Raw genomic sequence first — 144,179 nt, forward strand, 5'->3', positions numbered from 1 at the left:
ACACACACTAGGGTCTACCCCACTCACACACTAGGGTCTACCCCACTCCCACACTGGGTCTACCCACCACACACACCAGGGTCTACCCCACTCCACACACACCTAGGTCTACCCCACTCACACCCTAGGGTCTACCCCTCACACACACCTAGGGTCTACCCCACTCACCACACTGAGTCTACCCCACTCACACACCCTGGGGTCTGCCCCACTCTCACACACCTAGGTCTACCCCACTCCCACACCCTAGGGTCTACCCCTCCACACACCCCTAGGGTCTACCCCCTCACACACCTAGGGTCTACCCCACTCACACCTAGGGTCTACACTCCCACACACCTAGGGCTACACTCACACACACCTAGGGTCTACCCCACTCACACACACCTAGGGTCTACCCCACTCCACACACAGGTCTACCCCACACACACACTGGGGTCTGCCCCACACACCCTAGGGTCTACCCCACTCACACAGGGTCTCCTCCCACCTAGGTCTGCCACTCACACACCACAGGTCTCCCCTCCCACACCAGGTTACCCCACACACACACTAGGGTCTACCCCACTCCACACACACCAGGGTCTCCACTCCCACACTAGGGTCTACCCCACTCACACACACTAGGTCTACCCCTCACCACACACACTAGGGTCTACCACACCCCACACACTAGGGTCTGCCCCACTCACACCACCCCACTCACACACCTAGGGTCTACCACTCACACACCTAGGGTCTACCCCACTCCACACACCTAGGGTCTACCCCACTCACACACACCAGGGTCTACCCCGCCGGTCTATTAACATACTATAATTGGTTTAGTGATGTTTCTGTAGTACACCACCTTCACTGGGAGACTTACGGGGACAAGACCGACCTGCAGAACCCCGACTCAAGTGTTCACCAAGAATCATAACTTGAAACTGGGATAGATAGATAGATGGTCAGAGACTCTTGAACTATTATTCCCATACAAGTTCACATTAATTCAGAACACTGTATAATATAAACAGTTCATGTATACGGATAATATTCATATATTCCCTCATGAAACACTCAATGTATCCTTGAGAAGTTGCTGTGAGAACCTTAACGTAAGATAATGGAGGAACTGTAGCGGGCCCGTTTACACCAACCCTATCACTCATATATCCATCCAACCTATGTTTGAAGATATCCAGCGTATTCGAGTTAATTTGTTCCACTCGTCCACTACTCTATTTCCAAACCAATGTTTACCTATCTCGCGCCTAAATCTAAATTTGTTTAATTTAAAACCATTGTTACGAGCTGAAGAATTTGACGTGTATTTTTGGTTTTCTTTGAATGAGTTCTCAGAGTACTCCAACCACTGAAGACAACTCGGCTTCCTCAATATCCCGAGTATTTCCAACACTCAATGACGTATCCAAGCTGAATTGTGTTCAGCCAACGTTCCTTGTCTTTGTTCAACTCTCGTAACATGAGTGTATCTATGGTATTCATTGAACACAATCTTCTTTTCACTTCCATCCATTAAATTAAGGTTGAACAAGTCTTCATTTAATGACTCGAAGTTAAGTCTTTCATTAAAATGCTTCCAATCAACACATCCGTCGTGTACTAGTTTATACGTTGCCTTTGAACTGTGTAATTACTAACCAAGAGAGCGCGAGGCCCCTGGAAGTGCAAGACCCTGGGAGGCTCTCCAGCCCCTCCCTTCAGACGGCTCTGCCTGTACCTAAGCCCTAATCCAGTCCAGAAGAGTCCTCCAATTCTATGTTCCTCCACTTTACGAATGAGTCTTTCATGGTGTACTCTGTTAAACCAACATCATAATCGTAAAAGTGTCCGCCATTGATCGCAGTGAGTAGGATTCGAACCTACGCGGGAAGATCCCATCTGATTTCTAGTCAGACGCCTTAACCACTCGGCCATCACTGCCTTACAACAGTCCTGGATTGTTTAATAATTATCCTGACAGTAATAAAGCCGAAAATAGATCCACCAATCTCAACCCCAGTTACATACAGCCTTACTTCACCAAGTATTGCCAGGTAAGAATGTGAGTACGAGAGCCAAGGTGAGGTCGATGGAACTTTGGCTGCCTGTACATAGTGTAGGTATACAAACAATGAACAAAACAGTACAGTGAAGGCATACAAAGGTAAACAGTGAGCCGAATACATCACTTTCATCGGAATTATGTACCAGAAATATGAATAAACAAATGAATACAAAAAAATTCAGTCAAGCACTTTTGAAAATGATAAAATTCCTTCCTAGTTAAAAATGTTAAACTTTTGCTATTTTTCTTTGACAGCTTTTATTTAGAAACACAAAAGATAAATACAGCAAAATATTTCTGAATAAAGGCGATGCGTTACTATTAGTTCAGTAACGTGCATGACACAACAAATATTACAGTTACTCAGAGACAGACAGACAGACAGGAGAAATAAATAGACAGGCAGGTAGACAGACAGGAGAAGAGAGAGAGAGAGACAGACAGAAACAGACAGACGAAGAAAAGGCAGGTAAACAGACGGGAGAAGAGACAGAGAAACACACAGACACAAGAGAAGAGAAACGTGAAAAGAGAAAATCAGAGAGACAGAAGAGAAACGATAAGAAAACCGAGAAACGCAAGAAAAAAAATATTTAGTGGGAGAAGAAGAGAAAGGAACAGAGAAATAAAGTAAATACAATAATTACCACCCCCACCTCTCTCTCACCCCCAGTATAAACACCCCACCCTCCTCCTCCCCTCACCCCAGTTCACCCCACCCTCCTCCTCCTCCTCCTCACCCAGTAAACACCCCCACCCTCCTCCTCCTCACCCCAGTATCACACACCCTCCTCCTCCTCACCCCAGTATAAACACCCCACACCCTCCTCCTCCACCTCACCCCAGTATAAACACCCCACACCTCCCTCCTCCTCTCACCCCAGTATAAACACCCCACACCTCCTCCTCCTCACAGTGTAAACACCCCACACCCTCCTCCTCCTCACCCCAGTATAAACACCCCCACACCTCCTCCTCCTCCTCACCCCAGTATAAACACCCCACACCTCCTCCTCCCTCCTCCCCAGTATAAACACCCCACACCCTCCTCCTCCTCCCACCCCAGTATAAACACCCCACACCTCCTCCTCTCACCCCAGTATAAACACCCCACACCCTCCTCCTCCTCACCCCATAAACACCCCACACACCTCCTCCTCCTCCCTCACCCCAGTATAAACACCCCACACCCTCCCCACCTCACCCCAGTATAAACAACCCACACCTCCTCCTCCTCCTCACCCCAGTATAAACACCCCACACCCTCCTCCTCCTCCCTCACCCCAGTATAAACACCCCACACCTCCTCCTCCACCTCACCCCAGTATAAACACCCCACACCCCTCCTCCTCCTCCTCACCCCAGTATAAACACCCCACACCCTCCCTCCTCCTCACCCCAGTATAAACACCCCACACCCTCCTCCTCCCTCTCCCCAGTATAAACACCCCACACCCTCCTCCTCCTCTCCCAGTATAACACCCCACACCCCTCCTCCACCTCACCCCAGTATAAACACCCCCACACCCTCCTCCTCCTCTCCCCCAGTATAAACACCCCACACCCTCCTCCTCCTCTCCCCAGTATAAACACCCCACACCCTCCACCTCACCCCAGTATAAACACCCCACACCCTCCTCCTCCTCTCCCCAGTATAAACACCCCACACCCTCCTCCTCTCCCCAGTATAAACACCCCACACCCTCCACCTCACCCCAGTATAAACACCTCTACCTCCTCCACCTCACCCCAGTATAAACACCCCACACCCTCCTCCACCTCACCCCAGTATAAACACCCACACCCTCCTCCCACCTCACCCCAGGTAGTAGTAGTAGTAGTAGTAGAATTATATTAAAAAAATAATATTGTTATCATTAACAGTTATTATTATTATCAGTATTATCATGGTGTTATAAAGGACGGCAGTAGAAGCACCAGGCAGCAGCAGCAACACACTGGACTGGACACAACACCCATCAACGGGAGGCTCACTCAGGGTAAGTCCTTACATACACCGACAGCCCTTACCTTAGATTAATGATGGCGTCCTGAGATACACGCAGTCTAGCCCTCCAGCACCGCTCCCCACCCTGTCCCGACCTACACGTCACCAGTCTAGCCCTTCCGTATCCCCAGCCCAGCTCCCACCCCGCCCCGCCCGGCCCCGCCCCGTGTACAGTACATCAGTCCGCTACACACATTCAACTTTATCTGCACAAACTAAACTGAACAGTGTAGGGAAGGTTCGTTTACTTCGCATACCGTCTGCTCTGTGTGTGTGTGTGTGTGTGTGTGTGTGTAGGCCAGTTCAGCAGTAACATCAATATCATGTGACAATGAGTGACTTTTATAATCAATTCCATATACAGTACAGTACATAACGGAGTTAACTGAGATCTACCACAGTCAAGAATAATTTATAATTCATTTAGTTTTTAACTTTATGCCCCCGACGGCACATAGGGACGGCAGTCCTATACACACAGGCCAACTGGGTCAAACCGAATTACACAGACTGTCGCCTCGTAGGGCAGCTGCACCCCAAGTTGACTGCAAGTGGGTGTAAGGAATGAGACAGTGGATCTTGCACCTCATAGAGTGCGCTAAGACAAGTGAGTCAAGTGGAGGTTTTCTAGAGCAGGTATTTTATATGGTACATCATTTTGGATATAACGATAACATAGTGTCCAAGGCATTGATAGTTAGGATAAATTTACGGAGTTCGTCAAAGGTTTTGTTAAGTGGCAAAAAGGAGCGAATTGGTCTACACTTTGAGATGTAATGCTGAGAGCTGTGCAAGGGAAGGATTTCTCATGAGTTCCCACCATGGCCTATAGCCAAGTCTGACTCTGGCGGCAACTACATCACTGAGCCGAGTCAGACATTTATACCGGCTGTATTGATATTTTGTCTCACAATGTTTATCATAGTGGCGAACACTAACACTGGCATCTCGCTGTTCACTTCATTCTTCGTTGATGATTTGGCGACTTTCTTGAGGAGCGTCTTGACCAGTAGTTATGGTCGACACGTCATCAGGGATAGGGACTGTGCTGGAGGGTTTTGCGAGGTAGTCTCCGTAGTCGTGTATGTGGAGGCCAGGATCCATATAGAGTGGGAAAGGAGGGCGACTGTCTTCACCTTGATGAGACAATGGTAGATTTGTCTCACTAGATCCTGACCCACAGACGGGGTGAGGTGATCCACTCTACTGTAGTTCACACACCTTGTTCTGCTCGCCCAATCCACAAGGCGACAAACTTCATCCCGGTAGAACACCTAAGCGTAGCCTGCAGCACCCCTGTCTTGTAGTGACCCGTTGTTATACTGTTTGATTGTCGTTTGATTTAACAGACATGACCCACCTGTTACCCAATGAATTAACAGACATGACCCACCTGTTACCCAATGATTTAACAGACATGACCCACCTGTTACCCAATGACTTAACAGACATGACCCACCTGTTACCCAATGATTTAACAGACATGACCCACCTGTTACCCAATGCCAGACTTAACAGACATGACCCACCTGTTACCCAATGAATTAACAGACATGACCCACCTGTTACCCAATGATTTAACAGACATGACCCACCTGTTACCCAATGACTTAACAGACATGACCCACCTGTTACCCAATGATTTAACAGACATGACCCACCTGTTAACGTATGATTTACGAGCCGTGAGCCCCCCAGCCACACCTCCCCGGACACCTCATAAACTAGCCCAGAGGCGTCTATCAGCCGTCAACAAGGACGCACCGAGTCGTCCCCTGGCGATCCTCTGTTGACTGTGACCGCCTCTAACATGGCTGTGTAAATATAGGGCGACTACTTCTTGGTCTTGTTTAGTAGCTAGGAGGAGAGGAGGGGGGAGAAGGGGGAAGGGGAGAGGAGGAGGGGGGAGGAGGAGGAGGAAGAGGGGTGCAGATGTTGAGAGAGAGAGAGAGAGAGTATTGAAATTAAATTGAATTGAAACAGTTTATATAGCCAGAAAAATACAGATACAGAGTGGATGATTTAAAGGAAGGGAGTAGTGAAGATGTTGAGGAGGAGAGGAAGGAGGGGGGACGATGGTAGGTACAGACGTTGAGTGAGGAAGGAGTGAAGAAGGGGGGAGGTACAGATATTGAAGGCGTGTAGAGGGAGGGAGGGGGAGGGACACAGATGTTGAAAAGAACAGCACACGTCCGGGAGGTGTTTAGAGCCAGTGAAAAGATTAAAAACAATTCACTGATACATTTATGAGACCAGTTTCTCCACACACACACACACACACACACACACACACACACGGCAATCTGTATACAGGTTCATAAATATTGGCTTTATGGACGTAACACAAAAGATTCTATCTAATTTGCACAATGTCAGCAGAGGCGAGCCGACTCATCTGTACCGGTGAATTAAACTCTCCACAAATATATTGACCAATAACTTTCAGCAAAACTTTAAAAAGAATTGGTCGACAAAAACAGCGATTGTGACCGAGAGATAGTGTTTAGGGTGTGACCGAGAGATAGTGTTTAGGGTGTGACTGAGAGATAGTGTTTAGGGTGTGACTGAGAGATAGTGTTTAGGGTGTGACTGAGAGATAGTGTTTAGGGTGTGACTGAGAGATAGTGTTTCGGGTGTGACTGAGTGATAGTGTTTAGGGTGTGACTGAGAGATAGTGTTTAGGGTGTGACCGAGAGATAGTGTTTAGGGTGTGACTGAGAGATAGTGTTTAGGGTGTGACTGAGTGATAGTGTTTAGGGTGTTGACTGGAGAGATATTGTTTAGGTGTGACTGAGAGATAGTGTTTAGGTGTGACTGGAGTGATAGTGTTTAGGGTGTGACTGGAGTGATAGTGTTTAGGTGTGACTGAGAGGATATTGTTTAGGTGTGACTGAGAGATAGTGTTTAGGTGTGACTGAGTGATAGTGTTTTAGGTGTGACTGGAGAGATAGTAATAGTGTGACTTGGTGATAGTGTTTTAGGTGTGACTGAGAGATAGTGTTTAGGTGTGACTGAGAGATAGTGTTTAGGTGTGACTGTTGATAGTGTTTAGGTGTGACTGAGTGATAGTGTTTAGGGTGTGACTGAGAGATAGTGTTTAGGGTGTGACTGAGAGATAGTGTTTAGGGTGTGACTGAGAGATAGTGTTTAGGGTGTGACTGAGAGATAGTGTTTAGGGTGTGACATGCAGCCAGACACCTCGGGCATATTTATTTTTGGCGGGAGAAAATGGCGGGTGAATTCCTACCCTATCTCCTCTCTTTATAAAATAATTTCCCCGAATTTTCGACGGTGGAAATTTGTGTAGGATGGGCGGAGGAGACGCGAGGAGCCTGCATGTAGCTGTCACGAAAATGGGAGAGAGGTCAGCTGGGGGGGAGGTAACTGTACCTAAATGAGAAGGGAGGTAACCCGCACAACGAAGGGTGCTCAACACTTTGATCCTGACCAAACTGACTGGCCAGCCAGTAGCACACACACACACCCACACACACACACACACACACACACACACACACACACACACACACACACACACACAACCATAAATGTACCATATCAAGGAAGGAAGGAGGAAGGAAGGAAGGTTACCAAGCCAGCAACATTCACCACCAACAGCGATAAAATAACAACGACTATAAAAATGTAAATATCTCAGCCGTCTAGAAAACTACACATAATAGAGACAAGGGATAGTGGGCCAATAACAATCACCACAAGTGTCTAGACAAGAGCAACATTAAACGAGCGTATTTATCACAGCACAGTTTATAGAGCGAGCCCCCGGGACAGACCACAACCGACCTAAACTCACAATAATCTAAATATATGATTCACTACGACAAGATTCAAATATTTGAGACACATCGTAGAAATGAACTGTATATCACAATGTAAATATTTTAGTATAAGGAATATTAAAGCGTTGAGAACAAGATAGAGTTTTGGTATATAGATACGTTTGTTGACTTACTAACAATAATAATAGTCATAATAATAAGTTAATCGCCCGTTATCTCTATATGTGGTGTACAGTAAAGACGTACACATCAGGAATGGTCTACAAACAGTAATGATTGCACGAGACGCCATAAGGTCTAATGCACTCGTCCTCACAATCAATAAAGTCCACAAATTTTATCCTCGTATTTTATCAATTCTCTTACTTTTAAACATCACTTGTCAATACATTATTCTATTCACAATTATCAGAAGGGAATTTAACACCTCTCCATCAACACACACACACACACACACACACACACACACACACACACACACACACACACACACACACACACACACACACACACACACACACATTTCGCAATACTTCATAAAAGATTTCAACTAATACTTGTGTTTTTTTTTGTTACCGATTTTTTTTTTTGGGGGAGGGACAACTGCTGACTTTACTGATCACAGACTTCTATTTTCTCTGACATTTCCTGACTACTGTGTGTGTGTGTGTGTGTGTGTGTGTGTGTGTGTGTGTGTGTGTGTGTAAGGCGCTGTCTGATGGTGAATATTATTATATTTTATTTAATACCTGATCATTAGCTAACCCCCCCACTCTTTCTCTGGTTTATATCACCTTAGGATTAACCACAGTAAAAGAGAACCTAACCTAACCAAACCTAACTTGACCCAACCTAACCCTCCAGGTAACGTTAAGTTGTTCAATCATCAGGTGAAATAAACAAAGAAGGTAGAGAATTAAAACTAGTGGAAAGGTTACAACTACTTACTGATAAACACAAGATAATTTATTTGACAACACGTACTGTATGTTGTGTACCATGACAGTCCATAAACCCGTCTGAGGATTTCTATTTGCGTTACTGGACTCGCTACGCCATCAACAACAACGCACACACACACACACACACACACACACACACACACACACACACACACACACACACACACTTTCAATTTTGTAATATTAACAAGTTTATAACAACATTCGTCTAGATAGTTATAATGATAATCTTCTAACAGAGACAAGTTAAATCATTCTCTCTTAGCTACACTGTCGTTCTTACACTGTCACTCTTACACTGTCACTCTTACACTGTCACTCCTACACTGTCATTCTTACACTGTCAATCTTACACTGTCACTCTTACACTGTCACTCTTACACTGTCACTCTTACACTGTCACTCTTACACTGTCACTCTTACACTGTCATTCTTACACTGTCATTCTTACACTGTCACTCTTACACTGTCACTCTTACACTGTCACTCTTACACTGTCACTCTTACACTGTCACTCTTACACTGTCATTCTTACACTGTCACTCTTACACTGTCACTCTTACACTGTCACTCTTACACTGTCACTCTTACACTGTCACTCTTACACTGTCACTCTTACATATCACTCTTACACTGTCTCTACACTGTCCTCTTACACTGTCCCACTCTCACCCCACACACTGGCTCCTCTTACACTGTCAATTTCTTACCTGTCACTCTTACACTTCTCAACTCTTACACTGTCACTTTTACACTGCTCTTACACTGTCACTCTTACACTGTGCTCTTGCACTGTCACTCTTGTCTGAGTGTTTACCTGCTCGCCTCTCAACTCCCTCATGCGACCACATATGCTGCAGCCACAATATTTGTCCCTCTATTTATTGTACAAAATGATCCTTCATCACCCAGCATATTTATGATTCTTCCAATTGATTCCCCTTGACAGTGTGTGTGTGTGTGTGTGTGTGTGTGTGTGTGTGTGTGTGTGTGTGTGTGTGTGTGTGTGTGTGTGTGTGTGTGTGTGTGTGTGTGTGTGTGTGTGTGTGTGTGTGTGTGTGTGTGTGTGTGTGTGTGTGTGTGTGTGTCCCCTTAAAATATGTTGACGCAAGAATCCAGAGACTTGGTTCAGTAAGGATCTAAAAGGTCTGATTTTAGTAGTTTCATAGTATTAATCATTTTTCTCCCGAGGTTTTAATAAAGTAATACGCTCACGGGGATTGGCACTATTTAAGGAGCTTATTTCAATACTGACCCGGTGAAAACAAAATATAAATTCCATATTATCCTGAAAAATGGAGTAAAATGATTCAAATGTCTTAGTTTTTGACATGTTTAACTTATACCCTTATTGACCTGAACCGGAGGCTTCATTGTGTCAGCCAAGGTCGCTCCCCGCGCCAGGTGTTGACATATTCTTGGAGGGCGACAGATATGAGCACTATATGAGGCGACCTGCTGTGTAATGGTCAGCATACTCGTCTCACGAGTGAGTGGTCCAGGGTTCGATCCCCAGGCAAGTTGAAACTATGGGCAAGTTACATTACGTCATTTGCCTCTGTCTGGGGACCTGGATGATAATTATCGGTTAGCGGATCGTGTTCCGGGGTAATGGTTAGCCAGTGCAGTTGGCAAGTCGTCCGGTCATCTCGGACTGTTCCTTGACACTGGGTCATGCAGCTCGTTAACTCAGGGTGTGGTTGTTGTGTTGGCGACAGCTTAAACCAATTAAGTCCTCGGTGGCCTTAGGACTGGCCATCCTCGAACACGAGGGCCAACCATTATCATCACGAGGTAAATGAGATGCAAATAATTAGAATTACAGTAGTTAGGAGATGTAGAAATTAAAGAAATGTCAGACACAAGTGACAAGGCTAATTGCAATAGTATTACAGCGGCCAGCAGGGAAACATACGGAGCTACTGCTGGCGTTGTTAGACTGTGCTTGTGAATAGACGAGAGTGCTTGAGGGTCAGTGGTTGTGTTAGTAAGTTACATACTGTATAGTGCAGGAAGGGCAAGTGTACACAGCGAGGATTCCTGTGCAGGTCCATGTGTTTATGGTAAACATGAAAGGTCCATAAAAATGTCAAGTGCCAGGCCTGTCTGTAGGAGGAGTGATATATGGCCAGGGAGGGACGACAGCTGGGGACCTGTAGGAGGAGGTGACGCCAGCACAGGTACTTAGATTTGCGACACAGTCTTATACAGTACACAATCTGTTTAGGGTTTGATACTCTTTGTGGTGGCGCTTGTCATCAGTGGCTGCTGCCTCATAGAGTGTCACTTCCCCGATGATAGAGGTTCGTTCAGTAGTCGTCGAGTGTCTTACGTTGTGTTGTGTGGATCAGAGATTTGAGACGGGAGAGGGAGAGGGCGAGGGTGACTTCTATATCCTCTTCGTCAGTTGCTTCTTAGGCAGCAATTCCGTACGTGAGATGAGACGCCAAGGTGTTAATGGGAGATAAGAGACTGTATAATTCAGAGGTGGATGACAGGAGGGAACATCAGGAGGAAACGAGATTATTGGGTGAAGGACGCATTAGATATTATTGAGATGGATATCCAGGAAGTAGCGGGGTGAGAGGATAGCATGACGTGGAGTGGTTGATGGGAGAGTTACAGCAGTAAGAGTCAGTACACGACAGCAAATGAGAAGAGTGTGTGTGTCATCATGGTTTGGGCCACACTGCAGTAAAAGTGGGAGGGAGGGAAGAGGGGGCATTAACTCTCTCTCCCTTTAACGTTTATGTGCATTATTCTGGTAAATTAAACAAAACATTTTCAAATAATTTTCTCTTACCAAATTACTTTATCATCATTACACAAAATTCTAAATAATGGACAACTAATTTCCGGAATTTCTAGTCAACGGGATGACCAACGTTAAAGTGAACTACTGTACAGAACCACACAACTACCAAGGTATTATTTAAGGTTATAACATTACGTTCCTGCAGTGGAAAGATCAGGCTACATTATTCCTCGTTGGAATAATAGTAATAATATTCAGTAACATTGTCATATATAATATAAACTGTAGGTACTGTATACTGTACAGGAGCACAGTTCAGCGTGAATATGGGGTCATTTGTCTAGGCTACATATTTCCAGTGGCGGATCTAGACATTTACAAAGTGAGATGCTTCCCAAAATGGTCACCCACTATAGATGAATTTTCTTTTTTTACAATTTACCCCGCAAGGGAGCTAGTTTATTGGGCACCCCCTTGCGTTCTATGCAAGGTGAAGCACAGAAGCGTTTACAGCGCCCAACGGGGAAGCATGCGGAGTTAATGTTTGCCTTCCCACTAGAGGTGGTCACGCTGGGGGATGGAGGCCACTGACCTGTGTTGTACCCTTCCATTCTTCTTGATAAGTTTATTCTAGGCTATTTTGAAGCTCAATGTTGTTGTTGATTACACAGTTTAAGCTAGTAAACTGTTCCATAGATCTACCAGTTCCTTATGTTCGTTCTGCTGATAACTTGGTGAGCTTACGTCCCCTCGTGTTGGTGGTGCGGGACATCACAAAAATTGGCCCAGGTTCATGTTTTCCATCCCTGTCAGGATTTTGAATGTCTCCGAGATCAGCCTTATTGTGTCTTGTCTGAAGGGTTGTTAGTCCTTAAGGCCCTCAGTCTACTTGGCTAATTGAAATGACTGTTCCAAGTAGATCTAAACCCAAGAAAATATTATGTTGTTTTACCCTAAAATGTATACCAAATATGAGGCGGTCTATCCTGAATATTTTAGCACCAAGAGACAAAATTGCCAAGACAAAGAGAAGGTTAGGTTAAGTATGTTAGGTTAGGTTAGGTTAGGTTAGGTTTGGTTTGTTTTTTTGGCATGTTTTTACCATACAGTTTGGGTTGGGTTGGTAAGGTTCTTATAAATTTGCCCAGGTAATGAATGTGAAGTCCAGTCAAAACACATCGAAACATACAGGAAAAACATAATTTCGTCTCAAAAGTCGTGGGCTGTCCTATAACGAATAATGACCCAAAACTTCAAAGTTCCAGCCTTATATTTTCGACATTATAACAATATCCTGCTCATTTTATATATCCTGGTGATACTCTGACGTTAAAGGCAAGAAATTCTGAAGAGTGGAACATTATCAGCATTAAAGGCAAGAAAGAGCTCATCAAAACTAACGAACAGTTAACACTGACAGTAGGAGGTGTACGACTCACGTCTCTATATCTTTCGGAAATCGTAAGAAAGTGAAGTTTCTGTTCCGTACAGAGTTGGTGGAGCACTTAATAGCTACACAGTACCGGGGCTCCATTGCAGCTGCTATAAAAAATGAACAGGACAATAGGAAAATGGGATTTCGCCGATTATTTTCGTTTTCCTCCCTAATGTAAACTGGTTCACAAATAGGGTGGCAGACGAGTGGAACAAGCTTAGCAACTTTGTGGTAAGTGCTGGAACGCTGGAAAGTTTTAAAAGGAGGCTAGATAGATTCATGGATGATAGAGAGTGGTAGTAACTCTCGACAGGAGCTGCCATGCACAGGCCAACCAGCCTATTGCAGACTCCTTATTTTCTTATGTTCCCTGCCCTCCTCTCCTGTCCTCTCCTACCCTCCTCTTGTGCCCTCTCCTACCCTCCTCTTGTGCCCTCTCCTACCCTCCTCTTGTGCCCTCCCCTGTCCTCCTCTCCTGCCCTCTCCTCCCCTCCTCTTGTGCCCTCTCCTACCCTCCTCTTGTGCCCTCTCCTACCCTCCTCTTGTGCCCTCCCCTGTCCTCCTCTCCTGCCCTCTCCTCCCTCCCTGCCCTCAGCACCTCCAACATTACCTGTCCAACTAGTCATTACAGGTGATAAGTGTGTATCAGATCCTGTACACCCAGGCGGGATAACTCACCATAAGGAGCCAAGATAAAAACACAATATACGGCGGCACATCTCACCTCCCTCACTCCATCCCTCACCTTCCTCACTCCATCCCTCACCTTCCTCACTCCATCCCTCACCTTCCTCACTCCATCCCTCACCTTCCTCACTCCAAGGTTTTTGTGGCGGTGCATTATACACTGGCGGCTCTCAGGCCATAATTACTTTAAAGTCTAGTGCAAAGTCCAAGTTGAGACTCATAATGAAGTGACAATAAGGGTGGGGGGTGGGGGGGTGGGGGTGGGGGTGGAGGGTGGGGTGGGGTGGAGGGTGGGGGTGGGGTGAAGGTGAGGGTGAAGGTGAGGGTGAAGGTGAGGGCGTCTCTAGCTGAAGGTTTGGATTTTCAGAGAATCCTGTGTTAAAGTTTCACCTTATCAAGCGGTGATGAGAACCCCTCTAACTCATCAGGCAGCTACTGTACCGTACACAGTAGCTCTCTCATCACAAGTTAAGGGCCAAAATTGATATAATGAAGGTGAAAAATGTTAACCTTGGCTACAGTACATTAAGAGAGGGTGTCGGGTGAGGCCACAAGTAAGCTTTAGATGTTTGTTCACACTATTCTGCTACATCACTTTACCAAATAATCAATATCATTGTTTAACGTTAATGAAGCCTTACACGAGGGTCAACATGTACTGTACAGGACTGAGGGCACACACAGAGGTTATCCCAGCTGTTCATTGTTTTTTGTTCAGTGTGTTTACGTTCACTAACACCAAGTACAATAACAACAGTAACCTGAGAAATTTAATTAGATACATGTGTGTGTGTGTGTGTGTGTTTGTGTGTGTGTGTGTTTGTGTGTGTGTGTGTGTGTGTGAGTGTGTGTCTTATGTTAACCATCTTGTCATCAACAAAGAAACACACTAAGTCAATAGCCTCCCTTACACTGACGTCATATGCGCCACAAAAAACGTTGCTGTCCGCCATTATATTGTGGTGCAGCAGTGAGAGGAGAGATGACTCCTCATATATTTTTCTTTAAAGGCACAATATCACAGACCCGAATAACTGACGTGAATATCAAACTCATCAAAGATATTAAATGTACATATTATTAGTTAGACGGTTCTGGTCATTTGTGGCGAATATAAGAGGCCAAGTGTACACCGGAGAGGGCACACCAGCCTGTGAACCTCCTGCAGAACTTGAGTCTTCCTGTACTGTGTTTACAAATGTTCACTACCAGTCTCATGATAAGCAAGCTATTGCTGCAGTCTCCAGTATTGAATCTGTCTGCTGCAGCAAGCATGGTTAGCACTGCTGAAGCTGACTTTCTTAGTGAAAGATCTAGTGAAGTGTGGCATACAATTTGGGTAAAGGGTGTTGCTTTAGCTGTCACCATATGTGTGGATGTTACTCCACCTTGAAGGAATAAGACAACTGGTTGAGTTTGGGTCAAGTGTAATCAGTACGGCAAACAACGATTTGCTGCATCTATCTTTGCCTTAGATTGATGTGCCTCAAAAGTTCTGAATTCTGACAGCAGAGTATTGGAGAGGACACCGAGTAGCATACTTAAGGTTGAGTCAAACAGCTAAACTGCTGGTAGATGATGCCGCTGGTGTGGAGTAGCAGCACCGTATCCAGCAGTTTCCTGAGTTCCTGGCACTATACAAAGAAGCTTTTTGCCGACGTCAGTTAATTGGGAATATTACATTAGGTGCCGCCACCAACACCTCCTCCAGCACCACCAACACCTCCAACACCTCCAACACCACCAACACCCTCCAACACCACCAACACCTCCAACACCACCAACACCTCCAACACCACCAACACCTCAACACCTCCAACACCACCAACACCACCACAACACCTCCAACAACACCACCAACACCTCCAACACCACCAACACCTCCAACACCTCCAACACCACCAACACCACCAACACCTCCAACACCTCCAACACCACCAACACCCACCAACACCTCCAACAACACCAACACCTCCAACACCTCCAACACCTCCAACACTCCAACACCTCCAACACCCCCAACACCCAACACCACCAACACCTCCAACACCACCAACACCTCCAACACCTCCAACACCACCCAACACCACCAACACCACCAACACCAATTAACACCTCCAACACCAACACCTCCAACACCACCAACACCTCCAACACCTCCAACACCACCAACACCACCAACACCTCCAACACCACCAACACCTCCAACACCTCCAACACCACCAACACCACCAACACCTCCAACACCACCAACACCTCCAACACCACCAACACCACCAACACCTCCAACACCTCCAACACCTCCAACACCAACACCTCCAACACCTCCAACACCTCCAACACCACCAACACCTCCAACACCTCCACAACACCACTCAACACCTCCAACACCTCCAACACCACCAACACCTCCAACACCTCCAACAACACCAACACCTCCAACACCTCCAACACCTCCAACACCACCAACACTTCCAACACCACTAACAACACCTCTAACACCACTAACACCTAACACCTCCAACACCACCAACACCTCCAACACCACCAACACCTCCAACACCACCAACACCTCCAACACTCCTCCAACACCAATCAACACCTCCAACACCACCAACACCTCCAACACCACCAACACCTCCAACACCTCCAACAACACCAACACCCCCTGCTAACACCACCAACACCTCCAACACCACCAACACCTCCAACACCACCAACACCTCCAACACCTCCAACACCTCCAACAACACCAACACCTCCAACACCTCCAACACCTCCAACACCTCCAACACCTCCAACAACACCCTATTAATAACTACAGTATATAATAATATGTACAACATATAACAGTATGTATCGTGTAATGATGTAAGCTATCTTCATATGTGCCAAAGTTATGAGAATTAATTAGTGGTTTTGTTTTTCATCATTTTCAAACTTTCCAGCCAAGTATATATGTTTAATGGACAAATGGTTAATAAGTCAAGTTATCATCTCAACACTTTTCCTTATGACTGTTTATATGTAAAATATTTCGTTTTATCTGGACCCTCATAGACAGTGGAGGCTGTGTGCCCCGTTCATTTATGTATTCCAGCGGGCGAGGATGGCTAACAAGAGTTCAAACCCTCCATATTATATTCAAGGCAAAACTATCAAGATAAGCTGAGGCACCACGACTCCCGCGACCCCCACCAAGTTCTATGGGACATGCGACTCGATCACGTCCACAGTACAGTAAACAACAGCTAAAGAACTACAAAACTCTTGACTGTTTTAAGACAATTTTGCCATTGGATGGGATGGGTGAAGGAGGTTGTGGTGGGGAAGGTCTCTGAAAAACGGCTTATGACCGCTAAGGTAATTTCACTGTTCACTGCATCCATTTTGATTCAATAATTGTAAAAGTTTCCGTCAATCAGACCTTCCATGCCTCACCAGTCTCTCTTCTCTCGGCGCTGTCGTGAACATTCATACCATAGCCCAGACCCCTTCATGGTCAACAGAAATAAGAAGTCACAATCACATCAGCAACATGGAACTATAAAGATCACTATCGGGGGAAAGGTTTGTGTAGAAATATAAGGACATTCTGCTTACATAACAAGGTAAATGTCGTATTGATAAATGTGACGAAGTTTCCTCCAAATACTGTAATAAAGGACATTTTCTTTAGTCGGTCATGATACACCTCTTCAGTACATAAATAAACAGCTCATATTGGTTCCATGAGATCGTTTATTTCGTTAACGATCAGTGGAACAAAACTATCGCATTATTTATCTAATTAGTCATTAAACGAAAAAAAATAGATTAAATGAATAAATTATGAAAATAAATATACTGTACAGTTTTATTAAATGGTTGTGTAGAGTCGTTTTATAAGACTACTGTACTGTCGTTTAAGGCAACACAGTTTAGTTCGTTCAATCACACACACACTCTCTCTTTTACACACTCAGACACACACACACACACACACTCTCTCTCTCTCTCTCTCACACACACACACACACACTCTCTCTCTCAAGACACACACACTATTATATAAAACACAGGGCCATTCCCTTCCTCACCCACACCGGAATATAAGACTAATGACAATCCTGAGACAACCAACCCTTTAACCACCCACCGGGCCCCTTTAATGGGAAGAGAGAGAGAGAGAGAGAGAGAGAGAGACGGAAGCGAGGTCGTGTTGGGAGGAGTAAAGCCAGGGCGAATTGGGTTGGAAATTAATGTGTTTTACGTTACGTCTGTTTTGATGTTGAGGAGGTCACCAGGAGTCGACTTGTTCAGTAATATAACATGATACAGAACAAGTGACGTCAGAACACAAGTGACGTCAATCCATAGAACAAGAGTGACGTCAAAACACAAAACAAGTGACGTCATACACAAGTGACGTCAATCCATAGAACAAGAGTGACGTCAAAACACAAAACAAGTGACGTCAGAACACAAGTGACGTCAATCCATAGAACAAGAGTGACGTCAGAACACAAAACAAGTGACGTCAGAACACAAGTGACGTCAATCCATAGAACAAGAGTGACGTCAAAACACAAAACAAGTGACGTCAGACCACAAAAAAGTGACGTCACACCACAAAACAAGCTTCCCATGTACAGACGTGCATTTTAACACTGAAAACATCGTATCTTTCGCCAGTGCCGCCCCTACCTACACCATAAGCTCTCCCTGTAGGTGATGCAGGTAAACCAATAACCACAAATATGTACAGGATTTCAACAGTACACAACATCGCCATATGTGACCAAGTCCCAGGTTGATGCTCTCACTTTCTGCCTCAGTTACACACAGTTGTTTCTCTGACAGCACAACATACATAATATATTGTTTCTCACTATTGATATTTTGTTTGTATTTCGTTATTATTATTATTATTATTATTATTATTATTATTATTGTTACATATTGTTATTATTATTATTATTATTATTATTATTATTATTATTATTGTTATATTATTATTATTATTATTATTATTATTATTATTATTATTGTTATTATTATTGTTATTATTATTATTATTATTATTATTATTATTATTAGTATTAGTATTATTATTATTATTATTATTATTATTATTGTTATTATTCGTGTTGTTATTATTATTGTTAATATTATTAGCATTTTCTCCCCCAGGCCGTGATGTGGGTCAGTGACATGTGCCTGGGTGGGCTAATCCAGTAAAAATAAATAAAAAATAAATAAATAAATAAAAATGGATCCTGCATTAATAGCAAGATCGCCACTAGATATACGTGTGTGTGTGTGTGTGTGTGTGTGTGTGTGTGTGTGTGTGTGTGTGTGTGTGTATTTTACGAGAATTAGCCCACCCGGGCACAGGTCGAACGATCTACAGGTGTGTTACAGGTATATACAGGTATAGATAGGTTACAGGTATATACAGGTATAAACAGGTGTGTTACAGGGATATACAGGTATGTTACAGGTATATACAGGTGTGTTACAGGTATATACAGGTATAAACAGGTGTGTTACAGGGATATACAGGTGTGTTACAGGTATATACAGGTATAAACAGGTGTGTTACAGGTATATACAGGTGTGTTACAGGTATATACAGGTGTGTTACAGGTATATACAGGTATAAACAGGTGTGTTACAGGGATATACAGGTATGTATAGGTATGTTAAAGGTATAGACAGGGAAGTTACAGGTATATACAGGTATGTTACAGGTATATACAGATATAAACAGGTGTGCTACAGGTATATACAGGTATATACAGGTATATACAGATATAAACAGGTGTGCTACAGGTATATACAGGTATGTAAAGGTATGTTACAGGTATAGACAGGTATGTTACAGGTATATACAGATATAAACAGGTGTGTTACAGGTATATACAGGTATAAACAGGTGTGTTACAGGGATATACAGGTGTGTTACAGGGATATACAGGTGTGTTACAGGTATATACAGGTATAAACAGGTGTGTTACAGGTATATACAGGTATGTTACAGGTATGTTAAAGGTATAGACAGGGAAGTTACAGGTATATACAGGTATGTTACAGGTATATACAGGTATGTTACAGGTATAGACAGGTATGTTACAGGTATACACAGGTATAGGCAGGTATGCTACAGGTATTTACAGGTGTGCTACAGGTATATACAGGTATAGACAGGTATAAACAGGTGTGAATAGGTTGTAAACATGTTATTGATACCGTCAGTATGTCTAGTGACTCTACAGCCCTAGAGTTAACACTTCAGACAGAAATGACAGAAGTACGGGTATGACAGACAGACAGTGATATGCCATGACAGACAACGACACGGCGGACAGACAGGCAAAGAGAGACAGACAGACCAAGACAGATAGACAGAGACTGACAAATAAGCAAAGACAGAAAGACAGACAGACAGGCAGAGACAAACACAGACAGACAGACACACAGACAAACAGACAAACAGACAGACAGAGACAGACAGAGACAAACCCAGACAGACAGAGACAGAGAGACAAACAGAGACAGACAGACAGATAAACAAAGACAGTTAGACAGACAAATAAAGAGAAACAGACAAAGACAGACAGACAGTCAAACACAAGAAGCTCTGAGTGCGTCTCTGTTTTTTCCCTGGTCATTTTGTCACTTACACCATAAACTCTGACTTAAGTGACGCCGTTACTTGACACCCGTGTCCTGACACAAACGATGTGACACCTGGGTCATTAGTCGCGCTTCTGGCCGTGAAGGTGTGAGGTGGGTGAGGTGGGTGAGGGGTGGGTGAGGTGTGGGTGAGGGGTGGGTGGGTGAGGGGGGGTGAGGTGTGGGTGAGGGGGGTGTAGGTGGGTGGGGGTGTAGGTGGGTGAGGGTGGGTGAGGGGGGTGAGGTGGGGAGGAGGGGGTGAGGTGTGGGGTGAGGGGGGTGTAGGTGGGTGAGGTGGGTGAGGGGGTGAGGTGTGTGGGTGAGGGGTGTGGAGGTGAGGGGGTGGAGGGGGTGTAGGTGTGGGTGAGGGGGTTGGGTGAGGTGGGTGAGGTGTGGGCGAGGTGTGAGAGGGGTGGGTGGAGGTGGGAGAGGTGAGGGAGGAGGTGAGAGGTGAGGGAGGGAGCGTGAGAGGTGAGGGAGGAGGAGAGGTGAGGGAGGGAGTGCAGGAAAGAGAAGACAAAACAGGGAGAGGGAGTATCGGCGGTGACAGTTTTAGAGTGTGTGTGTGTGTGTGTAATTGACAGGAGGGGAGGAGAGGGAGAGGAAGGGAAGGAGAGGTCATTTTGGAGAGTTGGGGAAACCTACACCCTCCCTCTTGTTCTTCACCCTCCCCCCCATACCCCCTGACGTCTTGAGCCTGGTTAAGATAACTTGAAGAAATTGTCAACACCAAACCCTCCTTCCACGTCCCCAATCATATTACTTTAGTATCTCCTAAAAGTCATTCGTTTTCTATGATGAGTCTCTGTTTACACGTTGATCAGCTGGTCAGTGATTTTCCCGCCATTCATTATAACTTTATCTTCAACGCTGCCAACAAGCGGTAGTTAGGGTAATGACCATACCTTAATGCTATGGCTAATTGGCTATTACTAGTTGTGTCGTTCAGCCAGTCACAATACACACAGCTTAATGGTCTATCCTGGTTACAGTGACGAGAAGATGAAGAGGAAAGAGAAAAATAAAGTAATTAGGTAAACGAAAATAAAAAAAAAGGGGAACAGGAGTAAGATTTTAAAGAAGGACAAATAACAATAAAGGTGAAGAAAGAGATAGAGAGAGAGGATATATTAAGCCATAACTACATCCTATAATATCCTCAAGCTTCAGTTAATAGTTCCCGTGTAAACAAAATCTTCCCGCCTCGACTCAGCTGAAGAAATGACGACACAGGAATAATACGAACAACAATATTCCATCTGATGGATAACGCGGACCGTAGTGCTGGACTCACAACACGAGGAGACTGTGTGTGCCCTGGAATACATTGTCAGGCTCTACGTTTAATCACTGCCATCACCACCTCTCCCTCGCCCTGGCAGTCTCAAGCGTTCGTATACAGTAATATCCCCCTTCCTCTATAAGCTTCATATATGAGAACTTGTCTAAACGCCTCACTTAACCTATACAACACAATATGACTCCAAAATTATACTGAAACTCTATTTCAGCTAAATACGCTCTGATATCTTTACTTTAGTGGATAAAAGAAAAATTCAACTGACATTTGAAAATTCGGACCAAGATTTGGAGGAGGAAATGACGGGCTCTCAGAAAATGGGATTCATTGTAGTTTACAGTTTTAATGTAGACATAATCTGTCCTCGGGGTGTTGAGTCGTTCCTTAATATAATTTCGACGGTCTCTTCCAACTGTTGCCTGGCTTATCTGGAGTAATTTGCATATAAAGGATAACATTTCATAACGCGAAGAATTAAGGTGTGACGCCTTGGCATAACTCTCACGGTTTTGACGTCTGTGTTTTGTTTCAGGCTATTATAGTTTGTTTTGACAAGTCAGTGTGACATAAATTTTAGCTAATATTCGAATTTACGTTATCAATGCATATTTTTATCTCGTTAATAACACAAATAATAATGGTAATTATTAGTTTTCCGAAAGGTTGATGTTTTTCGCGTCTTCAACACTGCCAAACAAGAGTGACAAGGTGTGATATAATTTTATACCGTATACTTGTAATAAATAAACGACTTAGTGGCTGTCATTTATGAAGACGAGAGAACATTTTCCATTGAGTATCCTACCCTAACTAGAATTCTACAGTGAAATCCTTGGGAAGAATCCAAATCAGTCCCTTAGTAGAATCCTAGTGAGTCCAATTTAGAATCCTTAACTTCCCATCCTACAGTAGGAGCAGTAGGACTCAACAAGTAGACTACATCCCGTGTGGTCCAATAATTAGCCTTGACCACACCTGGGGCTGTTAGGGGTAATAAGGGGCTAATTTGAGCTAATGAACACGTAAGGGCAGGGAAGAGGAGGAGGGGACAGGAGAGGTGGAGGGTGGGGTGGAGAGGATAGGGAGGGGAGGAAAGGGAGGGGAGAAGGGAAGGGTGGTGGAAGAAAGAGGAGGGAGGAGAGGAGGGTGGGAGGGGAGATGGTGAGGAGGGAGGGGGGAGGGGAGGAAGGGAGGGGAGAAGGGAGGGAGGGTGGAAGAAGGAGGAGGGAGGAGGAGAGGGAGGAGATGGTGAGGAGTGGAGAGGAGGAGAGGGGAGAGGATGGGAGAGAGGAAGGGGGGAAGGAGAGGATGGGGAAGAGGGAGGGTGGGTGGGGAGGGAGGGAAGAGGGAAGGAGATGGGGAGGGGAGGGAGGGGTAGAGGAAGGGGTAGATAGGTGGGAGGGAGGAGGGGAAGGAGAGGGTGGGGAGGGAAGGGAGGGTAAGAGAGAGGGTGGGAGTGGAGGGGGTAAAGAGGGTGGGGAGTGGAGGGGGGTAAGAGCACTAATTACCGATTGGTCTTCAACGGGCACTTAATTACCGCGACCGTCTAATCTAATCACACAAGCATCATACATCACACTTTATACTTTTTCTTTTATCCTCTTCCCACTGATCGGCTCGTTAGCCGCTTGGGCGATCGGTCACGTCTCTGTTACGCACTGTTGGCAAGTACTGGGCATGCACCAGCTCCTGAATGTACCTGAACCTGCTCCAGGGTCTTGAAAGAGCTCACACTCGGTGCCGTCACAACACTGGCAGATTGTTCCAAGAGTTCACAACTCTCACACCAAAAAAGTTTGCCCTCACAGTTTTCTGGACTTATGGCTTCTTCAACCTTGAGCTGTGACCCCTTGTGAGGCGAGCGTCCGCCAGCTCCAAGTAAGGACACTCGACTGAGTACTGTCCTTTGAGATGTTTATACACTTCATTTACGTCGCCCCTTGCCCGTCTGTAGCAAAGCTAGGCAGCTGCACGCCCTCTACTCTCTCAGGGTAGCTGAGGGTTTTCTTTTTAGTTTAACAAATTTATTGACAAAGCTTGGAGTACAGTTTGCCTATTCTGAGTAATTCAGTCAGGTCTTGACACTGAGGGTGGTATCACTGCCACGCAGGACAGAGGTTCGTACACAAAGGAATAGATCATGTTCATTAACAGTATATATAGGTCAGAGTCATGTGAGTCATTATCACTGTTCACTAACCATAGAGGACAGAGGTTCGTACACAAAGAAATACACCATATTCATTAACAGTATATGCTACCGCCACAGTAAGATAAACTAGAAGAGAGAGAGAGAAAGAGAGGGATAGCCACAGTAAGATAAACTAGACGAGAGAGAGAGAGGGTGAGAGGAGAGACAGAGTGTTGACGACGAATTTTGCTGAGGTGTTTAAATGGGCGGGTCGGCCACACTGGTAGTAGCTGTGACTGTCAGAGGGCAGTCTATCGCCCTCTACCGTAGAGACAACAGCCACCAGGAGGATATCATATTTTGTTCTCGTTGGTCAAACCCTAGACCCCAAAACGTGAGTGTGATTGTGAACTATTAAATCCTCTAAGAACTCTAAATATGTTTAATAAGTGTATTTATGAACTGTATATTGATTATATTATACAAACTGTGTCCTGATGTGAATTGTTCTTTAACAGGTTTTGACCGAATTATACTCATCGCGTCAACGACAAGGGTCTTATTATCCAGCACAAACCAATAACGACCCTATGAGCGTTAACAGTATATATAGGTCAGAGTCGTGTGGGTGATGTCACTGTTCGCTGCCATGCAAGACAGAGGTTCATATACATTGGACGTCATACTCTATTTGAAGACTAATCAGTGAGGGCTAGCAGCAAATTTGGGATAAACAGCAAGAATGTCCCCAAGCACCCCCGATTCAATGTAGTAATTACATAGTTCAAGATACAATAAGCCAGGTGGCTTGAAGTCTTTGACAGTGTCACATTCAATAATATAGTGTTCAAGTGTATGCTTTAAAGGTTTATCACAAAGTTTACATGCTGAGTGTTCCGGTATGGGTACAGCGTTGCTAACTGCCAGATGTGTCTGTATCCTAGCCTAATTCTGGCCACGACTACATCACATTGTCTGGTTCTGTCCTTATGCTGGCCATCCCGGTACCTCTTGTCACAAAATTTGTCATATTTACTAATGCTACAACTGTCAGGTCTCTCTGCATTCTCACTTCTTCTAGATCAGAGTTCATGATTCTGACTTGAATGATTTTAAGTACATGGCTGACAGCCAAGGTCACGGTCAACATTGTCTTTCTTACATGCCTCATTGGCCAGTCTATCAGCACGGTCATGATACCTGATTCCAACATGGGACGGAATCCACACAAGTTCGATACGAGAGTTGTTCTCATTGGCTGAGGTGCCGTAATACAGGCACCAGTCTGGTGGCCCTCCTCTGGACATTTTCAACCAACCAAGAGTCCCTAGCATATCTCGGGGACCAGACGGGGTGACAGTACTCCAGACGACCTTCTTATAAGACCTACTAAGAGTTCCACATCACACTGACCAATCATAAAAGTCATACATCACACTGACCAATCACAGACAGTCCACCAGTCTCACACAGAGACACAGTCCACCAGTCTCACACACACACACAGTCCACCAGTCTCACACACACACACACAGTCCACCAGTCTCACACACACACAGTCCACCAGTCTCACACACACACACAGTCCACCAGTCTCACACACACACAGTCCACCAGTCTCACACACACACACAGTCCACCAGTCTCACACACACACAGTCCACCAGTCTCACACACACACACACAGTCCACCAGTCTCCACACACACACACACAGTCCACCAGTCTCACACACACACAGTCCACCAGTCTCACACACACACACAGTCCACCAGTCTCACACACACACAGTCCACCAGTCTCACACACACACACAGTCCACCAGTCTCACACAGACACAGTCCACCAGTCTCACACACACACACACAGTCCACCAGTCTCACACACACACACACAGTCCACCAGTCTCACACACACACACACAGTCCAAGTCTCACACACACACACAGTCCACCAGTCTCACACAGACACAGTCCACCAGTCTCACACACACACACAGTCCACCAGTCTCACACACACACACAGTCCACCAGTCTCACACACACACACAGTCCACCAGTCTCACACACACACACACAGTCCACCAGTCTCACACACACACACAGTCCACCAGTCTCACACACACACAGTCCACCAGTCTCACACACACACAGTCCACCAGTCTCACACACACACACACAGTCCACCAGTCTCACACACACACAGTCCACCAGTCTCACACACACACACAGTCCACCAGTCTCACACACACACACACAGTCCACCAGTCTCACACACACACACAGTCCACCAGTCTCACACACACACACAGTCCACCAGTCTCACACACACACACACCAGTCCACCAGTCTCACACACACACAGTCCACCAGTCTCACACACACACAGTCCACCAGTCTCACACACACACACACACCACCAGTCTCACACACACACACACACAGTCCACCAGTCTCCACAGACACAGTCCACCAGTCTCCACACAGACACAGTCCACCAGTCTCACACACACACAGTCCACCAGTCTCACACACACACAGTCCACCAGTCTCACACACACACAGTCCACCAGTCTCACACACACACACACGTCCACCAGTCTCACACACACAGTCCACCAGTTCACACACACACAGTCCACCAGTCTCCACACACACACACAGTCCACCAGTCCCACACACACACAGTCCACCAGTCACACACACACACACAGTCCACCAGTCTCACACACACACACAGTCCACCAGTCCACACACACACAGTCCACCAGTCACACACACACACAGTCCACCAGTCTCACACACACACACAGTCCACCAGTCTCACACACACACACACGTCCACCAGTCTCACACACACACACACAGTCCACCAGTCTCACACACACACAGTCCACCAGTCCCACACACACACAGTCCACCAGTCTCACACACACACAGTCCACCAGTCTCACACACACACACAGTCCACCAGTCTCACACACACACACAGTCCACCAGTCTCACACACACACAACAAGTCCACCAGTCTCACACACACACACAGTCCAAGATCTCACACACACACACAGTCCACCAGTCTCACACACACACAGTCCACCAGTCTCACACACACACACAGTCCACCAGTCTCACACACACACACAGTCCACCAGTCTCACACACACACAGTCCACCAGTTCACACACACACAGTCCACCAGTCACACACACACACACAGTCCACCAGTCTCACACACACAGTCCACCAGTCTCACACACACACACAGTCCACCAGTCACACACACACACACACGCTGCTCTCACTGTGGAACAAATCCTTAACCCGGGAGGCGAGGAAGAGCATAAAGGACTCCACAAGACGTCCCCCCGATCCTGTTATCTGTGGCTCTTGAGGACCAGAGAGGGACGCCTTGTGGACGATGACGACGGTCGCGTCCTGTGGTGAGTGGCGCTAATGGTCCTCTCTAGTGGCGCCACGGAGGGTGTCCAGTGTCCTACAGGCGGGGGAAGATGTCCATATTCAGCTTTTAATATGCAGGATGTCCTATGGGGATAAGGGAGTGTCTACCCGGTTATTTACGTGCGGAATGACATGGGGAGGATGTCCTTATGGGTAGGGTGTCCTTATTCCATTATTCTAGATTATGTCCCAAAGGCAACATTCAAGGTGTCCTTCAGGCCCCGGAAAGAATGTGTCTCTAGTGATTGGTGTGAAGGATGCCCCAGTGTCCCAGAAGAGAATGTCCTCTAGGCACGGGGGAACATGTCCACGACCGGCTATATACCTATATGATGTCCTAAAGGTGTCACTCTCCGGGGGTTATTTACAAGGGGAATGTCCCAAGACACTGATCTCGTTATTTACCAAATACTGTGTGACTTATGTCCAGTAATTTAAATATACAAGTGTTTCATATTTACAGACTAACGTGGTCATGTCCCTGAAATACGTCTTAATGTCCTAAATTTAGCGTTTCAGTCTTAAATTTCGCGTCCATAAGACTTAAATTTCGCATTTCTGTCGACATTCACCCTATGTCACAAGCCCGTCACCCGAGTGTTAATCCAAACGCCAACACACGGCCATACACCACACCTCCCTCTACCCCACCTCCCTCTACCCCACCTCCCTCTACCCCACCTCCACCTCTCTCTCACCTCCCTCCCCCTCCCCTCCCCTAAATTCATGGTTAGAGTGTTACATCTGCCAAGGAACTTCATCAAGCTGAGGGAGTTATTGGGGGAAATATAACGTGTGGAGGTATACAGTATATTACGGAACACACGTACAGTATATTACGGAACACACGGTACAGTATATTACGGAACACACGGTACAGTATATTACGGAACATACGGTACAGTATATTACGGAACACACGGTACAGTATATTACGGAACACACGGTACAGTATATTACGGAACATACGGTACAGTATATTACGGAACACACGGTACAGTATATTATGGAACACGGTACAGCATATTACGGAACACACGGTACAGTATATTACGAACACACGGTACAGTATATTACGGACACACGGTACAGTTATGGAACACACGGTACAGTATATTACGGAACACACGGTACAGTATATTACGGAACACACGGTACAGTATATATGGAACACACGGTACAGTATATATGGAACATACGATAGTATATTATGGAACATACGGTACAGCATATTACGGAACACACGGTACAGTATATTACGGAACACACGGTTACAGCATATTACGGAATACACGGTACAGTATATTACGGAACACACGGTACAGTATATTACGGAACACACGTTACAGCATATTACGGAACACACGGTACATTACAGTATTCCCATAGCTGGTCTGGCTGTACTGTATAACCTAAGTTAGAGGAGCTACGGCCGCTTGTTGGCACTCAGGCGATAATCACGGGATCTGTCACTTATAAAGAACACGTCCGAAGGTCTGAATTGACTTCCACTGAGCCACTCCAACATATACTAGTGTCTGCATGCACTTAGGATGGTGTCTAAATATGTGTTAAATATTACCAGACCTTACAAGTGCTGGCCTACGGAGAGACACCCTCGGGACACCTCTCACGGGCGCCGCCAGCTGGCGGAGGGTCTCTCCCAAAGGACTCCGCTCCCTACGGTAACACCCTGGTTCGGAAAAAGGGGAGATTTAATCCCTTTAAATCTCTGCCCGCGCCCCAACACCATTCTTAATCCTATTTAAAAATCGGAACTAATCTAAAATAAGATTATAACAATGGGTGAAAGTGACTCATACGCGTGTAGTACTGACGTGGGCAGCGCTGTAAACGACGTGCGTCCTTAATTAAAAGATGGGGGGAGGGAGGAGAGGAGAGAGGGAGGAGAGGAGAGATAAGAGGGGAGAGAGGAAAGGAAGAGGCGAGGAGAAAAGATGAAAGAAGATGTAAAAAGAAGAGGGGAAGGAGGAGGAGGATGGACGAAAGGGTGGAAAAGGAAAGAGAGAAAAGGGAAGGTCAGGAGAAAGGCACAATGAGGGTAAGGGTAGGGGAGGGAGGGGGAGAGGGTGGGTGGTAGGGGTGAGGGAGTGGTAGGGAGAGGTGAGGGGTAGGGAGGGAGTGGGTGAGGGGGGTGTAGGGTGGTGGGTGAGGGGGTGTAGGAGGGGTGAGGGGGTGGTAGGGAGGGCAGGAGTCACGTGATCACAACAATAGGTCTCATCAGAGGTCCGTCGTGTCATCAAGTCTTTATAATTATTGACTTTAAGCCGCTGTTCTTATTATTAAACCCTGACGTGATCCTTACCTTAAACCCTTAAAATTACCTTAAAAAATATATAGTACCTTAAATATTAAACGTATATAAGAAATAATTTAGGTAGTGGTATAATGATTTCGGTAATTCTATAGTTACGTAAAGTTGCGTTAAGTTATTTCAATAAGGTTAGTTAAGTAGTCCTCGTCTCCAAGTAGTGTTACTGAAGTAGTGCAAGAGTCGACAATGGCCGCTAAACGATGATGATGATGATGATGATGATGATGATGATGATGAAGATGATGAAGATGAAGGTATGAGTTAAATCACTCTACCTCTGAACACCAGTTGTCTTACAGTAATCCCCCCGTTCCGGTACAACAGCCACCGTTATCAATAATATCCTTTCCATCAATAGAAATTTATCATATATCAAATCCCTTCAATATAAGCTTTAGCAGTTAAGATTTAATTAACTTAGTTGAATCTTTACACGCGTGTTTAAAGTACTTCATTACACCTGTTTAATATAGTAATTATAACACACATTTCCTCGTCACCCCCTCACACACACACACACACACACACACACACATATATATATATATATATATATATATATATATATATATATATATATATATATATATATATATATATATATATATATATATATATATATAGTCATTGTTAAACTCCCAGAGTCAGTTGGGAAACATGGCCAGTCCAACGTAGTTGTTCATGGATAATGGTAGCCTCGATGTTCCTACAGTTGGTGTTAGTGAGAATACTGGCATTTGTTCTCTTGTCTTCCCAGCGAACTCGGAGGATGTAACGTAGACTACATTGGTGAAAGTTTTCAAGTGCCTTGAGGTGCCTCCTGTATGTGACCCATGTCTCTCTGCCATATAGCAGGGTGGGGAGGACCACTGCTCGGTATACGTGTCAGTGGTGTCTCGTGATGGACTAAAAGCCACATTGAGAAGAAGTCTGTTTAGGAGGACTCGGCGATAACCTTGCCAGCTATGGACAGCAGCGAGATCCCGCGGTAGTTGCCACAGTCTGACAGGTCTCCTTTGTTCTTACAAATATTGATGTTGGAGGCGTTTTTAAGAGCTTGGGGGATTTCCTCCTTTTCCCATATATTCTCCAGGAGAGAGTGGAGACGGCTGGTAAGCAGAGGTCCTCCTGCTTTATACACCTCGGCTGGGATTTCATCAGGCCCTGAGGCTTTGTTATTTTTCATGTGTTTGAAGGCAGTAGCTACCTCATCCAGGGATGGAGGATAGCTGAGGATGCTTAGGGACCTGCTGCGTAGTCAGGACATCCACATTGGTGCTTCGGTTAAGCAGCATATGGTAGTGCTCTTTCCAGTGCTGAAGGATGCCTTCTTCGTCTTTAATTAGGCAGTTACCGTCGGATGAGAGGAGTGGGGCTGCACATGAGTAGTTGGGCAATACATTGTTTTAGTGGAATTGAAAATTTTGGGCATTTTGTGTTGGTCCGCAAATTTTTGCTTTACACATTTTTTTTTCTTCGCGAAGTTTGTACTGGGCCATCGCTCTCCAAGACTGAGGGTTGTTCTGTCAGTCAGTGAAGACAGCACGTGTACACTGTACAGTATCATAGAAGAGTGAGGGTTTTTTTTCTTGGTTATTTTCATCAAACCAATCCTGGTGTTTTCTTTCGATCTGGCCGAGGGTCTCTCTGCGGGCTTTGGTGATGACAGCCTCGAGGTTACCTCACTCAGTACTCGGATTTAGGTTGTTTATTGTTGGGTTGTTTACCAGTCCATCATCAAGCATGTTCTATGGCTGGATCCTCCACACGCTTGTTGTTAAAAAGGTTTGTTGCCTTTTTCCTTTTGGGGCGACGTGGAGGGACAGTTTGGCTCTGATGAACCGATGATCTGTTTCACACTAGTCTAAGCCACGCATGGCTCTGGCAGAGAGGACATGTCGAAGATCTCTTTCATTCACAATGATGTAGCCAATGAGATGCCAATGTTTGGATCGTGGGTGTTGCCAAGAACCTTTGAACACACACACACACACACACACACACACACAGCATCGCGCCAACTGGTAATCCCTCATGATACAATCCCTTATCTTAAGTGGTTCATAATTCCTACAACTGTTGCTGGCATAATATATTACATTACTAAACATAGACCATATCCTATAACCTTGTGTCTGTGTAGTTCACGACCAATATTTACACACTAAACACCACCCCTGCCCGCAGCTCTCTCTCTCCTTACCACAACCACACCCTCACCCACAACCACACCCAAACCACACCCTCACCCTCACCCACAACCACACCCTCACCCAAACCACACCCACAACCACACCCAAACACACACCCTCACCCACAACCACACCCAAACCACACCCTCACCACAACCACACCCAAACACACACCCTCACCCAAACCACACCCTCACCCCAAACACCCTCACCCACAACCACACCCAAACCACACCCTCCCTCACCCCCACACCCACAACCACACCTAAACCACACCCTCACCCAAACCACACACCTCACCCAAAACCACACCCTCACCCACAACCACACCCTCACCCACAACCACACCCTCTCACACACACAACCACACCCCTCCACCCAAACTCACCCCACACCCTCACCACACCCCTCACCCTCACCCAAACCACACCCTCACCCACACCCTCACCCAAACCACACCCTCACACCCAAACCACACCCTCACACCCAAAAATAAAGTATCCTGCCAACTCTCCTGCCACAGTGCACCATGTCCTTACTCACAAAATATATCTCTAACTGCTTCCTGGAACTTGTTCTGATATTTTTATAACTAAATTGTATTAATATCTTCTAACTTGTACTGAGTATTCTACAGTATAGCTTAACTTCATTATATAATAGTTTATTGCTGTTAATGGGTCTTTTATAAGTAATAGTTATAGCCTACAACTTTTACAGAGTAATCTATAACTGTCATTAATAACCTACAATTATTCCTGGGTTTTCTGTAACTAGTTCCTATGACAGGGTTCCCACTCATGTCCAAATTACATTTTCCAAGACTTTTCCGTGACCAGATCACTTAACCGCCTATCTAACAGCTTGTAGGTAGTTGGCAGCTATCAAACAGGGAGGTACTATACCCTCTGGGAAGATATTGGAAACATAATGTATGTATTCAAATGGTAGACCCTGCTGCCATATGTGACCAAGTCCCAGGTTGATGATCTGATTTTCTGCCTCATTTACACACAATTGCAGGGACTCAATTGATTCTCTGACTTTCACAACACAACATACATATAGGTATATCCTTTCTCACTCTTGTTTTGTTTCCATTTTGATATTTATTCATGGTTCTCTTTTTTTTTTCGCCCCAAGGCCCCGATGTGGGTCGGTGGTCTGTGTCATGGTGGACTAATCCCTGCAGAAATGTGAACTTGCCAGTGCAGCCAAAGATCTCAAGTCCAATTGAAATTCTACAGTTTTATGTAACGGTAAAACACATTCGTTTACTCTCCTCTAATTACTTCAGTGTGATGATAACACTTAGGGATTTCTTCTGGCTAACACCTGACTATTCTATCGAGGTGAGGTCAATCCCATGGACTGACGGGGTTCATGTGACCTGCTCTACCTGACTGTGTGGCTGCGCGACAACAAGACGTGTAATTCTACAGAAATTTCCTAAAGTCACTACGGGGACGCCACTTTATTTGAGCTATGCCAGATGATTCAGCAGAGGACTGTACACAAGAGGTTACTGTGATTAGAGAGACGCCAGCACTTGGAGACACAACTGAACAAGCTCACACTGTACCTACATACTGTCCTGTAAGCTGTGGATAATATGTAACACAGATATTTTTTTTAGATACTGTACTGTTTATAGACAAATAAACCCTTCCAGTGAAATAATATTCTTTAAAAAATTTCTGCATTAAAAGTTCTGTTGACTTTCATTTATAAGAAAATAACATGTGCAGTATTTACATTTTTTTTTCACCTAGGACCTACCCTGTAAATGTGTGTTAGTAGAACTGATCCCTAAAGATGAACATTAAACAAGCCTCGGTGTGTCTCACTACCTGAGGTTGGCACCGTTATACGTATCCAGTACTGGCGGGGAAGGTGTTAGTACAGTACAGAGAACATCTAGTATCCTCCCCTGACACACCGAGGCTCACGGGTCAACACATCAGTAATCCCTGGTTCACGGACCTGTATGACTGTATGGTAAATTACATTCAAATTTATTAATATATCGATCGAAACATTTGATTACTTTAAATTTTGGATGTCCAGATTTTAAAACTGCAACACAATGTAACGTTACATTAATCAGTTAAACTCTTAAACCGGTAACTTAGTTCTTACCTTAACCCTTTATTGATGTGTCATGGACTTGGAAGTATCTGTCCATGGTGGCATACAGAGGCCACCATTTGTTGATAATCATCCTGTAAAACGGAGCAATATTAGAGGCAGAATTTGTCTGTGTATCTCAAACGGTGCTCTGTTATGGGTCAAACATAAGTATTGTACCTAAAACAATCTTTCTTGAGAAATAAATCCCTATGATAGACTCCCACACCCGGCCTGTATACATGGTCGTCACTCACGGTGAATTCAATAACGTAGGAAAATTTAGTTGTGCTAAAACATATTAAATCCATTTCATATAACTTTCTGAGGCTAAAGTCAATGAACAGAACTAAATTTGGTGAGATAACTTCATAGCAAACAAAACTGGAAAACAAACGTCAGTGCAATTGTCAAATCCTCCAGTTTCCGTCCGCCCTAAATGCCACACAACGTAAACACCGAGAAAAAGTGCAGAAGAGGGCTTACAAGATTATTCTCTCCCTCCTTTCTACTCCACATATCAAGAAGCGCTCAACACACATTCCCTCTCGGCTCTCTCTGACCATCACCACGACCCCATCTGCAAATTTGGGGACAAGCTTCTGCACCAGCCTCGACACCGGCTCCTACTACCACCCGAGATCCCTCGTCCACGAATTGCTGTTTGACACCACAACAGCATCCAGCCCATACGAGCACGTACTGATAGCTATAAGAACAGCCCAGTCCCAACCATTGTAAAAATTTCAACAACTCGTAATCAACCAGTGTATTCACTTCCAGTCAATCTTACTTTTTGTACTGTCACTATGTTGAAATACCCTGTAGTATGACCTTCTCCCCACCTAGTTATTATATATCATATTTGTATCACTTATGTTACTTGTATATTATTTGTCAATCAAGTGATCCATTCCCAAATTATGTAACTGTATATTTTGGCTGCCATGTTCTTTCAATAAACCATTAATTATTATTATTATTATTATTATTATTATTATTATTATTATTATTATTATTATTATCATTATTACTATTATTATGGAACACACACACACACACACACACACACACACTACTACTACTACTACTACTACTAACACTGCTACTACTGTCTCAACTACTTTTCTGTCACTCGGAATCGAGTATGACGATCATCCAGCTATGATACAATGTATGAGTTATTAGGGATGTCACCTAGGTTGGTGAGTTCTGAGGTGACTAGAGAGGCCGATACGGGACGGGCAGAGTCGTTCACAGATGTTGCACATGTGGAGGGCTACATCTAGTGCGGGAGGGGCGGCGGCAGCGTCTTTCCGGCGTTGGCACTTGTTTGTCTCGGTAAGCAGTCGGGCTAACTCGGAAGTATTGACACCTTCTCGTGTGGTGCTCCTCCAAGCGTTACGGTGTGGAGTAATCGTCTCTCAGGTGAGGGGGTCGATTTGGCACTTTTTCAGGTTTGTCTTAAGACTATCCTTATACCTTTTCAGTTGCCCGCCAGCGTTACGTTTACTATTCTTTAGGTGACTGTAAAGTAGCTGCTTTGGCAGTCTACTGTCGTCCATGAGGATAACATGGTCTCGATGTTCCTACAGTTGGTGTCAGCGAGAATACTGGCATTTGTTCTTCTCTCCCCCCCCCCCACCCCCCACACACACAAGCTCCAGAAATAGTATGGTGGCAACTTTCAACCTCTCATACGAGCAGATAATGTTTCACCCTCCTTACACAGCCGGTTTCATTAAGTTGCAGCTGCGAGAATAAAGAACTGTGAACAAACAAAAAATCTCAACTCAATTAATTCTGCGCCGTGATGAGACTCCAACTGACGTCCACACTCCAACAGCAGTTGTTTACAAAATGACGCACTGGAAATAACGCTAAACCTCTAACTTAATATGTTTCACAAATGATCTTCATGAGTATAAAAAGGGAAATTAATAAATATGCTATACCGGTACCATACAGTTAATGCCTAGTAATTTGTTGGTCAAGAACTCAAAGGCAACAGAAACTTCCTGACCTCTCGTACGTCTACGGGAAAGGGTCGCGGAAAGGGGACGTGATTGCTGCCCGTATCATCATTGGGTATGACTTTGCTTGGGAGATTGGTATCCCCGCATCCCCTGAGCAACGCTCTTGTGCATTATGCAGAAGACCCGACAGCAGCACCCTAATCCACTACCTCCTAAGATGTCCCCACACACAACGCTTCCGTGACGCCTGCTGGACCACCACTCCACGACCCCCTGACGGAGACACGATGATCCTCCCCATACTGGCCAGATATTATGTAAATAATATTGATTATGTGTTAAAGGAATATCCTTCCTTCCTTAGGCTTTAGTAAGCCCCTTTATAATATTCATACTGTATATACTTGTCACACTTGCCAGATGCTTCTGGTGTCATTGTACAGGAGTACCTAGTGACAGCACTAGGATCCCGCTTCCTCTATCAAGGAATAAACAATTGAAATTGAAATGAATTGAAAGCAACAGATGGGCGACGTACCGTATTTTTCCTTCGAGTTGCCAATGTGGAAATATGTCTAACCTTACTGACTGACTAAGCTTGGAGGAAAAGATGGCTGTATATTATATTTACCGTAATGTACCATGACTCTTCTATAGCCCTTGAATACACCGAGACTCACCATATAACTAGATACAGTCAGTCACCCCAGTCAAGGTAACCCTCAGAGCCACTGACAATTCCAACCACGGCTCTCATCACTATATACTTTAAGAAACATAGAACGAGGCAAGTTTCTTCAAAGTGTTTCTTACCTACGGCGACTCTTCCACCTCTGGCAGGCTTATTTCACCTTAATTTAGGTCCCCCAGCTTATTTCACCTGAATTTAGGTCCCCCAGCTTATTTCATCTACATTCTGTACGTGTTTGATAGCACCAACCAAACCATTGTAATCTTTCACCTAACCTTTCTAGAAGTTTACTGTATATAGAAGAAACAGAGTCATCTCTCCTTTAAATTACTTTAATGAAAAACCAAAAATATCACAAAAAAATATAAGAAAAACAAAGAGAAACGATGAAGTGAAAGGAGGAGCCAAGGAAGTGAAAACAAATATAGGATACAAAATTAAACCTGATGAACCGAAAAAGTGGCAGATCTGAGTTAATGTATGGAAATGTAAATAAGGAAACGTAGAAATAGAGGAATCAGATCATGAGAACTTTTTAGAGGAAATGGTAGGTAGGTGGTGATGGTGGTGGTCACGGTTAGTTAAATAGTAGTGATGGTAATGATGGAAAGTGGTGATGGTGACAGCCTGTGGTGTAATGGCCAACCTGCTCTCTTGGACCCGCAGCTTCGATCCCCAGACCCGGCCAGTCGTCGTTGGCGTTCCCCCCAACTCACACTGGGTAATCATGGTATAAGGAACTGAAAAAGTATAAGGAACTGAAACAAGTATAAGGAACTAAAAAAGTATAAGGAACTAAAAAAGTATAAGGAACTAAAAAGTATAAGGAACTGAAAAAGTATAAGGAACTAAAAAAAGTATAAGGAACTGAAAAAGTATAAGGAACTAAAAAAAGTAAAAGGAACTAAAAAGTATAGGGCACTAAACAGTATATGGAAATGGAAAAAGTATAAGGAACTGAAAAGTATAAGGAACTAAAAGTATAAGGAACTAAAAGTATAAGGAACTGAAAAGTATAAGAAACTGAAAAAGTATAAGGAACTAAAAACATAAGGAATTGAAAAAAGTATAAGGAACTGAAAAAAGTATAAGGAACTAAAAAAAGTAAAAGGAACTGAAAAGTATAGGGCACTAAACAGTATATGGAAATGGAAAAAGTATAAGGAACTAAAAAAAGTAAGGGCACTAAAAAGTATAAGGAACTAAAAAGCATATGAGCCAAAAGTATATGAACTAAAAAAGTATATGAACTAAAATGTATAAAGTACTAAAAGTATATGAACTAAAAACTTATAAGGAATTGAAAAGTATATGAACCGAAAAAGTATAAGAAACTAAAAAAAGTAAGGGCACTAAAAAGTATATATGAACCAAAAAGTATAAGGAGCCAAAAAGTATAAGGCACTAAAAAGTAAGGGCACTAAAAAGTATATGAACTAAAAAAGTATAAGGAACTAAAAAGTATATGAACTAAAAAGTATAAGGAACTGAAAAAGTATAAGGAACTAAAAAAGTATAAGGCACTAAACAAAGTATATGGAACTGGAAAAAGTATTAGGAACTAAAAAAAGTATAAGGAACTGAAAAAATAATAAGGAACTAAAAAAGTATAACCTGAAAAAAGTATAAGGAACTGAAAAAGTATAAGGAACTGAAAAAGTATAAGGAACTAAAACAGTATAAGGGACTGAAAAAGTATAATGAACTAAAAAAGTATAAGGAACTAAAAAGTATATGGAACTAAAAAAGTATAAGGAACGAAAAATGTATAAAGTACTAAAAAGTATAAGGAACTAAAAACTTATAAGGAATTGAAAAAGTATAAGGAACCGAAAAAAGTATAACTAAAAAAAGTAAGGGCACTAAAAAGTATAAGGAACTAAAAAAGTATAAGGAGCTAAAAAAGTATAAGGCACTAAAAAAGTAAGGGCACTAAAAAGTATAAGGAACTAAAAAAGTATAAGGAACTAAAAAGTATAAGGAACTAAAAAAGTATAAGGAACTAAAAAAGTATAAGGAACTGAAAAAGTATAAGGAACTAAAAAAAGTATAAGGAACTAAAAAAGTATATGAGCTAAAAAGTATAAGGCACTAAAAAAAGTAAAAGGAACTAAAAAAGTATAAGGAACTGAAAAAGTATAAGGAACTAAAAAAAGTATAAGGAACTAAAAAAGTATAAGGAACTGAAAAAGTATAAGGAACTAAAAAAAGTATAAGGAACTAAAAAAGTATAAGGAACTGAAAAAAATAACAAGGAACTAAAAAATTATATACTGAAAAAAGTATAAGGAACTGATAAAGTATAAGGAACTAAAAAGTATAAGGAACTAAAAATTATAAGGAACTAAAAAGTATAAGGAAATAAAAAAGTATAAGGAACTAAAAAAGTATAAGGCACTAAAAAGTATAAGGAACTAAAAAAGTATAAGGAACTGATAAAGTATAAGGAACTAAAAAGTATAAGGAACTAAAAAAGTATAAGGAACATCATCGTGAAGACAATCAGTAGTAATAGTTATAAAGGCAAGAGAAAGTGGCTGTGTGAAGATTAAGCACCCCAGCTTATTTCACCTGAAGATTATACACCCCAGCTTATTTCACCTGAAGATTATACACCCCAGCTTATTTCACCTGAAGATTATGAAGATTATTGTCACTCCCCAGCTTATTTCACCTGAAGATTATGTACCCCAGCTTATTTCACCTGAAGATTATGTACCCCAGCTTATTTCACCTGAAGATTATACACCCCAGCTTATTTCACCTGAAGATTATACACCCCAGCTTATTTCACCTGAAGATTATACCCCAGCTTATTTCACCTGAAGATTATACCCCAGCTTATTTCACCTGAAGATTATGTACCCCAGCTTATTTCACCTGAAGATTATACACCCCAGCTTATTTCACCTGAAGATTATACACCCCAGCTTATTTCATCTGAAGATTATGCACCCCAGCTTATTTCACCTGAAGATTATGCACCCCAGCTTATTTCACCTGAAGATTATACACCCCAGCTTATTTCACCTGAAGATTATGTACCCCACCTTATTTCACCTGAAGATTATACACCCCAGCTTATTTCACTTGAATACACACTTGTCATCCCAAGAGGTTATTTTTTCCATTTCAAACGACGTCTTGCATTATTTTAGTATAAACCGCCATTAGATTTAAGGAAGCATAAATTGATCCAAGTGGGTGCTCCCTAATAGTGCAAAGAACGAGTTCGGTATTTGCACCTCATTTTCGCACTGACAAACCGATCCCCTTGACGACGAGGATCGGGTGTAACTAGTTAAACCATTACTTAAACCCGAGATTTCAACATTGTTATAGAATATTATAAGAAATTTTCACTGACAAAACTCGGGTGCAGATACCAGTTTGACTTTCTCTTAAACATGTATAGCTAAGGTTAGGTAGGTTTCTTTGGTTAGGTTAGCTTAGCTTAGGGTTTTTTTTTACGGGGAATAGCCTACCCAGGCACACGTCACCCACCCACATCGGGGCCTGTGTTTGAAGCTGTCCAGCGTATTTGAGTTAATGATGTTTGGTAACTTGTTCCACTTCTCTATTTACAAACCATTGTTTACCTATTTCGCGCCTAAATCTAAATTTGTCTAATTTAAAACCACTGTTACGAGTTCGCTCCTGGTTGGATAGTTTGAGTACCTTTGTTATATCACCTTTGTTTAGCCCTGACTTCCATTTATACACCTCGATCATATCGCCCCTCACTCTACATCTCTCAAGGGAGTGCAAATTAAGATGCTTTAACCTGTCACCATATTCAAGGTTCCTAGTGTCCAGGATTAGTCTTGTCATTCTCCTCTGAATTCTTTCTAGGGATTGTATATCCATTCTGTAGTACGGTGACCAGAATTGAACTGCGTAACCCAAGTGAGGTCTCACAAGAGCAAAGTATAGTTTTAGGATGACCTTACTAGTCTTGTAACTAACACTCCTTTGTATGAACCCAAGTACTTTATTAGCCTTGTTCCGAGCAAATACACATTGTTTACTTGGTTTCAGATTCCTACTTATCATTACTCTTAAATCTTTCTGACAGTCGGATTTCTCTATAACTTCGTTGTTCATCTGGTATCTGGTTTCTCTGTTTACATCTCCTAAATTTCATCTGTCATTTTTCAGACCATTCTAAAAATGTGTACAGTACAGTACAGTACAGGAGCCACTCAACTAGTGGGTCACGCCTGTGCTTGTACTGCGTGAAGGAGTTGGTTGTTTTTGCTCTCCCGTCAGGAAGTAGGTGTGTACTAACCGGCAGAGAGTCAGCTAGTAGGCGTCAGCAAACTTGTCAGGGCTTGCTGACAACACCAAGACTCGGCTGGCTGGCAGGAGGCCAGTTCTGTCAACACACGCTGGCGACGTGAGAGTTTACCGTGTATTTAAACAGCTTATGAAGTGCATTAACGCATTTCTGGTAAGTCAGTTTTCTTAGTTTTATTTTATTTTTCTTTCATATGAGCCAATTTATTTGTACAGAAGACGAGAACAAAAACACAGGTACAGTATTAAGGGAGTGAATGGAATTCCATAAAGAGGTTCTAACGCTACTCACCGACATACTACTTACTTATTTTCTAGAGTAAAACAGTTTGTAGTTAAATTTTTGCAGCGCACCATTGTACAGTAGTTTATTTCTATGAATATATGCAAATTCAAGTTTTGAATATAAACTGGGACACAGACCATATACTGTATTATATATATATATATATATATATATATATATATATATATATATATATATATATATATATATATATATATATATATATATATATATATATATATATATATATATATATATATATATAGTTACAATAAAGAAACATTATTTTTTCGCTAAAATTTTGATTCTAGTGTCAAGCATCTTCCGTTCGCCCCACCTGTTATACACATTCATCATCATCTGCAAAAACTGTCATGTAATTGGCATCTTAGTCAGTTTATATTCTACATCCCTGTACAGTACGTCAAAAACTGAGAAAACTTATTTATTTTTTGGTCAATATTCGGGATCTGTAACTTGAGGTGAGATGCGATACCCCTACATCCGCAGTCGCTGAATAGTGAAATGCCTGGTTACCACGTTTAATGGGGCAGCCACAACTTCCATCATATCTATAAGTGATATTGCATGTGGCAAAGTAACAAAAGAGTCGGAAGATTACGGTTATTATAGTGAAATATAAGCGGCATTATAGCCATCGGTTGGACCACCGGAGGCGAACCACGGCAGCCAGGCGGCGACAAACAAAAGAAAAACGCGGGTAAACACACCTTGACCAACCTCGCTGCTCACCCTGTAACTGTCTGTCTACCTTTCATATGGGACAATTATGGCTTTCCATCCCTTGTAATTTTATAGATCAGCTATAAAAGAACATGATGGTAAAGCTCACAGGCACGCAGGAGCTAGACGTCTCCGTTATTTGAATATAGGGCGTTTACAAAGCTATCACAGAAGCATTTAAAAGCTCCGGGTCCCCATATAGAGCAATCGACAACTCCCGCAGGGGCACCTTCCTTGTTATTATAATCCGGCCAAAGATATTATTAACCCGCTGCTCTATGATGTAATTAGTGTGAAATAATGCGGTGATCCGGTACATTATCCCCTATAAAGTACATCAAGTGATTCACGGTCGCTCAGGAGCAGAGAAATACTCTTTTTAAACTGTGGAGTGATCTTCGTTGAAACCTCGTTATTGTAGTCTTCAGAATAATTACGCTTCAGTCTATCACTCCAAATGTAAAATATTAATAAACAATGAAGGTGGGACACTGATTCAGTTTACACATTTTGAGTAGTGCGTATCGCAATTTTTCTGCATCCTAGTCACCATGTAGGGTACGCTGCGAAGATAATCAAGTGAACTTCTTAATAAGTTTCTTGCCCGGTTACCCACTAAAAATTTTACGTTAAACATGTATATTTTCGTCAATAAATTAAGCATGGTGTACCCCTTGACAGTACTGGGTCAGGAGCGTGCGTAGTGGCAAACGAATAACAGCAGTACAACCACACTGATGCATACTGTATAGTCAGACACCTTAGTGCTTATACAACGATGGAACGCATAAACTAACATCCGCATTCCGAGCTAAACCGTTTAACCTGACACAAAAAACACAACCCAGTAGTATAGTCAATGGCTACATAACCCAACAGAAAAGTATAACTTAGTAGTATGTATAGCCGAGGGCCACGCAACAGCTTACAGTATAGCGTGTAACACTGAAGTTCGTACAGTCCATAACCCAGTTGTAGCTCACACACTAGTCAGAGCATATAGCCAAGCAGAGAGCACCCAGCCCATGTAACAGTGAGGTGTGGGTGGTGGTGTTGTCAATGGTGTTTTATCTTGAGAGCTTCCGGTCCACCCTAGACGGTACTTATATAAGAATTTCCCTTCACTTTTAAGTTGGTAGTGGGAAAGGTGACCTAGTGGTACTTAAGAGCTGTGGGAATACTTTCTCTTCAGTCTCTTATCTTGTAATATCGTTCTGTTCTATTTAATTTCTTTATATAGACCTAAAACTATAATTTGTCAGTACAGTATTTGCTACTGGGCTGGAGCTAATATCTAGGGGCATAATGAGAAATACGAATGTAAAAACTTCTATAAAGTGAGCAATTAGCGTTCTAACCAAACAAAAACAAACGTAATCAGGTTTTGTTAGGAAAAAAAAAATTCTGTAAATGTATTCCTCGGTACGTCGGGGCTACGGAGCCACTGACCGTTTAATATTCACAGGAGTTTGGGAATTTAATATTTTATGCATGCTGTAGGCCTGCATTGTACTGACACGTTTCTATTAAAAAATAAATTTAGGCTGGTAGGAAGCATTCAAACATTTTAGTATATACCCAGACCTCGGTGCTGTACAATGGAGTAGTCTAGATATTGTTCAGCCTCGTTCTATTCACTGATTTCATTACTTCTGACGAGAGAGGGAGTGAAGAGGAGGGTGAGGTGGGAGGGTGTGGAGAAGGGAAAGCGTAGGAAGGGAGGGGTAAGGATTAAAGAGGGAGGAGTGGTGATAGGGACAGAGGGAAACAGAGGATGGAAGGGGAGGTAAAGAATGGGAAGGAAGAGGATGATACGGGAGGCAGTAGATGGGAAGGGTGACGGAGGATGTACAGGGAAAAAAAGTGAATGGAAAGATGATAAGGAACGAGGGATGAAGAAGGAACAGAAGAAGTTGGAAAGGACGAGATGCAGTAGAATAGCAGTGGATGATGAGAGAGGATGGAATGGGAGGGAAAATGGTGTAAGGGTAGGGAGAAGGACGGAAGGGAAAGGGAAATTGGAAGGGTAGGGAAAGGAGCGTCAACAATGTATAGTCAAGTACAATGCTGTTCTGTTAGCCGGCGACCTCTTCAAGTGATGAAAGAGCTGTTAACTGCTTTTGCCAGGCCCTCTAACTACTAGAGAGAGGGGGGGGGGTTACCTAATAATTCTTACCTATTTACTAGCACAGCAGCGCGACCCTCTAATATAAATACAATAATATTAAACACAGCCCAATAAGTAACTAGTCTGCTATGATTGCGATGAATCAGCTGGGGGGGATGGGGGGAGACCCGGACTTGACAGCTGTTGGGCGGGAGACAATATTATCGAACGTAACCTATGAGACCCACTATTCTGTTTTATTCACCACGACTTTCAACCGTACAGGTTCAGAGGCTTGCTACTATCTTCACTCAGCGCTTCGACCATAGATGGACCCTCTGTGTACAGCCATTCACTGTAAAAAAAAATATATATATATAGAAAAAATAGGCCTGTTGCCCTATCTGGGATGCTCGGCCACCATGCGTATGATGACAGTTTGTTATAGTTCCCTCTGTGTATTTACGCCCTACCTCCTCCCTTATATGCTCACCCACCGTACCTCTTTAATCATCCAATAAGCGTGTGTGTGTGCTATTAGATCTTGGGATTCTCTTTGATACACTATAATGGTAAGAGCAGAGAGCGGCGGGAGGGTGGTGGGAGCCGCCTCCTGGACCACTAGGCTGCGGCCACAACTCCGAGACGGAAAGACGCCCGCTGTCCATTCAAGGGATCGATCGACCCTTTGTTAGTTTCAAGTGGAGATGGTCTTCACTCGGCTCTATCTCTTGGACGGCAGCAAAACCTTTTATATGCCCTGCCTGTATTAGGTTTTGCTGATAAAATTTTCTCCTTACTGCTCGTATTTTTTTCCAAATCTTTTTCAGTGACGTGTAGTAATCCAGCTGACTTAAACTAATAAGCATCTTGCATATTTTTATAACTACTTTGGAACTCATTACTTATATAATACTTCAACAGGATCCTCAATGTTCTAAAATTATTAGATAAAAAATGTTTGTTTTCTTTTTATTATTATTATTCCTAACACGAGCATCTAAATACAGTACTCGCATATTGGGGGAACCGGACTTGATCTTCACGACCCAAGCTGTGGGCATTTCAACAAAGCTGATAATAGTCCCACGAAAGTAGACTCTTGCCTAAAGTATTAACCCAACACCACAATTGCACAGAACATATGGTAATATTCTAGAATGGCTCCACATCCTTGAAAAAATGGGGGATTGTCACTAAAACCTTTGTTGAATAGATTCTTGATCCGACTGAAGAGACTAGGCTATCCATGATCTTGAGAACAACCTAACCTAACCTAACCTAACCTAACCCAATCTAATCTAATCTAATCTAATCTAATCTAACCTAACCTAACCTAACCTAACCTAACCCCCACAAACGAAATCTAGTGAAAAAGCTACAATGTTATTTTAGATTATTACATAATTTTTAACCTTAAATACATTTTCTTTTAGTGAAATAGCTCATTTGTCGTTTATTTAATGTACAGTACCAACATTCTTCACGAATTCCTTGGTTCTTAATCCAAATAACGGGAGGATCTAAATACTGAGTCTGGGTTCTTTGGATTTTCGTGAGGAAGGTTGCCCAACTACCAACACCTTTACCTAACACACTAAAATTATTCACTGATTAGGTTAGGTTAGGTTGGGTTGGGTTAGGTTAGGTTAGGTTAGGTTAGGTTGGGTTAGGTTAGGTTAGGTTAGGTTAGGTTGGGTTGGTTCGTTTAGTTTATAATCACAGTTTTTGGTGTTATTAAATAGTGTTCCTTATTACAGAGCAAACTAAGACACTATTAAAACAAATACGATTTCAAGTGACCAAAACGAAAGGAAATCAGAACTCCAAAGAGGAAAAAGTGACAGACGATATAACATTTAAATTATATTACCTTAGTTAGATTATAAAAGGTTAGGTTATTTTGGGAATCAATCAGTTATAAAATTTACTTTACTTTGTGGACATGGTGAAAAAAAAGTTACGGAAATAAAAATATAGATAAAATACCAATGTTTAGGTTACATAACCTCCCCAGAGGACTGTAAACACAACATTAACGGACTACGCAAACATCTTAAAGATTTCGGTGAGGGCAGTAAAGAAGAGGGTGACGGGAGACTCTTGGCCCACTCCTTTATCCCATATATTGTCGTTTCTTCACTTTGGTCTTCACACAAATCATAAGAAGCTTATGTCTTGGTCAGGTTAGGTCACGTAAAATAATATTATATTCAATATCTTGTTTCAATGCCATGAATCCAAATCCAGTTTAAGAGCATGAAAAATAGAGAACTATAATAGTTTGGGCGTCCTGACCAACACTGCCAGTCACGGATTGTGTGCGGTGGAGTCCATTGGTCCAAACTGACATCCTCATTGAGGAAGCAAAATATGATTTATATCCGGTGTGATTAAATTGCAGCGGCATAGCCCAACTGGCTCACAACTACCCAGATTATACTGCACAGTACCTAACACAGTGTGACAAGTGGCGCCACACACACTTGACAGCACCCTGGATTGACTCATATGCTTGGGTATAGATCACATTGTCAGGGACAGTAATGAGGGAATACCGGACAAGCGCCGAGGACCTAAAACAAAATGTTCATGAAAGAAAAAATGGTTCAAAAGATCCAGACATTGACCCTTACCTCGTGGGATGAAAAACGTTTTAATAAAGTTCCCAAGAAATATATTCATAAGTGCGGTCCTTCACAGAGTTTATGACCAGGTTTACCAAGTTTGATATTTTTTTCTTCACAATAACTCTAGTCTGTCCTTATAATAGTTTCTCTTTCACACACGTATTTTCTTTTTCACATTAACGCAACGATAAACGATGTAACACACTATTAATAAATCACCTTATGAGGCCTCGGTCGGTGAAGGTTGTTTAACTAACCTCAGGTGAGTGTAAGGTAGGGCGTTCAGTTTTATAAATTGATAAAATGCATTATTCTATTATTGTTATATGTACGCTTGAAAATATTTGATCTAATAATTATCCATAAAATTTATATAATGTACTTTTTATTGACTGTAATCACAAAACCCAAACATCTTTCGAAGAATTATGATTGGTTGAATATGGCAAACCCAACTATCATGTCTTCGTATAAATAAATTATTGACGCGTTCCGCATCAACTACTTTAATATCAATAAATTTCAATTTTCCTGCCATGTCAAGAAATCACATATAAATTTTCGTCCTGGGGAAGTAAATCTTACTTACCCATTTGCACTAAGATGTTCCCAGACTAAACCACACAATGTCAACAGATTATCCCATATATCATAATCGACCTTATAAGATAAACGATAAACCTTTTGGCGGTTTTATACATATTAAAAAAATTCTAATAATATAAGCAATATAATAGTACAGTATTGGGTCTATTAAAAAGATTATATGCACTAAATATTTTCACTAGAACAATAGCTGATATATTTCCTGCACATATAACAATTGTTTATATGATTGTAACTTTATAAATTGTTCATCATAAAGTTTCCATAATGCGTTTCATAGTCTTAATTCCAATTCATATATACTGTACTCATGAAAAATATGTAGGCTACTCTAACACAATATATCCTACGTTATCCTTGAAGGTACAGTCACCCCTGGAGGTACTGTATCACCCCTGGAGGTACTGTATCACCCCTGGAGGTACTGTATCACCCCTGGAGGTACTGTAACACCCCTGGAGGTACTGTATCACCCCTGGAGGTACTGTATCACCCCCAGAGGTACTGTATCACCCCTAGAGGTACTGACCAGCAGGAAGTGGGTGTAACAGTTATACTTGGCTCACGTGCTTTACTGTCCCTTCCTCACTCACCTGCCTCATTACCTGTTTCATTACCTCATTATCTATTTCATTACCTCATTATCTATTTCATTACCTCATTATCTATTCTATTACCTCATTATATATTTCATTACCTCATTATCTGTTTCATTACCTCATTATCTATTTACTTAACTGTTTCATTACCTCATTATCTATTTACTTAACTATTTCTTTACCTCATTATCTATTTCATTACCTCATTATCTATTTACTTATCTATTTCTATTTCATTACCTCATTACCTGCTTACTATCATCTCTCTCTCTTCCTTTGCGGTTCAAATGAGGGAAAAACATTCCTTGAACACTAAATGACAACACCTGGTAACTATAAAGGGATTCTGAAGTTAAAGAACAATTGGATATTTTAACATTTCTTTTTCTCGTATTTTTATCTGTGGTAAACTCTTTCTATGTCTCTCAGTCTGTCTCTTTCGTTAACTGTCTCTCACCTCTCCACTTCCCTCTCCTCTCTATGTTAGTCGACTTCCTTCTCTCCACTTCCCTCTACTCCCCACCTGAGCCTCCTTATCGTCATTTATGTAATAAGACAATGTAAATGAATACAGAAGTATAACCTATAACGTAACTAAGACGATATGCGTTAGTCTGCCATAAACTTATTACTTTTTAGAGAAAATGATTATTCGTTTTCTATCGTTGGAAAGTTAGGGGTCTCTATCACATCTTGGGTTGCTTAGCAGTTTTCTATACGAAATTATATGCCACCTTAATAATAGTCATATATGCATCCATTTACATACCATTAGTCGGTATTATTTTGAGCTGGCTAGGGGAATTACAACATATTTTCACCGCTCTGACAGCTCAATGTTCGTAGACCAGATAACAAATTCCAAACGTCCACGATACTCAGTGAGCAGTTCGTCTTTGAACCTACCTCAGCAGCTTACATTTTGACGTCTGGTTATAATAAAACCATATTATCATTTAAATGTCTATCATATTCTCCGGCACTTTTATCTTTATGACTTTAATTTCTGAGTAAATTTCATTGCTCATTTCTCCTTATTTTTCGACTGATTGTATATACCATCTTGTAGGGATGCCATACTCTATATGAAAAAAAAAAACTGACATGTGCAGACACTTGAAGTAATCTATATCGAGCTGAGACTGTACCTCACATGCCACACCTGATCAGACCCAACATCCGGTTTACTTTACCATTTTTATGACCCCAAGCGTCAGTTTACTGTGCTCTTATCCCAAAGTGTTCATTTACATTGTTCATATAATAAGCACTATGGGTCCCTCCTTCCTTTCCTGCCATTATTTATCTATCGTCTTGCATTTATCTGAATGACTGAAGTGATCGAGTGTATTTTTAGAACCAATCTCGGTTTATTTGAAGATGCTTTTGTTCTTGTCAGTCTAAATGTCGGAACATTTTCATCGGCGAAAATACAATAAACATTTCTGAAGAAACACTCCTGGTAATACACAAATTATACAGGACAGAGGATCGATATCTCAACACAGTTACTGTTCATTCACACTAACTCTGCTTGCTGTCCTGTATTGCATGTGTACTCGTATGTACATGGTATGAAAGAAACTCCATTTGAAACCACATAATTGCATAAAAGATCAATCAAGTTTGTTCCGGGTTGCTCTGAGTCTTCATATAGCTCAGTTTCCGGCAATTGCAATGGTACAGGGAGCAGGAAAAAATATTCCCAGTGCCTGTCCAGTATCCAAGTTATTTAATTTTTGCTCTAAATTCGCGTGTTTGGTTCGATTACATTTAATTTCGGGTCAGAGGACAATGTTTCCAAAATTGTCAATCAAAAATCAATTCAGTATTACATTTTCTTTGACATTTCATATCAAATAACCCTGTTTAACATCCCTACTTTTTATTCAGAATACAGGAGTAACGTTACCAGCAACTGTACTGCCAATGTTCGTGTACTATAGTATGGTTATGCCGAGGCACACCTTAGTATTATAATTTTTGTGAATTAGTTCTTTTGATTATTTTCTATTCCAAGCAGCAGCTATTTTTTACAGGTTTTTGAAGATTTTCTTGTATATATTGACGTATTACGTATGTAGAAATTTTCAAGAAAGTACTGCCTAGATCATTCTAGAGCTCTCCAGGCATGTCTCGTTGCGACGGGCAGCGCCTAGATGTAGCAATATAAAGAGAAAAGACTAAGGAATTGTCCACTGGTAGTGTGCTGACGGTATATATTGGAAGTGAGAAGTCCAGTAATGAGGACATACCCTGTGAACAGTTTTTGTGAAGATTAAGTAATTATTAAAGAAGACTACAGTGCACAAGTGTGTTTCTACCTTCCTGTTGTCTGTCTGTACACTGACACCGATCGTCGGGGAATTACTGGAGACTGGTGGGACAGCCAGTGGTAATTAGACAACACTTGTGATATATTACTGCTTCTGTACATACGAACCTGGCCGCTGGTAGCCAGTGATGGAAGCTGGGTAAGAGGGGTGGAAAGGAAGGGTTCGTAACAGTGTAGAATATGGCAAGCTGCTGACCAACTATCAAATGTTTTTTATCCACTAGGATCAATTGCAATTGCATTTAAAGATGGAAATTTAACTTTACTTTAAGGTTGAACCTGGGTATAATATTGGGTCAGGATGTACTGTCAGATTTGAGTAGTTTAACACTGACGTCAGGTGTAATATCAGAAGCTCCAGTGGAAATTTTGCATCTCTTGAAAATACAAGAACGTCGCAACACTTAACAGCAGAGTACAGCGTGTCTACAACAGCTAAACTCCAGTAATAAATCAGTCAAGGATCTCCTGATGAGTAGACACCCCAAATTAGTTCACCTGAACATTAACCACCCTAATGCTAACCTACCCTAATCTTAACTAATTCCCCAGGATGGTTAATCTTCAGGTGAATTAAGCTAGAGTCTAATCTTCAAGTGAACCTCACAAGGCTACACAAACAACAGCCTTAGATGTAATATCACTAATACTACGTCAACAGCTGACATTTTGCGGGATTCACTGGTTACAGAATTTTGGTTGAATGTCATTCTACATTTTGTCTTACAGGTAAGTTCTGGAAAGAGAATTATACAGAATTTCTCAGTTTTATTGTAGCTAAGATGAAAAACTAGGAAGGACCGTATATATGCCCTTCGTAATGCTTGTAAAAGATAGTCGACCAGGAGAGCCATTAATACGATCTTGGAGGCTATCTACTTGTCTCCAAAAATTCCATACGATATACATACCTTGAAAAACTCTCTTGGATATCATTGTCTAACACCAAGAAAATGTCGTACTCGAGCTGTCTTAAACCTTCACGACCAGAGATTTGGGAGATTCTTATCAACTTAATTTCCCCGCTTCAATATCTCTAGAAAAGGACATTAGTTTCCTCAGCCAATTTTGAAGCCAGTAAAGGATGCGTATCCCCTGAACCGCGCGTCGTTCTCGTAGATGAATCCTTCAGCCAGATATACGTAGACAACGTCGTTCTTGTAGATGTAAATAATGACGCTATTGGCGGCTGTCCCGAAGCCGTAGTACTGAGCCTCAGAAGATGCCACACGCTGACGATTCCTCATCAGGTCCAGCCTGTAGGAGGGAAGTGAATCGGTCAGGGTATGGTGTTGGGTAGGTAGAAGTGGTACTAATGAGGGGCGGTGTTGCTACAGTTGTTGGGGCTCTAAGAGTAAGAATACCTCCCCTCCCTCTGTCTAGAAGGAAGGATAGCTCACCTGGCTCGACCTTGGAGTGGAGAAACACCGTAGACTGAGAAGTGGTAATACCCAGGACAGACACACTTGAAGTAGCCGCCAGTATGGTTGAACCCCGGGCCAACACTCGTCAGAACCTAAAAGAAAAACCATTAATGCTTGGCGAAAATTTCCCCAAAAATCCTGATTATTAAAACAGGTCATTTTAGTTGTGACTTTTTTACCTGCCAACAATATTGACATTACACTTGTTACCGAGAGTCATCACTGAATGAACTGTGGGTTTTTTTTATCAACATAGACAAGGGTCAAAGGCACGTCAGTGTTAGGAATAAATTAACCCCAAATGCAGAAGTCTCGTCATATGACTTTACAGTGTGGGTAAAAAATATATCTTGTAAAGGAAGACTTGAACACTCTCATCCTGTCACAGAGGTCCTGGACTGACTGACTCTTACCCTGTCACAGAGGTCCTGGACTGACTGACTCTTACCCTGTCACAGAGGTCCTGGACTGACTGACTCTTACCCTGTCACAGAGGTCCTGGACTGACTGACTCTTACCCTGTCACCTGGACTGACTGACTCTTACCCTGTCACAGAGGTCCTGGACTGACTGACTCTTACCCTGTCACAGAGGTCCTGGACTGACTGACTCTTACCCTGTCACAGAGGTCCTAGACTGACTTACCTTATCAAAGAGGACTTGGACGCCTTGGGTGCCGGCTTTCCTGTGCTTATAGTTGGCTCGGGACACAGAGAATGCCACAAAACCACACTCGGCGGCCCCTCCACCAGTGCCCCCTACTGCACCTGTCATGGGAATTAGATACGGTAGATTATCTTATTATAAGGACGAAAGATAATTCGATGGTTACAACAGCCCCCCCCCCCCCCTTTTTTTATTGTTGACATAAATATGGAGGAAAATTGATTGTCTAGACTAGATGTTTTGGAAACACAATAAAACAAAAAATGTGTGTGTGTGTGTGTGTGTGTGTGTGTGTGTGTGTGGCTGCATATTTGTACATGTGACTTCTGTTGTTATGTAAATGAGCACACAAGGATAATTTTGTCAAGTAACCTAACAATAGTATTAACACATGTGACTGAAATAATATTAAACTATATTAAAAAGAATAATTTTTCAAAGCAATGGTCGATACTATTTTATGTTGTGTTATGGTAGCGGGGATTATTTACACCGTTAATTATGAGGCGACAAGTTACTAACAAACCAGTATACTTCTTATTGCTATAGGAGTCAGTGTTGGAACTAACCTAAAGTGGCGGGGAAAGGGACCTCCGGGCGTGAGAGAGCAGTGCCGTTGGGAAGGACCTGCTGACTGGGGTACTCTGGGGAGCCCTGGTCGTTGGGCAGCACCTGACCCCCCAGCACCTCTTCCACGGGGTTGTTCTCCGGCAGAGGGGCTGCTACAGTGCCCGCCTGGAACAGCTGAGACACTGCGTTGGCGTAATAGTCCTGAGGAGAAGAAGTGGTGGTGAGGGTAGTGGTCCACCTACCCCCCTCCCAATCTCCACTCACCCTCTCCTCCACCCCTCTCCCACCCCACCCTCTCCACCCCTCTCCCACCCCACCCCCTCTCCCCCTCCACCCCTCTCCACCCCACCCCTCTCCCCACCCCTCTCCCTCTACCCCCTCCCCCCCACCCCCCTCTCACCCCACCCCCTCTCTCCACAATACAAAAGGAGTTTCACTTCTACTTGATGTTATAAACAGTGCCTTTCTTAACACAGTGCCTCTCTCTTAACACAGTGCCTCTCTCTTAACACAGTGCCTCTCTCTTAACACAGTGCCTCTCTCTTAACACAGTGCCTCTCTCTTAACACAGTGCCTCTCTCTTAACACAGTGCCTCTCCTCACTCTCCCTCCTTCAGTATACAGAACAAATACTCACGTTGTGTTCCTCGGGCGACGTCTGGTTGGGGAATATCTTAGCGAGGTCTTTAGGCCACTCCTGTAGGTCTGTGCCCGACTCTACCAGGAAGCCGGGCACAAACTGAGTCTCTGCCATTATTGTACCCCACGACAGGAGGACCAGCGTGACCACAACACCCTCCTGAAGAACCCCATAACGTGTTTAGTTCTCACAGCAGGTTCAGTACGGAAAATTCATCACAATATTACAGTATGTTAACATCACATTCATAATATTAATCGGTAACTGATGACGTGAAAAGCTTAATAAATCAGTAAATGAGTTAAGCTGGGAATCTATTATATAATCTGCCCGATAGTAGCATCTGGGTTGTGACTTTAATTCAATCATATATTAAAAATTTCAAGGTAGCTCAGGTAACGTGTAATTATCTATTAAATATAAGGTTTAGTTTGTTATTCTAAGAAGGATCTCTGTTATTTTTGCTATCCAGTTAAACTACATTTTTTTTCTCTGAACATCACTAGAATCTTTATATTATCTAAAAATTTTACATCTGCAGAGAAAATCAGAGTCTGTGACAACTAAATCAGCACACGCACAATTTCACGTCTCGGCGTCCCGGCAGACACTCCCATTTTTCTCCGCCTTAATATCCGGAAACTTCACTGGACTTGAGACTTTAATAAAGCCACGATAATGTATGATGCTATGGGGGCTGTCGAGACCGCTGCTCCCACCCCAGTGTTGTCGAGACCGCTGCTCCCACCCTAGTGTTGTCGAGACCGCTGCTCCCACCTCGGTGTTGTCGAGACCGCTGCTCCCACCTTGGTGTTGTCGAGACCGCTGCTCCCACCCCAGTGTTGTCGAGACCGCTGCTCCCACCTCGGTGTTGTCGAGACCGCTGCTCCCACCCCAGTGTTGTCGAGACCGCTGCTGCCACCCCAGTGTTGTCGAGACCGCTGCTCCCACCCCACTGCTGTAGAACCATCATGCACGGCGTCTTATGTGTTCCAGAACAGATGCCAAAACTCTTGAAAACATACACATTAAGTCACCTTGTTCGTTATGTGAGCTACCAAACACTGAATACTACTCGTAAACATAACTCCTCCTCCCAATGACCTTATGAGATATGACAACCAATACACATGAAGGCAGAAGATGGGGCTAAGTATCTGACAACTCTGGCTGTCATTATGGCTCCCTACCTGTGGGGACCTCCTCGGTGCCCCAGGTAATGAGTTTTCACACGCACTCTCAGGTAACATCCTGCCAGGGGTCACCGAGACACGAGGGAGGAGGGCAATTAACGGAGCAATGGGGTAAATAGGTCAGGCCACACACACACACACACACACACATACACACACACACACACACACACACACACACACAAACACACACACAGACACATACACACATACACACATACACACACACACACACACACACACACACACAGACACACACACACACAGACACATACACACACACACACACACACACACACACACACACACACACACACACACACACACACACACACACACATACACACACACACACACACACACACACACACACACTACCTCATCCAGAATATAAAGATCACAGCATCAATGACGTCAAAATTACACAAAAAAGACTTTATTATAACTAGATCTCTTCTCATATTAACGGTAAAGGATGAAGTTAACTTAATAAACACTGAGAAACTACAGAGACTCATCATATTCCGGTGAGATTCGTTTTTCTATGACTGAGGATGGCGCCAAGGGGTCACAGAGTCGCTCTCCATCCTGCCGATCTAGGCCGCACCGGCTTCTAAAAACAACTCGGTCAATGTTTAAGTATAATGTATTAATATAGCCTCAAGATATAGTCACAGCCTTTGGAGTCTGCCACATGGATGGAGGGTGTGGATGAAGGGGGGTGGAGGGTGGGATGAGGAGGAAGGATGATGGAGGGTGTGGATGAGGGGAGGAAGGAAGGAGGGTGGATGAAGAGAGGAAGGAAGATGGAGGGTGTGGATGAAGGGGGGGGGGTGGAGGTGTGGATGAGGGGAGGAAGGAAGATGGAGGGTGTGGATGAAGGGGAGGAGGGGGGTGGAGGGTTTGATGAGAAGGACAGGTGAGGGGTGGTGAGAGATTAGAGGTCACTAGGCCAGTGGGTGGGGTTGACGGTGAGACATCCGGATCACATTATAGAGGGTGTGTCTGGTGTGGGGGGGTGTCTGGTGGGGGTGTGTGTCTGGTGTGGGGGTGTATGGTGGGGTGTGTCTGTGTGGGGGGTCTGGTGGGGGGTGTGTCTGGTGGGGGGGGTGTGGTGAGGGGTGTGTCTGGTGTGTGTTGGGGGGAGGGGGGGAGGGAGCGTCTTTCATGAATGCTGTATCTGATTTTCTATATTCAGGAGCCAATTCGAGTTTAACCAACGCTTATCTTATATCATTATTACCAGAAATTATAGTTGGCACAAAAGAGAAGCGATTTATAACAATATCTACACACGAAACATGAATCATTTAAAATATGTTTCATTTTTGTTAACACGTCAGTTGTAAAAAAAAAAAAATATTGTCATAATTGTTTTTCGTTTGTCTCTACTTCATATTTTCACACTCCAGACACCACACTGCTGAAACATTGTCTGATTTCATACCTGGACACACTCCTTTGCGCCATGTACTGTAGGATTCAGTTGTACAGTCGCCAACAGGAAGAATCATCTCACTCTTCTAACTGTCAGCTGGAGAGATTCATTATGCTCTTAGTTATCAGTAATATGTACAGCACAGGATCATGGGCAGTCTTATCATGATTGTTTCAATATATGCTAACTCATCAATAATAATTTTTATCAAGTATTTTAATTAAGAAATACTTAGCACGGTTAAAAGAAATCCGAATTATATATGTAAAAACTATGCTGGTGGACGCGAAAAGTCGATAAAATTTTTAGTGTCCTGCAAATATAATTTTTTTAATATATCACAGCCTTACACTTACAATATGTCATTGAAATCATTAATCTCACGTAGAAATATAATTTTATACAAGTTATCCCAAACACTTTTCATTTTCTATGATTCACCATGGGTTGTCATGACAACCAGCGTAAATAACCCCCATGTGCCGCGCGGCTGTCTCGGGGAAGGTCGTGCTTCTGCTTTATTTATTATTAATTTAACCGAGTACCGCTCCTCATATATCTCCCGTCATCTGTCTATAACGTGGTGTAATCATCTGCAATTGTATGGAGGACATTCATCGTAAGTATAGCCAGAATTACTATTGTTTTAACTACAAACTCTCAAGTAGACACATTTACCACACCTTGAGATAAATTATGTTTGTTATTTTTTGTAACTAATCGATATTGATTCAGCCAGTTAAGGTAAGGCCTAACACTGATATATTAACAGCACTCGGGATATACTATAGAGTACGTCAGTAAAATCAGATATGTCGACAAGGCTCCGGGTCACACTGCCTCTAGATCAATATGCTACACGTCACCGCCTCTCTCTTCTCCACTCAATAATATACTTATGTGCATCATTAATTAATATAACTTAATCAAATAATTAAAGTAAACAACGTTCATGCAGCACCAGTTATTCTTATTCCTTTATACATCTTTAGATAAATGATAATTAGACTAACTTGTTTATCGTGGATGTTGTCATGTCAGAACTAATAAGGTGAAAAAGTGCCTCACAACAGCGACCTAAGATACACCTATCGTCTAAAAAATAAGTAAAACACAATATTCAAGGACGGTGAGTTTTATTCTAAGCTTCTCGTTACAGTAATCTTCAGACTCGGTAAATCTTGTATAGTTTTACCGGGTCTGAAGATTACTGTAACGAGAAGTTTGGGATATAACTCACGTGATACTTTTCACCGTGTGTACTGTACACACGGTGAAAAGTATGTGTACACAGTTTGTGAAACAATATGACACCAGGGACGATGTATACAGCAGTATGACCCTTGATGGCCCTGCGGAGTCATAATTACTGTATATCCATTAGTAGCGACATTTACTGTCTTATCCACAGTAAATGTTATATATTTATGTGAATATAAATATTGTTATCATATACACATTTAGACAAAGTGAATGAGTCGTGTGTGACCATTAGCTTATACATGGAACAATGTGCAGCATAAATATATTAGTTGTTAAACTGTGAACAATGTGTAGTGACGGTCATATTGGTGGTTACGTCGCGGTCGATTTCTGTTAATACAACAGGTGATCGTCAACGGCACCTAATATTGACTATCACTTCTGTTATCGATGACCACATTGGTAGCATATAACACCAAATGTTTCAAGGTGACTAAACTGACCTGGGGGCAGGGCTACCAACGTGGGTGTCCATGGTGTCTCATTGTTTAACACGGTGTGTGGACAGATACGTTTTTACCGTGTACAGTACACACCGTACATTGGTAAGTCAAAGACGAACTTGGTGTAGGTATGTGGAAGTAAGGGACGATCGTTTAGAACGAGGCAACAACACTCTAAACTACCTTATTCAGCAATCAGAGGAACCACCCCATTCACAGTCCGCTCCTAGACATGGAACTCTGCATAATCACGTCCCTCCTCCCGAAGGCACAAACCAACCATCTCCAGAAATAGTCAACTGAACTCTTGTTCCTCTGGAGCGACAGGCCCCTGGTATACCATTACCTTCGTTGTGTATTATAATAAATTAATTATTGTTATCATAACTGTTTAACTTCAATATTAATACACACTGTACAATACGTGTGTATCTTTTTGTCTGAACAATGTTTTTCTTTGCTGTATTTCAGGCAATAAGCCTCTTACCGTGGAGTACCAACCATCAACGTGTACGCTGCATCACAACTACCAGTGACAAACTACTTTTATAACTACACTTCAGAATCCAGAATACCGTCTATAGTTGCGATGAGGTGCCACTTATAAAAGTACACTGTGTGCACTAACCGGCCTGTGACATCAGCCTCAACATTAAAGATATCTTCTTAACGCCGTGGTCACCAAGATGAGAGGGATAGAGACCTCCGGCCCTACAAGATGTTCAACACCTCCCTCAGACAACTTCACCAACAACTCCTCCGTCAGCGCTGGCTCTCTCAAGAATGGCATAGGCCTCGCATGGGCAGTGTCCGGGGGCGGCGGCAGGAACGTGGGTGGCGTGAGTATGGGAATGGAAGTGGGCCTCGGACCAGGGACGATCAACATGACCAATGTCCTCGACTTCTTACTGACGTCAGCTCAGTTACACCGAGTCGCAGAGGCCACCACAGAGAAGGTATGTCTCGGGTGTGTGAAATATATTCCCTAGTTTATGTTATTGATCAGACATTTATTTTCTTCTTGAGAATCTTAATGGCGGTATAACATGACTGTGTAGCAGACCAGAGGTGTGTGTAATATAGCCTTGGGTGTTTACTGTATTTATGGGCGGAGTAATACTAGAGATGAGAGTGAGAATGAGTGAACCCAGCTTATTACACTTGAATATTAACTACAGTCGGAGCAGTCTGTGTCTCTCTGCTTGTTTCTCTGTCTGTCTCTGTTTATCAGTGCTTCTCTGTTTCTTTGTGTCTTATAATTGTCTGTTTATCTCTCTTTTTCACACACACACACACACACACATAAAACCTCCCCTATATGAAGTTCGTCTCACCTCCAGGTTCGAGCAGGAGGTCGACTCATCAAAGGCTCTGGAGGCCAAGAGGAACCTTTAGGAGGCCGTAGCAACGCCGCCCCAGCCTCTTCCACCACCAGTACCTCCACCACCACCACCACCACCACTACCACCACCACTACCTCCACCACCCTTTTGCCCTCCGCCGCCGACACCTGGGCAAGACTACTAAAAAACTCAGCAGCCTCGGCACAGGAGCAAACGTTGGCACTCCTCCAGATGGCACTACAGGTGAGAGAGAGTGGCACTATAGGTAGGGGAGAGTGGCACTATAGGTGAGGGAGAGTGGCACTCATCAATTCAACTCAACTCATCCTTCAACTCATCCTTCAACTCATCAACTCATCCTTCAACTCATCCTTCAACTCATCAACTCATCCTTCAACTCATCCTTCAACTCATCAGTATTTCTCTCTTCTCCCAGGATGGTTTGCTTGACTCAATCCTACCCTACATGGTCTCCTCTCTCAACTTGGGCGGCACACCCACCCTCACGCCCACCCAACCTGCCCCCAATCGCTCCCGCACACCCACGCCCACACCCAAGATCTCCTCCTCCTCCTCCAGTAAGGGCGGGGCGCTGGGGGTGTCCTCCGCCAACCACAGGTAAAGAGAGAGAGAGAGAGAGAGAGAGAGAGAGAGAGGAAGAGGAGAGAAGGAGGAAGAGGAGAGAAGGAGGGAGGGAGAGAAGTGGGGGAGGGAGGGAGGGAGGGAGAGAGGGAGGGAGGGATATCAAAAGAGAGATGGGATATTTGATGATAAGAGGAGAAGGAGGAGGAAGAAGGGAAGGAAGAGGAGGAGGGGGAAGGAGAAAGGAGAGAAACAGAGGAAGAAGGAACGAAAGAAGAATTTAGACGACAGGTAAAATAATAAGACAGTTATATACTAAAATCTTATATATTTTTATTTTTTTCCGATCTAGAGAACTGTTACCTAGTGGGTTAGGTTAGGTTACGGTAGGTTAGGTTAGGTTAAGTTGGGTTGGGTTAGGTTAGGGTGGTTAATCTTAATGTGAAAACAGTTGAGTGACTACCAACTTCCAGGCGACTTCCTTACGAATAGTGGACCCGTGATGCGTGTAATTGCTGCTACCACGTCAGCACTGGCGCCTAGTAACTCGCCTCGTGAAAACTCTAAGTCATAAACACCGCGTGTGACTGTGAGCCGGCGGCCACCTATTACTAATATGACGACAATAGCGAGAGATTATTGACGCCCAGTAAAACACCATACGAGGCCTTGGTTATGTTGGCACCCCTGATACTAGTTTGTACATGAGGCCTTGGTTATATTGGCACCCCTGACACGTGTTTATACATGAAGCCTAATTTGTCCTTAAGATTAGCCATCCTACCGCAAACTCTAACCTAACCTATAATAACCTACTACTACTTTGCTGTCACTCGGAATCTAGTATGACGATCATCCAGCTATGATACAATGATATGAGTTATTAGGGATGTCACCTAGGTTGGTGAGTTCTGAGGTGACTAGAGAGGCCGATACGGGACCGGCAAAGTCGTTCACAGATGTTGCACATGTGGCGGGCTACATCTAGTGCGGGGGGCCGGCAGCGTCACTCCGGCGGTGGCTTTTGTCTGCCTCGTTATACAGTCTTGCTAACTCGAAAGTATTGACACCTACTCGTGTGGTGCTCCTCCAAGCGTTACGGTGTGGAGTAATCGTCTCTCAGGTGAGTGGGTCGATTTGGCACTTTTTCAGGTTTGTCTTAAGACTATCCTTATACCTTTTCAGTTGCCCGCCAGCGTTAGTGTACTATTCGTTAGGTGATTGTAAAGTAGCTGCTTTGGCAGTCTACTGTCGTCCATGCGGGTAACATGGCCAGGCCAACGTAGTTGTTCATGGATAATGGTAGCCTCGATGCTCCTACAGTTGGTGTCAGTGAGAATACTGGCATGTGTTCTCTTGTCTTCCCAGCGAACTCGGAGGATGGAACCTAACCTAACCTAACCTAACCTAACCTGAACACCCCAGGTAGTATTATGGTGATTAATCTTAATAAAATGATAATGATGAATCACTTACACATTTCACAGATAATATTCCTCCACACACACACACACACACACACATCGGTTGCTATCCCTGTCCTGGTATTTTCAACATTATAATGCTATTGCTATAATAACAAATATTACTACTTCTGCAACAGCTACTAGTACTACTCTTGCTAGTACTAGTATAACTAATAGGAGGCGATAACCTTAGTCCTCGAAACCCATTAAAAAAATAGTATATCTTTATTTAAACATCTGAGTGAAAAGTAGAGTGTGCAGCTACTTCACTTAGAGTCGTAAATCCCTTTGAATAAACAGAGAATTTACACCCTACTGTTATTTAGAGATAAGCTGCTCATTACTGTGAAACATCAGCTGATTTATACTTGAAAATTAACCCCCCACCCCAGATTACTTGACCTGGTGGCAGATTATAAAGATTCCTGGTTGATTCATACGTCATAATCCATCTCTTTATTGTTCTACCGTCAATTACTCCCAGTTGATGAGTTGATATATATTTGTTCAGTACTATGTAATAAAATAATGGAGGGTCTAATTTTGTTGGCTGATTCGTGTTTTCTTGAAATTCTTTCGCCTTAAGCCACTCCCTGCTGTCGTGAGGGAGTGTGGCTGACGGAGAGCTTTTGGGTTGAGTAGGACATATTCCTCACCACGACCAAGTATGCGCACGTGTCGGGTGGTGAGGCCAAATGAAAACAAGTATGGTTATGAACAGTCTCACAAGTTACAAGTGCCACAGACAGTCACAGTCTTGGGGTAACTGTGAGGTAGGACACCACCAGTCAGCGGCAGGGTTCTTGACTGTCAAATAAGAAAGTTGGTAACTGCACCGCCACCGCTGCCAGCTGCATACATTGTCTCCGTCTTGGTGTACATTATATATTTACCTAACCTAACCCAAGTTGTTACTAAGATTATGAAGATGTGTTCGAGGCTCTGTATGTATTTATATATATGTGCATGTGTCTCCATGTATCTCTTTGCCTCTGTATGTGTCTTATTAACAACATTTGACCATTATATATGTCTTACTATATTCAAATTCTAATATCAGCATATTCTTGTATCATAGTAATCATAGTTTACATGTGCAGTATACCCTCACCTGACCACCCACTCTCGTCTTTTTGTGTGGTCCAGCAAGTCCCCCGCGAGAGACAGCCTGGCCAGGGACCCATCAAGAAGGACCCCCACACCCACCACTACCTCCACCCTTGCTACCCCAGTCCTTAAGGAAGACTCTCGTCCTCCCATGGCGCCTTCGGTCTTCAGGGGCGTGCCAGACAGGAGGTAAATAACCAGACATCACGTAGGATTGTTCATGTAGCCGCAGGTATAAAACTCGAAGGACTCAATATGTGAGTAAGACGTCAGGTAGATTTTTAAGGCCTATAGGATGTGTTAATAATATACCGATAATACAACACTGAAATAAATATCAATAACTAGCTTATATAACCATGATAACTGATAAGATAAAGAATACAGGCATAAGAACGATAAGTCAGATAAGGACAATGACAAGGCACATTAAGATAACATCAACATTTGGGGACTAAGGCAACAAGACAGGTTGATGGTGATAAAACATGATAGTGGCAGTGATGGTAGAGACACAACAACTGTAAATAAAGAGAATAATAATGAAAGAACATTGATGAATTAACCTTAGTGAAGATTATAAAGTGTAAGCATCCACACTCTCTCCCTCCTCCACCTGGCACTCTCTCCCTCCTCCACCTGGCACTCTCTCCCTCCTCCACCTGGCACTCTCTCCCTCCCCCACCTGGCACTCTCTCCTTCCTCCACCTGGCACGTCTCCCTCCTCCACCCTTTGGTCTCCTCTCCACCTGGCCTCTCCTCCTCCTCACTGCTCTCCTCCCCACTTTCTCCCTCCTCCCACCTGGCCTCTCTCCCTCTCCTGGCTCTCTCCCTCCCTCCCTGGCACTCTCTCCCTCCCTCCTGTCTCCCCTCCTCCCACCTGCCCTCTCCCTCCTCCCTGCTTTCTCTTCCCTCCTCCGCCTCCTCTCTCTCTCCCTCTCCCCTTCTTCCTCCTCCCACCTGGCCTCTCTCCCTCCCTCCACCTCCGCTCTCTCCCCTCCTCCACCTGGCACTCTCTCCCTCCTCCCACCTGCCTCTCTCCTCCTCCCACCTGGCACTCTCTCCTCTCCCCCTCTCCTCACTCTCTCCCTCCTCCTGCCTCTCTCCCTCCTCCCTGCCTCTCTCCCTCCTCCCACCTGGCACTCTCCCTCTCCACCGCCTCTCTCCCTCCCACCTGTCTCTCCCTCCTCCCACCTGCTCTCCTCCTCCTCCCCTCTCTCTCCTTTCTCTCTCCCCTTCTCCCTCCTCCACCGCCTCCTCTCCCTCTCCCTCTCTCCCTCCTCCCCTCTCTCCTCCCTCCTCCCTGTCTCTCCCTCTCCCCACCCACCATCTCCCTCCCTCCTTTGTCTCCCCTCCTCCCACCTGCTCTCTCCTCTCTCTCTCCCCTGTGTCCCCTCCTCCCCAGCTCTCCTCTCCCCTCCTCCTCTCTCTGCATCTCTCCACCTCTCTCCCTCCTCACCTGGCCTCTCTCTCCCTCCTCCTCTCCTGTCTCTCCTCTCCCCCACCCTCTCCCTCTCTCTCCTCTCCTCTCCACCTGCTTTCTCTCCATCTGCTGTCCCTTCCTCCACCCTCTCCTCCTCCCACCTGCACTCTCCCTCCTCCACCTGGCCTCTCTCCCTCCTCCCACCTGCTTTCTCCTCCTCCCACCTGCCTCTCTCCCTCCCTCCCTGTCTCTCTCCTCCCTCCCCACCTGCCTCTCTCCCTCCTCCTGCACTCTCTCTCTTTCTCTCTCCCTGGCCTCTCTCCCTCTCCCCCTCCTCCCACCTGCTTTTCTCCCTCCTCCCACCTGCCCTCTCCCTCCTCCCCTGTGCTCTCCTCTCCCACCTGCTTTGTCTCCTCCTCCCCCTTTCTCCCTCTCCCACCTGCTTCCTCTCCCTCTCCACCTCTCCTCCCTCCTCCACCTGCACTCTCTCCCCCACCTGGCCTCTCTCCCTCCTCCCACCTGCCTCTCTCCCTCCACCTGGCACCCTCCTCACCTGCTCTCCCTCCTCCCCCCCCTGGCACTCTCTCCCTCCTCCCAGCCTTCTCCTCCCTTTGGCACTCTCCTCTCCCCTGGCACTCTCTCCTCCACCTGGCACTCTCTCCCTCCTCCCACCTGCCTCTCTCCCTCCCTCACCTCTCCCTCCTCCTGCCTTCTCTCCCTCCTCCCCCCTCTCCTCCCTCTCCACTCTGCCTCTCCCTCCTCCCACCTGGCACTCTCTCCTCCCACCTGCTCTCCCCTCCCTCCCACCTGCTTTCTCTCCCTCCTCCCACCTGGCTCTCTCCCTCCTCCCACCTGGCACTCTCTCCTCCTCCCACCTCCTTCTCTCCCTCTCCCTGGCCTCTCTCCCCTCCTCCACCTTTCTCCCTCCTCCCCGCTCTCCTCTCTCTCCTCCTTTGTCCTCCTCCTCCCTGCACTCTCTCCTCCCCTCCTCCCTCCTCCACCTGGCACTCTCCCTCCTCCCACCTGCTTCTCCTCCCACCTGGCACTCTCCTCCTCCACCCGCTCTCCCTCTCCTGGCCTCTCTCCCTCCCTCCTGGCACTCTCCCTCCTCCACCTGGCCTCTCTCCCTCCTCCCACCTGCTTTGTCTCCTCCTCCCACCTGGCACTCTCTCCCTCCCCTCCCACCTGGCACTCCTCCCCTCCCTCCCACCCCAGCCTCTCTCCCTCCCCTCCCACCCTGCCTCTCTCCCTCCTCCACCTGGCTCTCTCCCTCCTCCCCTGCTCTCTCCCTCCTCCACCTGGCACTCTCTCCTCCTCCCACCTGGCACTCTCTCCCTCCTCCCACCTGGCACCTGTCTCCCTCCTCCCACCTGCTTTGTCTCTCCTCCCTGCCTCTCTCCCTCCTCCCACCTGGCTCTCTCCCTCCTCCCACCTGGCCTCTCTCCCCTCCTCCCACCTGGCACTCTCTCCTCCTCCCACCTGCCTCTCCCCCTCCCTCCACCTGGCACTCTCCCTCCTCCCACCTGCTTTCTCTCCTCCTCCCACCTGCACTCTCTCCCTCCCCTCCCACCTGCCTCTCTCCCTCCCTCCACCTAGCACTCTCTCTCTCCTCCACCTGGCACTCTCTCCCTCCTCCACTGCCTCTCTCCCTCCTCCCCTTTGTCTCCTCCCTCCACCTGCCTCTCCCTCCTCCCCACCTGGCACTCTCTCCCTCCTCCCACCTGCCTCTCCCTCCTCCCACCTGCTCTCTCCTCCTCCCTGGCACTCTCTCCTCCTCCCACCTGGCACTCTCCCTCCTCCACTAGCCTCTCTCCTCCCCTCCCACCTGGCCTCTCCCTCCTCCCACCTGGCACTCTCCCTCCCTCCCACCTGCCTTCTCTCTCCCTCCTCCCACCTGTCTCCTCCCTCCCACCTGGCACTCTCCCCTCCCTCCCACCTTTCTCCTCCCTCCCCCCTGCCTCTCCCTCCTCCACCTGCCTCTCTCCCTCTCCCCCTGCCTCTCTCCTCCTCCTGCTCTCTCCCCTCCCCTCCCCTGCCTCTCTCCCTCCCTCCCACCTGCCTCTCCCTCCCTCCCTGCCTCTCTCCCTCCTCCCACCTGCCTCTCTCCCTCCTCCCACCCCTGCTCTCCCTCCTCCCCCTGCCTCTCCCTCCTCCCTCTCCCTCCTCCCTGCTTTCCCCTCCCCTCCCACCTGGCACTCTCTCCCTCCTCCACCTGGCACTCTCTCCCTCCTCCCTGCTAGTCTCCCTCCTCCCTGCACTCCCCTCCTCCACCTGGCCTCTCCCTCCTCCCACCGCACTCTCTCCCTCCTCCACCTGGCACTCTCTCCTTCCTCCCACCTGGCACTCTCTCCCTCCTCCCTGCTCTCTCCTCCTCCCTGGCACTCTCTCCCCTCCTCCCACCTGCCTCTCTCCCCTCCTCCCTGGCCTCTCTCCCCTCCTCCCACCTGGCACTCTCTCCCTCCTCCACCTGCCTCTCCCTCCTCCCACCTGCCTCTCCTCCCCTCCTCCACCTCCTCTCTCCCTCCTCCCACCCTGCTCTCTCCCCTCCTCCACCTGGCACTCCCTCCTCCCCACCTTGGCGTTAATCCTAGCCTTTCTTTGACCTGACCTGACCTGACCTTTCATCTGGCAGCCCCGGTATAGTGATCCACGTATGTGACGAGGCCAGAGGACTCCGCCAGGACTTCACCTGCCCAGGACCTTCTCATCCACCACATAGGATACTTCGCTGACGTCACAGCAGGTACCTTCCTCCTACCTGTCTCTCTTATGATTCTCAAATATTACTTGGCTCACCTAAAGGTCAGAACCATAATTTATATCAACTTAACGATAACCAAGCCTAACCTAACCTAACCTAACACCTACAAACCTAACATAACCTAACCAACCTAACCAAACCTAACCTTACCTAACAAAATCTAACCTAACCTACAATCTAACCTAACCTAACCAACCTAAACTAACCTAAACTAACCTAACCTAACCTAACCTACCTAACCTACCTAACCCTAACCAACCTACCTAACCTAACCTAACCTAGCCCTACTAACCTACCCCTAACCTAACCTACCTAACCTACCCTAACCTAACCTACCTAACCTAACCCAAACCTACCCTAACCTACCTAACCTAACCTGCCTAACAACCTGCCTAACCTGCCTACCTAACCCTAACCTCACACCCTAACCTAACCTGCCTAACCTAACCTACCCTAACCTAGCCTACCTAACCTACCCCTAACCTAACCCTGCCTAACCTGCCTAACCTCCCTAACTAACCTGCCCTAACCTACCTAACCCTAACCTAACCTTACCTACCTAAACCTAACCTAACCCCCAGAAAGATATCTATTATTGACGATTTTCCGCCAAATAATTGTCTCCCTGTTTACATCATGTACTGTCGTCTACTGTTCTACCTTAAGATAAGAATCACACGCACACACACACACACACACACACACACACACACACACACACACACACACACACACACACACACACACAGTAAAAACAGAATAACATTAACATTATTTTTCTTTGGACTTCTCGTGGAGGTCGGTCAGTCCCAGCCGATTAAATTGACCTTATTGTCTTATTTTCACCCACATACCGATTTAATTGACCTCATTGTTCTATTTTGACCTGCAGGCCGATTTAATTGACCTAGTTGTTTTATTTTGACCCCGCATGCTGATTTAATTGACCTTATTTTGACCCCGCAGGCCAGCGACTCGAAGACGTGGACATATCCGTTCACTGTGACGTCAGCATCTTCGAATGGCTCTTACGCTGGGTCAAGAAAGGTCAAACTGAGGACCACGTCGCCCCTGTCCTAGGTAGGTCAACAGTCATAAGATAGGTCAAGATTCACATACTGTACAAGCACACACACACACCATAACCACACACACACACACACACACACACACACACACCATATTTATTTAGTAACTAGTAGACTTTAATTGACTTTAGGGATCATATTCAGATCAACTTGACCAGACTGACTCTCCCCCCACAGTGCCTAAGACGGCTGTATCCATCCTCATCTCTGCGGACTTCCTCAAGATGGCGCCCCTGGTGGAGGAGGTCCTGCAGTACGTCCACGACAACATCAACCTCATCCTCGAGGCCCAAGTTAACCTCAACTGTCTCTCGGACGTCATACTCGCCAGGTGGGTGTTGTGGTGTGGTGTGTTGTGTTGTGTGGTATAAGTGGTGTTGTTGTGTTGTGTGGTGTAAGTGGTGTTGTTGTGCTGTGGTGTGTTGTGCTGTGCTGTGTTGTGTGGTGTTGTGGTGTAGTGTGTTGTGTGTGCTGTGCTGTGCTGTTGTGTTGTGTTGTGTTGTGCTGTGGTGTGTTGTGGTGTGTTGTGTTGTGTGGTGTAAGTGGTGTTGTTGTGTTGTGGTGTGTTGTGTTGTGTTGTGTTGTGGTGTGGTGTGTTGTGTTGTGTGGTGTAAGTGGTGTTGTTGTGTGTTGTGTGGTGTGTTGTGGTGATGGAACACCTTCTTACGTGTTGCGTGGCTGTTTTAACGTATGGTGCAGAGGTGAGGGGGGGGGGGTTGTTGTGGCGCAAGTAGTGGTGCAGTGAAGACCTAAGCAATATAATACACTACCAAGGCGCACACTCATGGAATATATTGTGGCGCTAACTTAACGATGCCTACTGATAAATTAGGCGGTGTATTGTGGTGTTTAGTGGAGCAGAGAAGAAATGTGCATCTTAGACACCCGACAGACACGGTGGGTGTTCATTGTGGCGCTAACAAAGTGGTGCAGTGAAGACAGGATGGACAATACTTTAGGAGGTAATAGTACGGTGGTAGTGACAGTACCTCGCAGTACTGTACCTTCCTCGTATCACAGGGTTGGCCACCACAGTTATAATCAATGTGTTGCTCTGATGAATTATCCCGAGATATCAAAAGTTGGACGTCATTAACCTACTGACTATATATAAGTTGTTTTTGTTGAATAATCTGGTGTTATAGCACAATATCATGTAAGGAGCAATGGGCTTATGTGTTTTATACTTCACGGCCACTTGGTGTCGCCACCGTCGCGGGAGGATAAACAAACATTGAGTGCTCCATCCTCCTCCTTTAGTCTCAGATTCCTTGATGCAACTCAACGAACGGTTCACCTCCCCTTGTAATTCTCTTCACTATTTTACAACCACTATATACCCCTCACACCCCACTACACCTTTACACCTCTTTAAAACCCCTCTACGCCTTTTAAAATCCCTCTACGCCTCTTAAAACCTCTCTACGCCTCTTTAAAACCCCTCTACCCCCAAAACCCCGTCTTTAATACCCCTCTGTACCCGCAGGTTGGCGCGGGTGTTCACACACTGGGAGCTGGAGGGGCTCAGGGACCGCCGGGACAGGATACAAAACAAATTGTACGCTCGTTTCCTCCAAACACTCTGTGACGTCACGCCAGCCCCCTCCCGCGGGATCTTCAAGACGGCCGCGACGCTCTTCAAGTGAGAGAGAGAGAGAGAGAGAGAGAGAGAGAGAGAGCATCGAATATTATCAAATTAATCTTCAGAATATTGGTGAATTACGACCATGATTCTAACTTCTTTCTTTTCTAATCTTCCTGTCGTAGATGTAGTGAATGTGGTGAGCTGGTGAGTAAAGGTGTGGATCGTCTGGTGACTTGTGTCCCTGCCAACACCTCCGTCACCGCCTCTGGCCACGTCTACTACACCCACTCCAGGTGATGTCCTCTACCTGCCCTCCCGACCCTCTCACTACACCTCAGGTCATCTTACTCTCACTACACCTCAGGTCATCTTACTCTCACTACACCTCAGGTCATCTTACTCTCACTACACCTCAGGTCATCTTACTCTCACTACACCTCAGGTCATCTTACTCCTCACCACACCTCAGGTCATCTTACCTCACCACACCCCCAGGTCATCTTACTCCCCACCACACCCCAGGTCATCCTACCTCACTCACACCTCAGGTCATCTTACTCCTCACCACACCTCAGGTCATCTTACTCCCTCACTCACACCCTCAGGTCATCTTACCTCACCACACCTCAGGTCATCTTAATTCCTCACTACACCTCAGGTCATCTTACTTTCACCACACCTCAGGTCATCTTACTTACCACACCTCAGGTCATCTTACTTTCACTACACCCCAGGTCATCTTACTTTCACTCACACCTCAGGTCATCTTTACTCTCTACCACACCTCAGGTCATCTTACTCACTCACACCTCAGGTCATCTTTACTCACTACACCCCCAGGTCATCTTACTTTCACCACACCCCTTCTGCAGGTCATCTTTTTACTCACTTCCTCATACACCTCAGGTCATCTTTACTCTCACTACACCTCAGGGTCATCTTACTTCACTACACCTCAGGTCATCTTACTCTCACTACACCTCAGGTCATCTTACTCTCACTACACCTCAGGTCATCTTACTTTCACTACACCTCAGGTCATCTTACTCTCACTACACCTCAGGTCATCTTACTCTCACTACACCTCAGGTTAGGTTTGGTTAGGTTAAGTTTGATCAGTGCCGCAAACAAACGCCATGAAATGTTAAATATTTATTTCCGCAAAAAAATTAGTTGCTTACTTAGAATCAGCATAAAAAAATGTACTAGTAACAAATTTAAAAACAAAATATAACACTCTAAATTTTTAATAAGATGCAGTAAGATGAAGTAAGAAACCTGCTGCACTTATTTTTAATCGGTTTACAATAAGCTAAACAGTTGTTGATGGTCTAGAACACTAGTCAGGAAGTGGCAAAAACTTTCCTCCGTGATGTAAACTACCACAGTTCTTGCACATGGCTTTATCGCACTTTGTGTCATAATAAAGAGCTTTAGAGGCAATTAGAGAGACCAGCAGTAGGTTACCATACTGTATGAACTACTGACGGGAAACAGACCCTCCCCTCGTAGCCTGTACTTAACCCTCCCTTAGCATCACCTTTAAAGAGCTTTACAAAATATTGCTATAGTTTATTCTATTAAGCAATATGAAAACCATTACACATTTGCACTGTATATGAAGGTGCTTCTGAGTCGATAACTTATTTAAATTATCATAAATTGTTACGATAAACCAAGAACAATGGACATTTCCTTCGCTTCTGTGGCATAAACAAATATCTTTAAGAAACGCCACAATTATTTCATCGTTCTTTCTTTTATGTCGTGCGAAAGTTAACACACATTCACACGGCAAATAAAAGTATTGCTATACTAATACGTTTCGTGAATTGCAAAATTAAGCCTAAAAACATTGATAAACTCACTAAGTTTGTTGGGTGTCATCTGCAGTGCTGTGTCTACAAATTTGTTTCCTGCTGAATCTGACAGTTCAGCCTTGGGTGGCGTCACACTGGTATACTTTCGTTTTCTTCTTTTTTTTGTAAACTTTCAGAAAATCATCAAACTTTTTTGTTGTGCACCGTTTAAAACCAACTCGCCAGCTTCCCTCGTTCAACAACTGTCAACAAACAGATGGATCCAACTGACGATGAAAGCGCAGCAATTTTTTATAACTATTTGTAGTATCAATTATAGATCTTGTGTTAACTCCGGTAAATTGTTTAACGAGCGGTCGGTGCAGGTGTGTATAGTTTGACAAACACCCAATGACAACGCCGACGATTAGTGAAAAAAGTCGATAGTAATGAAAAAGTTGACAAAAGAAATGCTAGTGTGACGCCGCCTTTATAGACTCAAGACGAATTTTCCTGTTTGTAAAATTATCAGAGTAGGAGTCGTAAATTATCCTGAAAAATCTCAAGGAACCCTGTCAAGCTATCACGGGCTCCACAGAATATACTCACTACTCCTCAGCTCATCTACTCTAATCCCTTGTGAATTCAATCTCTCTGACTACATAGGACTTCGATTACAGTGAAAACTTATCCATTTTTTTTAATAGGTAGAAGATTAGTTATTTTGACCATCGATGAATACAGTATATGTAACCCAATTTTCTTGTTCCTGGGGTTATAGATTTATTCTAGACGGTGACGAGAGGTCGGCAATTGAATAAATTGTTAAATATGAAGAAATAGTATCGAGATTAAACTTTGAATAGATTATAGTGTGAATTCTAAGGTTACTAACCCCTGTGAATTTTGTAGATCCTAATCCATGTGAATACGAAGGCTCACAACCCATGTAAATGTTGAAGGATGATTCCTGTTGAAACCCAAGGCTTCATAGAAATGTGAAGCCAAGGGATCCGTGCTCATGCAAAAGCCAAGGGCCTGTATTCATTTGAAACCTAAGAATCCATAACCACGACACAGATACTTACATGTTACCTAAGGATCCGTACCCATGTTATGTTATTACTGCGCTCCAACAACGGAGGTCTTTAAGGGCGTAACAAGGTTGGTGATACACTAGTCCTTGTGAAGGCTACCAAAGCATCTAAATATTAACTTTACTTTATGTATCTTATTGCCTCTGACTTTATAGGGTCCATACTCATTTGGAATCCCTTTAAGACCCGAACCCTTACGACACCTAAGGATGGTGGTGACAGTTGTGTTTGTTCACAGAGACGCCAGTTGGAGCCTGACGGAACATGTGCGACAGTTGAAAACAGACCTCAAGACATGGAGGCTCGTATACTGGAGACTCTGGGGACAGGTGTGTAAGAGAGCAGGTGTAATGGTGATCAATTAACAGAAGAGAAAATGTGTAGGTGCACCTGTCTCACTTCACCCTTCTTCATTCCCCTCTCCCTATTTTGTTTTCCTTTTCCTCTGTTCATTCCTTACCGCCTTCTACATGTGGCGAGGTATTCCCTCTCTTGATCACTCCCTCCCTCTGACCCCCTCCTTTGCGTTCCCCCTGATTCTCCCTCACTCTCTCCGTGACCCGCTCTCTCACTCTCCCGACCTCTCCTTCACTCTCCCGACCTCTCCTTCATTCTACCGACCCTCTCCTTCACTCACCCGACCTCTCCTTCACTCTCCCCCTCCGCAGGTCCACTTCTTGCCATGTTCGACGTGTGGTGCAGTCTTCCCAGGATATGAGATGCGACTTTGTAGGACCCATCGCCTGGACGCGTCATCTTGCGACCTGGAAGTCCTCCTCTCAAGCGATGTGTACCCGTGTTGCGGCGCCCGAGCCCTTAGGTTCTCCCCGCTCCCCGTCAGAAATGTATGTGAACTAATTTCTCTTGTGTGTTGACCAAAGTGTACATAATATCAATGAATTTATCCACTCTAAGACAAAGGAAGGAATTACTTTTATATCGGTTAATTCCTTCTTTCTCTTGCACTGTCTCGGTACGTTGTTTATACACCTGCACGGTCTGTTTACATTGTTTACCCATACTCATTGTGTGCCTCTACCGTACATGCTGAATCAAAATGATCTTGTATAACGATTTTACGGAATGTATTATCGCTTATCTCCTCTTATGCCCACTAGACTCCTTCGTGTTTCCTTCGGTGTCCTCTCCTTCGTGGCAGTTAATGTATTCAACCATATCCTTTTATCTACAGCAATATATGTCATTTTCTATTTTTCTCATGGCAAAAATATATTTGATATTATATCGTTTAGTTTCTCACTAATATGGCCAAAAGACTTTCGTATAACCTTCACTATGTTTAACATCTTATGTGTTCCTTACCTGCACCGTACAGGGAGGTCTACATCTGATGTGTACCGTCTAAAGAAACTCTCCATCTGATGTGTACCTTGTGTGTACCGTACAGGGGTGCCAGGTGACGGATCACACGGTACAGCTGAGCCAGGGCGGGGACGAGGAGACGTGGGGCCCCATCCCTCTTATCTACGATGATCTCCTCACCTTCCAGCTCCTTGTATGTCTTGATCCCCCACAACACCTCAGTCCCTCCCACAAGGTACCTGGAGGAGAGAGAGTAAAGCACCTCATTTTCCTCCAAAAGATGCCTGAGAGAGAGAGAGAGAGACAGAGAGAGAGAGAGAGAGAGAGAGAGAGAGGTCTTAACAATTATCAATATTTGAATGTTGTATGTAGACAAATATGAACCTTTTTAGATAATGTGGATGTCTTTCAATACATTCACTTACATTCAACATTAGCCAACAGAGATAAGGAATCCATTGTGTCCGCCTCTTGATTTCGGTCTTCTGTGATGGAGTTCAGAATTTACAGGAACAATACAGGCCAATGAGAACACCTGATGACTTGCCCAGCCAGCTTAGTTCACCTGAGGATTAAACACACTAACTACCTACAGTAAATTAAATTAAGTTAGGTAAGATTATGTTTGGTTAGGTTAGGTTAGTTTGGTTAGGTTAGGTTAGTTTATGTTTGGTTAGGTTGTAGTAAGTTAGATTAGCATATGTTACAATAGGGTAGCTAATCTTCAGGTGAAATAAGCTGCGGGGGGCTAAGCTTCAGGTGAAATAAGCTCAGGGGGCTAAGCTTCAGGTGAAATAAGCTGCGAGGGGCTAAGCTTCAGGTGAAATAAGCTGCGGGGGGGCTAAGCTTCAGGTGATCCGGCCGATATGTTGAGAATAGATTGATAGTCTGGGAGGTGTGAACAGGTATATGATTACTTTAATTATTTATCTCATGGTCAACATTCTTACCAGTGATGCTGTATAGATGAGACGACTAACATAGACCTATATTATGTTCTCACCTGTAGAGTTTGTGTCGTCTTGACTGAGAAGTTCACATGGTGTGGTTTAGGTACTAGACAAGAGATGACAGTTTAGAGAGTTTCCCCAGATCTCCAGGCAGGTGACGCTCGAGAAACGACTGGATAGACAATAGGAAGGTCAAGATGTTACGTATCAACACAGAGAACAAGTTGTTGATGTAGAGTACAGGATGGAAAGCTGACTAAGTGTTGCGTGTGTGTGTGTTTCAGTGTGTGTTGTGGGCGGGGGTTCCCCTCGTGCCTGCCATCAAGGGGGAAAAAAGCTTCCTAGACCGTTCCTGGCTTGCCCACTACTTACACGGTAAGCCACTCTATTTGTACATGGTAAGCCAGGCTACCTTCTGTATATGGTAAGCCAGGCTACCTACTGTATATGGTAAGCCAGGCTACCTTCTGTATATGGTAAGCCAGGCTACCTACTGTATATGGTAAGCCAGGCTACCTACTGTATATGGTAAGCCAGGCTACCTTCTGTATATGGTAAGCCAGTCTACCTACTGTGCATGGTAAGCCAGGCTACCTACTGTATATGGTAAGCCAGGCTACCTTCTGTATATGGTAAGCCAGTCTACCTACTGTGCATGGTAAGCCAGGCTACCTACTGTATATGGTAAGCCAGTCTACCTACTGTATATGGTAAGCCAGGCTGCACACTGCATGGTAGCTGGGCTACCTACTGTACATAGAGGAAATGGTCACCTGCACATGGTAAAAAGCCCATTTCACCCCAATACATAGTAAAGCCAGAGCTACCTACTGTATGGCAACCCAGGCTACCTACTGTGCAGAATCTACTTACCTGTACATGGTAAGCCAGTCTACCTACTGTGTAATAGTAAGCCAGTCATATACTGTATGTAAGTAGCCTTGCTACCTATACTGTGCAGTAACCAGGCTACCTACTGTATATGTAAGCCAGGCTGCACCACTGTACATGGTCACCACCTGCTGTACATGGTAAGCCAGTCTACCTGCTGTGTGGTGGCCAGTCTATATACTGTACATGGTAAGCCAGACTGCCTACTGTACATATTAAGCCAGGCTACCTTCTGTATGTGAAAGCCAGTCTACCTACTATGCATGGTAAGCCAGTCTACCTTCTGTATATAGTAAGCCAGGCTACCGACGCTGTACATGGTAAGCCAGGCTACCTACTGTGGCATATGGTAAGCCAGGCTACCGACTGTATATAGTAAGCCAGGCTACCTATATATGTTAAGCCAGGCTACCTACTGTACATGGTAAGCCAGTCTACCTGCAATATATGTTAAGCCAGTCTACCTACTGTATATGGTAAGCCAGTCTACCTACTGTATGTAGTAGCCAGTCTACCCCTTCTGTATATGGTAAGCCAGTCTATATACTGTATATGGTAAGCAGTCTACCTACTGGCCATAGTAAGCCAGTCTACCTACTGTATAGTAGCAGTCTATATACTGTATATAGTAACCAGTCTACCTACTGTACATGGTAGCCAAGAGCTACCTGTACATAGTAGCCAGTCTACCTACTGTACATGGTAAGCCAGGCTACCTACTGTATATGGTAAGCCAGGCTACCTACTGTATATGGTAAGCCAGGCTACCTTCTGTATATGGTAAGCCAGTCTACCTACTGTGCATGGTAAGCCAGGCTACCTACTGTATATGGTAAGCCAGGCTACCTTCTGTATATGGTAAGCCAGTCTACCTACTGTGCATGGTAAGCCAGGCTACCTACTGTATATGGTAAGCCAGTCTACCTGCCTGGTAAGCCACTCACATGGTTATCCATGTTTCGTTGCCTTGTTGGGATTGTTAACCAGAAGTCTTGGAGTGTTCCCTCTTGCTTCCCGCCAATATTAATGGGCCCGGACAGTTATCACTTTCATGATACAAATCTCCTTTACCAATACTGTATTTTTGTTTATCCTCAAAGTATAAATCTTAAGTTGACATCCTAGAATGAGTTAAGCTGCAAAAAATATTTAACAAATATCCAATCGCGACATACAGCACTGTAGTTATAATCTCAATATATTTCAGATTTGTCTTCGAAATTTTGAGCTGATGTGTACAGTACATCGGAACAATCGTGTAAACCTCGACAAATACTTGTTTATTATCAGTAATAACATTATTTCCAGGTTATTCTAACAATGATACAGGATGATGCGGCCGAGTGGATATAATGTTCGCCTTCCGTTGTAAGGTCGCTGGTTCAATACTAGGTCCTCCCCAGCCCACCCAGCTAAAAATGGGAACAGAATTTCACAATTGGGGAAGTTAAGGTGGTCGAGTGCAGTGCCCGCCTTGTGTACCGAGGGCTTAGTGTGCTGTATACATAACTATCTTATTGCTACTATTACTATCACCACTACTACTACGTCTGGCATGTCACTATCACCATTTCCTTCGTATACTACCGCCACCACCACCCTCCCTTCACTACAACCTCTACCCTCCTCCCGCAGGTGAACGTGACACACACCCGAGCATCCGCGTGGGGGTGAGCGAGGGTGGGACTCCTGCCACTAATATGGGGGCGCCCTCCGTCAGTGTCGGCGCCAGCAGCGAGAGTTCGTCGGACGAGGAGGAGGGAGGAGGAGGCCGCTCTACCCTCACTTCGCGTTTTAAAGCCAACCTCGTGCGACGGGCTGCCCGCGCCAGACGCACCATCGCCTGCGAGTAAGATGATGATATTGGAGTTTGAGAGTCTGTGTCTGTGTCCCTAACTGTCTCCAGTTATCTTTAAGTCGTCTCTCAATATTGTATCCTAGAAACTGGTTCCCATATTCACTGAAACATCTTACATCGCCCACCAGGGTGACACATTGGCTTTTCATCCCCGTCTTTACATATATAGCAATAGCATAGCATCAATTCATATCATTCACTCAGACAGCAATACTGTACAGGAACAAAGTGGGGTGTAGCGGCCCAGTGGATACAGTGTTTGTCTCCCGGTCTAAGGGTCTACCACCGGGGCATCCCCACCTCCACCAGCTGTGAATGATTACCCAAGTTTTCTGGTGGGGAGTAAAGGTGGTGGAGTGTAGTGATGGTCTCACTGCCTCCCTGTGTGCCAAAAACGACTAAGTATTCAGAATGTTGTATCCTCGTTAGCCCTAACAGGCCGTCAAGTCTTAGTGTCCACTTGTGCTAATGTACAGTACAAAGACAAGTGTAAGTAAAGTTAGATGGTAACTCCACATAGTATGCATCATCTAACAAAGCCTAAACCTTGACACAACAGAGTACACATTTGCAAAATGAGACTTAGTCACACACACACACAGACACACACACACACACACACACACACACACACACACACACACACACACACACACACACACACACACACACACACACACACACACACACACACACACACACACACACACACACACCATGCTATGGCCAAGTCTATTTGTATATTTTGTAATAGCAGCAGTTAAAGAAAGTAATTACAACTGCTGTCACTCACCCAGGGACTACCTGCTTGTGTTGCAGGGTGATGGCGGAGCCCAGCCTACGGTGGGACGCTGGTCGGTCTACCCGCCACAACCAGGATGCCCAGCGGGAACGAGAAACTCGTGCCCTGCGAGATCTCACCTCCTGGCTCACACTTGCCGCCCCCAACACCCACGACACCGCCCATGGCTCTCACAAGAGCCACCGCGGGCGTCCCGACCGACGGAGGGAGTGTGCAAATGGCCCCGACCCAGGGTGCTACTACAGGCTGGAGGCCGAGTTTAGAGAACGTTACGGAGGACACTCACACGGCAACGGCACAGGAGGAGGCGGTACTTTCCGGGCCAAGGTGCAGGCCATCTCCAGGATCAAGATGAGGCTTAGACATCGTGCAGCTTTCTCAGCATCTCGCTAATTATGGAGCCCGTAGAGGCGATCGTCTTTACTCAGGTCTCGTCTACACATATTAGGATTACTCGTCCTAGGATATGGAAGAGGAGAGAGTATTGTTGTCATGTTCTGTGTTTGTGCATGTACTGTATGTATGTGTGTGAGAGATACTTCAGAAGGTACAAGTACTTAATCACTGTATATCAATATTGTAGCCGCCCGTCGGGCGATTGTAGGATAATGAGACCCATCACGTTGAACGCAATTGTTCTTTATTCAGTCAAAACCTGCAGAGTACAAAATTACATATGAGATAATTAAATCACTCGTAAGTTTCCTGCATTATTAACAACTACATATGATATCCATTAGTGTAGTGTTAAACCATATAACACTTACTGTACGTGTTATTGGTCTAGGGCAGGACTTGTTAGCCCCCTGGACGGCTAGAGACCGTCTTCTGAACCACACTTTTTCTTTTTTCGTTTATCCTCTTCAACAAAAGATCGGCTCGTTAGCCGCTTGAGCGATCGGTCACGTCTCTGGTACGCACTGTTGGCAAGTACTGGGCATGCACCGGCTCCTGAATGTACCTGAACCCGCTCCAGTGTTGGTCAATCCTTGTCTTGAAAGAGCTCACACTCGGTGCCGTCACAACACTCTCTGGTAGATGGTTCCAAGAGATCATAACCCCACTCCGAAAAAGTTTGCCCTCACAGTTTTGTGGACTTGCGGCTTCTTCAATTTTTTTTTTTTTAGTTTATTGGGCACCCGCCTACATCCTGTGCAAGGTGAAGCGCAGAAGCGCCCATCTGGGAAGCATGCTAAGTTTATGCTTGCCTTTAGTTCGAGATCAAGTGAGATGTACTGTGTATGACGGCGAGTTGACTTTAAGACACGGGGTGGCCTCTTATAGGTGGGGGTGGCCTCTCAGGTGGCCCTTATAGGTAGGTGGCCTCTGTTGTGGGTGTTAAGGTGGGGGCCTCTTGTAGGTAGGAGATGGGATGGCCCTTGTAGGTTGGGGTGGCTTCATAGGCCTCTTGTAGGTTGGGGATGGCCTCTTGTAGTGGCCTTATAGGGGTGGCCTCTGTAGGTGGCCCTTATGGTCAGGGTGGCCTCTTGTAGGTTGGGGTGGCCCTTGGCCTCAGGGTGGCTTCTTATAGGTTGGGGGTGGCCTCTTGTAGGTTGGGGGTGGCCTCTTGTAGGTTGGTGGCCTCTTGTAGGTTGGGGGTGGCCCTTATAGGTGGGGTGGCCTCTTGTAGGTGGGGTGGCCCATGTAGGTTGGGGTGGCTTACAGGGGGTGGCCTCTGTGGTTGGGCTGTGGCCTGTAGGTTGGGGGCTCTTGGGGTTGGGGTGGCCCTCTTGTAGGCTGGGGTGGCCTCTTATAGGTTGGGGTGGCTGGGGGATGGCCTCATGTGGTTGTGGGGTTGAGGTGGCCTCTTGTAGGCTGGGGGTGGCCCCTTGCAGTGGTTGGGGGTGGCCTCTCAGGTTGGGGTGGCCTCTTGTAGGTTGGGGTGGCCTCTTGCAGGGTTGAGGTGGCCTTTGCAGGTTGGGGGTGGCCTTTGTGGGTTGGGGTGGCCTTTGTTGGGGGCTGTAGGTTGGGGTGGCCTTTGTAGGTTGGGGTGGCCCTCAGGTTGGGGGTGGCCTTGCTTGTAGGCTGGGTGGCCTTTGTGGGTTGGGTGGAGGTTGGGGGGTGGCCTCTTGTAGGTTGGGGGTGGGGGTTGGGGTGGGGCCTCTTGTAGGGGTGGCCTCTGTAGGTTGGGAGTGGCCTCTTGTAGGTTGGGGTGGCCTCTTGTAGGTTGGGGGTGGCCTCTTGTAGGTTGGGGTGGTGTTTGAGGGTTGAGGCGGCTTCTTGAGGGTTGGGACCGGGCAATATTACAATGAACAACAAAACCAAACTTTTTGTCTGTTACCGCCATAAATATAGTTGTTCTCTATTAATTCAAACATGTTGATTTTAAATCTGAAATAAGAATTTTTAGTATCGGCTAAATTAACATTTAAGTCATATTTATTAAAAATGTGGTTGTATGATACAATATAAAGATGTATATTGTATATGAGGCTGGAAATACAATATAAATCATCGTCATTGTCAGCGAAGAAACCACAGCTGTGTAAAACAAATAGCTCAGACAGTAAGAGCAATACAATTAACACTCATGACTCACGGTCCAAAATATTTAGGACACTTGTTCTACGTTTGTGATCATCTCAATTTGTCCCTGTAGACACCAGTGACGTAATAAAACAGCCGAAATGGGGACGCACACACCCCCTTTAAGAAGAAAACTCTATCGAACTGTTGTTTTCAGGTAAGCGTGAATATGAAAATATATGTGAGGTAATATTTGACAGACTGAAAATAAAACAGGTTACAAATAGTTGGCTTTCAACTATTATGAAACAATAAGGTGGTGACGACATTTGGGGAAAATACTGTTTCTGACAAATTTTGTGAAGAATATGAAGGCAAAACTAAAAGAATTCCTAACAGTTATGAGACTGTTAAAGTGATGAATTTTAGTAAAACTTTAACTTATGTATCAGTTAAAGATGCTCCCTTTGAAATGAGAAATAAAATTATAATGAACATCATAAGTAAATATGGAAAAGTGGAAGGAATGAGGCTGAACAGGTATATAAAAGGACCAGCGGCCGGACTGTTGAATGGTACAAGAACCTTCAAGGCAAATTTAAAGAACAACATTCCATCATCAGTAACAGTAGGTGGCCATAGTTTAACTTTCCTTTATGCTGGACAGAGGAAAACTTGTTATAAATGTGGACATGAAGGTCATTTGGCAATTGATTGTCACACCGAGGAAGTAAATAAGGTGAACATTTTTGATGAGGAAGACTTCCCTGCGATACAACTTTCTGGTGAGATCCACAGCTCAAGGGCAGGTGTTAAAGAAGGAGTAGAAAGTGTCACAGTAAGTCAGGTTCCAGCAACAACTCGGTATGGGGTAGAAAAGGAAGAATTGCCTGCTCAGACTATATCCCAGGATGCTGTAGACCCAGATGGTACCACACTCCCAGATGGTACCACACTCCCAGATGGTTCAGAACATGCAGTACAGGAAAGGCCGACATACATACAGAGAGGAATAATGTGGATCAAACTGAAGGCAAAATATCTTATGAAAATATGGAATATGATAAAGCAGATGACATGGAAGCAACAAATATGACAGGGACAGAGTGTGAAGTGGCAAGAGGTGAAAACATGGATAGAATGGAGGAAATTGTAGAGGTTACCTGTAATATGTCACCAAGCAGAAACAAGAATGATGCAAACAAGGAAGATCAGAACAAACCGGGGAAAATGAATTAGAAATTAACGGCAGTGATGATGAAAATCAGGTAAAAGTGAAAACAGATGGAGGAACGAATGGTGATATTTCACAAATTTCTGGAGAAAAGGACCGTACGAGGCAAAATAAAAACATAGAAAACCAAAGTGATTTGAGTGGTCAAGTGAATAGCCAGACAGAAAGTGGATTAGAATACGGTAAAGGAGCAGTTAGTGGTAGGAAGGTGATGTTGAGTAAGAGGGATGGAAAAGAAACAGCCAAAAAGAGGTGAATAAAGGGAATAATAGTACAGATGAAGAAGGGAAGAGAGACGTCAAGAGGAAAAAGTAAATAATTTATTTTATTTTTTTACATATTATAACAATAATTATTATGTATATAATGTTTGCAACAATAAATGTGAATGGTCTCAATAGTTTAGGTAAGCAAATGCAACTATTATCTCTTGTTAAGTATTATAATATTGACATCCTTATGATACAGGAACATAATTTTAAGATCCAGGGAAATTATATTACCTAAATGATTATTTCGAAATTATTATAAACTGTACACATTTGTTAAAAGGAGGAAGGCATCAGGGCTGTGTATTCAGGTCGTAATTGTTATCTTTATATTCATGGGGTAAGTGTTAGTGCAGGAGGAGACTGGAACACCTGGAGAACACCCTATACGTACACTAGGGACAAGTTGTACAGCCACCGCTCATATCACATCAGACCCAAGCAGTCAGAGGCAGAAGGTTACCAATCATGTGGACCATTTGGTAATTACCGTCCATCTTGGAGTAGTTCCAGGACACCAGGGACTTTCTTAGTTCTTCGTTTAATAAATTGTCTTTTGTACTCATTCGTCTTGCTCAGCTTTAATTACTTCTGATGAAAGCGTCGAGGTTGTCGTGATGATGATGATAACGATGGAAGGATCTAATTAGTGATCTTTACTTCTGGAAGACGTCGCCACCAGCGTCTTGCCGTTTGTTGACATGCTGAGTCCGGAAGTGTCAATATTGCTTCGTGACGCTGTATTCCTCACCTCATTTGTCAAATAAAAGATTGCGTTATAATTTCCAGAGTCATATACATTATGGGCTGATACTTCATATTGTAGGTCATACCAATGCTAATACACAACAAATTTGTGTAAAGCTCAAGGATTTTATCGCCATTTTCGGTGTTTCAGAGACGTCCATATCTCTTGATCGTTTTGTTTGGAAACTTTTGCACAGCTTTACCGTTATAAAATACACTATTTGTTTTCATGCTATTACATGCCATAACAAACACACACACTAACTACAGTTATAGCTGAACTTAGCATAAATGTTAACACATTAGGATTTATGAACACATGTTATCTTTATATATAATAAAATAGGTGGATTATTGTCTGGTCTGTTGTTAACCTTTATAGCGATACATGACACATCCTCACAGTTAAGAATTTAATAAAAAAAATTATAAACAAACTAATTAAAAAAAGTAAATTTCTCTATCAACATGAGTCCCCTCCCTTTGAGTCGTTGGTTCGAACTTTGTGATTCGGTTGGTTCGAAAGTGGTTCAGTCTGGGAGCGCCAAGACCGGTGGTGAACCATCCGATTAGTTTGTTTCCAGCAGTGAAGTGTGCGGGTGACAGTCTTTATACCCTCCACTCTCACCTCTATCCTAGCCGTATAGACATTTTATTTGTGTAAGAAGCTGAACTACGGTGCAACACATACACCAGACGCAGGATCAGGTAAGCTATTAATTAGTGAGGGCCGGTGTCATGCGACAAATCTTCCGGTGCGATAAACTTTCCGGTTGTATGATATGCACATGACAAAAAGTTTTGCCAGGAAATTCTGTCTCACGTTACCGTGCGATATTCATTCCAGTGCGATAAACCTTCCGGGCTCATTATCGACATCTAAGATGTATGATTGATCTGTGAGTGACTTGATTCAACGTCATGTCAGCGTGGATAGTAGTGTAAAAGTAAAAAGCAAAGAATTCACAATTCTTACTCCAAAGAGTTTACCCTCACAATTTTCTGGATTTGTGGCCTCTTCAATCTTAAGCTGTGACCCCTAGTGGGGCGGGCGTCCGCCAGCTCGAAGTATGGACACTGGACTGAGTAACTTTTAACTTAAAAGGGGGGTAATTAATAGGATACATAAGTCAATATCAGATGTCCAGGTACAGTACAAAGGCCCATACATACCCACCACTGATCAACAGAGAACCGTCCAACCTCCTGGTGGGTTAATGACCTGACAATAGGTGAAAAGGACAAAAGAAAAAAAAATACAACCTGATAGAGAGTGTTGTGACGGCACCGAGTGTGAGCTTTTTTATGATCAGACTTGACTAAAACTGGCACAGGTTCAAATACATTCAGGAGACAGTTCATTCCCAGTAGGCGTACTTACCAACAGTGCGTATCCGAGACGTGACCGACCGCCCAAGTGGGTGACTAACGAGGCGACATGAGACAAGGGAGGTGAGGTTTGATAACATGCTATAGAATCTCACCTGCTTAGAATCTAACTACAGTATGAAGAAATTACTCAAATGTTTTAAGAGTAAATAATTTAACTCATTTTCTGTAATACTAATGAAACAAAGTACAGTATTTGGATGTTATGAGGTGGAATCAAATTATTTGTTACAAAGTTAATCATTATTATTAGGACAATGTAATATATTTCTATAATATCCAATTTTGTATTAATCAATACAGGCAAACGGAGAAGAAAGAATAATATATTTCATGAGCAGATTGAGCCCGACTGTACTGTACAAATCAATACAGAACCGTAAAGTAGTCAATATACGATAAATGGGACCACGAGATAGCGTACGGACATAAAACGTACATTAAATAATATTAATCACATTTATAATTATATAAATATCATATTGCATGAGTAAGTCAGAGATAAGACTTTCCAGTTAAAATAAAAACACCTGTACATGTGTGAGGTAACATGATCACCCAGCCCCATGTGAAGGGACAACAGCGCCACCTGGCGGCCCCACCCACCACCAGTGTTGCCATATCTACAGTAATCGGAAATATACAGATTGTTTACCTCGTTTCAGATTTTTCCACAAAATAGGCCAAATTTACAGATTTTTAAATCTACAGATTTTTACCTGCAGGACTTATAATTTTCGAAACTATCCCCAATATTACCATTTAGTTTTCTCCACGTATCATATGTCCCAACGGGACAAAGAAACTGCTTTCAGAGTATCAAAGCAGTTTCTTTCAAATTGAGACTGAATGTGAAAAGGAACTGGGTGTGTATGTTGACAAATGAGCTGAAGTTCTTGGGCCATTATGAGAAGAGGGTGAATCAAGCAACTAAATTATTAGGCCTTATAAGAAGGTCGTTTGATATCTAAATCTTCAGAGTGAGCTGCTTCCGGCCTGGAGTACTGTCACCCCGTCTGGTCCCCGATATATGCTAGGGACTGTCAGTTTCTTTTCTTTTATCCTCTTCGCCGACTGAAAATGCCAATAGGGGGGCCACCAGACTGGTCCCTGCACCTCAGCTACCCTGAGAGATTGGAGCGCCTGAACTTGCCTAGCTTATACTACAGACGGGCAAGGGGGACCTAGTTGAGGTGTATAAGCCTCTCAGGGGGCACTACTCAGTTGAGTGTCCTTACTTGGAGCTGGCGGACGCTCGCCCCACAAGAATTCACAGGTCAAAGTTGAAGAAGCCGCAAGTCCAGAAAACTGTGAGGGCCAACTGTGAGAGTTGTCTGGCAACACTGGCAACAGCTGAGGACTGTCAACAAGGCCTCTTACACCACCTGGGCTTAACTACTTGCTAGGAGTGATTAAGGACTTCTTCCAAAATGGGTGTCATCAGGAAACTCACCAGCAGGGCTCCCGTCATTAGTTTCAGCGATGAATCTATAAACTCGTAAGCTTGAACAATTTGTTGGTATTTAAACTTAGATCAGCTTTTGGTTCAATGAGTGACCTTTGAAGGAAGCCAGTAGAGGGTAGATCTCTGCTAACCATAATGTTCCTTTGTTGTTTCTAACTTATTTGACTTATAATTAACGTGTTTAATAAGACATTGAGCAGTAGAATACATTAATAACAGTATGCTACTAGTGCTTAATCATTACTATTTTGGTGGTGATACCTTGCCTCGGGCGTTGACAGTCTAATAGGAACTAACAGGTTGACTACATTCATTTGAGCAGGTACAGTAGTTTGGGAAATAATATGACATGAGAAAGTTTATACTGTATGTACCTTTACTGTATTGTTTGGACAGTTGTAAAGAGCTGTCGGTGCCCCACTCAGATAATATTTTTCACAACTAAATCTGGTAATATTGCTTTTAATTGCCCCACAACTTTTAGATATTTTTAATAAGGGGTGTGCCCATTTTGTCACCACCTTTTTTTACCCGTTTCGTCACCGCGTTCATTCCCATCGCCATTTTAAGGGCTTTGGGCCTTCATTATGTATTCACTGAAGCAGTAAAGACGTAATGGCTGGTTCACTATCTTTGTGTTTTGATCCTCCTTTTTTCAGAAGCAGTAGATATCTCGCACGTGTCGTCGAATTACCGCTGGCTGTCCCGCCAGTCTCCGGTAATTTCCCAACAATCGGGTATCTCTCACTTTCACTGATTTAAATTTGTCTTTTTGTGCAATAGTTGTAGACACAGTTGATGACGACATGCCATAACTTTTACAGAGTGCATTGGTTCTTCGTATTTCTTAATAATCTCTTGTCTCACTTGAATTGAAATTGCCTTCCGAGATTTCTTTTACCCATGCTTGATAATTTCACCAATAAAATTTTAAGTTCACTTCCTGTAATTACAGATTATATTATTTAAACCAACACTGCACTGTATATTATCAATATGTTAACTAAATTTAAGAATGAACAATAGGTAATTTTAATGTACAAATGCAAAAATATTCAATAGCACAACTTTCTCGATGTTTACTCCACTGGAAACAAAGGTAAACAAAGAACCGACTACTGTATTGGCAGACTAGTTGATCAGCTGATGCGCTCACCAAAATGTATTTCTCGTAAGGCTGTCGTTAAAAGAACTGAAAGTCCTTAAGGGAGCTAACTCGTGAACTGAAATCTCATAAATTGAACCGCTCGTCAATGGAGGGCCCGCTGTATATCCCTTCATTTAGCATTATGTATAAAATTGTTTCTCCTTTCTTTCTCTATTGGTCTTGAGTGGCTCTTTTGTTAACTGTACTTCTTGGGTAATTCTGTCTTCTGAAACCGACATCCTTATTTTGTTTGTTTTTTTATTATTTTTGTATGTATATTTTTTGCCTGATTTTATATTAAAGATTATATTAATATATGTGCACTCCAGATATTGTTTACCAAAGACAGTTTTACACACACACATGAAGTAGCTATGTGTGGTGTAATAAGAGTTTTAATATATTTTTAATAGATTGGGAATCAGTCAGCCAGCCACTCCCCCGTCAGAGCCAGAGACTGTAGAAGCTGAGCCATCTGTCTTTGCACCTCGTCGCCGTGACCCAGGACAACTTTTTCAGCGTTTAGAGAACCACCATCAGAATCAACGTGCTGGAGTACGCAAGACTAGAAGGGCTAATAACAGTAAGTTTCTCAGTAATTTGTTTGCTTTTATAAATATATTTGAGCTACTACTGTGGTACCTTCTTATATATTCTTTGAAATTCTGCTACAAATTGAAATTGACTGAAAAGATCGTAAAAAGTTCTTGTTTTATGTGTGTGTAACTGTTTGACCAGATGTGTTCTGATGTGTTATTACCTTTCCATAACACCCCCAAAATATCCACTTGGTCTACCTTCCACATTACACAACATCATCACACATCACTACAGTACCTTAAAAGCCACTTAGCAGTTTAGTGATAACTTAACTCACTGAGAAGGGGAAAAAACTGAGGGTGAGGTGGCCTGTTTAATGGCATGTTGCCATTATGTAATGAAGCTATAAAAGTTGTGGAATAATCATTACAATACTCTAATGTGGCTTAGAAATAAAGAAAATATAATATAAAACTATAAAATAAGAAAAAGGAAGAGCGTGGGTGTGTATGTGTGGACTTGTGGAGGCAGTGAGCTGTAATAACTGCGTCGGTGACTCGACACCCACACGGCCTGTGCTCCCTCCCCCAATGTGACATCACGGCACGCACACACACACGTTTTGGAGTCAGCTGGGAGACTGCCCAGCTGAACTGTGTCTCATCACCACAGAGGATGGTTTGATTGTGGAAGGAGCAATTTTTTGTTGCATAAAATGTGTGCTCTTGTATTTTATGATATGTTATGTATCAATCTTATTCTTTATCATAGCAGGGAATTAGAGCCAACACCTTCCACCAACCAAAAAGCCTGGGACACTTGTAAACAAAGTGGTTACAGTGCCTTTGGTGGCAGACATGCAAAAGAATGACTTTGTACTGTATAATAATAACTTGATATGAATGCCAATGCTGTAATATGTTTTAAACGTTTTACTGCATATGTTCTTAAGCTTCCAACTCACAGTATGGGAGTACAGTCCAGTGCTGTAGTATAGTGGCCATGATATAACCTCCCACAAAAAAGTGGCCTTGTGAGAAGTAACACTTGCTGTTTTTGTCATGGGACGGGTGTTCACAATTTGTACATCAAATGATTTAATTGTGAGTGTTCCACATGTTAACTTTCCACAATCACTCCCTGGTACAGTACAGTACAAGTGGAGCTGGTCCTTGTGTTCACCACAGTTGGCAGGAAAATACATGTACTTGATATTAAGGCAAGTCAGGCAAGACTATGGAAGTGTTAACTTGTTAAACCCATTAATACCAGTACCCGGTACTGTATATTTTACATCATATTGTTAAAAAGTTACCAGGCCATAAAAATATAATGAACACAAACTGTCAGAAATACTACAGTAAATTCTTTATTTGTGTTAAATTTTTTAGTGTTTTGTCTTTATAATACAGGTATCCCCCAGGTTATGGAAGGGTGCCATTAGTGAAAATATTTCCGCAATCCGAAATTTCGTAACCGAAACCATTTTTCCCATTGACTTCCATTATAAAAGTTGAGATGCGTTTCTATGGAAATTTTTTGAGGCCCAAAAATATGACACAAGCACATATATGTATGAAATTAGATGGTTTTAACCACATACAATGAGTTATTCACGATGTAACATGATAATAAATGAACTAAACACTTGATTATTACTTACCAGAAATGATGTTGAGTGGTGCAGGAGGTTGTGGGATCAGAGTTACTCCTTAGAGCATCATACAGTATACACTATTGTTCATTGCCATTACTGTATGGACTCTTTTATCACCATTGCTTTCACTTGAACTTGATGGTGTTTTTCCACTCATCTTGTATAAAGGTACACAGTAACACAGACACAACTAAACAAACTGGGGAAAGAATTCAAACTGAGCAGCTCCATTGTTGTGGTGAATGCTGGCAACTGGGAAGGTGAGTGGCCTTCTGACCGTGTGCTCACCACAGAGAATCCACAAGAAATAATTTTTAAAATTTGAGTAAAAATTTGGGTTAAAATTGCAATTGCAATTTTTTTTCCAAAAATTCTATAAAGCCGAGTTTTTTTTCCTGTACTCCGAAATTTTGGTCATAATTTCAAAATTCCGTAAGGGCAAAATTCTGTAACAAGGGATTCTGCAAGCGGGAGCTACTTGTACTTTACATAAATTTAGGCCAGAAATTTGAAATATTTAAACTCATTCCTTTAGTGATATCTCCTTTAAGCTGGACAGTTTGTGCAGAGCACTTCCGGGAATGAGAGATTTCCGGGTAACGAGACGACTCTCAAAGCCAGAAAAAATCCCTCATTCCCGAAATTTTATGGAATTTACCGGGTAACGGAAAAATATTCTCGGAAGTTACGGAAATTGCACATTACATCATCTCTCAAACCCAGAAAAACTCCCCAACCCCAGAATTTTCTGGAATTTTCCAGGTACTGGGAAATTTTTCTTGGAATTTTCCAGAAAATGTGCTGCTCTGAAAATCATTCCTAAAGCTGGAAAATTACAGCTTTAGGAATGATTTTCAGAGAAAATTTCAATTCCGGCTATCGGAGAGTTCCGCTTAAAAGGGATTCCGGCTAATGGAGATATTACTGGCACCAGCAATTATAGAAAAGATTGTATTATATGTATAAAAACAAAGGTACTGTATAAATAAATGAAAGGATAAAATTTAATTAAATTTTTCATATTTTTGTCTTACAGAACATTTCCAGGTGGGGCTCTAACTGTTGATTTGGTTTATAGCTCAAGCACTGCAGACTCTTGTGGAGGACGAGTTGGAGGAAACTAGAGAACTTAGTATCTGTGATCTACAGCCCAAGACCCAGAATGCTTTTACTAAGCTGCTCAACAATCATGACAATATGAGGGTAAACTCTTAACTTTCTTCTAATTATTATTGGTACATTTTCTGGTAGTTGAATATTATTGTATAAACACTTTATCTGACTTTAGTAATTTTTATCTTTGTCATACACATACACAATGCTTAGAATGCCCTTGTTGATTCTTTTTTCAGGATCCAGTAGATTATAAAATTGTTTGCTATCTCAAAAGACTACAGTACAGTATCTAAAAAAATAGGGCTTTACTGTACGTACTGTAAAATCCAGTCCACAAAAGAAAAGGGGCAGGGGGTAGCCTAGTGAATTTATAGTCAATCATGAACTACTCTTATCACGGATAGTGAAGAGGCATTACAAAAACTGATTAACAGATTGCAGTATAGGTACATGTAGTGGAAAAAAAGGTTAGGTTAGGTTAAACAAGCTGGAAAACTGATATGGGGTTGGGAAATGAGTGTGGCTTGTTGTGGCATGGTGGTAGCACGTTGAATATTGAAACGTGTGCCAGTTACAGAAAGCTCTTTATTGTAAGCCAGTATTGTTTATAATATGCCAATGTAGATGATTTTAGAGATATTTTCATAAGAATTTTTTATGGTGAAACATTATCTGTATTGAACAAGTAACATCTCAGTTCACAAAACAATAATAAAAGGTCTTCACCATTTTTTTGGTGTAAACAGCTTGTACAATCCCAGAGCCTTCTTAGTGCACCCAGATGTAAATTGGGACTTAACTTTACAAAGGCAATCAAGTCTAGTGCCAGCCACTATACCTCCTTGTGTATTGAGAGCTTAATACAGTGTGCTGTATCTCCGCTGTTCCTGTGGGCTCCACTTTAACTTTCATAACTCAAACCAGCCTAAAGACACATCGGTCTGATATGGCTAGAGTTACCACCAAAATTATACTTTCATGGTCCTGCACTCCCTGTGTCACTGATAGTTTCTCGTCTCTAGATTATCACATAACATTTTCTCATAGGAAGAACACCACTTGACAACAAAGCCATAGAGTCGCCAGGTAATTTTCTCTTCGGCCTCATGTTCACATGCCAAGTTTTGATTGGCTGAGACACAAACCTGGGAGAGGGGAGAACCATCTTCACAAGAAAACTGTTATTGAAAGGTATTTTGTAAAGAAATAATAAGATATTTAATATTATTGTTCAGTGCTGTCAGAGATGGGCAGTATGGTGATATACATACATCGGCAATACTTATCGATTGATACTTTTGTATCAGTATCGCCTTGGCTACTCAATGAAAGTATCGCTGTATCAGTATCACTCAGGTCCTTTTCTCAAAATGTATAAAAACAGCAATACATTGTTACATTAATGAAAATTAATGGAAAGTAGAATTAATACATATATAAACTGTATTGCAAAAAGTTGGACGGTCCATCATTATTTTTAATTTGTATACGTATTTTCATAAATATGTTTATACTGTATTTAATATAATATTTGAAAGATCTAATACTGTATTGACCTTTATATCATATTGTAAAAATGCATAAGCATATTATTCATTATTACTGTTTGTATGTCACATACTCAAACTATAAACACCATCAATATGTTACATCCTCTAACTATAAACACCATCAATATGTTACATCCTCAAACTATAAACTACAGCTGGAGGCTATGATATGCTAATGAGGGCGATGGGCAAGTTGAACACGTATTAAACAGCTGTCTCCTGTCAGTACCCAGAAAAGACTTGATTTTATTCCGATTTACTCATTACTGAGTCCTCCATCATGACACAAGTTGACTTGTGTCTCATGAACTATACACGTATACTGTATGTAGTGATCCCTCGGTGAAGACTCGTCTGAGATGGAGGTGTTAAAATACCCGGGCGACCCAAGCAATGTGTTGTCCTCACTACACCAGTATCCAGGAATTGTGAAGGATTTATGAAATACAACACCTCTCTTCCATCCTCTGCTGTGACTTTTTAGTATGGTGGGCCACATTCACTCTCCTAAGAGAAGTAGACTATCAGATAAGATGTTTGGTGAATTGGTGTTTCTGAAAGGCAATAATAATTAATTTACCAGGTCCACTGATATTATGATATCACAATAATGATGTCTTGGAAGGTAAGTCACATCACCAACAATTTTATTTAATTTTTTTCACAAAAAGTTCTTTATGTATTTAAATTTTGATTTTGGAGGTCATCAAATACATTTTTCTTTTGCATTCATTGTTTGTATTACATCCAATACCAAAATTACAAATTTACATATTAGTGGGATTTCTTTATTCTTATAGTAAAGTATCGGTGATACATGTATCGGTATCGCTTTAACCATCTACAAAGTATTGATGTATCGGTATCGCTTTAACCATCTACAAAGTATCGATGTATCGGTATCGCCTTAGACAATTTAGTGTATCAATGCCCATCACTGAGTGCTGTTCAGTATTTTAAAGAGATAGAGAGTTTTGATTATTGATCCTGAGTTCTTGTTATATGTTTTTATATCTTACATGTCTGTATAGTAAAGAAACATGCTGGGTTGTTGTCATGGAATATTGTTGCAGGTGTGGCAGTACTTTATAACCCGGGATGAGGAGGAGCAGAAGGAGTACTTGGAGGCCATTCGCCCGAAGAACCCAAATAATCGTGCCAGTGCTGTGAGTGGCTTCTCCTTCACTCAAGTAGCTGTAAATACTGAGGATCCTAAAGAAGGGAACTTTACAGAAGCAGAAGGTTAGCATTAAACTTTAATGTTACATTTACAGTACGGTACCATTGTTAGCTTATTTTGGAATTCAAGATTATGTTTGCTGTTCCATATACATGGTGGTCTGAAAGTCTCTCTTTATTTTGTTAAAAAAAAAATTGTCATTCAATACCAAAATGTAATAATCATTTGTATATTTAGTATCAAACTGAGGTTTGAGATTTGACGTGAGTAACATCAATCTCTTTGCAAATCTCAAATCTGTCCGCTGAAATATGGAACATAATGCTGCCCAGGGTCTGCTCCCACCTCATCCAATCTAGTGATTTGGCAGTAGGTCATCAAGGTAAACCCAAACGATGTTTATATACTGTAGTGGCATGGAGTTCCATTTTGTTGAAACTCCACCCACACTTTGGTACTTTCTGGAAGCTTCCCTAACAAGATCATACAGTTATCTATGATGCACAAAAATTTGATGGAATTATTTTGAAAACCGTTTTGGGCGATTTTTTTTTAAATTTCATGACCCAATTTGCATCACTGATGCAATTAGTGCTACCCAATGATTTGATCCAATTTGTGTAATGATGCACAAGAGGGTTGATATTATATTTTACCACAATGCTCTTGTAACAAAGTATTGTTAGTTTGGGCTTGTAATAAGACATGCATCTTGATTAGCTGCCTGGTGAGTTATTTGCCATTGAAGGTGCTCTCATGCCAAGAGGTGGGCAGCTCATTAGTGTTCTTGGCTGCAGCATACAAAGGTAACCATTGCTATCATTGTGATGCATTACCCTTGATACAATGGAAAAAAATGGCAAAATTGAAGTTTCACTTCCAATTGGTTTTTAACCAGAAACCTAGGTTTTTCCCATGGTAGTTGGTGTAATCCATTTAAACTTCACCTTCACATCTGTTGGAAACGAGTCGTTTTTGAGTTATCACCCCCCACACCTCCATAGAACCTGACCCAACCAACCAAAGATGCCTACCTAACTGTACTGACTTCCTAGCTGGTGTAATTTTATTTTATTTATTATTTTTTTTTGGGGGGGGACATGGTCAGATCGAGCGGGTCAGTGTAAACAAACATACGACACACAGTGACTACAGATTTACAGCACGCTCTTAAAATTCATGGGGTTTGCATCTCAAAAATAGCTGTGAATTGCCAAGTCTGCAAATGCCATTTGCTGACTGGGGGGGCGGGTGTTACATATTTACTCGTGTGCAAAGAAATGTATATTCCCCTTCTGTGTTTGCCATTAGGACAATAGTGAACACTCGAAGATCCGGGCTAAGGGGGGACCACCTGCCCGAAAAAGCCGATTGTCCAAATCTTCCGGTAAATTTACTAAATGTATAAAAATGACAAATAATGATATATAAAAACACCAAAAATACAGTACATAATATCCTGACTACTGGGGTCAGCTGTACAGACTTTTCCTGTGAAAAAGCCACAATTTTGAGCAACATATTACTGTACTCACTTTGTACTTAAATGTACTACAGTTCACTAAAGGACTAAAAGTTTTATCTTTTGTGCAAACTATGTGATGTTTGTACTCAAATTAATCACTATCTTACAAGAATTCCAGCAATGCAAGTTATATTCTGCCAAGTTTAGTCTGTGACATTTTATAAGATAAAAACTTTAAGCCTAAAACTACCTTTACCCTAAAAATCCTTATCACCTTCTGGCTGGGAGGGGGGGGGGAAGGTTAACACCCAGGAGGGGAGATTACCACGTAGTAGTTGTTAGTGGAGGGGTCGGGGGTCAGGGACTCAGGATTATACAATAGAGGGAGTTTAAGTTTTTTGCTAATAAAATGTCACTGACTTGACTTAGCAGAATATAACTTGCATTGCTGGAATTCTTGTAATATAACTTGCATTGCTGGAATTTTTGTAATATAACTTGCATTGCTGGAATTCTTGTTATATAACTTGCATTGCTGGAATTCTTGTAATATAACTTGCATTGCTGGAATTCTTGTAATATAACTTGCATTGCTGGAATTCTTGTAAGATAGTGATTACTTTGAGTATAAACATCTCATAGTTTGCACAAGAAATAACGTTTTTAGTCCTTTAACTTAGTACATTTGAGTACAGGTTTGACCTTAGGACAATTATTTCTTTTACTTTTTTCACACTATGTATGTGGGATGGTGTGTGCATGTAACTGAGTAAAAATAAATGAAGAAAGTTAGGTATATTTACCCCAAAATACGAGTTGAAAACAACCATAACACCTCACAGCTCGGCCCAATAGCCTGGTGATTACAATGACGAGCTAACCTAGCTACAATGCCATAATTAATCACTATTAAACACTATTCTGTCAGTAAACATTAATAACAACAGTAAATCCAGTGAAATATGGCAGGGAGTGAGGAGAGTTACAACTGCATGTGACACGCTAACTTGCAGTCACTCACTCCCTTTACCTGCTCCTGTTGCCAGGTGCAGCCAGGCTTACGTTTGGAAGAAATCCATGACCTTTTCTCTCTTCACTTATTTAGGCACCTTCCCACAGATGGCTGAAGGTGGTTGAGAGTGTTTGGGAGCCATCACAAGCACGAGGAGCACAGTTGTTAAGAGAGCAGAGTAGTACACGCGCGAGACGAATAAGTGTTTAACCCATAATGAGGCAGAGTGAGAGCACATGGCCCAACTTCCTGGGACAAGAGAGACACCTTGCTGGATGCCATAAAACTCGCAGGCTCCCTGTCCCGGCTGTGAAAATGTCATCAACTTTAAAACTACCTGCAGACATTCTTGGGTACATCCAGGGTGTCATCCGCAAATAATTGAATGGCCCGAATTAAAAATCCACGAATTGTAAGGGCATGCTGTACTTGAAATTCGTACCAAAATAATATATGTCCCCATGAGTTTAGCCAATTATGATGCAGAATCATGTGCTTCAACTGGCCTCGACTGTATACAGGTATATGTAAACTGTACTGTACTGTAGTGTAGTATGTTGGTTTTCCAAGAACACGTATTCATTATTATTTTCCATCTGCTTCAGGGTTTGTGATGGTGGCTCCAGTAAGTGACTGCCGGAGTTTTCATCCTGCTTACAATGAAGAACAGAGGTTTGGCCTCATGGAACCACACTTACAGTCTCTTCTCAAGAAAAAGCATTTGCCATTGGTTAGTCTTCTATTAGAAGCCATTTTCCATTATGTTGTTTGTCTTTGAAATCTGGATTGGAAATGATTTTTTTTTCATTTAAATCATTTTCAGGTGAGAACTTTTGTTTGTTTTGAGTCCCAGCCATTCTGCAATACATTTGTAAAGGGGTATGAAAAAAGGCTTTTGACTCATAATACAGGATGGCTGGAATTAAAAATAACATTAACTGTCTCCTCATTTACTGCATTCATTCTCTCCAGCTAATGTGTTCTCTTAAGATTTTCCCATTCCATAATATGGTCTCCAGATTCCCATTTCATTTATCTATTACTTCATAAAACCCACCATCACCCACCAGCACAACCATCCACCAAGGGTGGATCTAGGGGGTGTCTATAGAAAAAAAGGGCACCTCCTAAAACAAAAAGGGCATAGTACCAAAAGAAAAGCTCTTAAAACAGATCACCAACAAGTGAGTTGAGAATAACACTTGTAACGAGTCCCGGCACTACAACATCTTGTGTTTGGGTATGTGTATTCACCCAAATTCCGTGTCTAGGAACATTTCCCCCAGCATTGGGCTCTTTTCCTCACATACTCTGTACACACGACATTAGTTCATTTCTCCGCTTCATATTTAACACACCATTGTCCACTAATGAATAATCATTTCCACTGTCTACCAAAGCCCTGAAGTTCTGCTGCAGCCAAATGTGTACAGTACATGATTAGGGACTCTCCACAGTAGACAGTCACGTTGTTCTGGCCGAATCTCCTCTTGCTAAGCCGTGCAATGACCCCTCTGGTTCGTGTGCACTGTCACACCACACGCATCCGAAGACGTGTGTCTGTTGGTACTCCCCCTCACAACACTACCATTACCCCATCGAGATCGTCCACCACCTGGGTGTGGGGCGGACTTTATTGAAAATCCGTTCCACTGAAAGGGGTTCGCTGTTTTCAATCAGGGTTTTCTCTTAACCTTTTGTAGCATGTGGTCCAATCTCCAGGATGTGTCTGAGAGCAGTAATATCACTGTAGTGCCCTGCTGCAAATAGTAGCTTGCAATTGTTGTCCCCTGCCCCAGGTGTTTCGAAAAAGGGCTGTCTGGGCTGCCCCAGAGGGGATCTGAATGGCTGACTGAATTGATGCCACCTGTTTCCACAACTCACTCACTTCACATTACAGTGTAGTGTCTAGCTGTCCAGTCATGACTTGCACTGTGACACACCCCCCCTGCTGTTCTCCACAGGCCCACTGCTTGACCTGTTGCACTAGTCGCTTGCTTTGTTGACGGAGCATTTTCAGGAATTTTTTGTACCTCTTAAGACTTTGCTGCCTGATCTGTCTCCACCCACTTTTTTCTCATTATTTGCAGCCTCATGTCATTCACCCACATCTCCTATCCACTATTATCACTTATTAATGTCACTAGTAACCAAACAATGATACCCATTTAATGACAAGGAAAAAAAAATCCCATAAAAATCCTCCAAAAATATTGGCATTTCCATCTAATAAAGTACAGTACAGTAATTTTTAGAGTTTCACACTTTTTCTAATACAGTAATTAATATTCTCCTATTATTGGTGAATCTAATACTGTTTGAAAATTGGAAAACGTCCAGGAATTTTTGGAGTTAAAGTAAACCCCCGATATAACGGACTAATTGGGGATTTGTTTATAGCTAATGGACATAAAAACTGTTTGATTTGTCACTAGCAAACTTCTCTTCCTCTTTAGTTTTATTGAATACTGATTTGTTTTACAGGGTATCCTTTCTTACCTTGAAGAGGAAATAGTGGAATTATTTGTGGCAGATCCTTCAACAGTCTATATAACTCAAGAACTGACGAGTTTTGAGCGACTCTTAGTACACGCTCTCTGTCAGTACAACATTTTAACTTCTAAAAGTAAGTGATCATATTTTTTTATTTCAAAGGTATCTTTCCAGAGTTTATTTTAGAAATTTAACATACTCTTTACAGATAACATCCTTCTGGTAGCAGCGCATGGGTTATAGTCCTAGATTGTAAACCTGTACTGTATTGTACACTCAAACTTTTCTTTTTTGTTTTCCATTAATATGGATTTCGTGATTTTTGGGGCAATTTTGGCAATGTTGAATTACTCTGCAATTTTTCAACATCGAGTCCAGTCGTGTGAATTATACAGAAGTTATCTAATTTACCCACGTGTCCGACAAATCGAAAGTTGTGGTTCCTCGCAGAACACCTCAGGCATAGCCTTATATAAGGATGTTTTTTCTGAGCATCCTTGTGCAGGTGGGAATCAGACAAGGTGAATAAATCTTATTTTTATACAGTAATACAAAACTGCTAATTTTTGCATTAACTCCCAATGTATAGTACAGTACCGTTTGTCTATTGTCAGAGGAGAAAATATCATGATTTTTCATTTACCATAATGTTCATCAATCTGTTCAGTATATCCCCGATAGATGGAACAATTGGTGCAGAACGTTTCCGTATTCGAGAGATTTCCAAGTACAGTATTGAGACGAAGCCTTATCTTCGGAAAAAATCGCACATTTACAGAATTATTCCGGGCATTGGTGAATGTTTCTGAGTCTAAACTATGCATCTGGCATGGAGCACTGTTGCTAGGGAGGCTTAACTGCAGTCAGACAGCCACAGAGCTGTATTCATTTATGCAAACACTACTTAACAGGTAAATAAATAAAATATACAACTGTATATACTCTATTCACCAGCAAATACTGTCGTCTTGAGCTTGTAGAATAATAATTATAATTATATTTATTCAGTAAAATTGTCAAGGCACTTTGTCACACAGGTTCACAGTTGGATAAGCATGTTTATAAACTATGCAGTAATACAGTTCTGTATGAATATAGACAATGTAGATATATGGTGCTTGTAGACCGTGGGCGTATATACAGTTTCCTGTATGTCGAGACAGTGCAGGTAAACAACAATGGTAAACAGTAAGGTAACTTGAGCAAGGATAACAAACAAAGCTGTCAGCTGCCTATTTCCAGGAGAGTCCTATGTTTAGGCTTATGATTGGTCTGTTATTAGTAATAGTGTCTACAGGCGTATTAGTGAAAACATTTTGATAAAATTCAACAAACATTACATTGTGCTTGGACTATCCGAGGCTGGCGGATCACTGCTACGATACAAAATTCTGTGATTAATAATATAGAAACCCACTCTCTTCTCTTGCTCTAGCTTCATATGCTATATATTTCTTTGTTTTAATACCATAACTGTTTTTGATGTGGTCTGGTAATTTGTTCCAGTCTGTTGTAGCAATAAAGAAGAAAGTTTTTCACTTGACCACAGACACCAGGTACAGTCTCACCCAAAAGTTTGTTAACTCTCCCAGCCAGCTCTTGCTGCACTGCCTGTTTCAGATGTTTGAAACTGTCTCAGTACCAACCAGAACATGAAACTGATACAAATGAATCTAAAGGTTCGAAGTAACACTCAAGTTCATACATCTGAAGCAGGCAGTGCAGCAAGAGCTGACTGGGAGAGTTAACGAACTTTTGGGTGAGACTGTACCATAAAATTTTGTTCACTCCGTCTAGTGCCTTACCAATTAATTTCCTTAATCCTTGCAAAGTTTGTTGTTAGATACTCTGGGCACAGCCCATTGGCAGTCCTGTAAGCGTGAATCGGCCTCAATTGCTTCACTCTTATCAGTCACACTTAACATGTTCAGCGATTGAAGAGCTTTGTAGCCACCATGATCTCTTACGTTCATGCTAAGAATGAACCTCACCGCATTGTTTTGAACAATTTGTAGCTTGGATTTTAACTTTTGTGTTAAGGCAGAATACCATGACGAACAGCAAAAGTCCAAGTGACATTGTATGAGCACCAAGGAAAGGGTCATATGGGCATCTACCGAGAGGAATTTAGCATTTTCATAAAGAAATTTTATTTTAGCATTACTTTTTTTTTACTATATTATCTACAATTAATTCACTAGACAAACAAGAGTCAGGATTTAGTCCAAGATATTTTGCTGAGGTTGTGGTTGAGATGATTCCTTCCCACAGAGTACTGTACTGTACATTGAATTCGTTTACCGTTTTGAGTTTTGTTTTTGATCCAAAAATTATTGCTTCACTCTTTCAGAGATGTAGGGATAATTTGTTGTCTATGAGCCAATGTTTGTGTGACTCCAGTTCAGATGATAACTGATTAGCTATATCATTTGAACACTAAAAGAGCTTTGTCATTGGCAACATACAGCCAAAGTCTACAATTAACACTTATAGGCATGTCGTTTACATAATGCTGGAAGCACAAAGATCCTAGGATACTCCCTTGTGGGACTCAACAGGGTGTTGACATATATGTTGACTCAGTATTATTTGCAACAACAATTTATTTTCTATTGCTAAGGTATGATCTAAACCAATCAACAGACTGAATGCCAAGAGCCTGTAGTTTTTAACATAGTACTGTATACTGTATCATGATGGACTGTGTTGAAGGCTTTTTGCAAGTCTAACATTACCATACCTGTGTAATTTCCCTGAGCTGTTTGGGATCTGATATAGTCAGTGAAATGCATCAGACTGGTGTTAGTTGAGTGAAAGGTCCTAAACCCTAATTGGTAACTATACAAAATATTATTCTCGCAGAATTAACGTTCCACCTGAATATACAGTACACTGCTTTCTCTAGAATTTTAGATACAACATACAGTATACTGATTGGCATGTAATTACCTACATCAGACCTGTCGCCTTTCTTATAGATAAGTTTTACTCTGGCAAACTTACTCATCTGATACAGTATTGGTACTAAGGAAGTGAATAATTAGATGTGTTATTAGTGTCTTGAATATAGTGGCATCATCCCACAAAAACCTGGCCAAGAGCAGTCTTTTTTTTTTTAATTGCGGGCATTTTCCTGCTGTTATAAAAATTAAAACCTTTTATTGCTTTTTCTTACATCATAGGTACTACCATAGCATGTGTGAGAAGAACAAAAGTGGAGAACCTTAAAAATTGCTTCCATTCTCCGGAGGTGTCGCTCACTCAGTACATTGAGACCTACTACAGATCCAAGTAACAGTTGGTACAGGAAGTTGTTAGATTATATGAAATCCTGCAGTGCTATTAAAATTGAGATGGGATTTTTTAAGCTATCATATTCATCTAAAATATAGTTCAAAATAATTACACGGAGAGCCGTAAAGTAATTGAAATTTTAATGAATTTTTGTCTGTTTTCATGACTTTTAATTTTATACTTATGGATGAAGGTATCAAGACTGTATCAACACATGTTCTGTGTTGCATTTGCAAATGCACTTCAAAGATATGGTATTCATGACTCTTAGGCTTTTCCTGTGTTATAATATACAGTACAGTACAGTTCAGCCGTAAGCAGTTCATTATGTAATACTGTACATTTGGGTAAAAATAATATTATTCTGGAGGCATAATAATCTGTTTTGTTACTTAGGAAAATGTATGAAACATGACATGCAAATATGTAATGACCATGAAACCGTGTTTTAGGACGTTCACAGAGAACTTTAAGGTATTTTCCTTGAAATTGGGTTTAATAATGTTGTGTATATCTAAATATTGTACCAGAGGCTTTTCTCAAATTTGCTGGGTTTTTATGTTTTAGTTAGTGATTGTAAAATGAATAGTAAGTGTTTAGGATAGAGTACTGTATTTTGTTTTATTTATGTATTTTTATTTTATTGTAATTGTTAAAATCTTACATTTGTTTAAGATTATATACTGTATAACTTTGAAACCATTTATAACGAAGGAGGGAGTACTGTACTCAGTGCTTACTACCCTGCCGTTTGAACCTGTTGTTCGCCTTCTGTACTTTGCTGTTATTCCACATTTAGCGATAATTTCGCTTAACATTTGGTCCACCGCCTGCCACCAAAAGCTTCAGGTCGGGATCACTGAGGTCCTAGGGCATGTCAACTGTAAATACAATACTAGTGATATAGGTGTCAGTTAAAAGCGCAATTTTCTTTTCACACCACAAATCAGTTTTTAGTTCAATTGTGAGGCGGGCACAGCCGTTGTAAATAACTCAATACGGCAAAGTAACGACAAAATTGCTTTAAACGGTTGAATGTTTGGGGAGACCTTTCATTCTCACCATGATGCAACGTTGCCATACACCACCTCCCTCCCCTTCCTGCTGAATTATTTTTGTCCACAACTGCACATATTAGATCCAACCCTGCATATAAACAAGGGCCTCCTGTACATTAGTACTAGCAACTGATGGAAATCCACGTACCGTATTGTAATAACAAAACATTATTTTCAGTATTGAAAATGAGTTGCACTTCTTTTTGGTCAGTGATATAAAAGACAGTGTAATAGTGAGAAAGCCCTCTGTTGATGGTGGTTAATAAGTTCATTCTTGAGTGTGTGTGTAGTGTGTATTCTCCATTTAATGACAAATGTCCATTTATATTGAAATAGATGTGTTGTTAGCGTGCTCCTCCATCTGCTGTACCTGTCACTTCCCACAAGCCAACACTTCCTTCCATAAAAATCACTTAACAGTTTGATCTTGACTCATTCATGTATGTACTATATATAATGCTGGCTCCTGGATGTTCATTTCCTCTATCTTTTTCACAGTTTGAATATTGACGTCAAATGATTGTTACACCCCTCATGGATTTAGGCAGCTAGTTTTTTTTTTTTTTTTTTATAGGTCACTGACCCACATCGGGCCTGGGAGGAATAATAATAATAATAATAATAATAATAATAATAATAATAATAATACAGGTAATAATAGTAATTATTATTATTACCGGTATTCATAGTAAATGAAATTTATAATAAAATAAAAACAAAATTTAAAATAAAATAATAATAATAAAGAACCACAAAGAAAAAAATAGATCAAAAGTGAGAAACAATATACAGTACTGTACTGTATGTATGTTGTGTTGTAAATAGTTAGAGAAACAAGTGAGACCCTGCAGTTGTGTGTAAATGAGGCAGAAAGTCAGATTAGCAACTTGGGACTTGGTCACAATTTTTGTGATGCCATATGGCAGCAGGGTCTACCATTAGACAACACATTATGCTTCCAATATCTTCCCAGGCGGTAGTACCTCCCTGTTTGGTAGCTGCCATGTCTACCAGTAACCACCTTCATTAACATTTATTTTTTTCAAATATGAAGCATCAATTAAGCCTCATGTTCGCCCTCTGTGCTTTGTTGTTATCCCTCATTTAGCAATAATTTTGCTTCATGTTAGGTTTTCAAAAATGCAACCCATCGTTAAATGAGGGATATCTGTACACCAAGACTATGTATATTTTGCCTTACTATCACCATATATATTTTATTTTAACCCTCTTGCACACGAGATAAGTTAAGATTTCCATTTCCAAGATCACATCTCTGAGGACCCCCAAGACAGTGCAAGGTGAATATTTTTTCTTGCTTTATCATCCCCCCCTCCCCCATTTTTTTTTATTGGCATAAACCATATATCTTTGACTTTGTAGCTGATTGCTCTACAACACAAGCAAAAAAATGCACACCAATATGTACACAACCTCCTAGTTCAAAATTGTGAGAGCCAACTTTTTAAATACTTGACACTGCTAGAAGCAGAATTTTTGAGCTTTCCAACACAGCAATCAGATTACTGACCTGATCAAGAGTTTTTGAGAAAATAGCAAAAAGCCAATTCTCAAATGGTAAATTTTGTTTTCTTTTTCGATTATTTTTGGCTTATATTTTATATCAATATAAATTATATTGCATCTTATAGCAAACACTACAATATAACAGAGAATGGTACTGACAAAATTCATGTATGTCTAGAAAATCATCCTCTTTCAGAAACTTTTTCCTCAAGAGTTGCCACTTAGTTTATTTGATAGAACTTACTTGCTACAATGACACCTCAAAATTTGACATAATTCTGTTGAAAACTTAATTTTTGGCGAATTTTTTAAAGTTTGGTGAATCTATTAGCATCACCGTGAAGTTGGTCTTATCATGAATATGATGCGAATCGTGTCATCAAGCGTGAGAGGGTTAATTTAAATCTTCTTTTGCTATAATTACACGAAATGATAGTACAGTAAAAATCCTGAGTACCAGACCACCTGAATAATGACATCATGATAACAATACAAATCTTGGAAAAAATATTAAAAAATTAGAAGAAAAAAATATCTTGTCATTGTTATTGTTCTGGAGTGACACATCACAACAACTCAGCCACACTGTACTTACCTACATCTGTTCATACTTTAAATAAAAGACAACTGAATTTACTAAAAGTTTATCATAAGAATGATAATATTATTTGAACTAATTTATTATGAGCTTAAATAAGCCAATCTGTGTGTGTGTAATATACTGGCTGTTGTTTTGAAGAGTTGTGCCTCCCTGCTGATATGGACGTCTGATTAATGACATCACTGTGGCTTAATTAGTCTGGTACTCTGTATCATTACTGTCTGAAAGGTGTGTTAAAAACCCCTAGGACTGATAGTCTGATATATTGCTCATAGAATTTTTATTAATATTGCTATGATGAAAAAAATTCACAAAAACTTAGAATATGCATTTTTAATTACTGTACTGTATTTTAATTGTATTGCCTTAAAATTGACACAGGGGGTTCCCGAGTTACAAATGAGTTCCGTTCTTGAGGACGTTCTTAAGTCGGATTTGTTCGTAAGTCGAACACATGCGATGTGCATACCGTACTTACAGAACAATGTTTAAAATCCCACTATATCATGGCCCAAGTCCTTATATACATCTACAATCACTTAATTTAAGACAAAAGAAGAAATAGAATAACAAAATACAGTAAATGAAAGTACAAAAATAAGCCATCAGGTAAACAAAATACTGTACTGTAAATTTCAAGTTTAACTCCGTTCGGTTCGTATCGGCGGACGTTCGTAAGTCCGGGACCTCCTGTGTTCTAGATACTTGTGCACAGTAGAAGTGAACATATCTTTTCAAAGTACCAGTGTTTATTTAGCACAGGAATGCTTTGTCTTTTGTAAGATATATTCTTTTCAATTTGATGTGTGATAACTATATTTATTGTTTAATTATCCTTAAATCCCCCAGACTTGTATAGGCTGAATTTGTGGACATAGTCACTATCAAAGTGTAACATTTATAATGTGCAGCCTGAGGATGAGGGTACATGTGTATTCCGAGATAAAATGTGCTCATAACCGAGCCTTCCTACAGCAAGCATCTCTACACTGGCATTCATCAAATTGATGCAAACATCAGTTACACAGCACACAAATCGTTATTTCATATTCAAAACAATATAAATCCAATGCATATGAATTTCTTATAGGGATTGTACAGCTATACCAACCTATTTATTTGGAAATGGAGTAAATCTTTAGTGTAGATGGAAAAAGACAGCTTGATAGAAAAGGCTTGAAAAGCCAAGTCAATGGGAATTCCAGAGGTAAGACACAAGGAGAGTGATTGAGTCATTTGTAGAGGAGGTTCTGCTTAAACAACTAGAACTGGCAGATGTCCACCCCACAGCTCTAGGTTGAAGAACCCACAAGTTCATAAAACTGTGAGGGCAAACTTTTTCGAAGTGAGAGTTGTGAACTCTTGGAACAGTCTGCCAGAGGGTGTTGTGTTGACACCGAGTGTGAGCTCATTGAAGCCAGACTTGACCAACACTGGAAGGGGTTCCATTATATTCAGGAGCCAGCACATGCCAACAGTGAGTAACAGACGTGATCGACCGCTCAAGTGGCAAACAAGACGATCAGTGGTGAAGAGGATTAAAGTAAAAGTCAGTAGAGGTAAATGTAAGTCTGTGTAAGCCCTGTAAGTTGACAGTAAAAGAATTCAATGACACCCAAAAGAGAATCTATACTATTTTTGTCCCAAATCAGGTACAGTAGTACAGGTAGTTCTGCTATAACGCGATCATTGTGTTCTTGTAAAACATCGTGTTATAGAAAATTGCATAATAGAAATAACAGGGCTTATGGAGAAAATAGGGTTAGGTGCAGATTACTCCAAATCGAAAAAAATTTCATAGTTAGCCTAACACAAAGGATAGCACAGTCTAAATAAATGTAACATTCATATCTAATAATGAAATCATACAGTAAATGTTACACTTTACCTTGAAAAAATATGAATATAACTTGATGGGGGAGAAGGGTGATGTTGAGGAGTCATGAAACATCAAGCTTTTCTTCAAGTGTTATAGCCTTTCTTTTACGATCACCAGAGTGCTTCCCAGAGATATTCTTCCTTTCCATAGTCACAAGATTAGAGAAACAGTAATAACAGTTCACTGAGGACACTTAAAACTTCACACAGTGTGGAGTAAACAGAGCCCGCGGGTCTAAAACGTTATGGATTTTGTTTTTCTCTTATTTAAAATTTCACATTTTACATATACTGTACAGGTATACTGTATACATAAATATTACATAAATTATTTCTGCAATTCTTCACAAATAAAACACATTAATCAATTGAACAAGTGATGTTGAACGTGAACTGTAAACATTGAGCCAAGCCACAATGTACAGTACACTTTAACACTTTAAACGCTACTTATTTAGTTTTTCTCTTTTATTTAGAGCGCCCACAAGACATGAGAGCCGTTTGAGTGCCCCAGTAGGTGTCGTTCTCTAACACTCCAGGATGTGTTAGTCCTACGTTTTCTTTTGGTGTACTCGCTCAGGGACTCAAGTATAACACACGATGATAAGGGAATTTGAATTTATTTGTTTATTTATTTATTTATAATATACTGCAATATATTAAATACACTGCAAGTATTTTCTTTAATTTATGTACATTTATGGTGATCGTTAAGGACCAAACTCCGGATCCATGACGTGACTTGTTCATCATTTATATCCTAAATTTACCACTGTAGGTAGTTTCAAGAGTTAACGCAGTCATTTACTGAATATTCTTTGCAAAAAACTAAATTTCAAATGAATTATTTATAGGAGTTAAGTATTATGATCAGTTAATATACAGATATGCATTACTGACCACCACCTAACACAAGGACGGCTACAGGCGGTCACAGTCAAGGTCACTTACCCTTTCTTGTCACTGTAGGACCTTGTGAGTGGTTTACTGTATACATAAATATTACATCAATTATTTCTGCAATTCTTCACAAACAAAACACATAACTCAATTCAACATGTGATGTCGAACGTGAACTGAAGCCATAACAACCGTTCGAGTGGAATCACGTTAGAGCAAACGAGCTCGCGTTTTACAAATGTCGTTCCTCAATTCATAAATCGCGTTAGAGCAAATTCACGTTGTCAAAACACGCGTTATAGCAGAACTCACTGTACCCCGATTTATGCGGTCAATTGAACCCACAGTGTACCGCGGAAAGTGAAATCGGCGTAAATGGAACAACAGAACATATGGGATTAATTCCAATAGAGACTGGCCCAACCCCCAAACTCCACTTTTTGACGACACACAACTATGTTGTAGTAAAAATTTTATCTTAACTTTATGATGGTATGCACAAACAAGTAATATAGAAGAGGTTAGGTTAGGAAAAATAAAGGTTAGGTTAGGAAAAATAAAGGTTAGGTTAGGAAAACTAAAAGTTAGGTGTAACACTTATGTTAGTAGAAGAGATGGGTCGGCATACGGGGATGGAGGCTGGTTCCGAGGCAGAGGGCAGATTACTGGCCCTCAGGTGAATCACCATTACTAGGTGCATCACCATTACTATCAGTTACAGTTGTCAGGGCTTCCCTGACAAATCCCTCAAAGTCACCTTCACTATCACTGTCACAGAACAATGGATGCACGTATACACGGTGTGGCCTGGAGGGATGAAACTGCCGCGGCTAGGTCAAGCGTCGTCTTTCCTCCCTCCGTCCCCGGGTGGACACGTCATATTACTTTAAACCAATTACAGCTAGCAGCAGAGGGGGGTAGGGATGCATGGCCAATCACAGTCTGATACGTCATATGATGTCAGTGATAACGCAACAGACATGCACTGCGCAACCTTACCGCGCGGCTTGCCCAGGCGGAGGCGGGAGCAGGCGGGTGGGGCGAATCTAAAAATAGCGTCGAGCCGGACACTCTGCGCGTATATGGGTAGATGAACTGCGGAAAATGAAAGTTCGGTTCTGGCGAGGCACCGCGTATATGAGAAATCGCGTAAAATGAAACCGCGTAAAGTGGGGTAATACTGTACTGTACTGTACTCTATTTGAATATAAAAGGAAAAAGTATGAAGCAAACTTTATTTTTTTCTTCACAAACACAAACCATACAAGTTGACAAAATAACTTACAAATTAAGAACAGTTCAGATAATTAACTTTCCAGCACAATGTTTCAGTTGAGTGTTAATTTCCTTAAGAAGTAACAGTAAGGGCTGAGAACACTAACTGAAAATTGAGACTAATCCACCCAGCATCAGGATTAACAAGGTCTAGTGACAGACATCACTCCCAAAGTAGACACCTGTGCAGTGTACAGTACTGTACTGTATATGTATACAGTCTTAAGTCCTCTTTACCTCATACATCTTTCAACCTAATAGTCAGGAGACACATCTACTAAGCTTACCAATTACAGTACTACAGTAGTATTAAAGAATTATTTTGCAAACTAAATGCATCATACATTGGTTTAATCTGATACTACAGGTATATAGTATATAAAATATAAATTAATAGTAATATTATTACGTACATAATTTCAATAAACAATGACAAATGTTGTACAGGCAGACCCCTGGGGATTCACCAGGATTTGATTTAAGAGAAATCAGTTAATTTTTTGTCCCTCTCTTTGATTAACCAGCAAAAACCCAGAACTTATAAAAAAGAAAAAATCGATAGTAATAATACAAATAAATACCTGTACTGTACAGTATTCTAATTTTTTTTTACTGCAGTACCACCTTGCTTATTTACAGTATTTCAATATTCTCTAATACAGTATGTACTGGTAATATTATTAAGTCTGCAAATAAGCTTTTAATGTGTCAATTTTCCTACAATCACCATATATTGTACAGTAACTTACTCCTCAAACTTCTGTGAGGACAAGTAGACTCATCTCACACACACACTAAAGGAAAATTTCTGTATTCTTAAATTTTTTATGCCAGTTACACAGGGCCAGATCCAGGCCAATATAAAAGATGCACTTTCATCGCTCAAAAAATTCTGACTGGTGCAAAGCTATCATATGCGTCGGTCAAATAAATAACTGATGAATTGGCAACATTATCTCATTGTCAGTGTTGACCTGCATGGCCCACCAGCTTCTGATCATTGCTGTCACTTTCTGTATATGACAAACCGTCCCCAGAGATGGTATAATTGGAGAGAGGCCTTGGGGGGTGATGTAAGGTCACAGGTAAGGTTACACTCATCACCTGAACTCCAGCCAGATTTTCCCCTGAACATATTGCAGCATCTTAGGACATTTCCGGGAAGAATTTTCTTGGAACATATACGTAATGGCACTGTGGGAAAATTTTACATGATTCAAGAAAGGTTATTCGGGAATGGAACCCTTTCATAAGTCGGGGTCCACCTGTAAAACTATAGCATATTGTATCTCCTGAATTCAATTAGACAATTAAAATGGAGTTATAATGTAAGTGATTAATAAATTTGACAGTAATATTTTATCTTGGTGAATACAAAGTGGTAAAATTAACAAAAGGCTCAGATAGTGTACTGTACTTATGTGAATTTTTTATTGACACTATCAAGAGTAATAATTTGTATTGATGAAAATTTTAACAGGGAAAACCTAAAATCGAAGGTTTGATCAGAACATTTATTTTATAACCGACCCAGGCTACTAAGGCAGCCAAGGTTACTCTAGTGATTAAGCAATGACCACCACTCTCAAAAGAGGGAGACTAAAACCCAAGATTGTCCAAGACTGGAAGCTTAAGGAGTCATGTGTCATACAGATTACTACACATGTACCTTAACTATTCCAGTACCAACCTCAAGCTCCAAGCAATTCTTTAGGTATCCTAGGGAGGTCAGAGGGACCCTGAGTCAGTCTTCACTTGTTTGGCTGTAAAATAAATTTTAAGGACAAAATTTTCAGGAATTAACCTTACAAACTCCCCCAGCTTTATGCAGACTCCTCAATGTTGTCCAAGACATACAATGAAACTGATGACTTGGATAAAGGTCCACTGTGAAAGAAACAACTAATTCCTCAGCAGTCCATGCTTAGCCCAGAGACAGCTGAATAAAATACCAATTGTTATGACAGTATTTATCTGAAATTTGAAAAGATCCATGTCTACGAGGAATTCATTGCCAACTTCTATACAGTACAGTATACTACATTTATACCAATATAAGAAAAATATTTCCCATAACCCAAAATAAATTTAGTAAAGAAAAAACCCAAAATATCCACAAGCACAAGTTACCAGTACAAACCAGGAGGAACCATATTCTACTGGATCTATTTCAAACCACTGTACATGTAGTAACAATCCCCTAGAAATGTCTCAATTTCAAGTAAATTTAATAAATTTTGAAGTGAGGAAAAATATAAGTATGACCCAAATAATTCCAGTTTGAAAAGAAATCCACTTCTGCAGAACTCTCCAGAGGAATAGCTTAAACAAAAGATGTGAGCTGGCACTTACGCTAAACTGTGATCAAGTCCCCTGATGAACAAACTCATACCGAAAGAATCCAAAAGAGAGTCTGAATCGATCTACAGTGCCCCAGTAACAGAACATGAGACCATTGCAAGAAGAAATATTTCATATGAAATTTGTCTACAAGAGAAATGAGCATTTCATTAAAATGAGGAGCACTATCGGTTCCTTCACATTACCGAGGTAAGAAATCTCCTAAGAGCCAGAGAACCATCACCCCCAACTGTCCACTGTAAAACTAAACCAACTTGTACTAACCACTAAATTGCATCCAAACATAATGTCACCTACATTAACCTCAAGAATATCCAACACCCATTGTAGATGAGCAAAATGTCTGGGAAGTTTCCTCATCAACAGCATTAAATCTTGTTGAAGCAACCTTAAAAGCCAAAGAATCTTGAGCCCAGAAACTTTGAAAAATGATAGAAGCCACCCACTGGAAAATACCTAATGCCATGTTTGATCCCTCTAACAAACATGCTTTCCAGGTGATTATTTTGTTTTCATATAAATTTACAAAATTCTTATCTTGCCTGATATACAATGGTGATTACTGTATTGCATCAGCCCAAAAACCCAGTGTCCACACTAAGATACCTGCAGCCAACATTTAGCTTCCTTCAATAAAAGTGTTGAGGGTGTGGTACTGTGCACTTGCTTCAAGACCAAAGACATATATGGTTTAGACTGTGCAGTAAGCTGCGAGGTGCATAATTTGTCAGGCTTCCAGTCATGAAGTAACCTTAAGCTTGTAATTTCCTTCATTTATAGGCAATGGTTACTGTGGGGGTGCAGGATAGCTTAAACTTCTAGTTAATCGTTGTCACCTTAATTTGGGGGGTTTCCTACAGCAAAGCAAACCCACCTGAGTACTGTACTGGTGGTGTGTAATTCAGCATGAACAGGCAATGTTTGGCAATGCTCAGAGGTTTGTTCTTGTTAAAACCAGTCACAATTCAGCCAGTCAGGAATTCTTTCAATTTGTTGACTAGGCACACAAAGGCCACAGCATCTTTGTTGAAAGATGATTATCTGGCAAGATGGTGGAGTACACATTCTGACCATTTGATGATGGAAAAAAAAAGGAAAAATGAAGACTGTTTCTTTATAGAAATAGATGAGAGAAACATTTCTTCCAAAAGGTATGACAAAAATAATGTAAGTTTTGAAGACTTGCACATTACCCTACTACAGTATATCCAAGCCTTTTGTCAAATACAAGACTGTATTGCTATTAAGCTGTTCAATCTCCTCTAAATGCATTCCAATTAAAAGAACAATTAAATGTTGTACATGTAATACAATATTTTACATGAGATTTATTTATGGCCAAAAATTAGAGAGAAGAAAATTTTACAAATTCATATTACAAACGACTAATTTGCCGTGAGTCTTGTTTTCAACATGGTGTATCATACACTAACACAGTATCTTTTAATAGTTGTTTAATCATACTTATAAAATAAGAGATTCTATGTTCTTAAACAAGACATTCAATAAAAGTTATGTTGCATTTATCTTCACATAAAAAGATGAATCAGCAAATTTTCACAGAAAAAAAAGTAACACTAAATATAAGCTAGACATACTAATGCTACTCTCATATGGAGTATTACAACATTACAGTGAAATACTGTTTTCTAATATTTTTCTCCTGCAAAGTTAAATGATCAAAATTTCCAATGATATACTGTACAGAATACAATACTGTACTTGTTGGGACATGGGCACTGGGTACAATTGTGCTTAATGTTATTAGACAAGAAGAAACATGCTTAGAGGCTGTCAAGTACCACTTTGAGCACTGACCTAACAAGCTCCTCATCAGGGGAGGCATTACTATGCATCTCATGGGAAACCATGAAAATATTTTTTGGCAAAATAATTACTGAAAAAATATTTAAATATTTTTTCAGACAAAATTACATGATTATCAAACTTCTGGTAGAGTTTTGCAATCACAGTTATGAGAACAAAGGTTCCACCCCAAGTCCTTTGGAATGGTGTTAACTCTATTAGTTATGAGGCGGCCAAAAGCAGTTACAATATACAATACCGTGCTAGTTTTGACCCCGAATGAAAAAGCCTCTTCTCTCCTAGATGGATGCCCATCAAATATCTGAAGTGAGATATAGCATATACAGAAAAGCATAGTACCATAGATTAAAAACTAAAATGTCAAAATAATTCTAGGAGAATATCACATCATCCACTGATCATGGCATGTGTGCCACAGGCAGGCACAGTGGAAGAACATTCAGAATTACTGTATCTGAAAGAAAATCTTTCAATATTGCTACTCCATCTCAGTACAATACAGTACTATACTGTAGTATTCACTTATCTTCTCATTCCTTTTCAAGAAAAAAAATATTGAAATTTTTTAGAGAAAAATTAGGTACAGTACCCTAGTTTCTGATTGGGCAACCAAATTTTTTTTTTGTTAATCATGAAAAAATAACCAAAATAAAAGAAATGAGAATTTATTATCTTCAGTACAGTATAGAAGAATGTAAAAGCTAAAAGTTTCCCTTAACAATACATTCATAATTCAAAAAGCAATTTCACCCGAATGAATTCCTTGTAGTAATGTACAGTACAGTACAGTACAGTACAGTACAGTAATGCTTTACTGTACTCAGTTAGCTTCCCTGTTTTAACTCAAATACCTATACTGTACAGTACAGTAAATTTACCAGTACTTATTTTTTTTTATTAAACTTACCCAAATAAACTAATCAAAACTATGCAAAAATAAATTTACCCTTTTCTTTGGTACTGTATTAAGAAAAATAATGCCAACTTAAAATACATGCTTAAATAATATACAGTAGATAATTTACAATTACAGTAAAAAGCCCACAATTTGTTACCCTCTAATTCAAAATCACTCATCATATTGTTTTGCGGTTACAAAATACTGTATATCTATACTGTACTGTATTAAAAATGTCATAATATTTGGCAAAATTTTGAAATAACAAAAGACAAAATATTAAGATTACAGTACTGTATACCTGTTCATTAAAAATTTCATATTTGGTAAAATTTTGAATTCCGAAACATCCACAAATACATATGATGCACGTGTCGCCATGGGATGCGACCACCGACTGCCCTTCTCAGTGTAAACAAAGTACAGTACTTATTCACGTGCATCACTCGTGTCAGACTTGTCGGCCATGGTCAGTTCGTGTTGGTTAGTTCGTCTACTGCGCAAGCTTTTTTTTTCACTTGTTTTCCCATCAATGCCCACCCAGTATTTAAGCCATTATATTTGATAACCATGGACCAAGTGCCTAAATCTGGCAGATAACGGAAAACTACTATTGTTGTTATTGTTTCTTTTTCCCTCAGGAGAAGGTGTCCATCATGTTTAATAAAATCTCGTAATTCCTAAGGGGGTAAAGCCCCTATTTCGAATTATGGGGGTTTACTGTAGACTTTTAATAAATGAATTTTATAAGCAATCTTCAAAATGATAAAACACTGCACGCTGATCAGTGAAACCTCACTAATCCAGACTCCACTGGTCTGGACTTAAGTTTATCTGGATTATTTCTGGCCATGAGTTACCCTGTGACATCAGTTAATGTTTATCTGTGGAGTGGTGAGGAGATCTAAGGCAGAGTATTCTTACAAACTGTTCTCTTTTCTAACCTTCAACACTGTACTGTATATAGTGCTCAAAAAGGGTCCCAAGAGAAAAGCAGGAAACATGTGTCCATAACTACAACACAAAAGTTAAAGTTAACAGAGATACTTGTAAGTGGCTTGGCGGGAGCAAGATTGTGGAAGAGTTTGCAGTATCTAAACAATGTCTGATCAAAATAAATAATTAAATAAAAAAAAATATATAAGCTTACTTTAAATATGATATCAGTGCTGGAAGTAGAAGCACTGTGTCAACAAGAATGACAAACAACTTGGGATACACTACTGGAAGAAGCTGTTAACAGGTGCTACGTGCAACACTGTTCTAGTGGTGCTATTGAGTTTCAGTCTGTCATTAAAAGATTCATCACACATTTAGGTATTTCTAGTTTTGATGCCAGCATTGGGTGGTTGTGGCATTAATAATAACTACTGTCTTATATGTTACAGGTTTGTGCTTTATTAACTTGTATAGCAATTTTCTTCTATACATTATGGATGGTATGATCTTTCAGTTAGTCTAGACCCCCTCCTCCACTTACTCTGGACTAGCAAGGTTTTACAGTACAGCACTCGGTGATCATACACACCATAGTTCAACAAAAGCTTTGCTTCTACTCTACTGCAAAAAAACAAATAATAATAATAATAGGGCCTCATTATTCACCAAAATACAAACATTATCAATAACTTAAAGATTTCTTCAAAAACTAAGTTAATAAAACAATCAATTGGTAATAACCTACACCATGTCATGTACAGTACAGCAACAGCTGGTCATATCAGCTTACCTATCTTTTTTTCTACCTTTCTGTCACTACTGCAGTATAACTTCTAGGTATCATTTTTTGTTGTGCAATTCATGAGATCAAATGTTTATAATCAAAGCTGTGTTAACAGTTTGTAAGAACTGGGCATGTATAACATCTGGGCCTGATACCTTTTAATCTGGAGAATTAACAAATGAGGTCTATAAAATCACTCCATAACAAATTTTGAAGGCTTATGAAACACTAAATGGATGGCTTATCACCCAAACCTATTTTCTAGAAACAAAATTATTAGTCAACAAAAAAATTATTCATCACTCCCAAAAAGACTTTATATAAACAGTAGACAATAAGAAATGAGGAAGTACAGCCAAGATGTAAGAGTCAGGTGCTCCTTACTATCACCCATACACTGTATCAGGTGCTCCTTACTATCACCCATACACTGTATCAGGTGCTCCTTACTACCACCCATTCACTGTATCAGGTGCTCCTTACTACCACCCATACACTGTATCAGGTGCTCCTTACTATCACCCATACACTGTATCAGGTGCTCCTTACTATCACCCATACACTGTATCAGGTGCTCCTATCACCCATACACTGTATCACCCATACACTGTATCAGGTGCTCCTTACTATCACCCATACACTGTATCAGGTGCTCCTTACTATCACCCATACACTGTATCAGGTGCTCCTTACTATCACCCATACACTGTATGTATCAGGTGCTCCTTACTATCACCCATACACTGTATCAGGTGCTCCTTACTATCACCCATACACTGTATCAGGTGCTCCTTACTACCACCCATTCACTGTATCAGGTGCTCCTTACTACCACCCATACACTGTAGAATAATAAACACCAGTTTATGGTTGGAATCAACAACAAATACAGTACAATAAATCACAATTACATCAGTCAATAAGGTACTGTACTGTAATATGCTCTAATTTTCTGCATCTATTGGCAAAGCTGTGACTCCAATCCCAAGTACTAGAAGAGAAACAAAGTGTCTAAAAATAAACATACAGTTCTGTACAGTACATTATCAGTTTCTATCAGCGTACAATCAGCAAGCAGTGGGTCATGGACAAGACTCAACAATGTATAATACAGAGTACAGTATACCTGCAATGTACTTGAAGTACAGTAGATGTGCAAAAAGAACAGTTATGTGTAAATTTCACTAAAATACATCAAGTTCATCTTAGTTATTTCATATAGTACAGAATAAAATCACAGTCAGATGTCAGTGCATTAATTTAATAAATGTCACATAGCAAAATGCTGAATTGCTGCAATTTTCTTCCATTATGTAGTGACCCCACATTGCTTTCTCTGCTTTAGCATAAATATCTGATTAATACTTAATCTGAAACCACGGATTCAAAATACAGTCAGAATGTTAATGTAAAATATATCAAAACTGCAAAAAAAAACAAAAAAAAAAACATTATTTCAAAATACTTTTGGTGCTATTACATCAGCTTCAACTAAGACTGTGTACAGTAATACAATTAGAAGTGCTGTATATAATTTAGACTCTTGTAAGCCAGGAATTATTGTGTGTGTACTGGCACCAATTCTTCTATACTAAAATTCTTATTTTAGGTACCGCATCAACTGCTGGAAGATACAACACTGCATTACAATGTTTCCTACAAATATTGGAGGAGGTAAAACTATGATATTATTCTTTGTCATAATATGGCACCCTTAAAAGATCATTTATTTTGTTAAATTTTTTTTACTTCCGTTTTACTATTTCCTTACTTACTCCTTTCCCCTTGTATGTACTGGCTTCGTATGCTCATTAGTCTCAAGTGTACTTTTATCTCTTGAGGGGAAAGCAGCCAACAACTTTCTCACTTACGGTACAGTATATGGTCATCACAACATGCAGAATTCTTCAGTACTCTTTGTATATACTGTACAGGTATAATCTTTCTTTTAATGGTACCTGGTTTTTAGTTAACCATTACATTTACAAAAATAGGGATTTAAAAGAGTCGGCTTCTTCAGCACTGTTGCTGGGCCTCTTTAACACTTCAAGACAGTTTGTAGCTAGAGATTTGAGAAGGATTCTGCACAAACAGTATAATGAAATATAATTAGATTATCAAAGCTGATGTTACTGAAAAGACTGAATAACCAAGTTCTGTACCTACACTGTTACAAACTGTTTGTGGTGTGAGAAGTAATAAAGACGTTTGACAATACCTGTATTTCGAATTTACTTACTGGGAATAAATTGTCACATTTTGAAGGCACAGGCAGCAACACTAGTGAGCCATTTTTTCCCACATTAGTGTGATATACTGCACCAAGTCAAACACGCAATTCTTATTTTGGGATCCTTAAACCTAAATGTTTCCTATACTTGATAAAGAATGTTGCCTATTATTCTTATACAAAGTTGATTTACATGTCAAATAGGAATGAAGCCCCCCCATTATCAGGATTCATTTGGCCAATATAATGGTTCCTTACACTAATTATGTTAAGATCAATCTACAAGCATCCAGAACAAAATAACTTCTTAACTTATTATTACCAGGTACTTCACAGTCAGTCTATGAACCAAGAATTCTTTTCCACAAGTTTAAACCTTCACATAAATCTCATACTGCATGAACAATAGTGTTATAGGTGTACTTCCATCATTATAACAATTACATTTTTCAGTTTGGCTAATAAACTATTCATAATAAAATAAACTGCACTGTCTTGAGCCTTTACAGTTATATTGTAAAAATTCAGTACATAATCACATCATCAGTGTCCTTCATTTCTTGCTAACTGATCACAGGACTTAGAAGAAAATCAAAGATAGGAACATCAATTCATGTACCTATACACTGTCACTCTACAATACATACACCCCATGATGAACCAGATGAACTTACAAAAGCATCCACAATCATGTTAAAGATATGATATATTAAATACCACCACAAAATAATTAGCGCATATGACTAACATCTACCAGGTCCAGGCACTTCTAGGACTACCTTAGGCATTATGTACATTTCAAGAAACTGATAAAATTTGCAAACCAAAATTTTTAGGAAACAACGAATTAAGATGGCGATTTGCTTCATCAAGAGAGTATACTATGATGATCAATACAAACACTACACTAACAGCAAATAGCTAAATCATTTTAATTAAACCTATATTGAAAGGACACATCAGATAATTCCTTGAAAATTCACCTTCCACATAATGAAATACACTTGTAATGACACACACACACACTGTACAGCAGGAACATATCAGAAATATCAGAGAAACTCCTAAAGTTTTTCTTTCTACCTGTATATACAAATGTGAAAAGATAATCCTTCCACACCCAAAGTGGCAGCATGGTACCTGGGGGAATAAGCTTCCAATATTTTACAATTCATTTTCAGTTTGATGAATTATTATCAACTCAATGTGATGCACACTCTAAAATCTTTTGTTATCCATCAGTTGTGAATGGAAATGATTCCACTAATTATAAATTATTCTTCAGGAAAAAAAACAATAGTACAAGTATTCATATCAGCAAAAACTTAGTACTGTACTGTACAATCCAGTACACTTAGACATGCAAACTCAAAACCTTAGATCAAGTTTAGGCAAAAAGAGGGTTGTGTTGCCTGATGCAATTCAAGTAGAAATTCATACAAGTACTGTCAACCCAGCTCAGGGTTCACATACTCCGTGCTCCTCTAAAACTCATAGCAAATTTATATGAAATAATGACCACTCCCAACTAGCACAAACCACCACCCCAATACAGTATATGAATGCAGCCTACCAGCAGTGACACACTTCAGCTCTCAGTCAGCAAAGTCCCAGCCTTTCTCAAGTACTGCAACCTACTGTCACCATATACTGTAACACTGCACTAATTAAAGATAAGTAATGAAGCATGTTCTTATCACAGCCACACTATGCACATTTCAAAAACTTGTTTGTCACTGGCTTAAACATTGTGCTTTCATATTCCTATCATAGTACAGTAGTTTTATCATCAAAAACCTACACATCCATCCAGCTATATAACAAAAAGCTAACACAGAGCTTGAATACAGTATCTGTCATGAGGGAAGGTCATAAATTCAGTGAGCTGTCCATAATTAACCAATTTTGTGATACTGTACTAATTTAACCTGTTGGGCCCACTTCATTGAACATTGAAATTCTATAAGTATACTGTATAGTAGCATACTGTATACAATAAAAACCCTCTTAATCCAGATTCTTTTTATCCAAATTTCTGCTTTATCCAGACAGGCAAACCACTCTGGACTAATTTGTTAAACCAGATTGAGTCACGATCTTCCCACCTGGTGGCAAAAATAAACAAAATACCTTCAGCATGCTGTTGGCTGTACCACTTGTACACTGCCTGGTCCAAATCACCAAAGGCAGCATTTCACACACAAAACACTATTTGTTGACCAACAGCTGCTTCAGTTTCCCGTGAGGCCATCTTCACCTTATCTTTGTTCCGGATAAGATCGTAGTCGATTGATTTTTCAAGTCATATTTTTCCATCAAACCTTTTGCAGACACACCTTTCTTGTGATCTTCCAGAACTGTTAGCTTGTCCTTCAAGCCAAACTTCTTTCTGGTCCTCTTCTGACTTCCTTTTTAAGTTGTCTTGCCTTTAGAAGACATTGTAATTAGTCCACAAAGCAGCACAACTGGCATGTAAATAAAGCTAGTAATACAATATTAGAAGTTCCTGTGCCCCAGATGGCAATTTGGATTTTTCATCCAGATTTTTCTCAGCTTTATCTGAATTTAATAAACCCCTTCCGGATATAGTTTTATCCAGAAATTCGCTTAATATCGACTGGATTTCTCCCCTATTAGTCCGGATTAAGAGGGTTTTTACTATATAAAATAGTTCTACACCAAGTTTACTTTCCATCCTTTATTTTCTTCAGAGCAAAAACAAATCCACAATGTGATCATTTACCATTTTTTTCATATCAATTCAGTCATTTACTTTTGTGCCTAAAATTACATCACAGTAGAAACTGAAACTGTACTTTATTTATTTATTAAAGTATGTAATGCCAAATACAATATTTGCTACAAAACCTGTCAATGTATGAGCTAATCTTGAGTGGATGTAATCATTTACTTTTTCCTCTAACACTGGAAATTTATTACTTAATTTTTTTATTCTATTTACAAGACTGATAAATATAAAGTCTGAAAAAAAAATCTGTAACCAAGTTATCCCTGCACCTAATCATTGTAAACACCATCAACAGCAAAATATAACTACATTTCTGACTTGTAAAATAACAGAACAAAAATCCCTGAATAAAAGCCACCACACTAGAGCCTTCATCACAGCTCACAGCTATCTCTAAATTTCTCTGCTGGTTGTAGTGGAGGAAATCTACCTAAATTTTTCCACCTGTGCACACCTCTGATACAATCAAAGTATAACTGTCAATGGAGAACCTTAGCCACACATAAGACCTGTCATTCATGTTTGTTTCAATATTTTAGTTATCTGAAGCCATTCATAATTCTAAATTAAATACAGAAACATTAATGGTATTAAGAGTGTTATTTACCGAGTACAGGTATTTCTGTGTACCTAATTAAATATAATAAAAAGGCTCATCAGTTCTTATACAAGTGCCAGGTATAAGGAGGACTATACAGTACAAGTGTGTACAGTTATACAGTACATACATGGTATTTAAAAATATGCTGGGATGAGTAGTACGGGATAAAGACAGTCCCCGAGTTACGAACGGGTTATCCATAAATACTGTAAATAAAGTGATGTTAAACAATATAAAATTAATGTACAAAACCAAATTTAATAACAGATTTTGTGATGAATATATTGGAATCCCATTTTAAGTGCAGTTGTTCATAAGATGAGAGTTTGTAACTCAGGGACAACCAGTACTGAACCTCTGCAACCTTAGTATTCATTTCTCATTTTTGTTGTACCAAAAATGAAAATTCTTCTAACAGTGTGAGGACCTCATTTTCATTTTAAGGTTTTAAATACAATTAGTCTGACAGTTGGGGCCTAGCTAGGTGACTTGCCCTCTGTACCTCTGAATCCATTATACTTAAGTCTGGGAACAGCCATTATTGATCTAAGCTAGTGAGCACTTTTTCATGTATCATTTATGAATATGGACCAAATACAGCAAGTGTAACACAAATATGCATATTATCTGTATATATTGAATTTGCACAAAATCTTTATGACAATACACATTCAGACTAATGGTAACAAAGCTCTATTTCCATTGCAAATGAACTATGTTCATACTTATAACTGGCATAACATTTGCAGTAGCTAAAAAAGATAAATTAGTTTTGAAAAGCTATAAGTCACCGTCTTCAGTAAATAATTGCCATTAGCCTCAATTACACAGCAATGCAAAGCACAGAAACAATAATAATATGGTCAAGTTTTTATTAAGTACAGTATTGTATATGAGAGATACTGTTTCCCAGGAAGAAATTATCAATATTTATTAATTTATATGTTAGGACTCTTATTTGGTTTAAAGCAGTGGGCCATATGGAGCCACTACATACCCTTGCCAAGATTAATCATGCTCAATAAAAAAGTTTGACACAAACAGCAAAGCACCACTTCACCTTGTACTTCATTGACCTGTACTCCTTCCTTAGATTATAAGTACAGAAAAGCACAGTACTGTACATCTGAGATATGGACAAATAAAAGACTATCTCCTAACACAAGATATCCAATTCAACAATTGAATCTTCCACAAAATAAACAATGTCTAATCAGCTCTCTGTTCTGAAATATTGAATCGACTCTAAATATAACATCATCACAGCCTCAGTACTCGCATTATCCCAGGTACAATACCATTTCTTGCCTTTGCCGATGGCTATTCCAATTACTGTACGTATACTCATGAGAGAATCTGCTTCAGTCAATGTAAATTCACAAGCCACGACATTCAGCTGGAAAATAATTTAATAACTTCTACATAATTACAGTAGAATCCCAGTTATCCGACACCTACAGGGGTCGAGAGGTACTGTACTAGATAAAGTAATTTTCCTGTTAGTTGAATCTCAATCTTAGGATCCCCCATTAAATCCTACAATGCATAGTGCTACAGGCTGACCTCACAAACTCATGTTCTCAGAAAAACAGACTTCTTTAGCACGTATGCCACTCAATATAGACGATGTGGCTTATAAATAAAGAAAATATAATATAAAACTATAAAAAAAGAAAAATGAAGAGCATGAGTGTGTATATGTAGGAAGTGAATGTGTGTGGAGGCTGTGGGTTACTGGGCTATAAATATGTGGCCGCACTCCCTCCCGATGTGAGGTCATGGTATACATAAGAGTGGAGGAAACAGTAACTATTGACCCATACTGAGCAGTCCCATTTACACCCAGCCCCTATCACTCATATATCCATCCAGCCTATGTTTGAAGCTATCTAGTGTATTCGAGTTAATGATTATGTTTGGTCCGAGTACTGAGCCTTGGGGTACTCCACTAGTGATGTTTCCCAAATTGGATTAAGTGCTGCTAATGCTTACTCGCCATTTCCCATCCTGTAAACATGCCCTAATCCATTTTAGGATATACACACAGCCAGCAAGGCAGCCACATATCTGTGTGTCAGCTGGGTGACTGCTTGAACTGTTATGTTGCCCAGATGATGGTTTGAGTGAGGAAGAAGTTATATTTTTTTCATAATATATGTACAGTACTACAGTATTGTATTTTATATTCTATGTTTCAATTTTATTGTTTATCATAGCATTAAATATGGCAGCTCATCCCATTGTGTGCTGTATTCAAACTTACAAACCCTACTGATATTGGGGGAATTATTATTTCAATTACAGTATTACTGTACAGTATTATTATTTCATTTTGGTGCCTGTTAGTTGAATCTAATGGTTGCTTGAATACCGGATAACTGGGATTCGACTGTACTGTATATGCAAAGTACTTACTGAACCTAAAAATTTGGCATTTCCTTACTTCAGGGGTGACTCATTTATGGCATAAAATAAACAATTTAACACTAATTATTTGTTTGATTTGTATATAAAATATATCAGTGCTTGAAAAACCAAAGTCTACAAACATCTCAAAAAATTATTTCCTGTTTACATATTTCTTATAAAAATGAAGTTAAAGATTATTTCTGTTTTAGTTCTTGTCACTGCAAACCTTCAAGTTATGGCATTATGTTTGAAAGATAGTTATACTAAATTATGTAGTACTGTAATCATATTATATTTACAGAAGACCTGAATGTGCTTCTAAACCTGACCTTTGTAATATATAAAAAATGTACACAAATTAATCAATCATAACAAATGTGAAAAAAACTGCATTTTGTAAACTTTCAGCATTTACAGTTCTGATTCCATTCACTGGTGAATAAAATATACAGTATATACAAGCTAAACAAACTCTAATATCTAAAGCTGAAGAGACCTTACAACTATTTAGCAACAATAAGATCCTCAAAATGAAAATGACTTACAAGTAATTTGCACACATAAAATAATACACTTTAGCTATACTGTTCTAACACCAAAAACACTTATTTGCTCCATATCTCCATCATTCTCTCTCCTATTACTTTGCTAAAGGATAAAAAAATTATGCCTATGATTAATTAAGCATTAGAGGAGCTCCTTTGAATTTTGGCCTGTGCCACAGCTGAAAATTAACTTTACAGAAGTGCAGTATGTTGATAAAATACTGTTGGGATGATTAACAGTAATCTTTGTAGTTCATCTTCAGTCTAGGTTGTTTACAATCTCACTAACACAACATTGGTAACTCCTGTGTAACATGGTTCCATATATGTACTGTAATACAATATATTGGCATCTAAATAGGATTTCCTTTCTATATTGCAGTATGGGGGAACATGAACCCAAACCATACCAATCTCTGTAGATTTTCCCCCATTTACCCATTACTCAAAGACAGCCACTCTTCCCACGGTTCTTGCTAGTTTGTCTGGTGTTTGGAAAATATCCTGAAAAGCAGAGACTCCCAAGATGCAACTACACAAAGCAGCCTTGAGCAATCACTAAAAGTTATGGAGCATGTCATATCTGTAAGCTAATCTTGGTCTTTTTCAAGGTTACTGAGTATTAATGTAGTAAATTACAATCTATTTAATGTGCACCATTCAATGACATCAATCATACTGGCTACAGTAATCTTATTCAAATCCCTTTTAATTTCCTCACAGAATGATTATAACTAAGCAATAATGTAGTACTGTTATTATATCATCGCCACAATCACACCTAAGGTGAAGGACTTCTCAATCCCTCTCATATTAACAAGATAAAAAATAAAAGCCAATCCTTTCTTAGTATGAACCTGTGAGAGGAAGGTCTTGGTAGTAAACAGTTGCAAAAAGTTAATAAACAAATCAGGCTTTTAGGAAGCGGCTTTGTAAGGCTGAGGTGCGGGCGGAGGCGTAGTGGTAGGTGGCTGTGGTGGAGGTGCGGGCGTAGGCGTGGTGGAGGTGCGGGCGTAGGCGTAGTGGTAGGTGGCTGTGGTGGTGCAGTCGGAGGTGGCAACTAAAGGAGGGAGCAGCACCTGCGAGGAATTATGATTCAGCTGGCGTGACTCACAGCTCCCGTCTGTGGAATGAGACAAATGGCGTGGTGTACACTCCTGCCACACCTATGCTCCTCCAAGGTTAGTATTTCCACCTACAATACATAGAGTAGGAAACATAAAAAGGATAATACAAATCAGTGTTTTCCACACTTTAGTTTATATTGGTAGTCATTTGATATCATCATCATCTTACTGAATATGACCTGCATATGTTACTTATGACATGCCACACATACAGGCCACATTGCCATTTTAACAAGAACTTAAAATTATTTTAGACTTATTAATATTGTTCAGGATCAAACATCAGATCAAGCAATGTCATTGAGAAAACATGAAATAAACATTTGGAAAACACTGTACAGGAAATATAAAGGAAAGGACAAACTACTAAAGTACTAAAGCCAACGATCAGTTTCTAAGCTAAGGTTAAAATTATTCTGAAGGCTGACAAATATCATCAATCTTATCAAGGCAGTTAACAAGCCCTATTAGTCTGCTGAGTATCTTGAGCGGTGAAACTATCCCCATCTTTTCACGTGCTTCTCTTGGTAAATGAACCAATATATTTTTATGACAACCTAAATAATACACAAATTCTTTAGCAATTACAGTAATATCTCCATTAGAAAGAATTCTTTAAACCCGGAACTCTCCGGATTTTAAATTTTCAAGGAAAATCGTTCCCAACGCCGGAATTTTCCAGAAAATTCCGGCGTTGGGAACGATTTTCCGAGGGGCACATTTTCCGGAAAATTACGAGAAAATTTTCCCGATACCCAGAAAATTCCGGGGATGAGGGATATTTTTCCCGGCTTTGAGAGTAGTCTCATTACCCGGAAATCTCTCATTCCAGGAAGTGCTCTGCACCAATTGTTCCGGCTAACAGGGATATCACCGTATATCAAATATTGTTGCTTAATTTTCATAATAAATGAGGAGTTGACCCTGAAATCCCATCTAATAAGAAAGCCTGGATCCAAGTCCACAGGTTACATGCCTAGGTCCTTTGACCTTGATGGCTGAAACAATGGTAATTACCGGTATATAAAGTCTAAAAATTTTGTCACAACCATAGGTGTTAAAAAGGGGTCTTGGAGGCATCAGCTGCCAAACTAACAGTGTCCAAAACGACTATCCTTTGGCTTTGTTACAAATTGTCAATTCATCAATTCAACTCTCAGTTCCAGCCCACCTCCATGTTACCAAACAGGAAGAGGGATGTCAACTGAGTCGCCTAATCTGCACTCTGCTATAAAAAAAGGATTTCAGGATCAGTCTCACTTATATCCTAATGGCTGGCTTAGGCAACTAACTTATCATAAAACCAACCAAATACAGGGAAGAAGGAAGTAAAAACTAGCTCCAAAGGCCACAAGGGGAATAATGTTTCTAACAAAACAGCAGAAAGCAAAGAATTCCAATTAACAACTCCTCAGTACCATGCAAACTTTATGTACAGTTAGCTTATCTCAGCAACAACTAATGTAGGATGTAGCTGATGCCCAGCCCCCCTCATAGTAATGACAGCCAGAACCGAATTCCATCACAGGGCCATTAAAAATCATAATGCCCCTGAGGACAGGCAACCAAGGGAAACGGCCCAAATAGTGAGTTTAATGCCTTAATAAAAAAAGCACAAGACATATGGTCTAGCTCAGCAGTAAACAAAGTACAACCCATGGACCAGATCCACCCAGCAAAAATACTTTAACCTAGTTACCATGACATTTAAGAGTTATTTCTTAAAAGAGCATCATGGCAGCAAAACCTGCCATGTAAGGCAAAATGCTGATGAGCCAGTCACACTCCTAATCTCTGCAGACATCGGCCACAAGCTAATTTCAAAGATACTATAAGGAGGAAACCCAGGTTCAGTTGTACAAAGGAATTTGGGGATTGATCCTCCCTTTATGATCAGATGCCTTCACTAGTGTACTTTTCTAATTGAAGGTAAATGATAAAAAGTGTTTATATGAGCTCCCAAAGCTTGGTTGATATTAACATAACAGTGAAGTTAACCAAAATGCTAGAGTAAGGTAAAAGGAACTACTGTAAAAATTGTATGGCATATAAGATGCACTTATATATGAAAAATGGGTAAAATAATCACCTCGCATCCTATAGGTGAAGATGGTGTCTCCTGCAGGCTAATGAAACCCCAAGTTGCTGTTTCCAGTAGGCTAAATTCTGCCAAGTTGAACTCCAGAATTAGAAAATATGTTATTGTTTGTTTAAACACATTACAGTGGAGTCGTGATAATTGGCAAAATCCAAATTTGCATTCTTCAATTGAAGGATACCTCTATTACTATCTCTCTTAAATTTTGCAGTTAAATATCATAATTTGCTGTCAAGTGCCGGCTGCTGCGGTGTTTATTTACATAATAAGCCATAAAAGTTGTGGGAATATCTTTTCAATGGTCTAATTCGACTTAGAAATAGACAAAATATAATATAAATATCACTTCAATGCTCGAATTTGGTGGACTGAACCCCCCCCCCCCAATCCTCCTCCCTCCCTCGCTCGTTTCCTCGCTCCTCTGATGTTATTAATACAACATTTTGCAATTTCACCGTAAATCCCATATTATATAGGTTCAATTGGTACTGGGTTAATAAGACATTACTGTAGAGCAATAAATTTTCCAGAGATATTCCTGGTTCTTTGTCGGTATAGGCAGACCGCTTGCCTCTCTCGTGGTCAAGAAACCGAGATGTTGTATTGGAGTAACCCACAGGATGACTAGGAGGAAGGAAAGGAGCAGTTTATATTATACAGAACTACTTTTTTGTACAAGATCTTTGTATGATATTTAGTGTTAATTAAAGCAATTTTGGAACATATATGGGAATTTTTTGGGCCTCTGGTACCAAACTAATTACCGGTATTTCCATTTAAATCACAAACTATAATTCGTAATTTGATAATTCACAATGTCTTCTGGTACCTAACCTGCACATTATCAAGGCTCCACTGAATTATTACCTTTAATTAATTAAAAAAGGAATTACTGTAAATATAAATGTAGGAGTTACAACTACCGAGGAAGATAACCCGCAATGATTACCGGTAGCTTCCATATGGCACCCAACTCCTCAGGGCAAAGCAGTAACTATTTCTCAACTCTTACAAGCATTACTATCTATTAATATCATACCTGCAACATTTATCTTACTATTTTTATTAGGAACCTCGCATAGCTTTTGAAAAAAAATTAAAATTATGATAAGGATGAATAACACCGACAGCCATCACCATGTGCTAGTTGTGTCTCACTAGTGCACTCTTGTCTCCCATGTCCTTAGTGAAACCACTGCCAAATGGCAATGCAGTATTATTTATTTTCTTTTATTTATGAGTACCGTATTATTTTTATTCATTCCTCACATTTACCAAGGAGAAAAACATCAGACTGAGGAGGGATAATACGCCACACTAATCTGTGGATAGTAAAAATTCAATGTTGAGGTTGGTGAAATGATATAGAGTAAAAACCATGGAAACCTGGAATCCCAGGATTGGAAATCTATGGATGGCGAGGGTCTACTGTATTTTAGCAAGGCAGGAGCCCCTATTACACCAAATGAATGGGGGTTTGTTCTAACCTTATAAGTAAAGATGTTATAAACAAAATGTCTCTTTGGGGCTAAAACAAAATGTCTCTTGGGGGCTAATATAAAGTACAGTAGTTTGCACATTTTTATGTGGCCACAATCCCTTCACCTCAAGAAATACATAATCCATACATATAGATATACAATGAAAAATACTGAGCAGCCTTATTTTAATTTAATAAATAAAATAAATAAAACAGAACACTATATAAAACAGTTAGTTTTACAAGATATATTAAAGTGGGGGTTAGAAATACACACGTATAACTCGTAATGGACGAACTACATTAAGTTCTGGTTACTTTTCATTAAACAGGAGATCAGTTCACTACAATATTAAAGAGACATGTCACTATCAGCATTTGGGTGACACTCAAGACACTTTGGATGACATTTAAATTAACCAAGAGATTGTTTTGATAAGATCTTAGAAAATGGAGAGGCAAGGCAACAACAATTACCACCATGGAAGACTAAACATAAGGACCATCAGGTTGTGACCATCATAATGACCACCATGAAATCTCTCCCCACATAAAAGGGTGAAACATGCACCAACCTTCATCCTAACTGGTGATGTGAGGAAGAATCTGTCTGACTAAATAAAGCCACAACACAAAATTAGGACCACTAAAGGTACTACAGACTACACAACTAAATGCATTCCATCATTCCCATTTACAAAAATAAAAAAAATAATCCACGAGGCTTCGAGAATGTAGACCCTGGGTGGCAGAGATCGTGAATCACCCACAAGTGTACAAGATACAGCTAAGTTAGTCAGTAACTAACACAGTAATGCTATGAGTTTCCCAAGTTCAGTTTAAGAACCATAAGAAGTGTAATATTCCAGAGAGAACACAAATATTTTCCCAGGTCATAAACTGTCCACCTTGGATCACAACTGTGTGGAGGACAACTGGCCATAATACCCAAGTGTGTTTAAGTACAGTGAGTTCTGCTATAACGCGTGTTTTGATAACGCGAATTTTCTCTAACGCGATTTATGAATTAGGAACGATATTTGTATAACGCGAACGCTTGTTTGCTCTAACGCGATTTTTGCTTACTATTTCTCCAACTGTGAATATAGTAAAGAAGAATATCAACAAGAAGCGTTCTGGTGATAGAATTCCCGGTGATGATCGTAAAAGAAAGGATATAACACTTGAAGAGAAGCTCGATTTTATCAACCTCAAAATCACCCTTCTCCCCCATCAAGTAAAGTGTTACATTTACTGTATGATTTCATTATTAGATATGAATGTAACATTTATTTAGACTGTGCTATCCTTTGTGTTAGGCTAACTACTAAATTTTTTCGATTTCGAGTAATCTGCACCTAACCCTATTTTCTCCACAAGCCCTGTTATTTCTATTACGCGATTTTCTATAACACGATATTTTACATGAACACAATTATCGCGTTATAGCAGAACTACCTGTACTCGTATCTTTAAATGTTTTTTTTTGTTTAATTTCTAACTTGTTATCTTTTCATAGAAGGAAGCATAAGATCTAACATATGATTTTTTTTTTATGAAGAATCGATCACACCCCTGAATTAACTATTGTATTCTGTAAATAGAAAAAAAAGTTGACAATCAAGATTTCAGAATTACATAATGATAAATGGTAAAAAAAGAAAACATTCTGAGAGGATATGTAGAGAAATGTATCATGAATTTTAATATCATAGCAGTACAGTAAACCTCTATCCTCAAGCAAAAGATTCATACTAGTACATTTACCAGTACAAATTTGGCAAGTTCATACAGTATAAATTGCAACAGTTCTTTTTAAATATACACCAAACACCATCTTATGAACCCTAATTATTCTTAGAAAATGCACCGAGAAGTAAACTTGCAGAGTAAAGTGGGAAAAAAAAAAAGATTTGGGTACAAGTTACAACACCATGAAGGAGGTGACAGTCTTTGAAGAATAAGATCTTTAACAATGAGTTGCTGACCATGCAGAGAATCTCCCTACTTCATGGATGGCCTTAAATAAAATCTTTAAAAAGGAGTAGTACTTTTCTACATAATCCCCATAGCTTTAAAGCAAAATACTACTGACAATCACCAAAAATATTAATGAAATACAAAACCACCATTTTAAAATTTATCTTCATATATTAATTCCTATATAAAAAATCTGTCATTGCCTGAGAGGCAAAGGAAGTTATATTAAGCATTAGCACTGAGATAATGGCCTGATAAAAGGTTTTAAAGGCTTACTTACCTTTCCTTTTCATCTTTATATGCTCAAGAGGAAAAGTAACTTTGTAAGTGGCACCCACAGGGGTCAAGTCTGATACTGGTGAAAAATTTTCTAAGTAAAAAAATCATCAAATACACTAAAACTTATTCAAACTTTAGCCCCATTCATTAAAGATAATCAAAACAAAAATTACCTACATGAAGGATACATTATTTTAAACAAGTACAGTAGTGTTACAATCAATGTATGGCCCTGCACATCTCATGACACCTGGAGAGGGGGGAGGCAGTGTACAATACGAGTAAAGATAAAAAATGCCAGTCCTTTGTCATTACTGTGTCCAGATTTTAGCTTCCACTCTCAAAAAGAGCATGACATATCATCTAGACAAGCAGGAAAACAGTCAACCAACCAGCCTACACAAGAGCACCCTCCTTGAGCTTCCTGTACTGTACCACCTACAGACAATGGGGGGAGGGCAGGTACAATAATGCAAGTACTGTACTGTAAATACCAGTAACCATGTCAATATTTTTTGGTGACAGGCTTTGCAAAAACACGTATCTGACAACCACCAAATAGTCCTTTCTGACTGGTCCTTGAGTTATCAGTCTATAACCAATGGTCTGGGTTCAGTGACACATGTATAAGTTTAGAATCATATTTAATTTTTTTACCATTGTATCTTTTGTAGGTGTAATATAAAGTTTAATTTACCCCAAAACTTTAGATCTGTAACTATAATGAACTAAATTTGGCCATCTTATGAGGGAGTGACAGCCTCACAGTGAACTTTTCCATGTAACTCTTTTGTTGTCACACCTCATGATGCGTGCTGGCATTTTTATTCTTTTATGTGGGGAGTTATGCTCAATTAAGTAATAAATATGTCAAAGGGGAGGAAGTTCTTAGGTATAGCCTTAGATTAATCATGTTATTTATAGCAGCAAACACACTGGGTCTGGTAAATAATGTCATCCAATTTGCCTTACAGCTTTAAGTCTGTCTCCTCAACAATCATGTCTAATTTAAAGAAAAGCAAACATCACAAAAACCTAACAAATTTGGGAAATTTCAACATATATTGTACAGCATTTCAGTTCCTAAAGTACCATGCTTAAAACCATCATGTCTCATAATAAATATTTCTGACTATACTCCAAATGACTCCAGTACAGAAGACATTATTCATATAACCTGAACCGACTGGTTTACAAAACTCCATAATATGGTAAAATTGACGTTCTTGCATCATTAACATAATCAATACAAAGGAAGTTACCTCCTTTAAATAAGACAGGAACATGAATTTCTGTACAGTGAAAACTAGATAGATCATGAGGTTTTTAAAATACAACTGGATGCATCATTGAAACTTCAGAGGGAATCTTTTCTATCAGCATAGCTGAATGTATCACAAACAACAGCAGCAGTGCACAAACTGCCAAGCAAGAAAGAGAAGCTAATCAGCAACAGCTTTGTAAGCAGTTGCCTTGTATCTCATCTCAGCACGAGAACACGAATCAGTGGCCACTGACTCAAAGATCGGGACCCGATCAAGAAGCAGCTAGGTTTGGCAGTCAATTTACAAGCCATACTTAACACACAGTTGTTTTTGCAAATGTGTCAAGCTAATTATGTAATATTTTGAGTTTAAATATTAACAATAAGTGGATCAAAACAGTAGTTTAAGATCAGTCAGGGTGCAACAGGTCTTCGGAAGATATCTTTATTAATTATGTCAGACACAATTATTGCCATGCCCAGTAGAGGTGCTATAACCCACAATATTTAGGAAAGGTGATTTGTTGTTTCTAAGTACGTAGTGCAGTAATAAAAAAAAAATTATATATTTTGTAAGAAAAATTCTAATATATAATTTTATTGTAAATAAGTCTATCCTTTATATATTTGTTGTATTTTTCCTACAAAAAAGTGTCTCTCAACAAGGGAGCTTCCTGCAGGAGTATGGCATCACAGATAAGATGACATGAGAAACAGTTAACAATTTTGTCCTCTACTTACTTCTACATTATTTCATGCTTGTTTAAAAGTAATAAATTCAATTTATTACCTGAAAAGAATGACAGCTTACATAATTATATTACTTCATAATTACAAGAATTTCACGTACTAGTACACTTCCCGTACGTCTCGTGTCTATCAACTTTATTTTGGAGTCGAGTTTAGGAAGTCATTATTTAAACTATTTTTTTTCAAATGGCATATATAGTACAATTAAAAATCAGTATTAAATAAAAATAAGAATACCAAAGTTTCTAATATAATATCAGTGAGACCAGAAGCATTACATATTCCCAAAACAACCTCACCCCACTAGCCAGGAGTGCCCCCTTGACCATAACTCACAAAACACCAGAGAAACTGTCTTAAGTAAAATGAGCTTCATTACATTTCTGTAAACATTTCTACATAAACTTGTGTTCCATTTGCTTGTAAAAAGTCTCCCTCATGTTTTATTATGATGGTATTAGGGGTGAAGGAGGCCATTATGTGAATGTAATCTGGGAAAGCATGTTCATTGTCGCACTTGTATTGTTCAAAATAACCTGTACAACAATCATCTATACTACAGTATTGTACACAAACATTTGATCAGTTCCAAAAACTAATATTTATGAATTCTTTAACCTCACCTAACCTAACCCCTGTACAAGAAATATAATTTTATCTAACCTGCTCAGTGAGAGCTAAGCCTGTATAATCAATTTAGAGGCATGTGATGTACAGTTACTTCTGTTACATCAGTGCTTATCTGACCCCTTCCTAACTGTCCGAGAGGAAACACCCGAGCTTCTATGGATTGTACTGTACCCTTTTATAGCTCTTGCTACTCTTAAGGTCTGTAAATTGATTGGGTCGGTCTCAGGCACTAATGTCAAGGTCTCCTGATGATTTGGTGAGCCTATATACTCAAGCCACCAAGTGAAGACCAGCTGTCATTAATATTTTGCTTGTATGAGTTGTCAATGTTTGTCTGCTTATGTGATGATGCACTTTCTATTACCTTTAAAGAGTGAAATTATGTAGCCAAGAATAATAAGCCAAAAAATGAGGTCACTTTTTATCTCAGTGAATTTGCAGGAACTCAGCATGGTATTATATCAAGGTCCCATGTCTAGGGTACTTTCCAGTTCATATTTACAGTAAAAAGGATCGACTTATTTATGATAAATCAATATACCAAAGTAGTTTTCTTATAAAATTGATACAAAACAGATGTTATTGCTTAAAAACAACAGAGCACATTATTAAAATACTTTAGGCTTACACCAAGCATGTGTCTGAAGCCAGTTTTGGCTTCTGGAGGCCATGCATTTGGGACTTGACTTTGGCTTCAGCTTAAAAACTTTCTAAAGGCTTCAGCTTCAACTTCGAAGCTCCAGGTCTGGCTTCGGATTTTCATCTTTACACAGACACACTGACCATATTATACTGTATACCGTAATTGTATTAAGATAGTATTATATAAATACTGTACCTGTGTATCAAATTGGTGGCAGATCCAAGGCCGAGCAATTCTGACCTGAGCTAACAAGTGACATGGGTTATGTTGACACCGATATCACTGACCAGCATGTCAGTGACCAGTGCCAACACTAGAACATATTGTCACAGGTCAATCAGGTCAGAATCTCCACCCCAGGTAGTGCCAGGAGGGTAAACTTCAGCTGAGGTCAGGTCAAATGTGAGTTGGCCATGTGATCTTGATCTGACCTTACATGAACTGAGATCCACTCTGACATCACAAGTTATCCCTACTGCTCTAATCTCACAGGGACCTGACCTAAATGTCAGAAAATAGACACCAAACAACTGCTTCTGTGATTTGTGACTGTAAATTACTGTGTTTATGTATTATGGATAAAATAAATTTCAAAAGACAAATTATTATAAGTAACTCTTTTCAGCCAACAGGGAGAGTCAAAACTTACCCCAAGAACAATCAGCTTAAAACAAATCCAACTTAGAATACCATACATATTGCCATTGTTGTAAGGTAGCACAGTACAGTATATTACACAAATAATAGTGTTAAGGTTTCTTGAAGCCTTGAAAAACTTTGGCTTCAGCTTCATGACTTAATATCTGGCTTTGGCTTTGTGACACTCCAATGGCTTTGGCTTCAAAGCTAGAGGCATGGCTTCATCCCCATGCCTGGCTTCCACATTGGTACTGTACAGTACATTGCCTCCACTGGGCATGACAAGTGAACTTATGTGGTTTATGAAGATTATTTCTCTGCTTTTTTACTGTTATTACACAATTTTTAGTGATGCAATTGTTTGAGTCTGGTACAATACAGTACAGTACTTGTATTACAACCCAGACCTTATGTAATCCAGTTGTCACTGTATTCATAAGTATCACATCTTTCTTATAGGTGTTATATTTATAACTCTAAAACAACATACTGTACAGATATATGGTAAGGCAAGTGTTTTGATTAAGCTGACATTAAGGGCAGCATTACTTATCACCTTCCTTCTCCTCCATTTCCTTTTTCTCAAGTTCTTTACGAGCATTTAACTTTGCCATCCACTTCCTCACTAACCTGCCGGGCCACTGATAGTCCTTATCGGTGAGAGGAACGTAGATGACGCCCATCAACACTTGTCGTTTGATGCTCCCATCCTCCAGTTTGTCAATCTGAAAGGATTAAGATAATACTTTATGGAAGCAAAGACAAAAGTGAATGAAAGATTATCATATATGTGGATTAGAGGCATAATAATTGAGTACAGTGTTAATAATAAAATTACAAAGACTCACAGAAAAATAATTTCACAGCAAATTATATTTACAGAAGTTAGAAAATTGTTTATGGAAACTTAAAGTACAGAAAAAGGGAAACAAATTATGAATGGGCAGGAAATGTATGGAAAATGTCATATCCTTATTTAACTTGAAAACTGTCAGTAAAATGTAAGAAAATAAAAGCCCAGTAAATATAATCAATAAGCTTAAGTCACTGCTTCACCTCCTGAAAGCAGCATCTGAGTTTGGCACAACTCCTTGAACACACTGTAACACTCCTCATGTTTACACATCTTGGGGACCTACAGTGTGGCAAACTTGACAACTACCCAGAAAATAGGTTTTGGGGTGACTTATAACAAGGGTACATTAGACCTTCAGCCTATTAATCCAAATTATCATGCAAGTACAACATTTTCATAAAGACCCATGGACTGTGAATCCAAATTATTAAGTACATAAATCACCTTTAGAAATAATACAAATGCTCCCAAGAGTTCAAATAAAACAAACTTTAAATGGTTAGAGCATAAACTAAAATACACTATTCGTCATTAACATTATACAGACATTTTCCACGCTTGCACGAGTCAGCCATGATTACCTCTTGCATTCTCTCTTGTCTCCGGGTTCATAACTAAAATGTCATTCTTACAACTCCTCCCAATATCATTCTTGTCCTACCCAAGGGTCTCCTCCCCTCCATATTGATGCTCATGCACCTCTAAACCCAACTGGTCACATCCATTCTCTCCACATGCCCAAACCATCTCAGCCTGCCTCTATACAAGACTTTGTTATTTGAATATTTATGATGTGCTAATAAAAGGGTGACGGGAAATATTTGAGTATAATCGAGTTATTGTTTAGTACAGTCAACCCTCGCTTTACGAGTTTCCACGTTTACGCGGTATGCTGCCGAAACCGGAATGCTCACTTTCCGCGGTGCAGTGTTGATTTAAATAAAACAATCTTGAATTACACCTAGTGAACTTAAAATTTTATTGGTGAAATGACAGCATCAAGCATGGGTCCCCTGAAAGGTGATTTCTCCTCCATCCCCACTTCCTTCTCTTCTCCCTTCTCCTCCACCCCCACGTCTAATTCCCATCAAAATCATCATCAACCAGGAGCCTTCTACATACACACCTCCAAAGTAAGTGTGCTTTACTGCAAATATTTATTTTACTTTGTACAGTAGCATGTGTACTTTTTCAGTGAGCTGGAACCAATTACCCAATATCCCATTGGAAACAATAGATTCAGTTAGCGAGCGACCCTCTGAAGCAGGTGTGTTACGTTAACCGAGGATCACTGTATTTGATATGAAGATGCAGCCTTCTTAAAAACGTTATTTACTACCTTTGAGTGTTATGATGACTCAGTTTGGCTGCTTGTACATAGACAAATGATTAATGAATAAACTTGGGGTATATGTAGATGTACAGTGACCCCTAGGTTAGCGAACTCAATCGTTCAGAAGATGGATAGATTAACAAAGATAGATTAACGAAACCATTGTTTCAATGGGTTTTTAAATGGTAGTTCCACTCTGCTTCTAGAATTTCCTTAAGAGCTAACTAGATTAACTGAAATCTCATAAATTAAGACGCTCATCAATGGAGGGCCCACTGTATACAGTTTTGCTTTATTCATAAGAGAAATTCTGTGGTTAATTACATAAAACACTTTACAGTAAATAACAATCATCTTGGTGAAAACAGTTGTTGACAACCAGACTAATGCATTTCATATTTTTTTTATTGTTGATGTACAAAAATACTTTTAATAACCTTGTTATACACTTAAAGACCTTAGTTGTTGAAGTGCAGTAATAACATAGCAACAACTGATTTTCTTTAAACAGTTCAGATAAGCAGTGTTATCTCCCCTCTGCCCCATCTATTCGCTTTTTTGGACTTTTTGCATTTTCCGGACCGGGGTCTTAATTAGGCCGATTTATTGAGGCTCTACTATGCGATAATAAATTGTACTAAAATATTATTGCAGTTATCTTTATATCATACTAGTTATCAAAAATTGAAAAAATTTAAATTAGTTAAATTACACTACAATAGGCAAAATATTTTAAAAAATTGCTAATTTATCTAAGTAAGATAATGCATAGTTTTGATGACAAGCGGTCACGGTTTTCTTAAATGACCTAACACCGGAAGTACAGTATACTGGGTCCTCTGTAATGTCGACATCATGAGAGCATTAAGAACAAACAGTTCATAAAATTTTTAATGTCATACAGGTTTTTCTGAACGGATTGTGGAAAAAAATGTAATTTATAATTTTCAGGGGTGCAAGTGCACTCTTTCACCTCCCTGTGGATGCCCGCAGCCCCCCAAGAAAATCCTATGGGCCCCTTGACTGCTGGATGTCCTTTTACCCATTTTGTTCAGTTGCAGCTAACTTAATCTTAGAATGATAGGGATTGAAGTTGGGTTTGATTTTGAGGCAGGTTGCCTGTTAAAAGCGTCATTCTTTCATCAGGTTCTTATATTGTTGCCAGAATGCTGCTGATGCTCAATAATAGTTCATTGACTTAATTTAAAAACTGATGTATCGTGAATATTAATACCCCAATTTTTGACACACGATTCATAATACTGTATTAACACTCTTACGGTCTTGGACGCAACTCACGTGTCTGAAGAGTTTTGCTATGCTCACGGTCTTGGACTCACTGGTTGTGTCTACATACAAATAATCGTATTAAAAAACTATCCACTATGGTGCAGTACAGGTTGTAGCATGAAGACCCATGGTAAATGTATCATACCTCTGCCACCCTCATGGGCTTTGTCCACGAGATAATTACCTAAGTCTTGTCTGTGACCTTGAGCGAGGAGAGTTACCAGAGTGTTGACATCTAAATCTTCCCACACTTCTATCCCCTAGTGAGTGAGTGAGTGAGTGAGTGAGTGAGTGTGTGTGTGTGTGTGTGTGTGTGTGTGTGTGTGTGTGTGTTAATATTGTTGACTGGAAATATTTCGGGATGTTTACAGTGCTTCAGTTCAGTGAATACAGTGCAGTATTGTGATTTAAATTTTAAATAAACCCCGATATCGGAACTCGTCTTCCCGAGTGAGTGCTGAAGAACAACAAAGAAATTGAGTCTGTCTCAGTTTACAGGAGTAGTGACAGGGGAATAGATACCTCTGAAAGTGAAGATAGTGAGGGTTGTTGTGAGCAGTGAGCGAGGCCACAAACGGTAACGTCTTAAGATCATTCAGCACAGCAGTATTGGGTGTAATTCCCTTCCTTCCTTCCCTTCATCCCTCCAAAGCAACTTAATTACTGTATTCACTGCAGCATCCAGTGGCGAGCACTAATATATATGGAGGATTATTGTGAACTTCCTAATTAGATTCATTTCCATAGAAAAGTTGTCATTGAATCAAGTTATACAATATAGGCATTTTATATATTATTATAAATAGATAATATCTTTTGTGGAAGGGAAGTGTTCCCAAGTTATTTCTGGCTGGTAGGATTTCAGCTTACCATGTTCATTCTTTATAAATTCACATAAAATTACAGCAGGTATTGGATATAACTTCTAACAACACCATAAACTCTCTCAAGACCTGAACTAAATATTCAGTAAATAAAATCTTATAAAACTAATTGTTTTGGAGATGATAACTGACTCGGAATGAAATAGTGAGTGAACAATACGGATAAAATCTGTTTTCAGTCGCCATTTTATATTCTAAAAGCTATTACAGCCGTATTATTTACCATACAGATTTTCTGTTGGTATATACCACAGAAAAGCCGAGATTCTCGCACTTTTTTATGTACAGTAATACCCCGATTTACGCGGTCAATTGAACCCGCAGAGGTCCGTGTAAAACGAGAAATGCGTAAATGGAATAACAGAACATATGTGATTAATTGAAATAGAGACTGGGCCGAATCCCAAACTCCACTTTTTCCGACACAATACCTATGTTGTAGTAAAAATAACATCTTAATTTTATGATGGTATGCACACACAATTAATATTTAAGAGAAATACAGTCACCAGGTTAATGTCCATTCAAATAATGAACTCAACTCCCCCCCTCTTCCCCACGCTCGCTGGCTCCTCCCTCTCTTGAGAAATGTTTGGGTGAAAACACTAGATTTTAAGGTATAGTAATAAATAATACCTCAGACTAAAATTAGGATACTATAATTGACATTGCTGGATTCCTTGCAAGACCAGGAATATTTTGAAAATACACGTCATATATTTTGCACAAAAGATAACATATTTGCTCTGACTAAACAAAATTCTTACATTAGATCTAAAATTTGTATGTCTAATGCAAAATCTATTATGTTTATATTCAAAATTATCATCATATTGCAAGAATTCCAGCAATGTAAATTATATTCTGGTCGGGTAATTTGTATGAATTTTATGAGCTAAATAAAAAAATTATACTTCACCCGTGTATATGAGTAGATGCACCGCGTAAAGTGGGAATTCCGGTTCTGGCGAGGTACTGCGTAAATGTAGAAACGCGTAAACGAGAACCGTGTAAAGCGGGGTATTACTGTATAAATCATTTAAAAAAAATTGTGTTTTATATAATTAAAACTTATATGGATAGACAATGAAATAATGGATTCCAACTTATATTCTCCAAAACATGCATTTGCCTTTTCTTTATCATATTTCTTATTTGCTCTTGTGATTCCTTCCATGATTTTGCATATATTGTATAGACATTGTTGAAATACCATAAATGCCAATGTGTGGTAGGAAAAAGTTCTTTGGCGATAAAAAAAAAACCCCATTTTGCTGGGTGGTCAATAACCCAGATTCAGGCTGACCATAAGGGGGGGTTAAGGATATTGGGGACTAGGACCGTGAGAGTCCTAGAGTTAAGATAACAATTAACTTTTATCCCATTGCATTATATAAATTATGAAACACAGGAGTCATAGTGCAAATGAAAGGTACATCAATGTCCCAGTGAGACTCTACCAAGCATCACAGGTGTCCTCCGGGTGCTCCAGTTTCTTCCTGTACTAACACTGAACAGACCAACTGCCTGGATGGCTAGTAAGATGGTAAGTAGTGAAATGATAATAAGTTACCAAGATACTTAAGGAACAAACATTTAAAAACTCCTTCTTGGCATCATTCCTTAAGGATATTAACTATTAAATGCATTGCTCGACTTCTGCTACACTGTACAGGGTGTCCCCGAATTATGAACGTCCAAGTTACAGACACCCGCACGGTACTTACCAACGTGATCCCATTGTACTGCATATTAACCGCCCAAAAGCTAATCTAACACTCCCAAGATAGCTTTAGGTTGGTTAATCTTCAGGGGTCAAGGTAATTTTTATAAAACCTTTCTGTTCATTATTTACTTGCATTACAGTACACCCACTAAAAAATTATTTGGCACCCTTACGCCGTGATACAATATGACAGTATGTTAAAATTGCATTAATTTTACAGGTACAGGTATGGGTTTTATTTATATACTATTATGAAGTTAACACGGTCCTGAGCTACGTACATAATTATCAACTTACGAACAGAGCCCAAAAACGAAACCCAATCATGACTAGGGGACCCCCTATATCTCCTCAAAGTAGTTTACTTTAATAAGCCATTAACTAACCTGTTCTAAATTCTGATTTGCTCCTTCTGGACCAATTGGAATAATGAGACGTCCACCTGGAGCGAGCTGATCAACCAGAGCCTGGGGTAGAGTCGGGGCAGCGGCTCCCACATGGATAGCATTAAACGGTGCTTCCTCTGTGTGGCCTAATCGCCCATCACCAACTGTAAAAACCTGTGATAAGTTTCTTTATAACTTAAAATTAATAAAACAAAGGATCTTATGTAAAGAGATTTGTTCTTGATAACAATTTTCACCTGTAACTTTATATAAAAAACTTCATTTTCAACTAAATCATCTATTAATCCCTGTAATAAAAAAATTATTTATTCTACACATTTTTATTTTACTTTGGATGCTCCTTTCTTCACAATCACACCAAAAGTATACAACTGCAAGCACTCGATTTTATCTTTTACAAAATAACAATCAAGATATATATATCACAATAGAAAAAAACATATGAAAATACAAAAGAATATACTGTATATAAATGGAGTTCAGACTTAATATTTTCCTCATTGAAGGACTGAAGCAAGAAAAGGTAGTTTACGGCCAAGGTGAGAAGAACAGTGGACTACAAGATGTACCATCACTAAGCATCCCTAGTAGAGCCTGCCACTACCGACTCAGCTTGCAGTGTTCAGCTTTCTCTAGTGGCAATATCATAACCAACAAGGTCAAGTGTTCAGAGAAATGCTGCCATATGCATATTAAGTAAAAAAAAAATTCTTACTCAAGGGAAAAATAACAACAACCATCACCCAAAAGCAGATACAAACTCCTCCTGCCCTGACAAACTGTATTCAGTGTCATGTCATCTTAACACCTGAAAATTTTGTCAAATTAGGTGCAATTTACACCATGAGTTTATCAGGGTGCAATTTACACCAAGAGTTTATCATGCGGACCTTGCCACATGCTGATCAAACCTACCAACTGTGGTTCAAAATCCACAAATCTAGCCCGACAATAAATAAATAAAAAATCAAGAGCAGTAACTACACCCACTCCTATCTTCTTGCGGGGCCTCTCTTCAGTAGGATGAAGGTGAAGCTGACAAGAGGGATGTCTCCAAAATACAAAACCCCGACAGTTTAATTTCTATTTTAGTTTCTAGTCCTTTATTGGTTGTTTTTAGAGAGGGTAAAGGTTTTCATTCTTTTAGTATCATTATTTTTTAAACATCACTTTTAAATATCTTTCTCTTTATTGTTTGTTTAATTTTAGATAGAGTTTCATTTAGCTCTATATTTTCTTTAATACACTTATACGGTGTATCTTTGTAGGATAAAAGTGGAATGAAGGACACATACAGTATGGAACTCACCACTAAATGCTGTAGTGGTTCATTAAATCTGCAAATCTTTGAATAGCTTTACGTAGGTCAAGGCCACTCACTGGTGCACCATTAATTTATCTACTATTTCAAGCTTCTCTTTTGACCTCAACCATATTTTTTTCTTGTTTCTCTTCCCTAAAGGTTTTGCTGGCACTTCAGGCATGGTTCAACTATCATTTTACAAATAAATTATACACAAAAAGAGTAAACTTGTAATCTCTCACATGTCTGTATTGCAACAGCAGGAGAGAGATGGGTGGGACACAGTAAGATGAGAGGAGCCAATTACAGTATGCCAAGAATTAATGAAGAGCGAGTCAGTGCTAAGGTGAGGTCTCCCAGGTCAGGTCAAACATCAAAACACAGGAAAATTAATATTATCAGCATGGAAAACTAGATTTCACAAGTAACCTGAAGTAATGAAATATCTGACACACGAAATACCACACAGTCACACACCTCTGAACAATAAAAACAATCTCACAAATCACTGTACTATGACACACACACACACACACATCCATGTACTTCTGCCAATATATATTTTCATCACATATAAAATAGTATGTCGACCAATTTTGCTGTAGTTATAGCCTGTCTATCAATAATACTGTACTACTGTAATGTCCACAACCACAAAGGTATTACATGGATAAAACTGTGAGGGGGATTCACTTACCAACAAGCTTGACAACACCAGATGTCAACAACTCTGGACTATCCTTTTGGATGTTATCTTGAGAAAATTTGATAAGTTCATTTATGTGGTCAATTCCTACTGCTCGGCCAGTTTCACCAACCTGAAATGCAATAGTGTCAGATTACACCACTTTCCACATAGACACTTGTTCATCCATCTCCCCCATTTCTTCACAACAATTAAGTGTTCAAAAGGAGCCAAGTGGCAATTTAAAACATGCAGTTACAATATAAGTCAATGCACATCTACATCAAGTGATCTTACAGGAGAAAGAGAAGGTGTACACTTGATTACATTAAAATTTACCTGTATAAAAGAATAACTTACAGTTCATTAACCTTTTTTAACTCTTTCAAGTTGTTAACCATCATAAAGATTACTGTCATTCTTACTGCTGTAACAGGAGTTATGGTACAGTATTCCCTTCCACTGCTACACTCTATATACGGTATCCATCTGGTTGACCCCCACCCTTCACATAACCTAGCATTACCTATCAACAGCATGCTAAACCACTCTACATCATCAATCATCTCCAGTCATACATGTAAATCACTGCTACTCTGATCTCCACCCCTCTCCATAACCTCTTCCTATTATCATCTTTTTGTTTTGCTATTCACTGCTAAATTAATACTCTCTACAAATCTTTCTCTATATATGACCATACTACCTAAGCAGCCCCTAATAAGCTTTCCATCCAATACTCTTTTCACCTTTTCATCTCCTTACTTAAATATTTTTAATTTTGACAACATATTCACCCAACATATTGCCTTTAACCCCCTTCTGCATAAGGATCTGTTTATGCAGAATAAGATCAAGTGGCATTAGAATTACCCAAATAAAATACATATTAAAAGTGGTATCCCTGGAGTGAATGGGTTAAAACACATCATTTGCCACTTATAATCAGCTTCTTCCTCTTGCATCAAGGATCTATAATTAACACCCCAGTAGTAATATGTGATAATATGTGATAACTGCCCCTGAGGCTCCACAACACAAAACTTTTGCCACTCATCTGTTGCAGTACTTCCTCTTTTTCTACAATACAGGTACAGGGTATACTGTATATCCTATTTCACTGTTGAGTGCCATTCACATATGCCACAATCAAATTATTTTAACCATACAGTATATATACACATACTAGGATGAAGTTGAATACCCCCACAATTAAATAAATGCAACATATCAGATGATAAGAACTTACAAATACTCACCATGTGACCCATACAAGCAGTAAGGTAGCCACTGCCCGAGCCAACATCCATGGCAC

The 144,179-nt window shown here is 41.0% G+C and overlaps 4 protein-coding genes, 1 long non-coding RNA gene and 1 other non-coding gene across 16 annotated transcripts in view; 3 read left to right on the forward strand and 3 right to left on the reverse strand.

The window, feature by feature from the left end:
• Positions 1–1,847: 1,847 nt before the first annotated feature.
• On the reverse strand, positions 1,848–1,929 carry Trnas-aga. Its single transcript has one exon. It is a non-coding gene; the product is annotated as a tRNA-Ser (tRNA).
• A 48,998-nt stretch (positions 1,930–50,927) lies between these two features.
• LOC121855845 (complement C1q tumor necrosis factor-related protein 5-like) lies at positions 50,928–59,237 on the reverse strand. 2 transcript variants are annotated; one of them, XM_042351008.1, is made up of 6 exons: positions 59,144–59,237; positions 53,470–53,631; positions 52,832–53,033; positions 52,242–52,363; positions 51,573–51,688; positions 50,928–51,429 (listed from the first exon to the last, which is right to left on the reverse strand). In XM_042351008.1, the coding sequence occupies exons 2-6, from the start codon at positions 53,584–53,586 to the stop codon at positions 51,231–51,233; spliced, it is 756 nt and encodes a 251-aa protein (XP_042206942.1). In that variant the 5' UTR covers positions 53,587–53,631; positions 59,144–59,237; the 3' UTR covers positions 50,928–51,230. The 2 variants fall into 2 exon arrangements, with proteins under 2 accessions (XP_042206942.1, XP_042206941.1); XM_042351007.1 differs by lacking the exon at positions 59,144–59,237 and adding an exon at positions 54,054–54,519.
• On the forward strand, positions 58,496–78,777 carry LOC121855835 (uncharacterized protein KIAA1841 homolog). Its single transcript, XM_042350987.1, is given in 15 exon segments — positions 58,496–58,765; positions 59,589–59,770; positions 62,347–62,496; positions 66,363–66,422; positions 66,424–66,473; positions 67,458–67,571; positions 67,757–67,910; positions 69,066–69,221; positions 69,347–69,457; positions 72,299–72,389; positions 72,729–72,905; positions 73,469–73,618; positions 74,618–74,708; positions 76,860–77,073; positions 77,902–78,777. Coding segments are annotated over 15 exon segments (2,346 nt in total). The 3' UTR covers positions 78,278–78,777.
• Positions 78,778–85,292: 6,515 nt separating this feature from the next.
• Positions 85,293–102,385, forward strand: LOC121855828 (R3H domain-containing protein 4-like). The gene is made up of 7 exons (XM_042350976.1): positions 85,293–85,487; positions 87,015–87,184; positions 89,877–90,001; positions 92,538–92,706; positions 95,727–95,851; positions 97,606–97,747; positions 100,797–102,385. Exons 1-7 carry the CDS (start codon positions 85,420–85,422, stop codon positions 100,907–100,909), a joined length of 912 nt encoding a protein of 303 aa, XP_042206910.1. The 5' UTR covers positions 85,293–85,419; the 3' UTR covers positions 100,910–102,385.
• A 13,056-nt stretch (positions 102,386–115,441) lies between these two features.
• On the forward strand, positions 115,442–115,667 carry LOC121855824. Its single transcript, XR_006086856.1, has 2 exons — positions 115,442–115,527; positions 115,573–115,667. It is a non-coding gene; the product is annotated as an uncharacterized LOC121855824 (long non-coding RNA).
• A 536-nt stretch (positions 115,668–116,203) lies between these two features.
• The window catches only part of LOC121855823 (protein-L-isoaspartate(D-aspartate) O-methyltransferase-like), a 39,274-nt gene continuing 11,298 nt past the window's right edge, over positions 116,204–144,179 (reverse strand). For 4 of the 10 annotated variants that reach the window (XM_042350966.1, XM_042350972.1, XM_042350968.1 and 1 more), the window contains exons 4-9: positions 144,124–144,179; positions 142,877–142,997; positions 140,856–141,019; positions 135,011–135,105; positions 130,456–130,530; positions 116,204–124,613 (exon numbers count right to left, since the gene is read on the reverse strand). The exon at positions 144,124–144,179 is cut by the window's right edge and continues 49 nt beyond it. In XM_042350966.1, the coding sequence (XP_042206900.1) occupies positions 130,479–130,530; positions 135,011–135,105; positions 140,856–141,019; positions 142,877–142,997; positions 144,124–144,179 (488 nt within the window). In that variant the 3' untranslated portion in view covers positions 116,204–124,613; positions 130,456–130,478. Of the gene's footprint in view, positions 124,686–126,706; positions 126,784–130,455; positions 130,531–135,010; positions 135,106–138,381; positions 138,554–140,855; positions 141,020–142,876; positions 142,998–144,123 lie in introns of all 10 variants that reach the window. The other 6 variants (XR_006086855.1, XR_006086853.1, XR_006086854.1 and 3 more) reach the window with 6 other exon arrangements.

This window comes from Homarus americanus, unplaced genomic scaffold, assembly GCF_018991925.1.
Source record: "Homarus americanus isolate GMGI-L3 unplaced genomic scaffold, GMGI_Hamer_2.0 scaffold14072, whole genome shotgun sequence".
NCBI classification, from domain to species: Eukaryota; Metazoa; Arthropoda; class Malacostraca; order Decapoda; family Nephropidae; genus Homarus; species Homarus americanus.

What these genes read in the sequence shown, in the direction of transcription:
- LOC121855845 (XM_042351007.1), bottom strand. Translation starts at nt 54,089, where the DNA reads ATGGGAGTGTCTGCCGGGACGCCGAGACGTGAAATT. An exon ending in CGTCGCCCGAGGAACACAAC is followed by an intron (nt 53,034 to 53,469) that starts GTGAGTATTTGT and finishes TCTTCTCCTCAG; the next exon opens with GACTATTACGCCAACGCAGT. An exon ending in TCCAAGTCCTCTTTGATAAG is followed by an intron (nt 51,689 to 52,241) that starts GTAAGTCAGTCT and finishes TTTTTCTTTTAG; the next exon opens with GTTCTGACGAGTGTTGGCCC.
- LOC121855828 (XM_042350976.1), top strand. Translation starts at nt 85,420, where the DNA reads ATGGGTGTCATCAGGAAACTCACCAGCAGGGCTCCCGTCATTAGTTTC. An exon ending in AGCGATGAATCTATAAACTC is followed by an intron (nt 85,488 to 87,014) that starts GTAAGCTTGAAC and finishes TATTTTTAATAG; the next exon opens with ATTGGGAATCAGTCAGCCAG. An exon ending in GAACTTTACAGAAGCAGAAG is followed by an intron (nt 92,707 to 95,726) that starts GTTAGCATTAAA and finishes CATCTGCTTCAG; the next exon opens with GGTTTGTGATGGTGGCTCCA.